Source organism: Rhinolophus sinicus, linkage group LG05 (assembly GCF_036562045.2).
Source record: "Rhinolophus sinicus isolate RSC01 linkage group LG05, ASM3656204v1, whole genome shotgun sequence".
NCBI lineage: Eukaryota > Metazoa > Chordata > Mammalia > Chiroptera > Rhinolophidae > Rhinolophus > Rhinolophus sinicus.
The window spans coordinates 138,140,067-138,253,968 of NC_133755.1; the positions used below are offsets into that span (position 1 = coordinate 138,140,067).

The 113,902-nt window shown below is 44.4% G+C and overlaps 1 protein-coding gene across 2 annotated transcripts; it reads left to right on the forward strand.

Annotated features, from left to right (window-relative positions):
• The first annotated feature begins 426 nt into the window (after positions 1–426).
• On the forward strand, positions 427–109,258 carry FOXO3 (forkhead box O3). 2 transcript variants are annotated; one of them, XM_019734995.2, is made up of 4 exons: positions 427–565; positions 1,653–2,396; positions 90,113–91,548; positions 104,138–109,258. In XM_019734995.2, the coding sequence occupies exons 2-3, from the start codon at positions 1,779–1,781 to the stop codon at positions 91,511–91,513; spliced, it is 2,019 nt and encodes a 672-aa protein (XP_019590554.2). In that variant the 5' UTR covers positions 427–565; positions 1,653–1,778; the 3' UTR covers positions 91,514–91,548; positions 104,138–109,258. The 2 variants fall into 2 exon arrangements, with proteins under 2 accessions (XP_019590554.2, XP_019590552.2); XM_019734993.2 differs by lacking the exon at positions 427–565 and adding an exon at positions 1,374–1,527.
• The last annotated feature ends 4,644 nt before the right edge of the window (positions 109,259–113,902 follow it).

Below are 113,902 nucleotides of genomic sequence, written 5' to 3' on the forward strand. Positions count from 1 at the left end.
AGTTAGAGAGGCCATGCGACTGCGCTCGTGGAGCGCTTGAGGCTCTGCGCTCCCCCCTCCCTCTTCTCCTGGGCCCTCACCGCGCTTTGTTGTCGTTGAGGCTCTAGGGAGAGAGGAGCCCGGCGAGGACAGTTGAGGGAGCCCGCCGAGTCCGGGGCTGCAGCGCGCGCCCTGACACCCACACCCGCAGCCCCGCGGAGCCGAGGCGCGCAGGCGCGCGCGCGAGCGCACGCACACACATCCCGACACCAGCACACCCGGGCCCGGCGCCCAGCCCTCCCTCTGGGCGGGGATCCGCCCGCCCGCCCGCCGTCAGCTTAGGTTGAGGCACCCTGCGTGTGTCTATAACTTTGTGCTTCTGCGGCGGCCGCCCTGCTCGTGGAAGGGAGGAGGAGGAATGTGGAGGGCGGCGGCGCGCAGGCTGACAGGCGGTTCCTCTGGCGGGCTGCGGCGGCAGCCGGAGCGCCTCTCCTTCGCGGAGGTTGCACGCCCCCTCCTCGCCGTGCCCCGGGCCCGCGCGGGATTGTGCGTCCTCCCCCCTCGTCCCTGAAGGGAAGGAACCGAGGTAGGCGCCGGAGCTGTGCAGCGGGGCGGCCGCCTTCCCGGTGACTCCGGATCTGCTTCCGAGCTGGGCCAGGCGCTTCCCTTTTCCTTCCCCGTGACTCGGTGTGCGCGCCCCCTTCTCTCCCGCTAGTGTTTTTAAAGGACTTGAGTGAAGGGGGGAAAACTGTCAAGATGGCAGCAGCGGGAGCAAGGAGGTGATGAACGTGCTGGTCCGGGTTTTCTGGCGGCTCGGGAGACTTGGCGCTTCCCGACCTGTTGGAAGATTTGTGTTCCGACTTGCCCCCACCCTCCGTTCTTTCCTGGCAAGGGGGTGGAGGGCACAACGTCCGTGAGAAAATAAACCGCACAAAACCCCAAAGTGGCCGTTCCTGTTCGGCTCGACCCTTTGCGAACACCCGCCGAGCTGCTTGCCCCGCTTCTTCCCGTCTTTTCTTTTTTCTGGAAGTGACAAGGGCCCGTCTGCGCTCGTACCCACGTTCGCCCTCCCGGCCCGCGGGAGAAGAGGGGAGAAGGGAGCTGCCCGCGCCGTCCCCGGGTTCGGACCCTCCGTTGGGAGGGGGGATGGCAAGGGTGCGTGGAGGCGGCAGGGCCTCTGACTGGGAGAAGAGCTGAAGACGCCACAGACTTTGGCGGCGCCGCGGCGGGAAGCACTTGAGGGCCCGAGCGAAACATAAACAAATGCACGCTCGCCCCGCTTCTGGCCCGGACCGCGGCTCCGCTGCGCCAGCTCTGGCCGCAACCCGCTTTAAAGGCGCGGCCCGCGCCCCTCCCCCGCCCCTCCCCCTTCGTCCCCGCCCAGCCACCTAGCCCAGGAGAGACCTGCAGATCTGGCGGCAGCAGCGGCTGCGTCGGCTGGGGGAGGGGGCTGCCCCGTGCGAGCCCGTCGATTCGCCGGTCTCTACCCCGCGGCCTGGCTAGGGGGCGGCGTCTGCTGCGCCAGGTTCGCGGGACGCACGTCTCCAGGTCTGCCTGCTCCTGGGAGGCGGGAGCGGTGCGGTCGGGAAGCGGCGGCGGGTGAGCACTCGCCGAGCGCTGGGCTCTAGCCCGGGGTAACCAACTCCCTTTTTCTCTCCTTTCGTGCCTCCCAGGCGGCAGCAGTAGCGGCAGCGGCGCCCGGCACCCGAGCCTTCGCGGCGTCTCCGTCCCTCCCCCGCCGCACCCCGCCCGGGCGGAGAGGAGAGCGCCAGAGCCCAAGCCGCGGGCGGGCGGCGAAGATGGCAGAGGCGCGGGCCTCCCCGGCCCCGCTCTCTCCACTCGAAGTGGAGCTGGACCCGGAGTTCGAACCCCAGAGCCGGCCGCGCTCCTGTACGTGGCCCCTGCAGAGGCCCGAGCTCCAGGGGAGCCCGGCCAAACCCTCGGGGGAGGTGGCCGCTGACTCCATGATCCCCGAGGAGGAGGACGATGAAGACGACGAGGACGGCGGCGGTAGGGCCGGCTCGGCCATGGCGATCGGCGGCGGCGGGAGCGGCACGCTGAGCGCCGGGCAGCTCCTTGAGGACTCGGCCCGACTGCTGGCTCCAGGAGGGCAGGACCCCGGTTCCGGGCCAGCCCCCGCGGCGGGCGCGCTGAGCGGGGCGACGCAGACGCCGCTGCAGCCTCAGCAGCCACTGCCACCGCCGCAGCCGGGGGCGGCTGGGGGCTCCGGGCAGCCGAGGAAATGCTCCTCGCGGCGGAACGCCTGGGGGAACCTGTCTTACGCTGACCTGATCACTCGCGCCATCGAGAGCTCCCCGGACAAACGGCTCACTCTGTCCCAGATCTACGAATGGATGGTGCGCTGCGTGCCCTACTTCAAGGATAAGGGCGACAGCAACAGCTCTGCGGGCTGGAAGGTGCGTACCCACCTCGGGCAGGCGGCGGGACCCGCCGGGCCTTCTGCGCAGTGCGAGACGCGCTTTCCATTCGTGGAGCGCGCCTGCTGGAGTGGGGGAAAGGGTTAGCAGTGAGCCTCCTCCGTGGGGCTTTGGGGATCCTTTGTGACCCCGGGAGGAGGGGGACCTGGGAGTGGCCGCGGGGGCGTGGGTAGCCTTCCTGGGAAGTTTCTGCCGTGGCTAGGTGCGGAGAGGGTCTGGGGACTCTGGAGAGGGGGCAAGGGACTCCGGTGAGGGAAGGACAGACGGACAAGAGTGCGTTTGCTGGATTCTCGGGACAGCACGGACGAGGTAGGTCCGGGGCCAACTTTGGAGTAGAATTCACGGTAGTGGGGGTGCGGGGAGTACGCCGCGGGTTGACTGAGGGGGGCGCGGGGGGTATTTGAGACTCGGTGCCGGGAGGAGGCTTTGGACTTGTGGTTGCCAGCCTGTCGCAGGAGCGTGGTGCGTTGTCACTAGCTGGATGAGGACCCTTGGGTCTAAGTTTCGGGCTTGTGGGTGTTAACTCCCACAGGCGTAAAGATCTTAGAAAAAGCAGTGGTTGCCAATCTTTTCCTGGCTGGCTCTCTGGTAACACCTTTATTGCTCAGAGATGTCTCTCAAGGAAACCTGACCCCAGTAGCCTCTGGGACGTTCTGGGGCCTGGAACGCGCCAGCTTTGCCCCTTCAGTGCCGTCTGGCCTCACCTGCTGCTCCCTCTGAGGCCTGGACTCGGGCGTCGTTTGAGGCTGGGTCCAGGTGCGGAGGACTCGCGGTCTGGAGCTTCACCTCGGCCTTTCAGATACACGTTGGGTGGCAGGGTTGGGCCGTAATGGCTTCTACCAGTAAGTGAACCTGGAGAGAGGCTCTCTACTGTTCCTTTTCGGCCTCTTGGGGCACTGGACACGTGGTAGGGAGAGGTGTGGAAAGGCCTATGATGTAATGACTTCCTGCAGTTGGGCATCCAAAGAGATTAGCTTCTGTGCCCCTGCTGATACCCAGCTGCTTTGCTCCTACTGGCACCTCATTCTCCTGCCCCTTCCCCTAAGATATGAACGTGTCAATACCAGGCAAAAGGGAGTTCTGCGTAGTTGGAGATATACACCGCTTGCTTATCAGTTGCTTCTATTTGCAATTACCGTTTTTTTTAATTAAAGAGGTAGTTACTTCTTTCTGTCTTTCCATTATTGTCTTTGAGGAGCCCTGTATCTTCCTGGGTTCTAGTAGGTGTATAAAATAAGAACAGTTTGACCTTAGCAGAGAACTGAAGCACTGGAGAGGAGACTGTAAATGAAAAGCTAAAGAATTTAGTGTATTTATTTTTAATTTGCTTTAAAAAAAAAACAAAAAACCTTGTGAAGTGCCTGTTTTTTTGGTTTGTTTTATGTTTTTGTTTTTCAGTTTTTTTATGGCCAGTATTGGAGAGGCCATGTTTAGATTTAAACCTTGCTTGGATTAAACAAACTTTAAAAGCAAAACGTGTGCTGTGATATTCCACAAAATCTGTTTCATTTCCTTTAACAAATGCTGACATTATGAATGTTACATTTGATTTAATTTTATTGCTTTGCCGAGGAATGCCAGTTGTGTGATATGAGATCTATTTACTGAAAGGATGAGTTCCATTTGAAGGTAGTGCTAATGTGATATCTTTTAAAACTGAGTTTCCAAGAGGATAGCAAGGGTTGATCTCAGGATACAGTGTTAGGAAGGGGAGACTTTACAGAATCTAAAAAGATGGATTTCGGGGTTGGGAATATTTTTCAGATTTCTCACACTTGAAGTTTACTTCTGCATGTTTTGAATTTGGTGCAGAGAATCTGTTAATTAAAAGTTAGCTAACTTTTAACTTAGTAAAAAAATTAATGTAGGAAGGGTTTTCACCTTTCCTATGATTTGTAAGATTACAAAAGTAATTTAATTCCACAAATAACATTTATTTCTATTGCGCTTATAGTTAAAAATAATAACAGTTTACTATCATTTGATTTAAAAAAAAAAAAAAAAGATTTATGTGAGAAAGTGGTATTACCAAAAATAGCCATGAATTGAAACTGGGCTAATTATATTTTCATGTAGCTTGCAGGATTTGCAGTAGAGATTTTGAGCCTAGTCATAAACTTTATGGTTTTATGTCCTAACCATTTTTTGGTGTCATAGGTTCTTTTTTCCTTCTCTGCTGTCTTAATCTCTCTTTAACTAAAATCTTATGAAATATTGTAAATTGAAACTCTCAGCCTTAATATGTTTAATACAGGGCACACATTTTATGATTATTTTTACTTTAAATTTTTACACCCATTCCATTTCTGAGTACCATGTGACAACTAATCCTTGAAGGCTAAACGGATATAATTTAGTTATAGTTTTTGTAAGATGACCTTTATCACAAGTTGCAGCCATGCAGGAACTTGCAAATCTTTGCTGATGGAGAGGGCCCTTTGAAACAGGCTGGTTTCATATTCCGATTATGACTAATAGCCAACCTTTTTTGTGTTTGTGGTTTAGTGGAGGCAGAAGAAGAGGGAAAAGGGAGAGGTCAGGAGCTAATTGTGACCCAGGTCCATGTGTCCAAGTTTCAGGAGTTGATTCCTGTCATGGTTAGTCATTTTGGAAGCATGCATGTGCATTTAAACCACACTACTTTCATTCTGAGTTGTGCATTTGGGTTTTTAACCTCTACAAATGTTTAGAATTCAGGTTAATATCTCCAAGTCATGTGTGCACATAGGCACAGCATGCAGGACGTAAGCCTTACTTATTTTGTGGCTTTTGGGGCCATTGCATTTCGAGATCCTGTAACTAGGATTATCACTCTAAGATCATAGAATGAAAGAATTAGAAAAGAAGCCTTGGAGGTCAGAATCGAGAACAGTGGTTTGAAGCTCTGGTTGCATATGAGAATCACCGGGGAGCCTTTAAAAAAAATATACCAGTACTCAGGGAATCTGATTTAATTGTGCTGGTGTGTGGGTTAGTGTTTGGTGGTGGTGGTGATTCTTATGTACAACCAAGGATGGGGTTCACTGATGTAATTTAAGTCCCTTATTTTATAGGTGAAGAACCTGATTCTTCAAGTTATTTAATGACTTTTCTAAGATCACACAGCTAGTTAGTACAGAGATAATTAGTAGCCACAGTTCTAGAGGTCTTTCGTCTTAATCACACTATTTTCCTCTTTAAATTGATCTTTTTTAAGGTCATTTACTAAGTAATGAAGTAATGAACAGTCTTACATAAGTAGAAGTTGCTTTCCTGAAAAGCATGTGTGCCTGTCATCTAAAAATGTCTTGGTTATTATTTTAGCATCAGAAAGATAGAGGACTATTGATGGAGGCTGAGTGCGTGCGTCATGTTTGTATAGCTGTCCAGTGTCTCTCAGTTTGGGAATTTGGGAACTATTAAGTCATAAAGGGGCAAAAAAGATAGCATTTTAACAAAAGGAGGAAGTTCTTGGTTAACTTAACTTGTGTCAGAGGCATATTGTGCCAGGGAGAAAGGTGATGGCTATCTCACAGGTTCTCTCACCTCAGGCATTAAAGTAGAAACGAATAATCAGATGTGGTTAAGAGGAGAAAAGGTTACATTTCCTTTAATTCTCATTAAACTTACTGGTACTGCACCCATATGTAAGCTGGTGAGTCCTCTTGGTTCCGCCTGTGTTGGGCAGACCTCTAGGACTCCAGAGTTTCCCTTGTAAGGCGTTTTTATCACTTATTCTCCTGCACACCCACACCTGCATTTCCCATGGACCAGGGCACGGAGACATTAGGCGGCCACGCGTTTCGATGGTGGTTCCCACAATTTCACAAAAGTGTGTGACGACTTCTGCTGCTACTTGAGGGTAATTCTTCAGGAGACCGAGACTTTCCTTCATGTGAGAATAGACACGCGCGGCTTCTTTCCCAGGTAAAACAAGGAGGGCTGACCTGCCACATAACGAATGCTTGTTGACGTCCTCACCATTCTCGTTTTTTAGATTAATGCATCCAGTTCATTTCAACCCACTGTACTAAGAAAGTGTTCTTTTAACTGCACTTTTTGTGTTTAAGAATATATTTTTTAAAATTTCAAAATGACAAAGTCGTCCTAATTCCATGTTGGCTCATAATCTTGACCTCAGTCACCTTTGGAGTAACTCACCAAAGGGCCAATTATGGTTGTGGGTGAAGAATCTGTCTTCTGCTTGGCCCATGTTGCCAGAGTGCTGTTTTGTAATTTCCTTTGGCAGTACTGTCTTTGTCAGTGATTCTCAACTCTTACACTTCCTCTTCCAAAAGCAGCCGTACACGAGGGGGGCTGTCTTTCCTCTTTTTCGAAGCTGTGTCATTGACCTACGAAGTGAAGAAATTGGCCCTTGCAGACTTCGCTCTGTGAGCCCCATGTAGCAGAGACTCTTTAAAAACGAAGCTAAGTTTATTTTGATATGTTTATCTCCTTCTTAGAAAATGAAATGAAGACTATTTAGGAGGGTTCTATTTTAAGAGAATGACACCATAGAAGAACATCTTGTCGTTAAACTTTTTAATACTCTACTTGTGATTCTTACTTAAAACCTGTGAGATATTTTTATTTGGAAAATTAATGAAGAGTCCATGTCCTACTACAAAGTCATTGACTTGCTCTGGTCAAAGGTTAGCAGACTCCATCCATCCAAAGATCTTCATTAAAAAGTGCAAAGATTAGACCATCGACTTACCCACTGCTGATCCCGTCCGATTCCAGATTCCCAGGGCTGGAGAGCATGGGATTTATTTTGTTTTCAGACCCACTCATCTTGCCCGTAGGAAACAGACTTGATCCTTTTATTCTTGACCGCTCATCTTCATCCTCAGCTTTTCCTGTATTACACATTGAGGGGTCCTGAAGAGCCAGTTTCTCTTTTTGCTGCTGTAGAAGGAACCGGGGATGACATATACACAAGTGGGTATCAGTGGTTGCCACAGCTGTGGGTACAGTAAGTGAGTAAAAGATTGGAAGAGAAAACCGTCTTGACCCATTTACATCCCATGCCATTTCATTCATTCAACAAATATTTCTCAAAGGCATTCTGTGTGCAAAGTATTCGGTCGGCCCCAGGGATAGCGTAGTAGCAGCACAAGGCAAGTAAGGTTCCAAGTCACAGGAGTTCACGTTCTATTGGAGAAAGGCAAAGTAAAACGTGCAAAGCTGTGCTCTGAACTTGTCATTGTTGTCCGTGCTCTTCGTTTTTTGTCACATGTGTACTTCTGCTTTGCCTAATGTTTCAGCTCTGCAGAGAAGTTATCAACAGATGGCAAAGTTGGTGTTAAGCTCTGGCTTGGAGCTGGCTTTTAATTCTCTACAGATTATTTTCAGCTTCTTTGGAGCTGCAAGGCCACTGTGACATGGCTCCTGTAGTTGGAATCTGTCTGGGAGAAGCTGGGGCTTTCCCAAATCTGCTCAGGTTAGAGTACCCCTGGGGCCCTCGCGGATCTGGGACCCCCGATTCTGTCCCGTGGGGCCTGGTGTAGGCGTGGCTCCCTTTGGAGTGGATGTGGAGCCTTGAGACAGGCGACTCAAGTTCAGAACTAGAAGAGGTCTTAGAGGTGATCGGACTATTTCACAGGTGAGGAGACAGACCAGGAGCATGCTGAGGGGCTGTCTCAGGGACCACAGCTCGCGGGGGCAGAGCTAAGCGTGTGTCCTTGTTAGCCCAGAGCTTCACTGTTCTAGAATGTCTGCTGCTAACCATTGTGGTTTCACAGCTGTTCGTGTCAGTGCCTACATTTCTGCAAACTCTTACTTCATTTGCTCTTCTCTGCTCCCCTCCCCCTCCTGCAGGGTGGCTCCTATGAGAGGAGCTGTTCCTCCTTTGCATTCTCCGTCAGCGCTCTCAGCTCACCTTGCTGGAAAAGGCTGCTCTGTCCACCCCGCCCTACCCAGCCCACCCCTGACTCCTGCCTGTTTCTTTTGTCATTTTTCTGTGACTCCTGTATGTTCCCAAGTACAGTGTAAGATCCTTGAGAACAGGAATGTATCTACCAGACAAATACACGTTTCTGATATGTGGAGCTGCTTTTGGTGTCACTGTGTCCTCAGCCCATGAGGACAGCTGTGTTCTGGGTTTGACAGTGAAAGGGGGTGATGTGACTTAGGAGTGAGGTGATGTCATGTGTAGAGTCTTTTGGATACTTGTAGCTCTGAAGGTGGCCTAAGTCTTAGGCCTCCTAGTGTCGAGCTTGATGTGATGTAGTGTAATTATGAAATGGTGCTCTGCTCTCTAAGGCAGTTCTCACGGTGTCATGTTTCCAGGCGTAGACGTCTCTGAAAACTTCATCAGTGCCAGTCACTACCCAGCACAGAAGCTGAGGGAAGCCTGATCTTTCATTAAGAGAAAGTTAGATCAAGTCTGCTCTCTGTGTGTGCACCCCACTTTATGCAGTGTCCATATGTATTGTCTAGAAAGACTCACTACGGGATTTGTTCAGCCTAAAATTTACTTGCCCACTTCTCAGAGGAGCAAAACAGTTGTATAAAACTAAGTTGTCTGTAATGTTTTGCATTTGGGGCTATATGTCCCAGATATACTTGAAGTTTTATATCCATGGATCAGAGAATAGAAGTCACGTATGAAGGAAGAAAAGAAAGCAAGCAGTCTTTGAGACGGACTTCTTCAGAGGGCCAGTCTGTAGCTCTTGTGAGCTAGAGCTTTCTGAATAGGTGATAGGCTAGTGATTATGATAGAGGATCCAATTCTGATCCCATCATAGACTCAGTATCTGTCACCATTTTACTCTTGACCAAACAATTGTCATTTCTCAGTATAACAATTTCCCAAGTCATAAAAAGCACAGTAGCAGGCATCCATAGGACATTGTAATGTATTGCTCCTTCCTGGTAAAATGCAAATGTATGTTGGAGTACGTTTCAAGCTGGGTTTTTCTAGACTGTGCATCTTCCGCTTTTCACTTGGACTTTTTTATGAGATTTTTTTAATCTTGAGATTTTTTTTTCCCCTGCAATGAAGTCGTTACTGTTCTGGGATAACATTACAAAGAGAAATGGACCAACTTCTCTGATGGGCTGCAGTTCTTCCAGTCACTTGCTACTCCAGTAATCGCTTATGGTGAAGAAGCCAGCTTATCCTGGGGACCCAACAGGCCTGGGTGCCCAGATGCACCCTCGTCCTGCAGTGGAGAGGTGAGCGCAGTGGAAGGAAAGCTCCTGGTATACTTGTTAGAGAGCAAGGCCAATGCAGGTAGAGACCCCTTACCCAAACAAAAGAAATTCATTAGCTTTCCCTTAAAGTGAACTCATCAAAAAGCCAATAGCGACAGATGTCAGGTTTTTTGGCAGTTTTCAGTATGTGTTTTGTAATTTCTTATTTACTTCTTTGAAGACCTTTGCATGTGTGTGTGGGAGAATCCATGTCATGTTTTTCCTTGTGTTTTAGAGGTCTAGAGAAATTTATAACTTGGTTCCTGAAGCCATTGAGAATTTATTTTAAATTCAGAGCCAGCAGAGGGAGTACACAAGACTTTAAGCTGATGTCAAGTATTTTTTCCTCACATAGCTAAAGTAGAACCTTGACTGAAAACAAAACCGATATCTTTTAACGCTTCTGTATAGGCTATGTCGTCATTAGAAAAGGGTAACTTGGAGGAGGGGTGGTTAAAAACCTAAGGTAACTTTTTGAAAGGAAACCTTGCTCTTCTAAGACCCATGTTCTACATCCCATCCCCAAATAGTTAAATAAAAGCCTGTTTAACTGAAAAATGTCCTCCCCTGTCTTTAATCCTTTTGCTGTTCCACTTTTGATAATATATATGAATGTTCACGTATACCTAATACCAAACCTCAAAGTATGTCAAATGTTTAGGTCCGTGGAGTGTTCTGTGTTTTAGTGCTATATTGGTTGAGACTTTTGATATTTTCCAGAACTTCAGTTGGCTATGGATTGAGAAAAGGTAAAAACGTTATTTCCAACTCAGATGGAGTAGTCATGGATCCACTGGACATCAGAAGTTTGAAATTTTTTATAGTTCTGTAATGCTATAATTTGTTATTTCCCTCCATTTTTCCCTGTGTCTTGGTCATGGTGGTTTATTTTAATTTTGGAGTTATAGTGGGTTGAAAAGTATCCTCTAAAATTCATGTCTACCTGGAACCTTAGAATGAGACCTTGTTTGGAAATAGCATCTTTCCATAGGTAATTAGTTAAATTAAGATGAGGTCTTATTGAATTAGGCTGGGCCCTAACTCCAGTGACTGGTTTCCTTATAAGAAGAGAAGACTCTTGCACTAGATTTAGAGAAAACGAGTGAAGACTGAGGCAAAGCTTGGAGTGAGGCCCTTACGAGCCCATGAACTCCAGGGGTTGATGGGAGCTGCCAGGAAGAGGCCGGGAAGCAGCCTCCCCTGGAGCCTTCAGAGGGAGCCGGGCCTGCCAGCACCTTGACTTTGGATTTCTAGCCTCCAGCGCTGTGAGAGAAGATGTTTTGGTTTTTGCAGCCCCTAAATTTGTGGTCATTTGTCACGGTAGCCTTAGGACATCAACACAGGAGCATAGGAATGGAGAGAGGGACAGACAGGGCTGCAGATAGAGGAGAATAATAAAAAGGTGCCGTGAAACTCTTATAATCATTCATAGGTAACTTTCTGGTAATTTAAATTTCCTCATCTGCCGTGAGGATGGAATGGAGGTATGAATTCTCCTCTGTTTCCTTGTTAGAACTATTCGAACTTGTCCCTCCCTCCCATTGCTGCTAGAGTTTGTCCGTGGCTCGCTCCCCACTCCCACACTGAGTTTCTTCTTCTTGGCTTAGTGTGGGAAGCTGGTGTTGTGCAGGAGCGGGCTGACTGAGCTGTGGTTTACAATAGCTGGTCTTCGAGGGGAGAGGAAAGCCTGGGGTCCTCCGCGGGAGGAAGGCTAGTGTTGAAGAAGAATCTTCTCTTCCTGGTCCCTGTCAGGGTTTGAGAAGATGGAGCCCTGTCAGGTTCATTGGCACAGATGACGGTAGGAAGGCTAATCCGGAATCTCTTACGTTTCCTCAGCTCCTAATAAATATCCATCACCGTGCATCGTTAAAGATTTTTTACATGTGTGATGAGCTTTTACTCTAACAACAACTTTCAAATATGCAACATTATTACCTATCGTCACTATGATGTATGTTACGTTCCTGTGACTTATTTATTTTATAACTGGAAGTTTATAACTTTTGAAAAAAGCTCCCATTTTAAAAGTCTCTACTATGACAGTGGAAATGTGATGGCTGTGTGCGATGTCAGAGGGGTAGTAGATGGGGGGAGGGAGGTTGACACTGTGAGGGATATAAATGATAAATGTCTAACTATTACATTGTTTTCTGCACTTGAGTAAAAAAAAAAAGAAAAAAAAGTCTCTACTATGTGTCACATTCTTTACATATACAGAAGGTGCCAAAAAAAAATGTATGTACATTTTAAGAAAGGAAAAACCTGTACTAAAATTGTAATACTTAATATATAGATAACGAAAGATGAATACAAGTTCCGTGTATACATTTTTTTTGGCACCCCCAGGATTAGCGTTGATCCTCACGTGAATTCTTCGGATACTGTCTTGAATGCTTATCTTCCCAGTTTTGGCTGAGTCAGCGGGACACGTCTGTGTGTGTCGATGGGGGAGTGGGTTTGGACCCATGATTTAGGCTCCTTCCCTTGGTTCTTGTATGAGCTAAAAACTTAAGAGTCGAGTCAGTGCCTGAGCTTTTAGTGGGGGAGTAGAAGCAGTGGTTTTAGAATTCTGTTAGAAACCTGTTGCTTTAGGATTCTCATTTTTGTTTGGTCACGCATGCCCTTGCGTGACCATGGTTTACTATGGGTCAGATACAAAGTGTACCATGTAGAACAAATAGAGTGAGACATAGTGTGTAGAAATCCTTTGGTTGGGATATTACCTCTTGAGAAGTTTCTGCCTTGGGAGAACAGAGTATCTGCTTCTGTAGGCTTTAGGTAGGTAGATGAATGACAGTACCACCAAGAAAAATGGATTTCAAGAAAAGTGGATTTCAAGAAAAACAAAATTTACAAGAAGTTCCTGGGAGAAATTTGGTTGCTGAATCAGATCTCATAATTAAAGGTATTAAAAACTATTTTGTGAGGTGGTTGACTCTTTGCAGTGCAGTTACTAAGGGTTCTAAAGGCAGGCTGCCAAGACAGAAACAGAAAATGTTGCATAATGCAAGTTGCTGGCCAGGTTAAAGTGTTAATTGAAGAGCTTACTGCTTTTGTCTTCAAGGTAAAAATATGTATCAGTAGGACCTAAAGTGATGGTTTTAATTGGCCACGGGAATGCAGGACCCATTGACCCTAAGGTAAAATGTGGCTAACAGAATACTCATCTTATGAGTGTGAGGGGGAAAAATTCAGAATCTCAGTTTCATAGAAAAGATGGGTGAATAGTGTCTGGATTGTGTCCAAAAGATAGACTGAAACCCTATGATAAATATGGAGCCAGCAGAATGGTTCTGCCTGATAACTGAGTATAGCCACGGGGTGAGGGTGGGGTGGGGGGAGGGGCTGGAGGCAGTTGTAACAGAAGGTGGCAGTGGTCACTGGACTTCTAAAGGTAGACCTCTGGGTGTAAACCTGAAGCTTAAGGAGGGCATAAAATTATATCCACTATAGCTTGTTAGATGTCTCTTTGAAAACTGGTGCTACATCAGAAAGATCAAGTGGGTAGTTAAGTCATTAACTCACAGAATTCAAATCTGAAAACTGCTTTTTTCTTGAAGTGTCCTAATAATTGATTTTAAAAATGATATTTCTTTCATCATAAATTATCTAGATAACTGCCTTGGTTCCATATTTCATATTAAACTCGGCCGAGTGATGTTTAAAGCCTTCTGCTCACCTTCCTTTCCTTTTTTTTCCCCCTAATGTAATTTTAATATTTAAAAACTCAGTATAGCTTCTTCTAATACTGTAATGATTTTATAAAGTAAAATGCTTTCTGTCGATTTCTCCATTAGAACTTTTCATGTTGGTAAATTCCTAAAAAATGTTTACCTGATTTGAAATTCAGTGTTGCTGTAGCTCTTGCAGAGTTTTTACCTTACACAGGTGCTGTCCTGGGGCTTTGTGCCAACGTTCATTTCCAAATCGAGGACTTGTTCATCTAACCCTTCATACATTTGTAATTTAGTCTGTATTGGGTACCTTTTTTCTGTTTTTTTTTTTTTTTTTTTTTTTTTTTTCCAGTTGGTAGAATGAGAAGGGACATATCTTTATTCACTAGTTATTTTTCAGTACGGTCCCATTGATAGGTTAATTTGCCATGTATGAATATACCTATCATGCAAATAAATAGTGGCCTATGGACTAAATTTTAAGCAAGGTAATTTCTTCTAAGTAAAAATTGAAACTCTGAGCCCAAACATTCTTTTGCTTTTCTTTAGAAAAATAATGATCATTTAGAGCAGGTGCAATTGTGTAACTTGGAGAAGCCTGGAATGTCTGTGAAAATGCAGTGAGCCTGATTATTTTACAGTTATCTTCAAGCTGATACCAGGGTGAGTGTGCTTGCTTTGGCACACGTGGGCTCTTAAGCTCCTGGTAGATAACGTCCTAGGTGAGCTAGGATACTTCTCTTGAAATTAGTGACCTAGATCAGGCCTTCTATCTCCAGCCCTGCCCAATAAAGATAAGCTTACAGCCTTCTGTTTGAATAGATGCATGTGCTCTGCTTCACTGAATTACCTAAATCCGTCCTATTTAGTGTCTCCCTTTCCAAGAAAGGTCCTTATTTCAGGCTGAAAGTCTAGGTCATTTGGGCCATGTGTTAGGCTTTACCCCTTTTAACCTTCATGTTGCTAAGGTGAAATTTGGCACTTGACCATCGCCATCCTTTAAGTAGGTGTAGGTATGTTCTGTAGGAGGTGTGTTGGGGGGTGCTTATTCCTGTAGTTTTGTAAAATCAGGGAATGCTCTGAGTCAATTTGTGGGCAGTCAGTACTATAAGTGAAGTGCCATGTTTTAAATTAGGAGAGCTAACTTGTGCTAGTGAAAACTTTCTTATAAGTTGATTTTAAGGTGATTACTTAACAAATGAATATTTTTATAAAAAATATCATTTTTAAGATGCAGATTTATCCACACTTTAGTTCTTTAATCAAATCAAAAACTTTGAAATGATGAATCCATTTTAACTGTTAGTGCAGTGAAACTATATCTGGATTTTTCTCTGTGGGCTCCCAGTGACGGCCTTGTGGATGTGAGCAGGGACTCACCTGATGTCTGTCTCTCTTACCTGCCCTGACATTGCCTGCTCTGTTTTGTGTTGATCGTTCTGCCTTAAACAGGATCATAAAGCTTTCAAACATTTTTTTTCCTAGCTTGTGACCACATGTATCTGTGCTAGTCAAGAAGGAAGAGAAAAACTCTATCTTGATTTTATCATCCACGTCTTACGATCTTACAACCTTGAAAACTCATTTGTCACTGTGGTTACTGGGATTTCAATCACCAAGTGCTCTGAAAGTTACTTCTTCAGTCTCTTCCCTCTTGCCTCCCCTTAAAAACAACAACAATAACAAAACAAACAAACAAACAAAAAAAAAATTTCATTTTGGTCAGGGATAAATTTTATTTTTCTGGTACATGATTTCAAAGTTGAACTTGTAAAGAGTTTGTTTGTGAGAAGTTAAAGCTCTTTGCCTCAAGTTTCTAGTTATTAATTCTTCTGGAAAAAGAAGTACATCTTGTTAAAAGGGTTTCCTAATAGGTCTTTGGACTCTTTCCAGGTGGTTGGCCAATGAGGGCACTTCCTGGATTCATCAGGCATTTCTGATTTTTGAACCCGAGACAGCTGACATTGGGTTGATCCTTCGATCAGTCTCAGAATCTAAAAGCCTCAGTTTCACTTGTCCCAGTTGTTCCCTGCTACTCTCCCATTCTTTTCTCTTTCCTTTTATGTTTACTGGACATTGTCTAAAGGAGGCTTAGCTCTCTCTTTCCCATCCACCGATTATCTGTCTATGACATTTCTCTTCCATTAGTGGTTTTCAACCGCACTGCATTTGAGAATCACCCAGGAAGAGTTAAAAACAAACACACACACACTTGTGTCTACGTCCTGTCCTAGACCAAGTAGATCGGAATCTCTAAGTGTGGGGCCTGGACATTATATATTTTTTTAAATTCCCATGTGATTACAATGTACAGTTAGGATTGAGAATCATTGTCATAGGAAAATGAGAGATTTACAGCTGTGGAAGTTATCCACTATTTTAACACTGACTTTTAGACCTATTTCCAGCCTGTCCTGCATGGGAAGATCACAAGGTAGAGTTTACTGCTCCCTGGAAGCTGCATATAAAAGGAGCACCGTCAGCCTGGGATCCATGAGGACAGTTGGCGTCTAAGACAAGGGCCTCATTACCTAATAAACTGTGTTTAACTAGGATCTCCTCCTCTGCTTCCTTTCCTGTGAATGAATGTGGTTTCTTGAAAGTTTCCAACTCCCACCTGTTTTTCTCGTTGTCACTGGACCCCAGTGAACTTCAAGTTTTCAGGAATTTGTAAGAACTGGTGCTGCTTCACGTCTTTGCATAAGACTTGAAAACTGAGACACAAACTTAGTATCCCTCCTTTGTGCAATCTGATCTGATATACTAGAAGGTTCTATATTCTGATGCATAAAGTTGGTGGCTCTCAAATGTGGGCTCCACAGCAGCAGCAGGAGCGTCACCTGGGAACGTCCAAGAGCCTGTTGGAAATGCAGATTCTTAGGCCCACCCCGACATACTGAATCGAAACTGTGGACCCAGCAATCTGTGTTGTAACAAGATCTGCAGGTAATTCTCCTGCAACTTGAAGTTTGAGAACCACTGCTTTATGTCATTTGCTAAGTCTGGAGTTCCTCTAGTGACAGTTTAAGAGTCAGAAATCCAAATTCTCATACCATCTTGCTTCAGAATGCTGACCATAGTGGGAAGAGATGAATCGCCATGTTGTGGTTTCTGTTGAAATGTAACGGAGACCCAGCCCCTGGAGTATTCTAGCCTTCCCACAGATCCTTGCTTCGGGGTCGCCTTCTGTACCCTTCTGCGTGACAGTAACAAAGGACCTGCTCAGGTACACAGGGGAAGCCAGATGTGGTATTCAGAGGACTTGTATTCAGCCTGGACTCCTGTTGTTTTGTGATCTTTCCCCTTTAACTTGTCTGTTTTGGTCTTTGGGGGATGTTTCTAGGTTTCACACCAGCATCAGACGGGAGTAGTTGCACTGACTCATCCCCAGACGGTCGTGGGACATGTGGGAGAAAGATAAGATTAAAATGTGCTGGGTGTAATCAGTGTGCGAGGGTGAGTGACGCGAAGGGGGAGGGGAGGCCGTGGTGAGGAGATGGCATCCATCTCGGCTCAGGCGCCTACAGGGCGCACAGCCTCTCACCTTTACCAAGGTGAAGCCAGGTAAGGATCACAGCAAGCAGGATAGCTGCTGGTCGGCGACGGTGGATTCTGCAGTGCACTTAGCAGGGCCTCATGGTCAGTCACATCAAACATAGCTGATGGCTTTGGGAATATAAATAGTGCAGAGAACCGTGGCTTGGCCGCGACTTGGAAGTTCATTTAAGGACCTCTTAGCAGCTGCTTCAGAATGTTGCCTGAGATTCATAAATACTCTTATGTCCGACACATCAACCAACAACAAACAAACAAAAAACAGGATTAGTTTGGATTACTAGCTCACCTTTTCCTCCTTGAAGCCCGATCTGAGATGGCATGGCTTGGGCGCTGTGCTGCAGGGGGGCGGTGATCTGGGGTTCCTCCTTGGGCACGGGGAGGGCAGGCAAGTCACTCACCTCAGACTTGCCAGGATTCTTGAGAAAGGTCAAGAAGACAGGCGCAGGGGTTGACATTGGAAGGTTCATGCAGGGGTGGCTGAGGCTGCATTGAGAGACTGGTGTATGGGGAGGAGAGTCCTGAATACTGTGCTGGGCGCCCTGTAAACAGTTTTCAGAAGTGGACTCCAGGAGAGTGCGGAGGACTTCTGAGATCAGAGTCCGTCAGGTGCAGCTGGTGGCGCTTGACGTGCTTGGCACGATGGGATGCTTCCCAAAAGTGCCGCTGCTCACGGATGAAAGGTGTCAGCACATGTCAGTTGATTTCCACTTTGGTTTTCCAGAAGGATGATCCACGGCTTGCTGTTCTGGGACAGGGAGAGGGGGGTATCTTGAAAAAAATGTGACATCTAGGATGCATTTACAGAGGAGTCAAGGACCTTAAGGAACCATCAGGCTCATAAGAAAAAGCCTCCCTGGCAGCAGGCGAAGAGCCTTGGCACCCAGCCCAGGGCTCACAGGGATCTGAGCCCTTAGCCTCTGTGGCCTGGATCTGAAGGTGGTAATAAGGGACATCTATCTGCTCAAGCCCTCTTTGAAAACCCCCTCTAAGAAACGGTGAGGCCTTTGGTTTTGAGAAGGAGGTCCCTGCGCCCCGACTTATACGTAATGCTGAACTGGGGAGAGCTGCAGTTGAAGTTGGAAAACTTTTATCCCCTTTCCCAGCAAAAGGCAAAAACCATGACATCTGCAGTCTACATTGGTGCAAATGGCGGTGATGTGTGCAGTCAGCCTTAGGTTTACTGCTCATTTTCGTAGCTATACCTGGAAGCTACTGTTAGTTGAACATTTATTATGTGCCAGACACTGCTGAGAACTGTATGCATCTTAGGTCTTCCTCTGTACAGATGAGTAAACTGAGTTACAGGTTGGTGAAATGACTTGGTCAAGGCCATACAGTTGAGTGACAGAGGCAGGATACCTGCGTCAATATGTCTCTACTTGGATGAAATAACCTCTGAAATAGTGGAGGGATTTTGATTTTATACTCCTACCTGAGACCTCACTGGGCTGTTTCTTCCTGTCACGTCCTCCTTTTGGTTTAAAAGAAGAGAAAGGAAGGGAGTTTGCTTGGTCTGTTCCAGTTAAGACAGCTGCGTTCTACCTGGCTTGTCACTCTTTCAGAAGCCGTAGAGAACAGGCGGGAGTGCTAGGTAGTGGCCAGGCCTTCACACGGAGCACAAAAGGCTTTTCAGACTTGCGCTCCCGGGAAGTGGAATTATTCTTAGGGATGGGACTCCCCAAACTGCCTGTTTTTTCTAGGCTGCAAAGCAGATGTATATTCCAAGGATAGTTTGCAGATTCCGAGCTGAGATACCGAGACGCCCTCACTGAACCGCATTAACCTTCCCTGTGGTCACGGCTTTCTCGCTCCCCCTCTCCCTGAGGAAGTGGACGCGACCTAATTGTAGACCACCACTGGGGGAACGGCCGCGTCAGGCTTGGCCTGGCCTCAGAAGCCCATGGGTTATGTAGGTCTAGCTTTTAGTTTTTGGATCTGCTTCACATTTGGAGGCCCAGCCCATTGTGTGTGAGGGTTTAAGAAGGTGAAGTGACGTGAACAGGTGTTGAATGATGGAAGCATGAGGAGGTGGCGCGGCCAAGTTGCGAATCGTGGATGATTACTTGATTGGCAAACAGGGATCTAGGCGCCTTGGATGATGGCCCAGTAAAAATACCTTGGCAGAAGCCAGAGGGTTGTAGCTGTGTGATTGTGATGAAATATTAGGGGCCATCGCTGGGTTTAGGACAGTTGAACCATTATGTAATTTCTTCAAAGAACGTTATCAAACAACACATACGTACTCTCGGTTAAATGGTATCAGCAATGAGCACATTTTATAATTAATATGCAAACAATTTGCTTTCAGTTTCAGTCTTTGAACCATTGAGAAACTTTGGGGAGGAAAGTGAACCACGGCAATTCTTATTCTGGAAGGAAAAAGAAGAAAACAGTTATTTTGTGGCTCTGGAATAGTAAAAAAGTAATAATGTTTGTGTTTTTATAATGTCTTCCAAGGAGTTCAGAATTATGAATAATTTCTTCTTTGTCAAGCTGGGAGAGGCGTTCTGTCTATAAAGTAAATATCCCAAAGTCCCCTGTATTTGACGGGCAAAGGAACGAGAAGAAAGAAATAGGAAACTGTATGTCCCACCTTTTCTCCATTATCACCCTTTCATGAAAAATGATTTGGCGCTTGCTGCCAAGACTTTGTTACAAGAACTTGGTTGTCTGGTATTTCTCATCTGCATTTTGAAAAATAAAGTATCTCTTTTTTCTGAGATTAATGACAAAGATAAAGCTTTCTCAGTGCTTTAAAATACAGGCTGCACACTCTCCAAGAAAAAGCCTTAAAAATAACCTAGACTAATTTTGGAATATTACATAAATGGAGTTTTTAATTATCATATAGGGACAAAATCTTTTCCTTGCACTCTTAGTCCCCAGAAAATAAAGGAGAAATCAACCTGCTTTCTTTGTTGGTTTGGCACAGGCCATTTATTTATGAGTTGCTTAAGCAAGTGCCTACCAACTGCTTTTACATTAAATATAGGGCTCATCCTACACATCTTGTTTTCCAGATGTGGGAAGCGGGCCCAGCAGGCTCGTGACTTGTCCTAGAACTTGTGAGTGGAAGTGAAGGTGAAGCACATGCTAAGAAGTCCAAGATTCCCAGCCCTGTGTTCTCGTGGGAGACAGTTTTTCATCTGAGAAGTGACTTGGAAATCTTTAGTTGAAACAATTCAGAAACATCTCTTTTCTCGGTCATTGACAAATAATATTTTTAAAGAGCTTGGACTTTTTTAAATGAAATTTTTTCATTCTGCATGTAAACAGAGATGTCTTACAAGAGGTAGAATAAATGAGCTGTTTGTAAGATAATGCACTTATCCTATTTAACTTAATACCGGTCAGTTAGGTTTTTGTCACGTAAATAAGTGACTCCTAGAAGATGGTAAAGGGTGGGGTTATTTCTTTTTTGAGGAGATAGTTTTCAGGGCAGATTTTTGATATTTTGTTTTCTCTTGCTTCCTGTGTATAAAGCTAGGAAAGCCAAGCCTGACCCAGAAAAAAATAGTGCAGTAGGTCAATCCACGCCTTGATCTATTATTTACTACCTGTGTTAGGTGTAACTGGCCCCACATCTGCCAGCCCAGTGGACTCCTGACTCTTAATACTTAGACTACCCTTCTCAGCAGCCTCACTTTCTGTACCTAACAGTCTCTGTCCATCTCCCTTGGGCCCTGTGTCCTGAGGGATTTTCTAGGGAAAGGACTAATCTGAGCAGCCAATTAGTGCTGAATTGATGATGGAACATCTGAGTTCCAGAACTGAATGCCTTGGATGTCATCTGATTTATCCCTTTCTTTTCTGCATGAGGAACTTAAGGATGAGAGATGCAAAGGCACTTACCTGACAGTGCACAGCGGGGCCACCCTTAGTGATGAACTGGCACAGTGGTCACCAGTCAGCACGGCTGTGACGGAGGAAGAGCCGCCCCCCTGTCCCGAGGACCGGTGCACATGCCCATGCCTGCCTGCACAAGTCTTCACTTCTGACACCACTGCGTTATTCTTCAGGGAGGAACAAGGCTTTTTTATTTCACTGTGGCCAGTCTGGAGGCATCCTGTGGAAATGTACCCGTGGAAGCCATCCTCAGTGGCCACAATGCTGCCTTAGAAACCTCTAGATCTGGAAAAAGGATTGCTGGTATAATGCAGTGACGGGGCCTGAGTTTTCTAAGTGGTTGTGACTTTGAGGGTTGTGACTTTGGGAAAGAGTTACATTGCCTGTCATGTTTCGAAGAATTAGTTACTTTGTGCCAGAGGAGTGGGTACAGTTGTTGGATCAATGGCTTTAATTGGTAGCAATTTGCTGCAAGAGGAATGTACGGTTGTTCCAGTCATAATGCTGGGCAGCCCGTATTGAAATACTGTTTGGTAGGCTTGGGTCTCTTTTCTTGGGAATCAAGTCCCCAAAACAGCTTTCTGTAACCATTCAGATCTGATTGATCATGCTAAGTTAAGCTCTTCGGGAGGCATTGGAGAAAGGTGGTGGTCTTTGCAACGAGCAGTTTCTTTGGCCTTGACACTGAGAGTGAAAGTGCCACTTCTGGTCACTTTTAATGTGACCAGGAGATTTCCGTCTCCACACTGATTATTGAAAAGTTTATAAAATGGGATTGCTAATGCTGCTGTGAATTAATCTATGTGTGTTTTAAAGGTGAACTAAAAATATAGGAAATTACCTGACTACAACTCCTGCGAACAAAGTTTTCTTGGCCACACAAGTGGTTGGAAATTCTGGCCCCTCAGCTGCAGATTGGTGGCAGCGGTGCTAGCTTCTGCTGTCTGGGCCAAGGTCTAGGCCCAACCCCAGAGCTTACGTGACACGGTCATTTGGGGACAGAGCATGGGCATGTGCTGCCTGGGCCACAGCCGTGATAATTCATGCCTCTGTTGCATTCACCCACCCTGGTGATGCGTGGAAGACCAGGATGGATGTGGGAGTGGCCATTGCCTTCGTTGAGTTTACAGTGTAATGTACGACAGGGAGGTGCCCACAAAACGTTGCAGCATTTCTAGGGAGACTGCACTAAGGAAGGCCCCGCTGGGCCCAGAGTCTGCCTGCCTGGAAAGAAAGGAAGTCTTGATGAGCCGTGTATCCCGGCGTGTATTTCTGCCCATCCTTCATCATTTTCACCTTTGATAATGAAATTTCTGACAGTACAGTGTGTTGTTGGAGTTCATTTTCTTTTGTTGATAAAAGTATTACAGTAATCAAAGAATTCCTTGTAAAAATTTTGCAACCCTCAAGGAAAAGTGATAAAACACAGAACCCCGCTTGATAGATTGCAGGGTACAGGGAGGAGGGAGTTGCCTTTTCTATCGCTTTGGCTTTGTTATTTGTTTGTGTAACCGTGAAAGAATACTGAGTCTGCTTTTTGTAAAGGAGATAACTTGGCTCATCCCTACAATACGGAGTGTTGGGTGAATTAATGAGTGGAAGGCACGTAATAATATGTGGCACTTGTGTAGTCCTTTCATGCTTTCACCTGGAATCTTGCCGTCTGGAAACTTGCATTTACAAAGATGCAGAGCCAGCTTTGGATGATACTGAGTCCAATGTGTGTTTAAAGTGGCTTGGATTTTCACTGGCTAAAGGAGGTTGTAGACTAATAGAATAATAAAAATGATAGCGTTTCCTAAGGAGCTCTGAATAGCCTCAGAAGCACTCTAATGGAAGGTAAAAGGCAGGAATCTTATTTCATTTCATCATAGTGATTAAATTCAAACATGGTAGCCAGCACAGGGTCACGGAGCTGTCTTTTTTGAAATGAGAAGTTGAATTCATGATCTACGGCTTTGGCTCTTGCTTTGCCATGTGGGGGAGGAAGAAATTTTCCTCTACCTTTTGAGGTTCTTTTGGCTGGTCTAATAATTAAAACTACAGGAGACAGATTAACGAGAAAATAACCAAATTCAATTACATACTGGAACCCCACATACACGAAAGGTTCAGAGCCAGAAAGGGAAAATGCGCTATGTAAGGCATCCTGAACTAAGGGATGAAGTCAGGCGCCTGGGGCTTCAGAGGGGAGCAAGGTCTTTTCATAGGATGATAAGAAGAGCAGCTGTTCAGTAACTAGAAGTTTGTCCTGCCCTGTAGACAGGTCATAAAAGTTTATCTCTGGTGATAACTCTCATTACGGGCAAGGCCCCCAATTTAGATTCTTGTAGGTAGTTAAGGGAGGGGCAGAAGTTTTTGTGAGCCCGCAGGGTCTCCTTTGCTTTCAGCTCAAGATAATCCACAAGCCAAAGCAGCACGTCTTGGGAAGGCCTGTTCTGAACCCATCAGCGTTGGTGTCTCCAACTCGTGAAGCTCATGAAGAATCTCTGCCATCTTATTCTCCCAGCTCCTGGGAGCCAAGGTTTCCCACCTGGAGTTTAAATTCTGCTGAAGGTGCCTAAAGCTAAGGCAGATAGATCGCACAGCTGGTCGGGGCATGCCGGCCCCTTGGCCTGCGCACCAGCCACTGACTGTTGAGTTTGGAGCCCAGTTAACAGTGTGTCCAGGGCTCCTTCCCTCTCCAGGAGGGCGCTGTGTACTGCACAGCGCTTCAGCAGAGTGAGGCCGGGCTCTTTTTCCCAAGACAGCTGAGAGCCTCTGTGAGGTGTGCCCTCTGCTTTTCTCCCATTTAGAAACACCTTTTACCTCCCATTAGTGTGCTTCTAAGGTTATTCCGGGTGCCTTAGGAAAAGCCATCATTATTATTAGATTTAGTCTGTAGTCTCCTAGGTTTTAGCCAAACTAAAGTCTGAGCCACTTTTAAATACACATTGGACTCATTATCATCCCAAATTGGCTTCCACGGAGTAATGGGGCTGCTTCCTAGGCATCTGTGCCCTTCCTTCCGGCGCTGCCCTTATACATCCTTTCAGGGTACCTGGGAGACGGGCGGGGCACGGGCAGAAGTTCAGTTTCCACCTTGTCCACGACCTGTATGCTCAGCAGCCTCCTTTATTATTGCTTCTAAAAACTGACACACATCTTCCCTTCCTGGGTGGACGCAAGCCTACGGAAAAGCAAAGACCGCCTCACCCTCAGATGTCAGTTGCAGATTAGGTTTATGCCTTGCTGTACTGGATGGCAACTTACAGAAATATGTGCAGTGTGAGAGGATGAAGCGTAAGGGTAAGGACAGGATAATACTTGACAGGTGCTAGAGTTAGGCCACAAGTTTGGCTCTTGAGTTTCATAGCAGCTGAAGCAAAAAGGGACATACGATCAGCTTCCAAATTTGTAATTGACTTTAAATAAAAACAGATCTGTTTCACAGAGGAAGCATAGCTTTTTCTGTTACCGAGAAACTTTTTTTTTCTTAGGACGTCATAAAGAGAATACTGACCTAATAGATGACTTTCTCATGTTTGAAATTTGGTTCTCCAAGGTTGTGAGCCAGTCCATTTGTTGGAGCATTCTTTCCTCAGTGATACACTTCCGTCTGTCCGTCTAGCCTTGTAAATCCTTTTCTGACATACCGCGAGTTTGGTTGGGTGTGTATGGCTCCAGATTTACCTAGGAAGTGACCGGGACTCCACAGATGAAGCCAGTTGCCTTAGGTTCTTTGAGAAAGTTCTTGGAGCAGCCGGTGGAGAACAAGGAGACAGGTGGGGAAACTAAGAACTGAGAAGAGGTGGACCGGAGGCAGAAGTCTTGGAAGGGATTGCCTGTGCCAAGAAGAAGTGGTGGGAGCTCAGCAGAGGGCCTGGGGCGGACGGGAGAGCCCAGCACGCGTGCACTGCGTGGTCAGGGGTGTGAGACGAGGCAGGTTCTCGGGAAGTCGGCCTCAGGGAAGGGGCTCGGGAGGGACCCAGGGAGAGGATGAACATGTCCGGAGCACCGTCCTCACCGCAAACCTGAAGGTAAAGGTTATTCCTTTTTAACTGCTGAAGAAACAGGCTGGGAGCTGGGTCTGGCCCCTGATGGGCTCGGTGGGCGTTTTGGGGATCTAGTGGGCCCAAGCTCACCCAGCTTCTGAGACGCAGTCTGCCAGCCCTCCTGGTTCCCACTCTTCCATCAGAGGTCTCTGTTGCTTAGAACAGTTGCTCAGGGACGGAATAAGCCTCCTCCCTGGGCAAAATTGGTCCCCAAACTGCTCAAAGGAGTGAAGTGGTTCCATCGAGGGCATCAGTTATGGGGATTGATGGAAGTGGGGTGTCAGGCAGCACTGGGACCTCTGTGTGCCCACCTGTACATAGATTTTGCCAGTTCACACAATAATGTACGGTCTCTCCCTCTCGTGCGCTCTCTCTCTCTCTCTCTCTCTCTCTCTCTCTCTCTCTCTCACACACACACACACACACACACACACACACACACGTGCGCACACACGCTCCACACTGCCTTTGAAGTGAAAGCTGGGGCTCAGTCCTCCCTTGTTTTTCCTCCCCTCCGTTTTAGGCCAGTCCATGTTCCTGCAAACAGACAAGGCATTGTTTAAAGTACAATGCACTCTCCTGCTTTTGCATTGTCATCAGAAACCCTTGACGAAATGTTTAATTTCTCTCTGAGGTTATCTTTACTTAGTTGACTTTCCTGATGGTACATTTAGTTCTGGAACCTGGGAGTTTCCTTTTGACCACCTGTGTTGCATGAAGTCAGTCCTAGGACACAGTATTTTTATAGAAAGCTTAAGGATTCCTGTATTTTAAGATAACTCAGGCCAGTGTTCCCAGACTAACTGGTAACATTAACTGGGACACATGGTAGCAAAGGGCGCCTCCTCTCTCCATCTCACCGGACCAGCCATCTTCCTGATACCCCAGTTTGCAGTAAAGCAAGGGGGATCTGTCTCCTAAGTGTTAGGTTCCATCTAAAAATGAACATAATTTTTAAGGCAACTTTAACGGATTTAAAAGCTCTAAGTTCTTGTGACAATCTGTTAACCAGTTGCATTGCTTGTCATTCCATTTAAGAACGTGTCATCATTTTTATTTTTTATTTATTTATTTTTAAAGTAGTCAACCGTTTTTTTGTGTGTGTGTTTTTTTAAAGATTTTATTGGAGAAGGGGAAAGGATTTTATTGGGGAACAGTGTGTACTTCCAGGACTTTTTCCAAGTCAAGTTGTTGTCCTTTCAGTCTTAGTTGTGGAGGGCGCAGCTCAGCTCCAGGTCCAGTTGCCGTTTCTAGTTGCAGGGGGCACAGCCCACCATCCCTTGCGGGAGTCCAGCTGGCAGCCTTGTGGTTGAGAGGACATGCTCCAACCAACTGAGCCATCTGGGAGCTCAGCTCAAGGTGCCATGTTCAATCTTAGTTGCAGGGGGCAGAGCCCACCATTCCTTGCAGGACTCGAGGAATTGAACTGGCAACCTTTTGGTTGAGAGCCCACTGGCCCATGTGGGAATCAAACCGGCAGCCTTCGGAGTTAGGAGAATGGAGCTCCAACCGCCTGAGCCACCTGGCCGGCCCAATATTTCATCATTTTTAAATTCATAAATTCAACAGAGATAGAGATGATAGGTGTGAGTTGGTTTTTTTTTTTTTTTAAATAAATTACTTTTGAACTATTCTCTAATATATATTTTTTTAAATTCATAGGTCCCTCTGCACTTGGGGCTTCTTGTTTTTGCTGGTGTGCTGACTCATTTCCATAGACCACTGACTGGATATATTATTATTATTTTTTAATCTAAACGATATGAAAAATTAAGAGCTACAAAAAGATACCAACTAAGGTGGTTACACAGTTGCATTTCTTTCATTAGTGAGCTGTCACATTTAAAAACAAATGGGATTTCAGAAATTGAGTTACAGTCAACTTTACAAGGATGTATTTGTCAAACAAAATTAGACACAGGTATGCATAGACACAGCCTGAGCTTCCTCCCTTCCTCTGATCAGCACTGCTTCTTTGTATCCCCTTGTCTCCTCCTCCCCCGCCAGAAGGCAGACTGAGGAGAGGCTTAGAATAGGAGACCGCGAGTGTCTTTGCGGTGTCCTGCGGGCTGGGAAAGGCAGTGCGGGCCGGCTCGCAGACTGCAGCACTCTGGAGAAACCCAGAAAATCCTACTGGACGGGACTTCACGCTCAAAGCCTCAGCACGTTGCTTTCTGGATGCTTTCTGCTCTGCTGGGATTATTTTCTGCCACTAAGCAAGCAAAACAAAACAAACACAGGGTTTGTTGTGGTGTGACTAGAAAATGGAAAAGTTTGAAGGAATACTGACAATTTTTGATGGAAAGTAATGATAGTATCTTACTTAGTTCCTTAGCACTTATTCAGTAAACACAATGTTGTAGGTTCTACTGTAGAACATTTAAACATTGACATTTCCTGAGGCTGTGTCCTGAGACAAAATAGCCAAACCTGTTCTTGGTCGGGTGGGGTTGGAGTAGTTTGATCCAACGTGTTTTGAGGAGAAAGAGGGATGGCATTATGGTGTCAGTGTACTGTGCCACCTGTAGCTGTTTGCCGTGTTGCAGCTTTACTTCTTCAGAAAATTATTGTTTTTGAAAGTAAAAAGCAATCCTAAGTGGTAGAGAGAAATGCAGGCTGTATTTAGATGCGCCTTTGTAATTTTTCCTGGTCACACACAGCCCACATTTGGGAGCTCCGTGACATCAGCGACCCCTGACTGGGAGCCGGGGAGTTTTGAGCAGCCCAGGCCTTGGCCACCCTGGGCCACAGGGACGCATGGACAACCCGGATCCTTGCTCACTTCCTCTCCAAGTCCTGGGGACATTCAGTACTGAGAAGGACCGTGCGCTGCACAAGCACTCCTGCCAGGCGTCCTCTCAGCCGGCGTTCCCACTACCTCGGAAAGCGCTTCACCGGGGGCAGGCTTTTGTTCTTCGAGTGCAGGCGTGATTTCCCAGCCAGGCACCTCTTCCCAGATTCCAGGGCCGACTTGCAGGCCCCCTCCCCTGCAGTCTGGCGGGCCTGCAATCGCAGCTCCGGCGGCCGTTCACTTAGGGGCAGGGGGAGGGGCCCGGCGGGGCGGGGCCTGCCGCGGGGGGGCGGGGCCTGCCGGGGCCTGCGGCTTGCAGCGCAGCTCGGGATCCTGTGACCAGGGCCTATTTGGGAAAGTGCTGCTTTCTTTAGATGCTTCTGGGAAATTTAGGGGCTTTTGGAGTATACAGTGTTGCTTAATGTGGATTCCAAGACACAGCCTTCTAATTGCGAGTATTTGAAAAAACGGTTTTATACTGCATGTGAGTCAAGCTTAAGTGACCCTTTGCAGTTTCGTGAGTTATCAAAACAAAAGGCTGTTGCCCGGGATGAAATTGTTGCAAAACCAAGTGGTGTGTTTTTTCCAAGGAACTGTCACCCTCTAGATTTTATTCTTAATCAAAGGATATCATGTTGTATGCAGTAAGCCGTGATAAAAACTCTTTAAACGCTAGTATTCAGACAAAAACAGGCACATAGATGTATAAAGTTAAATGTGAAGGCTGCAACTCATTAACAGGATTTAATATAAATCCTTTTTTTGAAGGATAATCAAATTAGAGGAAGGAAAGCTGTAATGGATAGATAAAACCAAACTACTTATTTAGAGACTATAATAGGCAAGAGTTATGAATGGAGAATTGAGACTGCTGTTTCTGTCAGAATTTTGGATGCCGTGCTCACAAATTCTATTATGGTTCAAAAAAATATGCAACTTTTGTCATTTTAGTCTTGGAATTATTGCTCTTTTATGAGACCCATATTACAGCTTTCAGAGGGAACCACAAGAGCTCATTCTGGGTCAGCTGCCTCATTTGATAGAAGAAACTGAGGCCAGAAGTTGGTGGTGGGCTCAGAGCAGCAAGCTGGTTGGTTAGGCAGAATGGTCAGGAAATAGTCTCACTGCAGGCAAAGCTTTCCTTTAGTAGGTGCTGTTGCCTGCCTCTGTGACTATTATACAAAGACCTGCTTGGGGCCTGGGCAGGACAGTGGGGGCCGAGGGTACAGATATTTCCTTTTGCTGCTTCTGGGGTATTCAGAGTTGCTCATTTCATAACCCAGGTGTAGCTGGGACTCACTGGGAGATCTTTCAGATCCTTTGTTTTCATCTTTATACCCAACAATGAGATGGGGGGGGGGGCGTCCATTTATAGTCAGGATAACCATGTCTGTTAGAGACAACCACCCTAAAGCTAAGTACCACGTGAGGGATGTATTTTATATTCATTAGAACAATGTTTCCCAAATTGTATTCCTTGGAAACAGTAGCAGGCTTCATGATTTAGATTTAGACAGGTTAAACAAAATTTAGATGGTATATTTATTTTATTTTCTAAATAGGACTGACCTCTCCAGGCAATTCCACCTCAGGGGCCCTCTCATCACATCCTTCTGGTAGTAGGGTAGCTCAGGAGTCAGCATGAAATCCAAAATTCTGACCAATCAGGCAAAAGCAGGAGCAGAGTCATATTAAACTGTAGCCGTGAAGTTCACTTTTCGGTCAGGCATTCAGGAAACAGCACATGAAAATTTGCTTGGATACAGTTTCCTCATAGTTCTTCAGCAGCTTGAAATAACATCTTGAGCTGGCAGTAAACAAAAATCTCAGGTTATCCATTTTCTTTCCATCTGATTGAACAAGTTTTATTGTATAGGAAAGTGCAACAAAACAAAACTTTGTGCTCCTGCAGCCAGAGGTTTTGGGATCTGCTCTTTATATAGTTACTTATAGGTTCCAATTACCTTGAAAGAAAGAAATCATGGTATTCGTAACAAGTTTATGTGCATGTTTTAACTATTGCTGCCTTTTTATTTAAAAAAAAAATTGGAAAATTCTGTTTTTAAAAAACATTGGAAAATTGTGGTATATTGATACAACGGAATACTACTCAGCCATGAGGAGGAGCAAACCACTGCTACAAAACGTGGGTGAATCCCAGAAACATTCAGAAGAATTCCATTTGTATGAAGTTGTAGAAAAGGCAGAACTAGCCCAGGTGGACCGAAAGTCGGTCAGCGATTGCCAGGGGCCATGAAGCTAGGAGAAGATACGGCGACTTGCTGGGGAGATGAAAATGTTCTGTATCTTTATTGTGGTGGCTACACTGGTACGTAGATATCAAAAATTCATCGGGTGCTCCAGTTGGGTGCATTTTTTGGCATATAAATGATACCTCAAAAAAAGTTGATTTGAAAAGAAAAGAAGGTTTAGAAAAGGCTATGATTGGAGTTTCTTTGTGTAACTTAAAGAACAAATTGTACATTTGGGCCAGTTTTGAAGCACCGGAAGCTAGGCCCTTGGTTTTCACATTTCTTGAGTTATTCTTGTTTTCACAATTACTTGTGAATGTAACGTGATGGTTATCCATCTCTTCTCCCATCCTCCTTGTTTCTTGATTTGAGCAATAGAAATTATTTCCTTTCAGGAACTTAGAGTCCTTGTTGGTAGTGAGCAGGAATGTATTTTAAATTCACCTGAAATTGTTTTTCAGGTAGAAAGTTCTGTCAGCATCGATGGTTTTCTGGAATGGAAGTGTGGTAGAAACGTGAGCACGGTGGAGGGAGAGCGTGTGTGTTCCTCATATAATTGCACCGCGGTTCCTCACACCTGGCTAAGCTTCTGTGTGAACATTAAAGGACAGTGTCATGAAGTTTGCTTCTGGCGTTTGTCTGCCATAGCTGGTGCCTCAGGTTTCACATTTGTTGTGGTTTCAGAGGCTTTGCGAAGCCATTTGTTGAGAGGGTACTGAGAATGGTGTGTGTGCGCTGTAATGGTCAGTGGGTGAGGGGCAGAAGGCCGCGCCGTGCGTTCATCGGTCTCCAGTCTTTACTCTGACCCCCCAGCACGTTAGAAATTAGAGAGGGCATTTTTCTAGTGTATTCACAGAGAAATGGATATATGCTTAGGAATGTATAATTTAGTGGGTAATTTGAACATCTAGGTTTTGGGAATGTTGTTGAGTGTTTGTTTTTGAAGTTCAAGTTCTCCGTGTATCGTCAGACTTGGCCTCTAAGAAAAAACTGGCTTATTCTGCATGGATCATGTTAGCTGGATTTGGTACAAGTGTTTTTTCTTAGACGGGAGGATTACACATTATAGTAACAAAATGTTCTTTTATTTCCTGGTTTATCAAAAGATGTTGATTGTGAAATAGGGTGTGTAGATATTTTAGATCTTACTGTTTTTAAATAGATGAGCTTGAAAGAGTGGCAAAAGGTTGTGTCAGAAGGTTAACTGTGCCTAAGGCAAGCTAGATATTTGAGCGGTTGGGGAGTTAAAAGTAAATATTTTTTTCTTTGCCGTGTATTTCTTTGGGATATTATGGTTTTCTGTTTGTGTTATATTTTGTTAACTAACTTTTCTTAAAAAACTACTAAAGCAAAGAGAGGAGAGATGACACCAAGTTGTATGCTGATACTCTTCCTTCTTTCTTGTTTTTTCCTCCCCCAAATTTTGTTGGAATATTAATTTCAAGTAGAGGGGGAAAAGGCAGCTTGAGATTGATTTAAGCTGTATGTTTGTTTATAAAAAATGAAAACCGGTGAAGTTTGTGAGACTTTAGAGAAGAAAAAAGGCGAGTCCCTGGTTTCTTCCTTCCCTTCTCAGGAGAGTTGTAGAGTATCAAAAGCTTGTTTTATGCTCCTAAGATTTAGAAGCCAAATAAAGAAAACAAAACTGTCAAGTTACTGGAGTTTGGGTTTTTTATTGATAAAATAAAGGTATGAAATGGTCTTACAGACCATAGTGGCACCATCCAAGTTCCCCAGGTGTTTCTGGAAGGTAAAAGGCACTTTCTTTCCTCCCTCTCCACCTGAGCCAAATAGGTCTTTGCTTTTGCCTCCCCCTAACATTCCTTCTTCTTTTGGCCTGGGCTGTGTTGTTTTTCTGTTACTGCTTTCTAAACTCGAAGAACATAGATGGCAAATCTGAGCTCCGCTGCCCTGGTGGTGGCCTTGGTCTGTCGTGCCCACTGGAGCCCCTCGGGCCTGTGGGTCCGGTGCATCACAGTGAAGAATCAGGTTAGGTCAGGACAAAGGCGCCTCATCCCCAAATCCGGCTTTGTTGAATCTGGCAGAGCTCCAGCTCTTTCGAAACTGGCTTCTGCTGGCCCCCATCTGTGAGGCAAGAATGGGCTTACCTGAGCAGGATTTTTTTTTGGGGGGGGGGGCGGGGGGCTCTCCCTTCCTATGTGCTTATAGAAACCATTTCAGAGCATGTGTAACAATGGTGTCAGGGAAAAAAATACAGTTTAGTGGAGATGTTCATGATCCAAGGTATTGTCATGGTGGTTCCCCAAACAACCCTGGTATTTTAAAGTTGTGCTCAAGGAGAGGTTTTTTTTTAAAAAGGTGTAACTTCCACCCTTCCCTCTTCTCCCTCCCCCAAGCACGAGGTTATGCAAACCCTTGTTAAGCCAGGAGTTGTTGAGGCCAGAAGCCTCCTGCTTATTCTTGTTGCGTTTATGAGGGTGTGAGTGTACAGTGTTTCTAGGTAACGATGTGGAATGCAAATTGAGTTTTCAAGAATACTGCAAGTATTTCTGAAGAAGTAGAGTGAAAATAGTTTTTATTATAAATGTCAAAAAATAAGAAATAAAAAAACGTCACCTCTCCGTTTCTCAAGCTTAATTACATATAGAAAACGTTTGGTGCTTATATTGAATTCATTCCCCAAGCATAGTCGTTTTTTATATGACACGCGACGTAAGTTTTTGTTTTTAAAAAAAAACAAGCAAAAGCTATTGGGTACAGGAGACCTTTTTGCCTTTTCATTGAGATCATTTAAATACGTTTTTATAATTTCTATAACTTTCATTATTTGATCTCTCTGTGTTAGAAGTATGTCTTCCTGAAAGGAAGACACCTTGGTTAACATCCCAAAGATTGGTTATTTACTCTCGAAAAGGAGTAATGAAAGCAGAAACTTTATAGAACCTGCCTTTTTATGCCTCCTATTTCTAAGACTTTAGGATAAACCCTGCCTTTCTATTTATAGTAATTGCTATATAAGGGAGCTTTTTGTGTACACATGATATTCTAGTGATCTCTGTAAGACCACATTTTATGAGGGGTCTACAGGTGTTAACATGCCAGCCTGCTGTGTTATCTTGCTAGTGACGAGCTTCATAGTTCTGGAAATTGATTTTGCATTAATGCGCCAAATATAGGATATTTCAAGATTGCAGTAAAATAAATATTTTAATGGTGGCAACACTGTTCCCCATCATTCTCTCAGACTCTCTGCCTACACCCTGCTTCCTTCCTCCCGTCCTTTTTGTTTAAACCTACCATCCTTAGTTTTTCCTCCTAAAATGTTCTGTTAGTTTGAAGAATGCCCCTAAAACTTAAAATCTGTCAGTATGTGTTATTTTACCAAACAGGTAAAATAGATACTTTATTTTCTTCATTTCTCCTTTCTATTCTATTATCCCTTAGCATTAAAAATATTTTATAGTAAAATTTTTGCTGTTATTTGAGGTTTTGAGGAGTAACAGACCCCTTTGAGAAAGTTGTACAGCTGTCCCCAGAACAATGTAGTTACGTAAGACATTTTGCATGTAATTTGCATATGATTTCAGGAGCTGATGGATGCTCTAAATCCCATTCGTGTATTCCTGGTTAATAGCCTCAATTTTAAAAATAGCTCAAAGTAAAAGCAGGAAAGTGGACTCAGAAGTACAGGGAAAAACCGTGTCCAGATCACTTGGAAGGTTGATGAATGCTGCCCATCTTAAGTGCGTTTGGAAGCTGAGAAGGAAAGTGTTTGTTTTAAAGGGTTAGAAAAGTATACGCAGGAAATGGAAATCAGAGATAGGAGCCCTGAGAAGGGACATGTAGGGGAAAGAGGTAGGTAAATATGTATCTACGCAAAGGCAAAATTATAGTGAGTTTGGGAGAATTCTAGAACCCTGGCCTGATCATACATTTTAGTAACAAACGAGATCTGTGGTTCAATGAGTTTGGAAAATACTTAACACACTGTCACACTTAGGAGGCTTCAAGATGCATCTCAGCGGGTTGAAATCCCTGAGAAGTCTTGCAGTAAAGAAACCTGTTTTATATTGATTAACCCACAGCTCCCAAACATTTTTAGGTCCAAGGGATGCTTTTTTTTCTTTTCTTTTTTTTTTTTTTTTTTTTTTTTTGCAGAAAACAGTAATCAGCAGGACACACTTTGGGAAATGCAATGCTGAACTACATAAACCAGTCCTTTCTAACTTTTCAGAGTCTGAGGTGTAGATGATACCCCGAAACGCAGTAAGCAGAGAAAATCCCAAAGGATTAGAGAGAAAATTTCCCTCTGGAGGTGGCAGCATAAGGACAAACATAACTGTGCCATGCAGCTGTACCTTCCCCTGCCCTGAGGGGAAGTGCTAGAACGGAGGGGATGCCGGTGGACTATGTTGAGAGACACACAGCTCACACGTTGTCAGTTCTCACCATTGACCATGGTGAGATGAGAACGAGCCAGACCTGGGAGTATCCAGTCGAGCCATTAAAAATAATGTCCCCCAGGAGATTTACTCTTTCGGCTTCTCTGTTCCCATTAAATCCAGAAGCCCACCAGGCTGAGACTGGGTAATAGGCTTAGGCACAAAAAAATTGCTTGTGATTCTGAATGTGGAAGGCTTTTTTCTTTTCAGTGAGGTTGCTCATTTAAGAGGAATTGCTTTCTTATTAAATGAAATGATTGTGCTGTTTTTAATTGGATCAGGCATCTCCATGCTTCCTTGTGGTATTCATATCCATACTGGATAATGACTGTGAAATTAGGGATTCCAGGGGCTAAATTTAAGCCAGCAGTGCAGGGCCAAGGAGTGTACTCTGATTCCGTTAGGCATGGTGACCAGTCTCCTGAGCCCAGCGTTCTCTGGGTGAGATAGCCCATGTATGTTTCAAGAATTTTTTATTTTTTTTTTAAACGCAGATATTCTGCAGTGTTAATAGGCTTTGGTGGCTCATACTGTAGACCAGTATCTGGCTGAGTCCTGCTGCTGCATATGCAATAGCCAGAGAGCTATTTCAGGAACAAACCTCATGTTTTCTCTAATTTTTAATAAGCACTTAGGTCTGCTTGACTCTTGGTGTATCACAGAGTCCATCACATGCCACCGACTACAGTACTAAAGAGGTACTAAAATTAGAATTCATGCTTTGGTTTTTTAAAATTAGTGATTCTTCTTCCTTTGCTGAAACGACTTTAGTCAGCCATGTTTGTTAAGTAACCTCTTCTAAACCCATAAATTCTAGGCTAGAATTTGGGAACCTTCAAACTAATGCAAGGTATAAAAAACGTAATTAAAAATATAAACATCATTCCTCTCATGGAGTTTTGAGGTTCCCAGTTATTTGGCGGGGCCTGTGTTTTCCCTTACAGATTGGCTCCCATGCAGATCATAATATACAATATTCTTTAATCTTTGCCTTCCTCCTCTTCTTTTTGTCATCTCCAATTTAGGGAGGGAAAACCCCCATCCTTCTCTTAGCAGCCTTTCTGTCCTGGAAGTGTGTTCTTCAGTAGTTTCTTCAGCTTCACTTTAGTCCCCTCAGCCCCAGAGAAGAAATGGATTGGCTGAATTCTGCTGACTCGTTGCTACCCAGCTCTGCTGATACGGACGTTTGTAGGGTGGGGATGACAGGGGATTACCAAGCAGTTGCTGAGTGATAAAGTGAACTGAGGCGACCACAACAGGATGCAGAAAAAGAACCATTGGGACATGCTTGCTGCCTGTTGCTGCGAACCAGCCTTCTGCGCAAGGACCTGCGGGAAATGGGGGGAAATCTAGAGCTCCCTCTTGAACAGAGTTGTGAAGTACCACACGAGCCAGAAGCATATCTCCAAAGGTTTAAGGCAGTCCAGATTTGGTGGTGGGGGGAAGGGAGGAGTAGTGCACATTTTATGGTGATTGACTTACTGGAAATTCACCATCATGGAAAAAGAAATTTAGGGAAAGAATTCTAAATACATTCTGGGAAGGCTCCCATTCATGGAATTAGTTTGGCAGACGAATGGTTTTCAGGAATGCCAACCAGATTTATACAGCAAGATGCGGGCAGTTGTGAGTCTCTCCCTGTTACGGCAGCCCTGTGTTGGTTGGAGAGTTCGGACAGAGGGCAGGGGCCCTCCCTCCACACCTGACCCTCTACCTTGTTCACTCTTGGCTTCTCGTAATGACCAGGAAGGTGTTTCTGTTCCTTATCTATATGCATCCTTTCTCTCTCCCCTTTCTTTTTAGATGTAATTAGTAAGATTGCTAACAGTCGTTCTATAAGAAACTTGGAGATGTAAACCACGTTTTCAGGAAAGGGGATGAGGTCTGTTTGCTTATTCCTAGACCAGAGTAACTACGAGTGCAAGTGGTTTTTATTCCCTGCTCTCCATCCTCCTTTTACCTGTTGTTATTCCAGTTAATAAGTAAATGACCCTTCTGAATTGAAACAGGTTCAGAATGTTCTTCAAAGACATAACCTTTTTAAACGGGGATTCTCTTTTAAGATAGGGCAGTTTTATATAAAAGAAAAAGATATAATTCTGCTAGGTAATAACTTGCTTATTCTAGGACCAAAAAATGTATTAATTTCTGTACATTTGTAGGTTCTCATCTATGCCTAGAATAATGTGTGTGTGTGTGTGTGTGTGTGTGTGTGTACACATCACAAATATAGTTTGTGGATTTAATGATTTGAATACAATTATTTTTATTTGAATAGTGTTCAGTACTTGATTTAGAAGGCAGCATAAATAGTTCAAGATTATAGATTTTTTATGCTGCTTCTCATAACGACCTTTCACACAATACATGCCTTGCCCTGGAACTCGATGGGAATGTTATGTTTCCACAAAGACACTCTGGTCTTTCCCCCTAATAATCAGCCGCAGAAAGCTTTCCCAAGTTCAATGTGCCAACTTTTGATTGCAGTTCAGTGGATTTAGTTTTCTGAAACCCTTTTCCCATCCTACTTAAAAAAACAACAACACTTAATCCATTAAAATCTGACTCACAGGTTTAGAAAGGCTTTAAAATAAGTATCTGAGAAGCAAGCCCTCTCCACACCCGCCGTATGCGGTTGTTTCTGTTAAGGGCTGTCCGTTTCTTCAGACAAATTCCAGCCACTTTTTTCTATCCCATTTATGCGTCACTGTGGACATGGACTGTCCTGTCTCAAGTTTCCTTCCAGAATATTGGGTGGCTGGTTTTTTCCATAAAGACCCATCTGAATCTGTATAAGCCCTCTGTTTGGGCAAGACTGAATGACTGCCCAGCAGCACTTGCCCCTAAATATTCCCATCTTTCCAGACTTCTGAGGGCTAGAACATTCCCTCCCTCCCTCCCTCCCTCCCTCCTTTCCTTCCTTCCATGGTATTTATTTATTTTTTATTGAGATATAATTGACACATAGCATTGTATTTTAGGTGTACAACATCATAATTTGATAGCTGTATATAGTACAAAACGATTACCATAGTAAGTTTAGTTAACATCCATCAACACACAATTTCAATTTTTTTTTGTAAGTCATTCACTTTAAAAGACAACTGACAAAACCTAGTTGTGTTACCTGGGAGGACTAACCTAACACACATTGGTGCTCCATAGATTAAAAGTCTTTAAGAGTTTATTTCTTTTTTTTATTAACGTATACATGTTCATTGAAGAAAACTTGGAAGCGCCATATTGCAAAAATGAAGAGACCAGAAATCACCTGTTTCGTCAGTTTATTTTTAACATTTGATTGAGCTTATTTGCTGGTTATTGGTTTGACTGGAATTATGTATTATACCTATGGCTTTAAAACCTGGTTTTTCCCTTATGCCTTAGGGACTTCATGGCCCTGTGTCTCGGCTAATTTTCATAAAAGGGGAGGGATTATAGATACTTTTCCACATCATCAAACAATCAATAATGATTTCATTTGAAAAAAAGAAACATCTTACTTTGAAATATTTGTAGACTCACATGTAGTTGTAAGAAATAATACAGAGAGATCCCGTGTACCATCACCCAGCTTCCCTCAATGACAATACCTTGCAAAACGACGGTGCTACCTTCAGCGAAGAGAATAGCATTGATACAGTCACCATACGTTTCCATCACCACAAGGATTACTCCTGTTGCCCTTTTATAGCCACACTCTCTTTCTTTCCCCCACCTGCACTGATCTGTTCTCCAGTTTTATAATTTAGTCATTTTAAGAATGTTATATAAGTGGGACCATACAGTATGTGACCTTTTGGGACTGGCTTTTTCTATTCAGCCTAGTTAACTGGAGATTTATCCAAGTTGTTACTCGTAGCAATAGTTTATACCTATTCACTGCTGAATAGTATTCCACTGTCTGGAGATACCACAGTTTATCCATTTATCAGTTGATGGCTATTTGGGTTGTTTCTATGTTTTGGCTATTTTGAATATAGCGACTATGAACTTTTGTGTGAACACAAGTTTCATTTCTCTGGGATAAATGCCCAATGACGTCATTTTAATGATAGTATAATATTTCATTGGGTGACATTGTTATTATTGTAAATAAATGTCATTTTATTTAGCTGGTTGTTACACACACCCCTGCCTCCTTCCCCCAGCTTTTCTGCAGTTAAAAATATCACTGATGAGAATCTTATAGGTAAGTGTTAATGCCCTTTTTTTTATTTTTAAAAGTGGAATGGATGCCTCAGAGTACACAGAATTGTAAAGCTTTGCTTTTCCCCCAGTATCTCTTTTTTCCTTTGACAAAATGTATGTAGTGCTGATTTCTCATACCCTTGCCAACACAGAGCTTTATGACTTTAAAAAATCCTTGTGCGTTTCTGCCATACCCTGTAGCAGCGCGCGCGCCTTCAGCTTGAGTGTCCCGCTTAGCTTCCTAGTCCCACTTGGCCTAAGAAGATCTTTCAGAACAAGAGACGCTACCAAGATCCTCTTTTTGCATGAAGCTTGGGACTCTGCTGAAGTGGTTTTTAGAGCCTCAGAGGACTTGGTATAAGATGGGTACCCAGAATTACAGGAAATCGCCCTCGGTCATCTGCTCTTGTGTGTTACCTTCCATCGTACCTCCTGTTTATCCAGAAGTAGACAAGTGTGGGCTATCAGAACTGATACAAATCCCTTTTTATAAAGGCTGAGTAATATAAACTGTGTGGGGGGGAGGGAGAGAGGAAAGTAGAGAGAGAGAGAGAGAGAGAGAGAGAGAGAGAGACTCTTGTGTAGTATAGTAGCCCATTTGAGAGACGAAAGTTAAGTATGGTCTTTTAATGGAATTGTTAAGAGTAGGCAGTGTGCTGGGAGGCTTTTTTTTCCTCTTGCTTACACTAAAGTGTTTTAGTGTTTCTCTCTGTGTGACTAAGCAGTGATTTTGAAGCAATCAGATAGGGTTAAAAAGATGTATCTACCCAAACTTGGAACATTTATTTATTTGTGTTTTCTTAGATAAATGAAATCTTTGGTTTGAAAATTACTTTCTGATAGAATATGGCAAACTGATATTCCTCCAAATATGAAGCATTTTTTTCTCTTTTCGTGTTTCAAGATCTGTAGTTGTAGTTTTCTTTACCTGTGGTAAGACATTTAAGATGAATCAGGAAGATTTCAGTAAAAATTGTTTTATTCTTAGACTGGCAGATCACGCTTATAGAAGGTTGGTTTCAGAAGAGCTTGTACTCACTCACTTGTCTGGTGCTAAATATTGTCCTGTGACAAAGAAAGACCTCGTTCTTAGCAATAAACGAATAAAGGAAGCTGGCAGAATCTGGCATTTCTCTTTTTAAAGTTGTAAGAAGTTCTTACTCAGCCATTGAAATACCATCTACAAGTTTGTAGCTGAAGACTAAGAACGAGTTTAATGAGATGAGCAGATCAAGTAAAGTATCATCCGTGAAAACTGTTCACTTTCTCAGGGATAATAAATTCTTTTCTTGTCATTTTCACCAGTTTATTCATGTTTCTTACAGCACTGACGATCTTAACGTTAAGTAGCTGGAACGTTCACAAGCATTTCGGCATCGGAAAGAAAGTATATAGCACTGAACATCACGATGGTCGTTCTTATCGCCAGTGTTACATATACCCCGACTTTAGTGTAATGAGTGTGCAGGAAGGGAATTCTGCTCAATGAGGGAGAGAGCGGTGACCACTGGGGGCGTTTTGGATGGAGCAGTGTTTTTTTGTGTTTTTTTTTTTTAGCTCAGCCTTTGCTGAACTAAGTGTGTATCATAATTTTCCTTCAGGGCAGTAGAAGACCCCTGGAATCTGTCAACTTTATTGAAGCTCAGAGTTTAGTTGAATTTTTGAAATAAAAATTTGTCTACATGGTACATTATAGACAATCATTTTTGTATTTAAAAGGAAGTATTTTTGTAATGATCACTGAGCTATCTCCGGGTCTGAGAACTCCCAGAAGAATCTGACTGCACAATTGACTAGGAATGGTGACTTAAGCTGCTCTGAAAGAAGATGGCGTTGTGGGTGACGACACGCAAGCAGCAGCGTCAAACCCTCAGATACTTTGACTAAAACGGTGATGTTTGAGTCTCATCTGAGTAGTTATATGAGACAAGTCACCATCATGCAAAATCAGTTTATGGAGAAGGTCAGAAGGTCCCAGAGGAGATAAACACTTATACTTAAAAAAAACATATTTTAAACAAACAAGATTTATTGCATAGGTATTTCAGGAAAGATTTGCTCATGAAAATCTAGAATTACAGTAGATGCAATAAGTAATAAAGAGAAATGAAAGTCAGTAATGTATTTCTTGGTAAATAAGTGAGGTGAAAATTTAAAAATTCCTTTGTCGTCTTCAGTGTCATGTTAAGTTTTTGTACGTTATTAAACCTTTGTATGACGGTGGATAGAGCCTCCCGGCACAGTTTGTGTTCCTTTTGGATTTGGAAAACGTGTAACAGAGACATGCCTTTGCCTGGAGTGAGGGAATAGTCGTATTCTCAAACTGTATTGAAGTGTGGAGGCTTCGCGTGACTTATTAGTATATAATATGTTTGACGTTGACCTGTTTGTGAACAAGGCATATTCAGCTCACACTCATTGTTCGTTATTGTGTTTGAACAACAAATACATGTTACAGTTTTGGGGTCTCTGCTAGAAGTGAACAGCCTGTGAATTCAGCCAAAGAAAACAGCCAGCATGGATGTTTCAGGGCCACATAAGTTTTTCCGGTTGGTTTTTGTTGTTGTTGCTTTTTTTGTTTGTTTGGTTTGTGCCCTTATTCAGTATCTGGAGAATTGTCGTAGCTCTGGTCCATCCCTCTGGAGATAGATGCTTCCTCATGTGCCTCATCTGAACGTCATAAGTGGGTTGTAAATTTGAGACTTCTCCCATTTTTTTGTGGCATGGCTCCCCTGTGAATTTATAATGGCCCAATGAGATGAGAGAAAAGGGTGTTTAAAGCCAAATGCTTCTGTGTGCAGCCTTCTTCGTACTGTTCCACAGGGGCGTGGCCTCTTGGCTTTACTAATTTTTAAGTTTAAGATGTCACACAGGCCAAAACAAACTTTTTAATTGAGGTAAGTGAAGTTCATAGTCCATACTCTTTATTATGAGGATCTTCTGTTTCACTGCTGCTGATTGGGGGAGCACCCACTGTGCGTCAGACACCTACTACTATGCTAGGTGCTTACCTACACTGTTTCTAACCCACACCTTGCAAGTTACTCATTTCTCAGAAGAGGAAACAGACATGTAGATCAAATTAAAAGCTTGCCTAAACTGGCACTTCTAATTAATAAAGGGGTGGGATTTCAGATCGAATTATCTGAATTTCACACCTGGTTCAAGGATGATTGGAATTACCCTAGGAAGAGAAGATTTGTTTGTTTTTGTTTTGTTTTAGTATAGGGAATATCAGGGTGTTTCCTGTTTTGATTACCTGAGTAGATAAAAGAGACTAGGCCAGCATAACCCATGGGGGTCAGCATGAGGTTGAGATAGGACAGCAAATTAGAAGAAAATTAGGTCGAAGGGAGAAGTCACACGATGCAATTATTTTGTAACATGTGATACTTTCACATCACTCAAAAGACCAGAAAAAAAGTTTTATCTTGTAATTTGAGCATGTGATACTTAATAAATAATTGCTTTGCAAATTGTCATTGGTGAAATGTTTTGGATTCTTTAACGTAAGAATTACAAGTAAATTAAGACAGTGTGTGCCACAAAGCGACTTTGGTCTGAAACAGAACAATTATAAATTTAAAAGAGGTGGGGCCGGATCTGAAGGCCCCTCGTTTGGTTTTAAGGGTTTGAAGACTGACATTCCACGCAGTTTGATAGGAGGCCCATCAGAGCCCATCCTTGTTTGTCAGTAATGTTCTGCTCGGTTCATGACTAATTGCTGCTCTTGCCTAGAAATCCAGACACTCTGAAGATGAGGAATTCTTTTTGAAACTAATTCCACAGTACATCACTCCTTTTGTTCACCACCACAGACTGTACCCTGGCTTCTCTTCCCAAGGGCGGTTCACTGGCACGTCTGTCTGGTAGGGCGGTGTTTTCTGCATAGTAATCAGGCCTCTGCAATTGTGACATTCCTCCCCCTCACCCTAAACTCTGGGTGCTTGACACACAGTGGCAGTGCCACTGGTAGAACAAAAATCAGAAGGAGAAAAGGAAAATAACAAACTTCTCAAATTTGTGTCTGCACATCTCTGTCACCCTGTGATTGAGGAAACTCCATTAACAAGTTTCTTCTCCTTCCCAGGAAGCAGCCTTATGAACAGCGAGTTCAGAAAGCCAGAGAGCCAGCAGGCTTTTCCTGGTGCTTTTACCAGCCTGCCCTACTTTTTACCAAGGGTTTAGCCATCAGTCGGCATGTTTTGAATGGCTAACATGTGTGTTTTGATCACCTTCAGCACATGCTCGTTTGCACAACTGTTTTAAAAGCTGGCTGTTTGGCCACTGTACTGTGTGGTTTTCATTTTTGTTGCCTGCTGTGCCCCACGAGGGGTAGGGGTGACAGTCCCATAGAGACAGCTCAGCGGGAGGACGCTGAAGAAGGCGGTGCTAGTTCAGCCAGCAAGTGTCCGTGTTCTTTTTTTTGTTTTTTGTTTTTTTTTTAAAAAAACAAACGAACCCCTAGGCTATTAGAATATTTAGGAGCAAGGTGTTGTCATGGGTTCTCAGACTCCTGGAATTTAGAACATGACTTTTTAATTATTAACTTGTGTGTGTTGTCTTTCGTACCCAAAAGGGCATACTTAGGAGATAAAAGATTTTTTTAAATCACTAATTGAAATGCTATATAGAACAGCAATATTTTCTATACTTCCTTCTTCAGAAGCTCGCTTCAGTGCCACTGTGAGTTCTAGTCCTGGTAAGGTTTCGTGTCTTGAAAATGGGTTTATAAGATGTGTTTGTTTCTAACCTTGTTTGTCTTGCTCTATTCAGATGCCCAGGTGATTGTGGATAAAGTCTGTGTGGTCTCCAAGGTTCCAAGGGAATTGCCATATTCTTAACGTTTCTGCCATCCTGACACATAATAAGATATAAGCATCCTTTAGGGACTCACGAATTAAATTCTTTGGATGCCTTACCTCAAATGCTAAGGAAGAAATGTATTCATTCGCTCAATAAAAATGTATTGATGCCTACCTACTGTGTGCCAGGCACTGAAATGCACATTCTGGGTTGTCCTAGAAGAACTCACCTTGATCATAACCAGTTTCTCAGTACAGCACAGCAGCATTTTGAGAGTTGATGGCAAGTCTGACCATCAGTCCTGTCCTAGTTACTGCCATTTTCCAAGGGCCTTGGGATCAGAGAAAGTCCGAGTTGAAATATACGTAGCAATTCTAGCCCCGCTCCCTCATTTTATTCATCAGGAATAATGTAGACCTTCTTGTGCTCGCTCCCAGACACCTCACGATCTCCTGCAGTTTCTCTGTTTTAAACCTAGTGTCTGCATTACACTCAGAATCATCTTTAGAATGCTTGAAATTGACTGAGATCTCTAGTTGAGCCCCTTCGAAAATCGATGTGTGAACACTCCTAGTTTGCTTAAAGATGGTTGAGAATTGGCTGTCACAGACCTATTTTCTGGTATTACAAGTGGTTCTGCCAAAGAGGCTTATTCTACCTGGGAATTATCTGTTTCTCCCAGAGGGAAATAGGACATGGACTAGGTTAGAAAGACAATCCAAAATATAAGGATACTCAAAGAACTTTTCAGAACTTGTTGGGTAAAAAAAAACAACAACCCAAACTCAACCCTTTTCTGATGCTACTGCAGTTTCTCTATCAAAAACAAAATCCAGAAACAAACATACCCCACAGAAATCAGGAAACCAAATATCCTACCTGTGAGCCAACTCTATGGGTTCTGAACAGAGTGTACCATTTAGGATCCCGTTCAGCTGGCTTTGGCTTTATTTGAAAACCACTCCAGTGTGTTTATAAGTGGAAAACTCTTTTTAAAAGCTCTTTTTGGGCCTTGGTACTTTTATAGAGTTTAGCATTTCTAATAGTCAATTCTTCGGAAAGTTTGAAGCGAAATATGCTATTTTCAGAGAGGAAAAAAATAAAAAGCTTAATATTTTTCTTTACCGTACCCTCCCAGGGTCAGAAAACTGGCCCTAAATTCCCTGGACAGATTTGTTTCAACCTCGAGATAGCTGCTTAAGCAGTTAATGCTCTACATTATAGAGCACGTTTCCTTTTGTTAACACTGAGGTAGCTGGGGTGCTTCCGCCAGCTGCAAAGTTTTGTTAGCCAGGCCTCAAGATTTGGCCTTAATCCGAATGGACAGTTACCAGAGGGCATGATGCAGAAGAGGTTATTGGAGGTTAGTTCTTAAATGTCTTTAAAATCAGCGTACTGTAATTCACATTCAGTGAAGTGATGGTTTATAACTCGTAAGCTGAGTAAATGGATTATCTCTAAGCCTTACTATGTTTAGCCTTTCCCCCAAAATGAATGGTGAATCGTCACGTCACTTCCAGAAGGTTTTGTTTCAGTGCGTGCGTAAAGACGAGACAGATCCCAGGAGTTGTTCCTAGGTTAAGGCTGGGTAGGAATAGTGCTCACAGGACAATGTCCAACATTCACGGAAAGGCACCAGGGTCTTCTACCCCGGAGCTCAGGGCCCAGGCTGGTGCAGAGTTAGCTGCTTGGGGTTGAATGTCTGTGGGCGAAGTTGTAAAGCTCTGGGTCTTGATCTTTTTAGTTTTGTCTGTCCTGTCTACCAAGGTGGTGGTAAACATACAGCACTGAGATTGGAGGTGGTATTGTTAAGAAGGGAGCTGGAAGGCTGAGTACCAGACAGGCAAATGAATTTGTTTCTTACCATACCTCTCTTTATAATACGCTACGCATCCCCTTTATGGCGAAGTATGTGAGTTTCTGGGTCAGCCACATGGGCTAACAAAGTGACCTCTTAAATTGGAAGGCAGTGGTGTTCTCACCTGTGTCTTTCTTCATGCCACACCCCTTTCGAGGTGCACGACTTTGCGGGTCCGTCAGTTGCAGCTGAGAACCTGACAGCATAACAGACAGTCGCGCTGGTGGCGTGCCTAGAGGCCTTAGCTGTTGACTGTAGAGCTGCTTATTGCCTAGACTAGACTCCTATTGATAAATTCAGGAGATGTGCGTGCTGAATTAGAAAACACACACGTATGTGTACACTTTCGAAAAGAAAAAAGTTGGGGAAAGCTATAATAACCCCTCTTTATGTGAGTCCCTCGCAGATTTGGTCATATACACAGGAGCTGTTTACTTAGCCGCATTAAGAGATTTTCTGCTCTTTGATGCATTTTGTTTTTATCCATACATAGGCTATATCGTGCTTATTTTAAATTATTGCTTTAACAGGGCAAGTATAGGATGGATTTAAAATTTATTTAACTATTAACCTTTTGGAGAGGCCTTGGTTTTTAAAAAAATTTTAAATATTCTATAATGTTATAGTTATTGCTGTTATAATTCTAAAAGGACTGAATCTAAGAGTTCCATAAATTGCTTAGGTTCTAACTGTGGACTCCTGACCAGGAACTCACAGTAAATTAGCTATAGGGAAATTTGCCCCTCAAGAAATGCAGTAGAATTAAGAGGAGGATTTAGTGTTCTTAAGCCTGTACAAATGAGAGTTGTGAGCTGAACCTCTCAGCCTCGTAGGCTCACCTGTGTGCTCTGAGTCAAAGAGGAAAAACAGAATAGAGAAAAACAGAATGTGTGTGTGTGTGTGTGTGTGTGTGTGTGTGTTGGTTTTTGAGAGAGAGAGAGAGAACACATTCCTAGTTTGTGGTCTTTACAAATATAACTGATATGGGTGGGGGTTGGGCAGAATCTGAAGCATATATGTAAGTGCCGTTGAAACAATTCACACCACCTCCACGTTTTTCTTGCACTTACGCTTTTTACATTTTCTTTACGCTGTTGTTCCTGTCCTTCCCTCTCTCCACCTCCAATTTGTAACCCAGAGCATGTGACGACTCTTTCCCTGCAGTCCTGATGTTTGAAGTACTTGGATAATTTTATAATGAAATAAAATTGTCTTTCTCTTTTTTAAAAAAAATATGGTGATTTTTTTCAAATTCACCTGTGGAAAAAATTTAATCAAATTTATTGAGTTGTATAATTTGAATACAATAAAACTTAACCAATTTAAGTGGAAAGTTTGAGTTTTGATAAATGTGTACAGTTGTGTGACTAACACCACAGTCATAAAACATTTCAAACATTTTCATCACCACAGAAATTTCCCCATGCTCCATTTTCAGTGAGTACCCTCCCTACTCCTGCCCCCGGCAACATCTGAGCTGCTTTTTCCTTTTCTAGAATTTTATATAAACAGAGTCATACTGTACGTAGACTTTTGTGTTAGCTCTTTTCACGTAGCATAGTGCATTTGAAATTCATCTGTCTTACTTTTATCAGTCCTTCATTCATTTTAATTGCTAAGAAGTACTCCTGTATGAATATTCCATTATATAAATATAGCACGATATTTTATTCATTCATCAGTAGATGGACATTTGGATTGTTTCCAGTTTTTTACTATTAGGAATAAAGCTGCTATGGATATTCGCATTCAAGTCTTTTGGGGCTATATTTTGCATTTTGGGGGGTAAATATCTAGGAATAGGATTGCTGGGTCATATGTACAGTGTATGCTAACTATATAAGAAATTGCCAAATCACCAACTGCTAGATCAGCAGTATACTAGAGTTCTAGTTTTCCCCCATTCTAACACTTGTCATTGTCAGTCATTTTACTTTTATGCATTGTAGACGATACTTTGTGTGTAATGGTAGATACTTTGTAGTTTTAATTTGCACTTGCTTACTTAATAATGTTAAGCATCTTTTTATGTGTATTTGTAATTTGTATGTCTTCTTTGGTCAAATGTCTTTTGAAATCTCTTGCCTTTTTTAAAAATAGGAATTTTATGTTTATACTATTCAGTCGTAATAGTTCCTTATGTATTCTGAATACAAATCTTTCGGAAATAAATTTTGCAAAATATTTTTTCCTATCTGTGGATTGCTTGTTCATTACTAGTGTCTTTTGAAGAACAAGTGTTTGATTTTGGTCAAGTCCAGTTTCTGCATTTTTTTATTTTGTCCTAAGAAATTTTTGTCTAATCCAAAGTCAAAATGAGTTTTTTCCCTATGTTTTCTTCAATAAGCTGCATAGTTTTAGCTCTTAAATAATTTTAAGTCCGATGCATTTGTAGTTAATTTTAGTGTATTGTTCATTTACCGTTGACTTGCCGCAATGTCTTAATATATTTCTGGATTCTCTGTTCTGTTGATCTGCATGTATTTCTTATACCAATAGTGTACTGTCTATTACTGTAGCTTTATAGTAAATCTTGAAATCAGGTAAGTCTTCCAATTTAGTTCTTTTTCAAAATCTTTTTGACTGTTCTAGGTTCAGTCTTCCTTAATTTCTTTTAACACTGTTTTGTGTGTTTCAGAGTGCAGGTCTTGTACATCTTCTGTAAGATTTATCTCTAAGTATTTCATTTTTGATTCTATTGTGAGTAGTACTTCTAAAATTAGTTTCATTTCTAGTATATTGACCTTATATTTTGCAGTTTTGCTAAACCCACGTATTAATTCTAATATCTTTTTGGTAGATTTCTTAGAATTTTCTACTTTGTTGATAGTGTTTGTGAATAAAAAGAGCTTTATGTCTTCCTTTCATATATTTATTATACATGTCATATATCCGTTATTTATTTTTCTTGCTCTATTCCATTGGCCAGGAACTTTAATACACCGTTGCACAGAAGTAGTGAGAACAGAGATTTTTGCCATGTTCCCAATCTTAAAGGAAAACGTTCAATCTTTCACTATTAAGTATGATGTTAAGTGTAAGTTCTTTATATGTGCCTGTTACCAGTAGAGGAAGTTCTTTTCTTTCCCAGTTGTTGAGTGTTTCTCTTTTTCTTTTGATGATCATATGGTTTTTCTTTTCTAGTCTTTTAATATGATGAACTGTATTGATTGATTTTCAATGTTAAACCAACCTTGCATTACTGAGGTAAATCCTACTTGGTCACACAAAGATTTGTGTGTGTGTGTGTGTGTGTGTGTGTGTGTGTTGTTAAGATTCAAGTTGCTAACATTTTGTTAAGAATTTTTGTGTTTATCTTCATATGGGTATTGATCATATGAGTTTCTTATAATATCTTTATCTGGTTTTGGCATCAGAGTAGTGGTGGTATCATAAAATTAATTGGAAATTGTTCCTTCCTCTGCCTTCTGGCAGAATTTATGTCTCTTCCTTAAATTTTTGGTAGAATTCAGTAGTGAATCTTTCAGGGTCTGGAGGTTTCTTTGTGAGGTTTTTTTAACTACGAATTCAGTTTATTTAATAGATATAGTGCTATTGTTGGCTTTTCTGTTTTTTTCTTGAGTGGGTTTTAATAGTTGGTATCTTTCAAGAAATTTGTCCATTTCGTCTAAGTAGCCAAATTTATGAGCATAAAGGTGCTTATAGTATTCTTTTTTCCTTTTTAATATGTGTATGATCTATAATGATTTAGTTTTCATTCTTGATGTTGATAATTTGTCTTCTCCTTTTTGTTTATTTATCTGCCTAGACCCTTATGATAGTATTGATTTTTTTCAAAGAATCAACATTTGGTATATTGATTTTTCTCAATTGCTTTTATGTTTGTAGTTCCAATTAATTTCTGTTTATTATTTCTTTGCTTCTGCTTGCACTGGGTTTAATTTGCCCTTTTTCTGGAAACTTAAGATGGAAGGTCCTTTATTTGAGACCTTTTTTCTTTCCTAATACAAACATTTAAAGCTATAAATTTCCTGTTAACAACTGCTTTAGCTACCTCCAACATTTCACATTCAGTTAAAAATACTTTCCAATTTACCTTGTGATTTCTTCTTTGCCCTACAGTTTATTTAGAAGTGAATTACTTAATTTCCAAGCATTTGGAGGTTTTTCTAGATTTTTATTTTTTTCAGACTTAATACTTTTGTTGTCAGAGAACTTACTTTGTATGATTTCAGTCCTTTTGAATTTATTGAGACTTGTTTTATGCCTAGAATATGGTCAACCTTGGTGAATGTTTTATGTGTACTCGAAAAGAATGTGTATTTGCTGTTTTGGGTGGTGTGTTCTATAAATGCCAATTAGATTGAGTTAGTAACCTTCATTTTATGCTCTATCAATTACTGTCAAACAAATTTTGAAATATCCAGCTATAATTGTGAATTTGTCAACTTTTCAGTTCTGTTTTTGCTTCATGTATTTTGAAATTGTGTTACTGGCAGATAAACATTTAAGATTGTTATATCCTCTTGATACATTGATTCCTTTGTTATTTTGGAATGACCCTTTTCATCCTGGCAATATCCTTTGTTAAAATCTATATTAATAAAAGTAGTATTAATATAGTGACTCCAGCTTTCTTTTGGTTAGTGTTTATATGATATACCTTTTTCTCTCCTTGTACTTTTAACCTATGTTTATAGTTAGCCTATCTATCTATATGCATGTACACAGCATATAGTTAGTTGGGTTTTGTTTTTGTTGCTGTTGTTTGGTCCAATCTGATAATTTCTGCCTTTCATTTGGAGGGTTGTTTGTGTTGTGTGTTTTTTTAAAAAAAACCTATTTCCTATAATATAATTATGATTTGTTAAGGTTTAAATCTGCCATCTTATTTGTTTTCTATTTGTCCTTTATGTTCTTTGTGTCCTTCCCCCTTTTTTTCTGTCTTCTTTTAAGTTGTCGTTTAAATGAGTCCTTGTTATCTCTATTCTTGGCTTGTTAGCTACACGTCTTGGTTATTTTATAATGGTTGCTCTAGGGTTTATACATCTTTAATTGTTTGTAACCAATCTTCAGATAATATACCACTTACGTAGAGTGTAAGATCCTTAAAACAAGATGCTGCCATTTCTTTCTTCCTATTGTCAATCCTATTTTACTTTTACATTATGTCATAAGCCCCACAGTATATTATTAATTTGCTTTAAATGCTCATTATCTTTTTAAAAGATTAAAAATTCTTTATATTTATCTATATACTGATCATTTCCAGCTCGTCATTCCTTTGTTTAAATTAAAATGTCCATCTAGTATCATTCTCTGCTTGATGAACTTTTTCTTTTAATATCTTATAGTGCAGCTCTGCTGGCAGTGAATTCTCTCAGCTTTTATTTGAATGTAAAGTCTTTATTTTATCTTTATTTTAGACGAATATTCTTACTAGGTACAGAATTCTAGGGTGGTATCTTTCCCCCTCTTTTATTAAGAATGTTTGTCCATTGTCTTCTGTCTTACATAATTCCTGAAAAGCAGTTTGCTCTTATTCTATCTTTATTCCTTGTAAGTAATTACTTTTTTCTCTGACTGCTTTCAGTTTTTTTCCCCTTTATCACTAGTTTTGATGTGAATATGATATGCCTTTGTGTGGTTTTCTTTATATTAATTTATTAAGGATTTGTTAAGCTTTCTTGGGTCTTTGGGATTGATAGCAACTTTTTAACAGCTTTATTGAAACATAATTCACATTGGTATATAATATACCCATTGAAAGTGTATAAATCAATGGTTTTTAGTATACCAATAGAATTGTGCAACTATTGCCACAGTCTAATGTTAGAACATTTTCAGCACCACACGAAGAAACTTTGTTCCCATTAGCAATCACTTCCCATTCTTTCTCACTCCTCTCCAGCCCAGACAACCATTAATCTGTCTCTAGATTTGGTTATTTAGGGCAGTTCATATAAATGGAATCATACAATATGTGGTCTTTTGTGACTGGCTTCTTGCACTCAGCATAATGTTTCCAATGTGTCCATGTTGTAGCATGTGTCAGTGCTTCATTGCTTTTTATTGCTGAATAATATTCCATTATGTGGATATACCACATTTTACTCATCAGTTGATGGACATACGAATTGTTTCTGCTTTTTGGCTATTATGAATACTGCTGCTATAAAAATTTGTGTACAAGTTTTTGTGTGGACATGTGTTTTCATTTCTCTTGGATATGTACGTATAGCAGGTCCTTGAATAATGTCATTTTTTAATAATGTTGATGAGATGCTGTAGGAACTTAACTTTTGTTTATATCAATTAGCCTTTGGTAAAATTGGTTTTATATATGTCCTTTTGCTTCAAGTCACAGAACCTTTTGATGACATCATGTACCTAGGGTCATATTGTAACTCTGTTTAACCATTTGAGAAACTGCCAAGCTGTTTTCCAAAGAAGCTGTACCAGTGTAATAACTTGTTTAATGTCGTTGTCTGCTAATTCCATTATCTCTTGTCATTTCTGGGTCTGCTTCTATTGATTGAATTTTCTCTTGGTTATGGATCATAATTGTTTCTTCCTTTGCATGCCTGATAATTTTTGCTTGGATACCAGATATCCATCGTTGGGTGCTGGGTTTGTTTCATCTATTCCTTTAAATAGTGCTGGACTTTGTTGTGGCATGCAGTTACATTACTGGGAATTAGTTGTATCATTTTGAAGCTTTCAGACTTTGTTAGCCTGGGCCCAGAGCAGCCATTGGTGTAGGAATGATTTAGCTTCAAAACTGAGGTGATACCTTTCTGAGCATTTTTTTCGGATGCCATGTATATTATGAATTATTTCCACTTTTGCTGGTGGAAACACGAACTAGCCTTAGCCCTGTGTGAACTCTGGGACTTGTTAGACCAACTGCTTTCGGGTGCTTTATGCAATCTCCTCTCACACAGATCAGAACTCAACCTAAGACCCTAGGGGGGCTCTGCTGCCCCTTCTTCCCAGGTGTGGGACCCCTCCTAGGGGTGCTGCCCTGCCAGGACTCTGCTCTGGTGTCCTGCATGCTGACCTCCACCTCTGCCAGCCTCCGGCTTCCTCCTCTGTGATGTGGCTTGGAATCTGCCTCCTAGCAAGAAGTTAAGGCAATTATGGGGCTTGCTACATTTGTTTCACTCTTCTCAGGAATGAAGCCCTGTGCTGCTATTGACCAATGTCTGAAAACAATTGTTTCCTATATTCTGTCCAATTTTTTAGCTGTTACTCCTATCATAGCTGGAATCCATGATACATGTGATGTCAGTGCCAAAATCTCTTACTATATTAACTGTTTAAAGCAGAGCCTGTTGGGGGAGGGGGAAAGGATTTGTATAACTGGGCAAGGCAGAAAGCGTTCTGCCTCTATGGCGTAGACATGACACCTTTACTTTCTAACTTAGGGCATTTGTGATTTGAAGAGGAGACACCTGAGTTTTCAATATACAAGTCATTGTTTGAACAATTGCTCCTTTTAGTCATCTAAATAATATTTATTACGTACCCGCTGAGTGCTTGGTGCTCGGATAGGCATTACTTCTTCGTAGTCCTACTTCTTAACAATGGGAGTATGCCAAACAATGAAATAAAAATAATTTTTCGATTCTGGTTACCAGTTGGAGTCTTGGATTTACCTCCTAAGCTGTGACATTCAGAAACTGGAAGTAGACTATATAGTATATTCTCAGCTGCAAAGTTGATCTCATTTCCTCACTGGCCATTTGTTTGTGTCCAAGAATAACAAAACTTTTATAGCCATATCTATATTATTTACTTACTTAAAACAATGAATGGGCTGAACCATGCTTGCCCCACTTTTGACACAGTTCCTCCTATGGGCTGTCGGAGTAGGACTCTAATACCTCTGATTAAGAATAAAGCCCGGACCTACATAAGCATATGTTGTATTGCTCTATCTGAAGTCATGAGGATGTGATTACTGGTCCTTAAGAGTTTTAATTTGGCGTATCTTACTCCCAAATCTCACTTAAGCTTGGTTGCAAAGCCTGACAAATGAGTCTTCTATACATGCCAGGCTAAGACATGTCACCACCTACTTGGGGCCTCATTTCCTAAACGTGCCTGGATCCCTTACAGGTTAAAGTACGGGACGAAGTTTGCTAGGAGTCATAGGGAATTTCCACAGATCATTCTTAGAGCAGAATCGTTAAATAGCATTCCTTGCCTGAGAGCATGGCTCATTTCCTAAACTAATTCTAACAGTATCTTCTGTGAGATTTTTGCATTAATTAAATCCTTCGTATTTTGGGGGCCAGAAAAACAAACCATGTTTGTCCTCAGGAGCCCAGAAAGACACGGCATCATTCACTAATTCCTGTCTTAGAGGGCTTACATGGTTTCACGCTGCCTTTTGATTTGTTTTTATGTGTGAATCGTTTTTTCCTTAACACATTAAGCAGTACGTAATTTTTTTGTCTCCTCCTTAAATAGGAGGGAGACAGTTTTCTTTAGGAGGAAAACGTGGTGGTGAGTAGCTTCAGTTCATTCCATGTGGGGTGTAGATGTTTCCCCTACAAACTAAAGTGACTTACTCTTTGCAGACACCCCTTAGTACTTTACCGGAGGGAGGGGCTTGCAGGTTGGAAGGTGTTCCGCTGTTCTGCTAGAGCTGGGATCACGTCAGTTATGAACCCCTGGTTCTGAGTCTGAGGGTGAGAGCACCAAGCTGTTATTTATCTTGGAAAGAACTGATTTGTTTATAGGAAAAATTTTGTTTTTCAATAGCAGCTATCTTGGGCAGCTTATTACGAAAGATTTCAAGTTGTAGCCTGTAATCTGGGCTGGGAATAGGGGAGAAAAAAATTAACATTGTTAATGTTTTTACTTGATAGAAGTTGTTTTATTTGATACGGGGCCTATCTGGTGTCTTTGTTGCATAGTGTTTTATTACGGACACTCAGCGAATGATTTCCTCTTAGTGCCTGCAGCCTCCCACCGTTTCCAAAACATAGGCACTTTTTGAATGTTTGAATGGAGGATACAACCAAAAGATATTAAGATGCTTATTAGAATCATGTCTTGTTTTATACCCTCACTTCCAAAGAGAGTTTGGAGGATAACTAGTATTTCAATTGTTCAAGTTGAATAATTTTGTTTGGATGGAGAATCTATGTTCTTGTGAAATTGGGATTTATGAAATAAGATCGGAAAAAAAGCGTGTATAATTGGGCACATCCTGTACTGCTTGGTGAATCACCACACCAGTGTAATCGCCATGAAACACTTTGGAAACTAGGCTTGTGTGTCTTTGCTCTGCCTGAAAAGCTAGGAGTTGCCACGAGGCACAGCAGTTCACGCAGGTTGCAGTCTGTCATCAGGGTGACGCCGGGGCCCCCCCTGTTCCTGTGGGTGACCCAGCTGCCTTGCAGGAGCACTGCTTTTGTGGGTCACAAAGGCATCCGATGCCATCCAGCCAAAGCAGGGCCTTCCTTGGTCACTTTTAAGGCCATGGCAGGGGTCCCGTTCAAAGTACAATTGAGAAGGCACTATCTGGGAGACTGAATTAGGGACATGTGCAGTGTGTGCTGTCCCTCAGCTATCATAGCGAGCAGTCATGGGAATGACTCTCTCACCACCTTGGCCAGTTTTTCTTTAGTGCAAACTGCTTTGGAAGAAGTAGGTGGATCATTAGAATAAAAACACCTGAAAAAGCGAAATCCAAACCTAGGGCCAAATTAGGTGTTCATGTTCTCCTGATCTTGTAAAGTGCAGAATCCTTCTAAGTGTTCTCGAAATATACGCAGGAGGATGTGTGTGTGTGTATGGACGTTTCTCTGGGAAGTGGGTGCATAGCATCAGCAGACTTTCAGGGGCGTCCATGGCTGCACAAGATGAAGGTGACCCCCTGGTCTAGAGAGGTGGGTGTGGCTGTAAAGGTCAGCTGAGTTTTAAACCCAACAGAAAGGGCAGTGCCTTATCCCCTAAGAAGAGGGGGCGTTTATTGGCCTTCGTCTGTGCCTGCCTGCAGCACCCACTCACTCCAACCTCAAAGCCTTCAGAGGAAAGACTCTGATTTCCCTTGTGGATAGTCGTTATTTCCAATAGCTGGTTAGGCTGCTGGGAGACGCGGAGCTAATTTTTAAAGAACTTTTTGCCCTGGAAGCACTTGTTCTTCTCCATTACAACCAAGTCCAGCCTTCGGCTTTCTGTTGAGAATTCCGGTCATCTCCCAACCCCTTGCCTTCTGGCCCCTTCACACCCCTGCAGTGCTGTGGTCTTTAGTACAACATTGCGCAGCGGTTATAAGTGAGTTTGGAATTAAAGGAATCTGTGTGAATCTAAGCTCTACCGCTTACCAGCTCTATGACTTTGGGCAAATCGCCTGGGTCTCTGAAGCTCAGCTTTTCCAGCTACAGAATGGAGATGTACATTACAGGCTTGGTGTAAGGATTAAAAGAGATAATGGCTGTGAAGTGCTTCGCGTAGAGCTTGGCACTTTGTAAGCTTCCAATAAACCTTAGCGGCTGCTGTACGATGGTGAGGATGTTGATATGTGTGTAATTAATCTTTTCTTTTCCCTCAACATGGGCGGGTATGTGTGCAGGGTCGGGGGGGGGGGGCGGGTCACCCCCAAGTGACATTTAGAGAGTTTTGATTGTCACATGGAGGCGGCTGGCACTGCAGTGTAGTTGGTAGAGGCCAGGGTGATGCTCGCCATAGTACAGTGCACAGGACCCCCCCACTGCAAGTGGGGTCATCTTGTTTGTAGCCTGACGGGTACAAACCATGTTATAACGTGTGGGGGAGAAAAGTGGAGGTGAGCGGTCCTTAGCTCCCCTGAGGCAGGCCACTCGGGGCCAGGCAGGCAGGGCCTCACATAGGACGTTCACGTAGAAGGCATTCTCCTGAATTGGGCCCCAGGTCTCAGGCCATCATGTGTGTGACCTTAGGGACGGCCGTGGGCCTGAGTCCATTGAGCAGCAAATCATAAGTTTTATCTGGAGAGCTGGGAAGAAAGAAGCAGAGGCAGCTGAAACTTTGAGGAGTGGTGAGGGCAGCAGCTCTTTTTACTTTCCTCTTAGAGAGCAGGAGAGCCGGCAAGAGTGGACACTTTCTGTTTTGAGATTTGCTTTGGACCAGAGTCCATTTGAATCAGCCAGGAGAAGGTTGAGGAGAAAAGCAAGATGGATGTAGTCTATAGTAATTTCCCTTTGGGATCAAATCAGAGGAGAGAGCCCACCCCCTTGGAGAAGTATTCAGAAAATGGTTGAGTCGAGATATTTTTCCCCCTGCTCATTTTTTGGGGGTGTTTTTTTTTTTTGTTTTTCAACATCTCTTCTTCCTGGTATTTCCACCGTCCCCCTTCTCCCCACAACCACGTAGACATTGAGGGGAGCCTTTCTGCTCCTCTAGGAAGGAGCCCACGTGTGGCAGCAGCAGCCTTGCTGGAAGCTCTGTCCCCATTGCGGTGCTGATCTTACACATGTGGTGTCCGGGTTCCCACGTGGCTCCATCTGCCGTTCTCGTTTGTGCTGGGCAGGGGTGGCGGTGGCACCAGCCGCAGCTGTAGATGAAGTGACTCACTTTGCATGTCTGTGAGAGACATGCAGAGTGTCTCCCGTCCAGGCGTTCGGTCAGAAACTTGCCTCTCCGGAGTCCTAGAATCGTGGGAAAGAGGCCCTTGAGAAACGAAGTTGGAAGTGTTCCCCTTGCTGAGCGGCCATGGAAGCAGCAGGAGGGCCGGCCACTTCCAGGACAGTGGGCGAGGCAAAAAAATGGAGGCCTGAGCCTGCCAGGTACTGTGTGCTCATCTCCGTTTCGTGGCATGGTCCCCTTTCCCACCTTGGACATGTATGTCATAGGACTAAAGCGTGCCTCAGGAACCTCCCAGAATCTGCTGGTGGTTTCCAGCGTCTGGTTTACGGAGGACTGTGTGGTGTTCCCAGGCTTGCCCTCAGGAAGGGTCAAGGGCGAGCATCCCAAGCCCTCAATGTCTCTGGAACCTTCTCTGATGAGCTTATAAGATGGCCTCCTTTCAGGATTTCTGGGTCATTGGTAGGAGTTGTAGGATATTTCGTGGGTGAGTAGAAGGTACTTGTGGCAGGTAGGTTTTCGTGAATCCACCTGCGTATGTAAATCTTTCCTTAATGTCTCACCTCCTCAGTTTGGGTGGAGAAGCTTGCTACCTCAGTCTCCTCCCTAAGGACAGCTAAGGGCTGTGTCAAGTTCGGGACTGACAGACAGTGGCTCGCCCCATTGTGGGCCACTGGGCCTGGCCTTCAGTTGTGGAAAAGCTTGTCCTTTTTTCCTAGGCAAGCCCTGTCAGACTTTTTGCTCTGGGAGTTTGCTTTTTTGATGCAGTAATTATTATATTATACAAAATCACATGGCCTCTTTCCAGGAAGGCAAAGGACCACACCGCTCACGAGTCTCCTAATACCTTTGTAGGAAACACCGTTGTAGCGAGCAAAGTATACAGAGGGTGACAAAAAAATGTATACACATTTTAAGAAAGGAAAACTGTATTAAAATTGTAATAATATATACCGATAACAAAAGATGAATGCAAGTCACGTTTGACTTCTGCAATTATAAGAGGTGCTCAAAGTGGTTACCATCAGTGTCCAGACACTTCTGATTATGACGAACTACTGCTTGAGCAACGTGGACCAAAGTGTCCACTTGTATACATTTTTTTGGCACCCCTGGTTTACCAGTTTGTGCTGTCTGTTTCATTAAGGAATAAATAATTTCAGCTACTAAAATGAAGTGGGAAGGAAGGAAATTCAGATCTTGGGCTGTGGGTTCATAAACTGGACTTAGCAAGAGAAGCCTTCCTACTTTTGTGACGCTAACTGCTTAGTGTTTCTTTCTTCAAGAACAGTTGACACGAGAGTTTTCTCCTTTTAGCTGAAAAATATGTTGATTCAGTTTGTTTGTTAAATGAATTTAGAAGTAATGGAGAAATTTGTATTCTTCGGTGAAAATAGTCACCAAGTTAACGGGGCAGGTAGGAATCATGGTGCCACCAAGATTTTGACATCTGGATTTATATACATGCTGTGACAACACATTGTTACAGTAGTGCTGGGCTACCAGGACAAGGGAATTTCCTTCTTCCCACGAACCTGTTGGATATTTGGAGAATGTTCAGAGGGCGACATTCTTTAACTTGCTTGGAGAGCACGGTCCTGATCTGACTGTACCCTGGGCTTTGCAAGCACGTGTCCTGTGTCGGAGCCAAAGCTCCGAAGCCCGTGGGTGATGGGATTTAGGGTGTATCTCCTTTCCCTGTTCTGATGAGACATTTCAAGGATAGATTAATAGTACATATAAATATATATATATATATATATGTGTGTGTGTGTGTATATATATATATATATATATACACACACACGTATATGTATATATATATGTTTGCATATTTTGGTTTACTCTAGAAAGATACACTTCTTGGGGCACAAATCCAAGGCAGTACAAGTTAGGATTAGGTTTTATAATTATATTTCAAGATATAACGGGGGAAATTATCAAATTTATCAGACTAGTAAGTTGCTTGCTTAATCAATCAGTAGTGGCAAGAATGAAGCCATGCATCCAGGATGAGTGCACTTTTTAGAAAAGATTATTTGTAGTTGGAGGGTCCATCGTGTATGTGGGCTTGGAAATAAGAATTTAAATTGCCACTTCATTTTTGAAGGAAATAATCATAATGGAAAAATGTTAAAGTTAGTATTACATTTTGGTAAAACTTCAGATGTGTTTTATATTTCTTAAACTTTTCTTCAATACGTAACGTGGAGGTGAAAGAAATCACAAGTTCATCCTCAGCGGAGTGGAAATGGGTGCTGGTGTTTCTCATGTACATCATATTTTTTTGCAGTTATTTGACATTTTTAAAGACTTAGGGCAAAAAGTTTCTTCACTGAACACATGCCATGTGCATAGGATTAAACATTTTGTCTGGTATCTATGATCGTTTAAGCAGGAGTGGTGATAAAACTGTATGTAATAAACTAGCATATACTTGCAGTTATAGTTTTCTTAATAATTGTTAGTTTCCTGTGAAAACTTCAGTTTTGTAACATTTCTATGGGTGGTCTCCCCTTTTGGGTGGTCCTGCAGTGACTTTCATCTTCCAGGCTTATTGATGTAAATTAGTGAAGATGCTGGGTCGCTCACACACCACAGTTGAAGGTGCATTCGTGTGTCTGGTATAAGACACTTGTCTTCACCATATTATCTTCACTAACCAATACATTTTAAGTTCTAAACGAAGTGATGGTAAGAAAAAAAATACGATGGTGAAAGGATGTGTTTCTCTAAAATAATGAAGGTCTGGGAAGCTGTGGTGAGAAGAGTTCTAAGCCCCGCTGCCGTGTCAGTCCCTCGGCAAGCCCTTCACTCCTCTCAGCTGCTGTCGGAGGATGCTGGGCTTGGGGTCAGAAGGCGGGACCCCGCCCCCTTGCCATCTGCCAGCTGTGAGGCATTGGATGGGCCAACAACTCCGCCAGGACGCACTTACCTTATCTTTCAGGTAGACACGGTATCACTACTACGCACTGGGTTGCAGAAGTGAGATTATGGGGTACTGAGGTGCTTCCTGCCACAGGTGCTTGTGTCTTAGGCTTCCTCGCCCTGCTTCTTACCTCCTGTCAGGGTGGCCAGAACCAGTGACTTCAAATTGTGTCTAAATTCGGCTGGTGTGTTGCGTAACCTTAGTTATCTGCTTTTGCATTCAGTTCTTCCTAGGTAGACAGCTGGTTAGAGGGAGGTGGGGCGGGGGTGGGGAGAGGAAGCTGCTGGAAGCAGCCTGAGGGAGAGGAAGTACTCTGAGTCTGTGTAGTGTAGGTCACACTGCAGTAGGACCCCAGGCATCCAGGGAACACTCTTTTACAATGGCTAACATTGTACGGTTTTGGCACGGAAACGTGAGCGTTAGTTATTTGACAATGTCACTTAGGTGTAATCCCCTTATTTTCCTGTGGTACGAGATAGGTAGGTGTATCCGCTGACCCGGGTAGAATCTAAATCACAGTTAACAGTGTGGTCTCCGAGGAGGCTAGTTTTCTGCCCTAAGGTGTCAGAACTCATTGGTCGTGTTACCAGCCAGATACTATGCCACCTCGTCCTCCTAGCAGTTTTCTGGAATATCTGTCACTATCTTAAGGCACGCCTCATTATTTGAATCCATGTTCCCAGGTTATTTAATGACTTGAGCACATATGTCAGAGATAAATAGGCAGGCCATTGAATTTTAAGATAAAGAACAACTGTATAGCCAGGGAGGGAAAGATAAAATCAGTTTATAAGTGGTTCAGGGTTCTCTGCCTTCTCAGATTTTTGTTGTTGTTCCTAGGAATCATTGATTTCCATGGATTTTTTTTTTTTTTAACTTTTACCATACTGCATATTTCAGAGTGAAATATCCTATGACGATTATCTTGTTTTCTTTAATCTGGAATTTTTTGTTCCCCAACTGGCAATGTCAGTATTTTGATTAGGATTTTAGGTGATTTTTAAATCTACCGTACACGCTGACAGAACTCTGTCAACCTGATACTTAAAATGAGGGGCGTCATCTCCAAAGGTTTGCCATAGGAGGTGGCACGTGAGCTGAGCCTTGATGAGAGTTTCTTAAGGTGAAGGACGGATGAGGTCCCCGAGGGCAGACACTGTGGGTCTGTGGTTCGCCCTGTCTGCCCAGCCCCTGACGGAAGTCTGGTGTATGGTAGGTACTGCACACAGGGTTGTCAAAGGAGAAAACGAGCAGTGGGAACTCCAGGTCAGTAAGGGAGGTAGTGGAGCAGGTCAGCCTAAAAGCAGCCTGGAGCCTGTGAGAGACCTCGGTGTCAGGCCGAAGGGTTTGTTCTTTATGCCGCAGGGCAGTGTGGGCGGTAGATGCCTCCTTGCATGCTGACATGCTGATTGCTTGTGGCTTCTGACATCACTCCTGGGTCTGGCAAGGAGGAGAGCTTGGAGCTCTTGGGGACACCGGGCAGGGGGTGGAGCAGGATGTGGCAGTCCAGGTGCTGTGAGTTGCTGTCCAGTGGTTTGAAAATGGCGAGTAAAGGAGTTTGATCTTTATGTTAGACCATGTTCAATGTGTACCAGTCTGCCATCACACATCCCCAGAATGGACCCACACAGGCCGGCCAGGGGTCTTTGGGGGCTACTGAAGTAGAAGGACCTGGAGGCCTGGCTGGGGGTGTGGAGCCGGGAGACGTTCCAGCGGTCAGATCCCTTCGTGTATTGCCCCAGACTCCGTTACTTACCCAAGACCCTGCCTTAGCTGGTTCACATACTTACTGCTGAGAGAGGTGGGACTAGTGCTCCCTGTCCTCCTAGAGCGTGCAGTGCTGTTGGAAAAGCAACAGGGAAAAAAGTAGAATGAAATAAACAAAAAGCTGGGGCATATATTTGCAGTCTAGCTCAGTGACTGAAAGCACAGATATCGGAGCCTGAGTGCCTAAGGTTTACAGCCTGACTCTTTTCTCTTCTCAGCTGTGTGACCAGCGGCAAGTGACTCAGTGACACCCTGTCTCAGTTTGCTCCTCTGGTGACAGTCTCCCTACTTCCCAGGGCTGTTGTGAGGGTTGAATGGGTCAGTGCATAGAACACTCATGAAGGGCTGAGACTGCACCTCAGCACCGAGTTAGCGCTGCAATTACTTGGGAGGTCGAGTCCCTAAGCCTCAGTGGCCCCTTTATAATAAGAACGTCACAGGTTGTGAAGGTTGAGTGAAATGTCTCTAAAGCATCCAGCACAGAGCCTGGCAGAGACCGGGTGCTCAGTCAGTAATAACCATTATCGTTTTTATTGTTTGATATTTGCCCCTGGGTTTCAGTGTGTTTAGTTCTCCCTGCACTGAGATATGAGAAGTTACCATGTATTTTAGTCACCCATTTCTGCTTTCAGTTTCAGAATCTACTTTTCAGTACAAAATCTGCGTTTATTTTCGGGCTGCTCCGTGCCACGGAAAAGGACAGAATTACCTCTGTGTGCTTCTCCCCGCCTCCAGAAGCCCCGTATGAACTGGACGTCTCTGGCTCGCATGTTTAAGTGTTAACTAAGATAGTGCATGAGCTCAGCAGGGGTTTGCTGGTGGCTAATCCACAGGAACCCGTTTCCTCAGCCTTCTCCCACATGAGAAGAACTAGCAGGGACAGGACATTTGGGGAGTGCTTTAAAGGAATGTCACCCAGATGGCTTGGGGCAGGTGGCAAGGCAGAGCTGTGTCACCGTGGAGTTGTGTGGCTTGGTGCATGACTCCTCCAGGTCCATTTACTTCATCCAGGACATGAGGTGGGGACAGGGAGGAGGAAGGAGGCTCCGTCAGGTTCCGAGCAGGTTCCATGGTGTTGAAAGAGTTTGAACCCACACTGCGAGCCAGTTGTAATTAGGAAGGAGTGGGGCAGTGCTACCCCAGGACGGGGTGGGGAGAACACCTCCTCCTCCCACCGCTGGGCGCTGGCAGGCACACAGGGGAGGGGCCTCAGGTGGCAGATGGCTGGTCCTACGCCGTGGTTGCTGGTGGTCTTCTGAGCTCCAGGGGCCTTTGAACTTCTGGAGTTGGGAGGGAGGCACAGAGAATGCTTTTTGCCGAAGGTCACGTTGTGGTTTGGAGTTTGGGCCTTAGGACAGACCTGGCTTCCAGTTCAAACTCCTTGACTTGCCGGCAGTTCTGTAATCTTTCTGTGCCCGTTTCTCTTAGGTAAAATCCCAAGTGAGGATTCCATTGAGGTTACGCTTCACATAGTTCTTAGCAAAACGTCAGTTAGACCTTATTGTTACAGTTGGTGGTGATAATAGTAGGAATCTCCTGGAATGGCAGGCGCTGAGGAGACAGGAGAGGAAGCAGCCAGCGTTCTCCGGGCCGAGCAGTACCGCTGCCTTCTGGACCATGGGCCCTGAAGACCTCCAGTTCAGCTCTACAGGAAAGGCAGGAAGGCTGAGGGTGAGGGCTGTGTCATTGTCCTGCCCCGGCTTCCTGGGGGTCTCTGACGATCTCAGACACAGTGCAATCAGGTGGGGTTGAGGGAGAACTGCCAGCGGGGAGAGGTTTGGTAGTTTGTGTTATCTGTTTAGAGGGAGGTTTTGTGTGTTTCTCGCCCGTTACCGTCTTATCCAGCATTTTGTACTTGGGTGGCATTGTGAAGTCAAAGGATGACAATGTTAGAAGCAAATGTTCTATCTTTTCAGAAGGGCAGAGGTAGAAGCTTTAGTTAGGTAATATTTTTACTTCAGAGTAAAATCTTTCTTGGAACAGTATTATTCTGTAATCCTAACAAAAACCACTTTTTTTTTCCTGACAGGAGACATTAAATAAGTGAGGTTATCTGCTCTTTATGGGCTTTTCTCAGGCTTTTTTATGAATAAAGTAGCACTTGTCTTTAAGCACCTTTGATAGGAATTTAGATAATAAACCCATGAAAAGAGATCTTTTTCATCCATAAATCCCTGTGGCCTTGATGTTGAATGCATGATAAAAGGATTAGAAACACAGACCAGGGGATTGATTTAGATACATTTGCCTGGTTATGTAAATTCTGCACTTCCTGCCCTGAGATGGGGACAGCCCACGGGGAGCTTTGGGGGCCTCCTCACTTTTAAGTCATCCTTGAAGACGTTTTTAAACATTTTTAACATGACCAGTTTTTAACTATTATATTGGTTTAAACTCCATTCTAAGAGAAGACTGTTTCCTCTGGTTTGGTCTTAGATGACAGGTGGCTTCCAGGAAACCTGCTTCCAGGTATAGAGAGGGGAAGAAGGGGTAGGTATAGAAATTGGGCTGGGGGGGGGTCAGGTACAGGTAAGGGTGGCCATGACTGTCATACAAAGAGTGAGAAAGGTATGAAGAGGTGGGAACAAGAGGGGAAAGAAGGAAGAGCAGGTTGGAAGAAAAAGAGGGCAGAATGGAGAAAATAGGGCGTAAGGAACAACCCAGAGAGGACAGGACGTAATTAGGTAGGGGGTGGCCAGCGAGGAGGCGGAGACAAAGGGTCGCAGTGGATAAACGGGGGGAAAGAGGATGCATTCAGTTTGAGGGAGACAGTGCCTGAGAGATGCCTTTGTGGCCGTGAGACTTTCAGGGAATTGGAACATTTTGGGGTGTTGGGGTGACATTCAGAACCTGACTGAGCCGAGCGCGTGGGTGTCAGTGTCTAACGGGATCACTGCACCTGTGTGCTGTGTGGTGGCAGGAAACCGGCGACTGCGGCTCTGCCTGGCCTTTCGTGTTCATTCCTTGTGGTCTTGTGACTAAGGCCTATCTGTTGGCTCAGCTAGTTCTACATTCCCACCTCCTTTCTCTGAGTTAGGCCAACTCATGTGTAAGCCTTGCCACTTCTCTATAACTTAACTCTTTGTGACTTGTTCCACTTTAAAAAGAAGAAAAGGCTCTGTTAGACTTTTTCAAACGCTGCTATCGTTTTTTTCTCTCCCGTTGCCACCAAGGATCATTGTATTCCTTCTTAAGGAGCTGTTACAAAAAGGCTGTGTTTGTTCATTGATTGATTAGAATGCATAAAATAATCATGCATTTTAAGATCCTTTAATCCTTTTGTTGGGTAGAGGTTGGTTGGGTTTTTTTTAAGCATACATAAGGTGCCCAAACCCCTTTATTTTAGACATTTTAGTAGTGGTCTTTCTAAAATATATTAAATTATACTGCTTTCTTAAACTGAATCTGTGGAACTTAGTTTATCATCATGATATCAATATTTTTGAACTTCTGGTTTTGAGAAGACAGAAGGCGGAGGTAGTTAAGACTGGATGTAGGTATAAGACCCAGTCTTATTTTCCGGGAAACACAGTATTTACTCATCTTCGTTAGTGTGCGTAGTACGTGCTGGGCACGTGGGGGTATAGTGGGAAGCCGTAGACATAGTCTACGTAACCATGTAACCACTGTGCCATTAGCACAGCTGTATTTACCAGAGTTTGTTGGTATCATCTAATGTCCAGTTTATAGGAAAAATTTTTCTTTTAATTGTGTAAAAAAAGTTTTGGTTTTTTGTGTTTGTTTCTTTGTTTTTACAGTTGTTTTGTTAGAATCAGAATCTGAAGGTCCACACATGGCATTTGGATGTTACGTCTCTTTTAATCAAGAGCCATCCCCAGTCTCCCCGCCGCCCCCTTCTTCTTTCATGCTGTTGACTTGTTGCAGAAACTGGGATCGGTTGTCCTGCAGAATGTCCCACATTCTGGATATATCTGTTTTCTTGTGGTGTCATTATCTTGTTCCTCTATCGCCTGAACTTCCCAAACTGGAAACTAGTTCTAAAGGCTGGATTAGATTCTAGTTCAACCTTTTCAGTTGTGTAGTGCTGTGTCCTTCACATTGTGTCCCCCAGGGAAAACCTTCTTAATTTAATTAAATGCACATGTTTGTGAGTGAGCGCTGAGTTTGGTTCAGGCACAGTGCTAGGTATTCTGGGGACTACACGGATGAACAAAGCGTCCTTCCACCTACCTTACATTTCTTTCTGGACGCAGACTGACCAGCAGCATGACAGAGACTAAGTAAAGTGTAGCCAGGGACCAGGAACTCGAAAGTGAGCCAGTGAGTAAACACCTGGTATCAAGAGATTGCCTAAGAAGTCTTGAGATACTAGCACTCCAAAAAATGTTAATACAGAAATGTAATACTTGCTCCTATGCAGTAGCAACTGTGCTTTTCTGCACATTTTATTCCACAGAATTCTTTCTTGAGGAACTTTTCTCTCTCCCGTACCCCACTGTGAAGGGCATTACTCAGGGTGCTGGAATCACACTGTAGACAGTTGCATAGCACACCCGCATCCGGACAGGAGCTGTGGCATCCCTGCAACTTCCCGTGTCTAGTCAGTGAGACACACAGAAGGCAAGTGAAGTTCACTGTCAGAGAGAAACCTGGCACCATGTTTAAGGTGGCAGAGCCCCGGTGTCACCCGGCGGTTTCTCCATCTCTCCCGCCTGCCCCACGTAAACAGTGAGTACAGTGTAAAACACTTCAACTTTCGGTGAACACCTGAGTATTTCTTTTCCTTCTTCCCTTTCTTTTGAAGGCTCGTGAGGGAGAGGTTTACACTTTATCAAGAACGAAACTGGAACTTTAAAATTGTTTATATGACCTCTATAAAACTATTTTAAAAACCCATGAAATAGTCTGTTACCATATTATGGTCTTTTTCCCTGTGTCTTCTCTATCCAATCCCCACCCCTTGTAAAGTTTTCTTTCCCTGAAAGAAAATAAAATTTCAGCTAGAACATGTCTTCTCAATGAAGGCTTCATAAGTCAAGAACTTAAGCAAAAGAGGAAATTCCTCTATATATCCAAAATAAAGGCTCTCTGAGGAGTATCTTGTTCACCGTTTATTTCCACATTTAACACAGTGCTGGATACTAACTGCTCAGTAAATACTGATTGAATCAATAAAGTGAGATGTTGGGCAGTAGTGTTCACTCTCGTTCAGAAATTGCAAGTAAATAGTATGACCACAGTGAGAAATCCATCCGGGGGCTAGGGGGTGGGGATCCGGAGGAAGGAGGGGAGAGGGGAGAGAGAGAGAGAGAGAGAGAGAGAGAGAGGCGCATTGGCAAATAGAAGAATTTATCTTATCTGCAAACTGATTTTTTTAAAGTTGTATGTTTATAAAGAACATAGCATTTAAGACATACAGTCTCAGAAGCTGCTGAGTAAAATTCTGGATTTTGTTCTTAAAAGAAAAATGACATTTCTTCTTTAAAAACCAATTTCTGTTATAAATGACCAAAAATTGTTAGAGACTGAGCTTTGATGCATTTACTGCATGAAGGTCAAATACTTAGGTCATTACAGTTCTGCCCCCCTTTGTGCGTGCAGTACAATGAGCTCTTTGATACTGTGATACCACATCCTCAAGATAAAGGGAGGTCACATGTTTTGGGGCATTAAGATCTGATCTACCCTTTTCTGATTCCCTGTTATAAGTGGCTATTGAGGGTAAAGTTGAGGGGGGAAGCTGGACTAATGAATGGCTTTTGTCTACCTTTGTACTATTTTTTTTTTTTTTTACTTTTCTTACACAGAAGTCAATTTGATTGTGACCTCTTAAAAAAAAAAAAAGTTGAATGTCATAGAGCTGAGAACCCACTGCCCAGAGCAGTCCACAGACAGCCTTCAATCTGGCTGGGTTACTCGGATTTTTATCACATACTTGCTGGTGGAGTTTTGACTGCCTCCAAATGTTCATCAAGCTTATGGCTTCTTTGCTTTCCCTTGGGCACTGGTCCTTTTGCTAAGGAAGCGGTGTGGGCTGTTGTATGTGGGCCCTGGAGCTAGTCCACCTGCATTCTGTACGTGGCTCCACTTACAGCTGTTGGACACACAGTTTCCTCATCTGTTAAATTTCAGTTAGTCCTGCAACAAGAGGCATGAAAAAAACTGCCTGACACAAAGAAAGCTCTTGGCAAATGTTGGCAACTACTGTTCTATGTGTATGTGTAAGTTTATTTAGAGATGCAGTTCACTTACTGAGTATGTGAAGGAGGGCGAGGATGGGGTATTTTTTTGTGTTTCAAGAGGATATTATCTTGAACAGTTCAAGTATTCGGAGATAAGACGGGGCTAGTGTTGAAGGTAGTGGGCAGGGGAGAAGTTCAGGGCTGCCCTTGAAAGGACTGGCTTGTTCTTCAGCTGCGGGGCCCCAATCGCTGCTGGCTTTCCTTTTTGCTTTGTTGGAGCCATTTGCAAATGGTAGGAGATATAATTCCTAGAGTGGTTGGAACCAGTATATTTACATTTTTTTCCCCTTCTGCCTTGGCTTCTCTTTATAAAGAAAGCCAGCTTCAATAGAAACGAAACCTTTAGAAGTTTTGCATGTATGGACTTTGTTTCAGAGTGATTGGGGATTGGAAGGGGGGTGAGTGGGTAGGGATAGATATAATAATCTGTATATGGATATAATAAAATTGGTCATGAGACTGGATGATGTGTATGTGGGGCTTTGTCATAACACTCTTCTAATTTTTGCATATGTTTGAAACTTTCCGTGTGAAAAGTTTTTTTTAATTGAGCAAAAAATTCAAGTTCCTCAACTATAGACAGCCATTTATATAAAGTTTTAAAATGTGCAAAGACTATTGAATATTGTTTATACACATATATTTACATAGTAAAATTTTTACGAAAATAATACATACTAACTTTAGGATCGTGGTTACCTGCGAGGAGTGTGGAAGAGAAATGGGATGAGCACAGGATACCCAGGGTGTTTCACCTGTATCCACAATGTTTTCTTTCTTTCAAGAAAGTCATTTGAACCAAATATGGCAAAATACTAATGTTTGTTAAAGTTGAGCAGTGGGACATGGGTGTTGGTTATAGTCTCTGTACTTTTTTTTCGTCTGCTTAAAATACATCACAATAAAGGAATAATGAGATGCTGTGATTCTGTAGCAGGAGTGTCGTTAGACACCTCAGGAGCGTGCTGCAGGAGGCGTGAGCGAGGCCTCCCGTTCTGTTAGACATGCGGGCCGATGCTGGTCACACACACAGGCACCCTCGTGGCTCAGGGGAGGCGGAGGCAAGGAGCGCAGAACTGACGGCAGCCCACTAGGGCAGTGTTCTCTGCAACGTGCTGACCTGCTGCCTTCATCAGAAGGTTTGCGCTGAGGCATGGGGAGTGGGGGGGGGGGTAGGGAACGGGACTTAGTGACAATGACTTGAGTGTTTAGAGACAACAAGAAAAGGGGAGATTTCTTTAAAAGCATAGCTTTTGTGTAGAATTTAATAACTGATTCTCTTGATAAGACTTCTCAGGAAAAAGAAAGCTACTTCTACTACTGATGGGTCAGCGGTGTGGTCACCTTGTCAGCCTTCCCACACAAGCGGGAGGAAGCCGTGCTCCCTCCGCTGGGGAGGCCGGCCCTCGGGGTGCGGATGACAAGACCTGGCTTCCTGGCTGCTTCCAAAACGCCATCAGCACCGCCGCGCCTCCCCTCCACTTTCCATGGAGGAGGATTCAGAGATTGGGGTGACGGACCCTTGTGCCCCAGGTTGCATTCTGTGTGAGACTGATGTGTTTATAGATGTCGGGGTAGTACGCACGTGCAGTATGCACACATAAAACGTGAACTTGATCTCTCGGAGAGGACAGGCGCAAGATGCTCACTTTGGTTTTGTAATCCACTAAGCCTCTCAACAGGAGCTCACTGTTTCTGGTGCTTGAGAACTGATTTCACTGAGGGACAGGGTAAACCCAACAAGCCTTGCGGGTTAAACATCCTGCTAATAGAGCAAACCCTGTGTTGAGCCCGCGTGGAGCTGGGGGAAGGGGGTGCATGTGCTGGTACCCTGGAATGTGAGGGACGAGGAGCCCTCAGCACCATGTTTCCCGGGATGTGGCCTCCTCCTCTAAATAGGGATGGAGGTCTCGAGGGCGTGTGGTGAAGTTTGTGAGGGTGAGGAGTGGCGTGAAGTCACCCGTGGGAAGGGGCCTCTGTTTGGTGTATGGCGGGGGAGAAGACCACCTGGACAGGCAGCCCGGACCAGAGCGCCGTTCTCGGGAGGGCTCACCTCCGATTCTGCACCCAGCCGGGCTTGTTTGCATCCCCAGGGAGAACTTGAGAGGTGACAGGGCCCAGGGACATGGGCAGCTCTGCAGCCGCCTCCCAGGCAGCCCCACCCGTCAGAATGAGCAGCCGTGCAAGTGGATGCAGAGATCTCCTCACAGGCAGGAATGGGGGGGGGGGGGGGTCCCGACTTCTGCAGTGTGAGGGCGCGCTGGGTGCCATGCAGGGTTTGCCACACTGCCTCTGTCCTTTTCATTTACAATGTTATGTCTTCCTTTAATAGTGTTTTCCTCAAAGCTGGCCAAAATAAAATAAATTCGGGTATTAAAAGAAAACGCATGTAACTACGAAGTTGTTTTTCTGTTACCTGTTTTTCTCTCTCTTAATTGCTTGGCTAGTTTAGCACCACTTGAAAAAAAAATGTTTTCTATTAAGTTGGATGAGTTCCACGTGAGCACGTGAATCAGTCGCTTCTGAGGTGCTGCTGGGTCCAGTGATACAAACCAGAACAACGTTAGGAAGCCAGAAACCAGCCTGGCAACGAGGCCGAGGCCTTGTCCTGGAGTCCTGCTTCACTTGTATCTTTTAGGGATTAAAAGTGTCAAAATCCAGCCCTTGCTTCTCCAGAAGAGTGGGGGCACAGTCGGTCTGTGACAGAGGGGGTACTTAGCCTCTGAGTGTCGGCACGGGGGTGTAAGTCCTAGTATTAATGGATGGGTTCAGTCTGTATTGTACGGGGTCCGCTGTACACATCAGACTCCTGATGAAGACACAGTTCGTTTTCCTCGAGTTGTGGTTCTGTAACACTGTATTTCCACCAAGAATTTCTTTAGTATTTCTTTCCTCTGAAGTTTTCTTCCCCCATGAAAGGCAGAGAGCATGTCCTTTCCTCTTGTCGTGTTTCCTGTCTCCTCTTCTGCAGATTTTTGGTCATATTTTCCTCTCGCTAATAGTATCTGTATTAAAAAATAATTTTCCCTCACTTAGGTTGAATGATTATAATGTCCAAGTTTTCTGATGCGTTTCTAAAAGGATGCATTTATCAAACAGAACATCCTGAAATCCTCATGAGTGTTAATAAAAATTTAATGTTAAGCAAATACATATCCAATGTCAAGTCAGTAAAACAGGACAGAAAATTATGTTCACAAATTTGTAAAACAAATATCCTTAGGAGAAAAAAAATGGAAACTAAATATATCAAACTGTCAGCAATAGTTAAGTTAGGGGAGTGGAAATATGAGTAACTTTTACCCTGTTTTCCACATTTGCAGGAATGTCATTATATGCGGGCTTATATTTATCCCCCTCGTACATACGCACACACACATCCATATGGCTTTGGTAGGTGTGTGGGAAGGGTGTGTAAAGAAGGAGTTTGGTGTAGAGCAGTTGTTTTCACATGCAATCCTGAGAGACCCCCAGAGACCCTCAGAGAGGCTGCAAGGCCCCCAGGGAAGGTCAGGCTTATGGGGAGGGGCTCTGAATCTTCTATGCCCCCCACCCCCCTTAACCAGAATGTTTCCAGTTTGATTTGCTATAGGAATCAAGGTTTGCTTAAGATTTCATTTGGGAAAAGAATTCTGCTGAAGATAAGGTGTGGAAACCATTGATGTAGAGAAAAGAGTAAACCTCCGTGTCAGAGCCAGGGCACCTGGGCACGGGCCCTGCCCAGCCCTTAACTAGCAGTGTGTGACTTTGTGCAGGTCACTTCTGTTCTCTGGACGCTGGCATTAAATGAAGGGTTAGGGTAAGGTGAGAAGGCCCTTTACAGCTCTGATATTTAAGGTGGTGTCAAAAAATAAGTAACTAGAGGAAAAGGGGGTGATTCCCATCCTCTCCGCTGCTCCCACCTGTTGGACACCAGACACGTCAGCCATATTTATTGCTCCCCACACTGCGTGCGTCAAACTGCCCCTCTCTCAGGTGCAGAACGAGTAGGAAGCTTACTCCTCGGTCTTGGAGTTTACAATCTGCTTGGAAAGGCAACATCACACAGAAAGCCGTACAGCTACGAAATAGAAACTAGTTCAAAACCGCTGAGTGTTTCAAAATGGGGTCCCTGCTTCTGCAGAGCAGCGCAGCGGTGATCTGAATGGGGTGGGGCTGGTCTTGCTGCAGGTGGTAGTTTCAAGCTGGACTTTGAATGAAGTGAGGGCTGGAGGAGGAGAGGCTGTGCTCCCCGAGACTCATGGAAGGAAGGCAGCGAGCTGGTTGTTTCACGCTCGGAGGACGGCAGGGATGATGAGTGATCATCCCTAGGGGTCGGGGCTTGGAAAACACGCAAGTCCGCTGACAAGTGTAGCTGCTCACAGTCGGCGTTGGGATTGTCTTGGGCAGGAGAGTGTTTCCGGTGCCATCCTGTGGGCAGCAGCACAGACAGGCTGAACTGGAGTGGAGACACCTCTGCTCCCTGCCCCCACCTCTACTTGGCCATGCGCTTTCCCCACGTGGGTAGGCCTCCGTATTGGGCCACCAAGTGCTTTAACGGCAGCATACTGTGTTTTTATGAACACTAAGCACATATTAAATAAATTCACTAAGATATGCTTCATCAGGAACAAAAATGTCGGCATTTCATGTAGATACAGTTCCATTTATCCTGATGCTTAAAAAAAGTTTTATTCATCATTTTCAGTTGTGTGAACTTTTTAGCATCCATTGCACGGCATGTTTAGGACATTTAATCAATTTTGGGTTTTTTGATCCTTCATAATTTCATATGTATAATCAGTAGATAGAAATTTGGGTTATTAATCACACAGCTCATTTAATGCCTTCTAGACTTTCTTTCTACTGCTTTGAATGATTTTACCCCTTCATGTTGGGTTTTTCTACAAAGTTGATGGATCCTATCCATTCCTAAGTTCATTCAGCAAATACGTATTTGGCCCTTACTATGTTTTTACTGATTAGGAACAAAATTCGGTGTAATAGGATTATTTTAGCAAATTTGGGTTTCCTTGTGACGCCTTTGAATTTAAGTTATTGATTTATTTAAACACATTTCATCATCAATAGCATCCTGGGTGGTTTGCTCAAATCCATAAACAAAAGAAAATTGGGGCTTGATGTAGGTAATTTATACCTAAGGACAAAATGTTAGTAAACTAAAATCACTTTCTAAAACAGCTATTAGTCCATAAAACATTTATTGCGATTTGGAGGGTTTTTTCCTTTTTAAAAGCTTTGTTTACTGTGGTTGTAGTTTAATGAAAAAGAGTGTCTGTGGAGCACGTAGCCCCATGCTAGGAGTTTCCTGGGACGTACCAAAGAAGGTGGAGGTCCTGGCCCAGTGGCCTTGCCCTTGAGCAGGGATGTTGATGCCACAAGGGTCATTTCAGATCCAAGACTATGTTTATTTATGAAGTGCCAGGTGTCGCCTGAATGGCATATCAAGAGAGGGTTAAAAGATGTTGCAACTCTGAAATAAACCCTTTTTATCCCACACAGGCTTAGAGAGTAACAATGTAGTATTTATCAAGAAAATATACATATAAGGTATCGGTTACTAAGTAACCTCCTTTCCTCTGAATCAGTTGCCCATCCTTTCTTCTCCTGGGGAGGCCCAGTTTTCACTAACAGTCAATGACTACGATCCAAGTACATACCTAACAAGGAATATTCAGGGCTCTCCCCACCGGCCAGCAAGTTCTTTCATACGAAATAAGGCAACATAGTTAAAACACTCGTCATGCTACCCTGTTCACTAGGCCTTCAGAGACAGCTTTCAATATCCAGCGTTTAGACATGAAAAATGGAGACAGTCATCCATAGCTTCATACAATAAAGTGTTTATTTTTGTATAGCATTCATTATTCAGAATATTACAATAGCTTTATAACAGATTTCTTCGTTTGCTCATTTCCTGATGTTTGAAAATTCACTTTAGGGACGGATAACGGACGACGGTTTGGTTTAGTGGGAGTATACAAGTTTTAAAAATACTCATAGAGCAATTCCACAACGTCCAGACATGACACTGTTGGTTTTCTTATTGGACAGCACTTTCGTTTTTGGATTTGATGCCCCGGGCTTGAGTGGAGGCTGGAACGTCACTGTGTCTGCCTTGCTTTCCGCTCATTTCATGTGGCTCCAAAGTCAGAAGAGTGTACGCCTTTGTCCAAGTTACTACATTTTGGTAGGTTCTAGATCTTCTCTAGATCTCATTGGCTGTCAACGTGATGTCTGATAGTTTTGTGAAAATTGTTGCTAAGGCAGTGGCCCAGGCATAATTCTGACTGGTAGAAAAGCCTTATGTATCCTGTACCATAAAATTAATTCCAAGAAAAGACCACATGTCTCTCTAAGCCGTCTTTCCCACAATTCACTTGTATGCTTTGAATTCCTACGAGGGCTCTTCCTCTTGGAATCCAGGTGGACTCAAAACAAGAAGTGTTAAAAGCCTCCTTGTAATACAGCTTCTTCACAGATGTGCTTGCAAACATGCAGATACCATGTCCTCAGTGGCCTTCATGTCAGAACTTCTAAACCTTAGGGGCCACGAAAATCCCGGGGCACCCTGCCAGCCTTGTAACACCGGGGCATGACAGCGTCCAGCACGCACACAGTCATTCATGAAAAATCATTTCCAAGGCGCCTGATGACACGTACATAGAGGCAGGTGGGAGACAGGCACAGAAAAGCCCTTCTTGCCAGATGTTTCTAGTGGATTATATACTTGATGTGATTAGAAAACTTTACCATCATTAACACTTGGAATTTTGTAATCCATGAGTTTTTGTTAACAATCTAATATATGCAAAAGTTGAGAGAGTGTGTACGTGTAAGAGAGTAAAACACACAGAAGGGTGTATCAATAAGGTTAATTCCTAAAAATAGAGTGGCTGGGTGTAGCCGTTAGGATTAGGTTTGGCTACTCATAACAGAAAACCCAAATATAATAGTCAATTATTTTCACGTAAGAGAAGTCTGGGGCTGATAGGGCCACTCTAAGGAGTGACCGAGGGTCACTGTCCTTCTGTCTGCTGCCCCACCCCAGCAGGTACTTTTCATCCATATGGGCCCGTCTACACATAGGCCAACAGGGAAAGAAAAGCGGGGGGGGGGGGGGAACACTTGCACTGGAGTCGGTGCCTCTCAGCAGCCGCCCTTCCAGTGCTGAGGAGCCCTTCCCCTGACGTGTCCTTGGCCCAGACTAAGTCACATGACCACGTCCAACTTCAGGGAATTGAGCCCCTTTTTTCTGGGCGGCCACATCCCCAGTGAACAGCCAGCATTTGTTACTAAGGAAGCAGAATGGAGTGGACTAGTCCACTCCCCAGTCAGAGGTCACCTACGTATTTAATACCAATAGGTAGCAATAGGATTTTTAAAGTGTGTACCCACTTAATACATTGGCCAGTTAATCCAAATGTTTATTTTACCAGTTACCAAAAAAAAAAAATCTTGAATCTTAATTAAAAATAAAATGTTCTCTCCTACTGTATTTGAATTATGGAATCCACTGGAAGCATGAGTATGATTTCTACTACAATAAATAATATCCCTATTTTGAACTTCTAAGTGCTTTTGAAGTTTATGGCAGACAATTGATTTAAATATGATACTTTATTTACTGTGACTTTCGATGCTAAAGGCAATTTCCTGAGAGAGGGAGAACCTGGGAAAAGAGAGGTGTACCTCTTTATGCTAGACTTCCGGGATTGTACTGCAGATGCTAAGCTGTGCAGCACGGTTTAGTTCAAAAGAGGAAATAAAGGGGAGGGGGCTTCATTTATCCTTCCAAGAAAATGTATAGAGTCTTCCGCGTCTCAGGCATCGGCAGCATGAAGAGATGCAGTTGTGCTTGCTTTTGCTATTTAACGCTTCCCTGTTGCCTTCTTATATGATTTTTCCATATTTTATGCACCTCCCCCCTCCAAGAAGTATTTTTAATAATCGTCACTAAACATAGTACCACATAAAAGAGAACAGTCAGGAAGAAGGATAGAAAAGCCATAGGGCATTATTTAAATGTCCAAGGGGCATCTAAATTTTAAACCTTTATTTTTTTTGTATTTCTAGACCTCATATGTAGGCTTAGATAAAGTATTTCCTATTTACTATAGTAAAAATACCGCACTGTAGCTTCAATCAGTGTTTTTTAAATGATGGCTTTTGCCAAGTTCTTTTGGCAGCGACTCTAGATTGAAAGCACTGAAAATTGATTACTTGCAGGTTCTTGCGAATAGTTCCTTTTTCAACAGCCCTTGCCACCCGGCCCGGCTGGGGTCCCTGGGTAATGCTAGTATCTGCAGGGCTTGTGCGGGGACCTGCTGTCCAAGTGGAGTGAATTGGTTCTAATTCACTCCTTGACGTCTGCATTCTTTTCCATGTATGTCCACAAATAGTGTCAGAGCAAATTAACATACTTTTCTGACGGATGTGAAGAGAACCAAAGAAAGATTGTTACATTTGGTGGCCAAAATACCACACGGTCAGAGCAGAGCTGCGGGCCCATTTTATAGCACTCTAATTGATACGTATTTCTCAAAGAGCACATTATTTGGCCATGTGGCAACCATCCAGTATCATTCCAGAGGCATTGGACGTGTAGGTGCATGTGAACACTAGAGTAAATATATACCTCCTTTTGCCAACAATGGAAATAGGTTATCCAAGAGGAAAGGGGAGGGCAAAGAAAATACCCGTTTCCTATGTACCAGAACACGTCTGGCTTAAATCGGTAGTTAGAAACCGGAGAGCATGAAATCTTGTGAGGTTTTTATATTTCATAGTAGAGGCTCCTGGTTCCTATTTAATAAGCCAGAAAATTAACTGTCTTCTTTTGGGAACTTGGAGAGCCTATATGAATGTGTGTTTGCTCTTGGTTCACAGGAACTGCCCAGTCTGGCTTTTTTGCAGGTCTAACGCTGCTAAATACTGTCAGAGGAACTAAGACAATGTACGTGGGAGAGTTAAAATGGAGGGAGGAGAGAATCCTGGCTTTCTACTTACTGTGACACATTGCAGCAACTTTGTGGCAAGGAGACAGACCTTGAAAGCATTTGCACTAGGCTTAAATTTGGGGCAACCCATAGACAAGTCAGAGAGACGAAGGAGCAATTCTTCCTCTCAGAAGGACCCAGGGCTCCATAATGAAGATCGGACACTGCAGAAACTCAACAAACGTTACCGCGAGGACAGTGTGCGGTGGGGCCGGGGGGTTGTCGGGGAGATGGGGACAGACATACTGTGGTGCACCCCTGTGTCTGGCACAGAGGAAGGCAGACGAGACCAACGTAACCTGCTGCTCACTCAGCTCTGCTCTGCACAAGTAAACTGCAGCGCTGAGCAACAGCTGAAAAGACGTGACTGATGCAGACGGCACACTGTAGAGAGACTGTATCGGGGAGCTCCTGCCCCCCCCCCCCGACCCTGTTTATTAATGGTTTGTTTTCATAAAGCCTCCTGGGTCTTCAGCAGTGCCAGGTCAGAAAATTGGAAATGCTGGAGCCATGTCTGTCTGCCTCTTACTTGTGACCTCATTCTCCTCCTTATCTGGTGTTATCTTTCCCATTATCTTGTGTCCCTTCTCATTTATGTAGGGGGGAGGGAAAAACTTAGCTGGAGTTGACATGCCCAGTGGCATCCCTGGCCATTAAGGACATGCCAGCGGTTCATAAGCTCCAGCTGTGGACTGTCAGGAACTGCGAGGGCCTGAGATTTGACCCTACTGCCCGCAAGACTTTTGGGTCAGAGGCACAGGAATTCATCACTCACCCGTGGCACAGCAAGCAGCATGAACAGCACTGGATTTTGTAGTCATTCTCTGCTGGCCCTCAGGTCCCATGGGAGTGACACAGATGGGCCCAGGTTGATGCCTGCACACACAGTGGGTTCTGTTCCGGGGGAGTTCAGGGTCCTAAAGCTTTCGTAATGGGCAACAAGCATGTCCGCCCTTTTGTTCTGGTGGGAGACACACTGCAAATGCACACAGCCTTGAAAGACAGGCCGGAGCTGAGGGCCCTTAGTAAGGACTTCACTTGCAAGACGTGCAGAAACAGCAAACACCCATGGAGAACTGTCTCCCAACTTGGATTTGTTAACCTTGTGAGACTCTTGTGTGACTTTCGTTTCTAACCACAAATGAGCGTCAGGACTTGGCTGGTCTTTCTTCCTCGGGAAGACTGCTGAGGTCGGGGCTGTTTGAAAGCACTTGAACTTGTTTCTGGAAAAACAACTGATTTAGGGTAATACTGTTCCACAGAATGCCTCAGAGAGTTGGAACTGTGTTACTTGAAGCTACCTTTGAACCTGAAAATGGCTCAGCAACATCTGTTCCTGTGTGTTTTTCCTCCTTGTCTGGATGTGAAAGAACTGATCTCAGTGGGACCCCTGTGTACAACGTTTGGTCAGACTTAGGGAAGGCTCTTGTGTCTGGTCACGTGTGAGTCCTGAGCAAGTGAACAACCTGACTAAGGGGAGAGAGTGGGAAACTTCAGGGAGCCCAGAGGATGGGCTCCCGGAAGTTGGGGGAGAGCCTAAGGGCTAAACCTGCCAAGTCAGACTAACCGAGGAGGCAGATACAAGGCCAGGGGTCCTGCGTTCGCAGGAATGGCCTTGGAATCACTGACAGCGAGGGTGTGGGGACCACTGAGTCCTGCAGCACTGTGACACCTGCAGGTTGAGGAGTGGGCGCCTCCCCCCAACTCTCCACCATAGGGCTTCCTCTTCAACCCTTCTGTTTCCTAAAGCCTCCTGCAGCCAGTCACAAACAGTGTCTGAAAGAACTCTCCTCAATTCCTGTAGACCTCGAAACACGCAGTTACAGGAATTTTTCATTTCTACTATGTGTTTAGCTTCTGGAGTCTTGTATGTGACTGCCCTTATCCTTTGGATAAGAGATATGAACACCACTGTTGCTAGTGCTTCCAGGTTCTTCAGTGCTTTCCAGCTTACTTAGCAGTGCACGTGCAGTAGATTAGAGCCCAGTATGGATGATACTGAAATGTGCATTCCTGTGGTGGCCTGTGGGGAAACTGACACATCCTCTGCACATGCAACCTGCTTCATTCATCACAGTGGGGAGATGTACCAGCTCACACCCTTTGAGACCATCCACATTTTCAGTTAAAATGTGCCCGTCTCCGAACGGCTCAGTGAATGTGAGTGTGGGTTTCTTTGTTTTCAGAAAAATGGAACGAGTGCCTGGGTTTGTACTCAGTGGAAATAATCCTCTCCGTTCCTTATTTGATCCTTTTGTGTGGACTTTTGAGCTGTCTGATGCTCCTCTGTGTGGGTCGTTGGCCCTCAGGAGTATCCTGGAAGAAATGGTTGGTTCCCTGTCATTATATTGGTCATCAGCTACTTTTGCATCCTGTGGTTTTAAACAAGAAGTCTTGCGAAACCAATACAGTGAAATGCTGCTGCACGTGTAGGGGAGGTTATACGGTAGAGGAAGCCGGTCCTCAGCAGGCTCCTAATAGCTGAATTTCTCTGGGGTCTATGGGAACGAGGGTTTTCTAGGTCTGGGTCATTTTGCAGAATGGACTTTTGTGTTTTTTGTTCCCAAAAAGAAGAAGTCCAATCTGTTGTTTTGTGTGCAGTAGCCAACATGAGAGAGATTCTGTTATGTGGCATTTACTTGCTCTGCTGCTTTCACCAGTAACACCTTGATTTTTGATGACTGCTAGAATAATTAACACTGACACTTGGATGATAGCCGACTCCCAAAAGCACATACACACTTGTCTGTTTTGTAAACACTAGCCCAAACGGTTTCCTTCCCTAGTGAAAAATGTGGCTCCCCCCTCCCAGTCTTTCCAGGGTGTGGGCCTGTGTGTAGCTGGGTGACTGGGCCCACACGTGGGCATATATTACAGAGCTACCAAAAAGAAATTGGTTGCTCTTGAAGGAACAAGACCAAAAAGAATGGTTTTTCTGAGCCGTAACATCTGAAGAGCTAGAAACAGTTCTGTGTATGTGGGGGGGGGGGGGGGGGTGGTGACGCTAAAGCCAGTGAATTCCATGCGAAAGGAAGGGACTGGAAACTAAGAACAGAAAAGCCGTTCTCCTGGGCTTCAGATGTCAAACTCTCAGCACCTCTACATCCATCCCTCGAATGTGCTTGCATCGTCCGTGGTTTCTGTTCTTGTAGGTTTTGATGCCAGAAAACAAATAATAAAATAGCATGTGCAGCCGAAAAGCGGTTTTCTATCCGGGTTTTTGATTGAGGTTAAACAGAAGCCTCCTGGTCGTGCTGTCAGTTGGCAGGCGAAAGGCATCATATTTTAAAATTCACATAGTTTTAAAGCAAGCTCATCTTTTCTGGCTCAATAATAAACTAATTACATGTTTTAAATAGTATAGAACTCAGTCCCTGTTTCAGATTAAGCCTTGTAATAGCAAGGTCCAGGGCAAAGCAGACATTTGCCTGATGTCTCTGGCTCGAGGACCCACAGTGTGGTGCCAGCTGTTCGAGGGCCTGGAGGCGTGCCGGGCACTGCCAGGTAGTGCTGGCCGGCCTGCCTCAGCCGGGGGTTAATGCGTCCTGAGCACAGAAGACCCCAGATGTGCCACTGAGACAGGCCTACATATTGAACCATTTATGGCAGTAATCTTGTTTGGTCATTCCCTAAACATGGTGATCCTGGGTCAGGTTAGGACGTGCCCCCAGTGTCCCTTTGGCGATGTGTCTGAGGAAAAAAGGGATTACTTCTAAAAATGATCAGGTTGGTTCCAAGGCTTGCTTCATGGTGTGTCATTTTTCTATCTTTTCCCTCCCTTTTTCATAATCTAAGGGGCAATGCGCCGACTCTTAGAGGTGGGAACATTTAATTCAATAACAGATTTTTGTGGTCTTTAAAGCATCACGTGCTGGGGTCCCCTGCAAATGGTGCCTCTCTGCTTAGGCAGTTGGTGACTTCGGAGGGGAAACCGTGCAGGGGTAGAAGCTGTGCTTTCGGGGGTAGCCTCAGGCTCGGTTTCTAGCCCCACCGCCTACTGACAGGGTACTGAACTTTTCTGTGCCTCAGTTTCCTCCCGCCAGGCTTGTCGGGAAAATAAGATGAGATTTGATTTGCGGAGCACAGAGCATTGGCGTTCCTTTAGGCTGCAGGTGAAAGGGACTCGCATGTGTCTCTCCTGCTTAGGAGACAGAGCTAGGGTATGTTATCTGTGGTTCTGATAACATGCCCCAGAGAGCTCTGGGCAAACTTCGGCACCAAGAAGTGGGGGTCCTCCGGCACCCCAAGACAGGAAGGAAGTCAGCGCTCTACCCTGGATGGACTCTTGCCCGTTCTGCCAAACCCTTGCTCCAGCAAATAGCTCCCACACTGTCCTGTTGCCCTTCTTACCAGCCCTTATTATAGAGAACCTTAAGCCTACTTATTAGGCCATCTCGTCTTATGGTGGGGAATTGGGTTGCACAGTTGAAGATAATACTCAAGGATGAGACTTGTCAACTTTAAAACAACCCACATGCTACTTTACATTTACAATGGAAGCCTGCTTTCATCTTCACTCATGTGAGGATTGTTCTTTGGGCTCCTGTTTTATAACTTTTTTTTCATTTAAAAGTATAATTTCAGCTGCTGCCCCCTTCCCACTAATTCCTTGATTGAACAAATACTTTTTGAGCACTTACTATGTAGCAGGTTCCATAAGGTGCTAAAGCTATAATAAGATATGGTGTCTGGTTATAAAGAGTTTAGTCGGTGTTAGAGGAGACAGACTCTATTTCCCAAGTTACAAAGCAAGGCAGGCTGCAGGCGGGCGGGAGGGTGGGTGGTAGATATTATCCCTCCTTTGTGCGCCCTGCACTTCATCCCTTCAGTTGGCACGGTAACCCAGGCCTTAGGACTAATGCTGGTCTGGGGGGCGTAACTGTTGCACCTCAGGCCCCCGGAGACCTCAGTTTGTCTCAGCTTGGCTGCCACTGACTAGTGAATTCAGGTATGCCGCTCGCTGTACCACTTGGGTCCTCGATTTCTTTCCCTGTAAAGGCTGCTTATGTTACTAAATTGGTTTCACAGTCTTTCCATTTCCCCCCATTACTTTTTACTGAAGTTCTGCACTGGTTACTTACATAATACCATGAAAGTGATTGAACTCTGATGTATTCCTGAATTCTGGATGTATCTTTCCAATTCCCTTTTATTCTCTCCATTTCCACCCACAATATGTTTTCAAATTGGAAAAACTTGCAGCTTTATTATTTTTTTAATCTAAGTGAAAATTATGTTAATAAAACTATTTCTGTTCTACTTTGTTCTACTTTGCAGCGTCAGTTTCAAGAACATTCTGTCATTTTATGGCTTTTAACCCTTGGAAGCATCCATAGGGCTAGCAGCGCATGGTCTTCAAAGGGAATTTAAGAAGCATGTGTTTTCTGAGCCCTTGTGGGAAGGAGGAACATACTCAAAAAAATCAGGGAAGAAACTTGGAGAAGGGGGTGGGGCAAATACTGCAGCTTTAACTTGCTTTCTGGAGACTGATTTCGTTGACTGCCTGCCCTCAGCTGCTGCTTCCTCAGTCCTGGGGAGGAGGATGTGGGGTTGGAAGCAGGAGGCTGTAGGGGGAGGGGAGAGTGCTGCAGGGCTTGGGTGTGGGCAGAGGTTGCAAGGCTGCCAGGGTTCTCTGTGTGCCGGAAGTGCAGGTTTGGCTGTGAGGAATGGAATGTTCCCTCTTGCCCTCCAAGAGCAGAAACAGCTGTGGAAGAGCTTGAACAGAAGATTGCTAAATGAAAAAAAAAAAAAAAAAAGAGCGAGAGAGAATTAATATAAAAATAAAACCCACACTAGAAAACCCAACAAAACTGTAATAGAGTGGTAGCTCTTTAAGAGAACTTTTTTCCCATCTAGGGTCTCTTTTTCAGCTGGGGGCCGTACAGATTGCCTGCCCCAAAGGAAGCTTCGTGGCTCATTTTGCTTGGGTAGAAAATGGGTTCATTATGCTGATCCCAAGATGATGGTGGTGGTGGTGGTGATGATGATGGTATTCCTCCTCCCGAGGGACCAGAGTCTGTTGCTTACTGCATGAAAACTTGAAACAAATGTTAGGTTTCAAAGGAGATCTCTGAGTAGAGGATTATTATCAGCCAATTTAACGGAACTCTTGTTTTTAGCTGGAAATTTAATCCTTCAGCCAAGTTCCCGACAATATTTATTTTAGAACATCATCTTTTTTAAATAAGTCCCTTAATGGTTTAAACTTGTAGTATTTTAGGCAAGGGTAAGACGGAGCCAGCCTGGAACTCGTCTTACACGTCAGGGTTCATTGTGCAATCTTTGATGTGTGTAAGTTTTCTGCTCAGTCCGAAAGGCTTGTTTGGCTATTATAGCTGCTATTCCATGTAGTGAAGAATAATAACTTTCTGATTTCGAGTCTCTGTTTCATGCCATCCTATTTTCGGGGCTTGGTTTTAAACAAGTTAGCCAGCCCCAAAGTAGGTAATCGAGTGGGAGAGGGCAAGCCAGCTGAGCTCAAACCTAGACGCAGGCAGTGTCTCATGAGAAGGACCGGCCCTCACACGTCTCCCTCAGACGGGGGCGCTGCTTGGCCCTTTGCAGCGTCCACCCCAGGGTCTGCACGGAGGGTGACGGTGTAGTGTTCTGTCCTGTGGATGCATGAGAAACGCTGTGTGGTTGTCATTAATGTTCTTGAGGCTATCTGAATATGTACTTGGGTTCTCAGGAAAGGTCACTAAGTAATACTTTGCTGTATTCTTCACACTGGAGACTGCTGAGTTCCTCAGGGTTGGGGTATGGCTTTTTTGTTGGTTATTTTTACCCAATCTTTTGGGTAAAAATTTTGCTTGAAGGACAGTTTATACAAGGGATGGTGTGAGATTGCGTGCTAATCCGGGAGGCTTCTGAAAGTTACAGCGGCCGGTGACGTCCCGCCCCTCCCACCTCAGCCTACTCAGCCCTCCTTTGCGGACGTCCCCTTACTAAGTCCCCGTGTCCTCCTTTCTGCCCATGCCTAGCATGCTGAGTGGGGAGGTGACACAGGGCAGAACAGGTGACTGTACAAGACAGTGCAAGGTCAAGGACCTTTCCCCCTCCCCTTGCCTTTGTTTTTTTAAGAGCTATCTGGACCCCAGTGATCTGAAAAGTTGTTCCAGCTCTCCATTTGATTCTGCACATGTGATCACAGCCTTAATCCATGGTCCTTATTCTCATCCTTATCTTCTAAACGGCAGAAAATTGGAGTTGAACATGAGTTGTGCTGTGGCACCAGACCTGGGGAGAGTGGAATTAGGGATTAGAATCAGACTCTCAGTCAGTGGGAACGTGCCAGGGAAATTTCAGTGGTTCTCAGCTCTAATTGCACATTAGAATAATCTGGGGAGCTTTAACAATATACCTGTCCCCAGGCCTTCTCCTCGACAATTGAATCAGAATCTCTAGGAGTGCGGGGTGAGAGTGTTTAACAAAAGTCTCCCCTGGTGAGTCTAATGGGCAGCCAGGGTGAAGAATTAATACTTAAGAGAAATCAGGGCTTCATCCAGAGAACTGCCCTTGAAAGAACCTGCCATCACAAATCAAACACAGCCTCCCAGGCCCACTCCCGAAGCTGTACCTGTGGGTTGCTCTGCCGTGGCACACAGCCCTCTGGGTTTCCCATGACTTGTTGTTTTCATTGGACTTTTCGTGTGACTTTTCTGCAGTTCAGCAGAGGCACGTAGGAGAATTTAGGTGTCTGGCGGTCTCATTCTGAGTTGTCAGTGTCCCCCAGTCAGAGCAGGGAGACCTACCTGAGACGCTGGTGCTGCATGCCAGGTGGGGGAGGACTGCATTTACAGGCGGCCCTTTGCAGCTCGTCCTCCTAAGGACCAGGTTTTCTAGTGTGGGCGGCTGGTGCAGTCGGCCTGTGGGAAGCAGGGAGCCTGGCTGGGGAGTGGACAACCGCAAGTCTGATTTGCTGCTTTTGAGATGAGAGAGAGAAAAAAAAAAGCAGGGGCCTTTAAGAGTTAAATTACACAACTCCCCTTTTTATTTTTAAAGTCAGTGGATTCCTTGTTGCCATTGCTGAGAAAGATAAATTGATACCACATGTTACTCCAGACAAAACCCTCTCTGTGTTCCAGGGGAAGCACACGCAGCTGGTGTCTGGGTTAGGGGACAGTCTGCTCAAGGTAAACACGGTTGGAAGGGGCTGAAGCAGACACAGGGTAGCAACAGTTAAGACATTACCAGTTACTCCTGACTGGCACAGCACCTTGGAAACACTTTTAAGAGTTTGAAATCTTTTCCTGGAAGGAGCCACCCTCTCACCTTTTGGCTTGAAGTGTCTGGTGCTTAGAAAACAGTAAGTGAACATTTGTGATGTCATGGCTCCCGTATGTGGGATCTGACAGTTGAACCTCTTTGTGATGGGCACTCTGGTGCGTACTGTGCGTGCGTAATGTCCTTTCATCTTCTCAGAGATTCTAGAGCATGGCAGAGAGGGTCTTTGTATCCCTATATTATGAAAGGGGCGACCGAAGGTAAGTCAGTTGCCCAAGGTCTCCAGACAAATTCCAGGGCCAGGATTCCATGTTGGAGCTGGGTGACATCAATCAAAGCCTGTGGTCCTCCCTTCAGCATCACGCCGCCCCCGCCACTGGCCCCCTTAAAGTGCATGTGTGAATTATCCACTTTGTAAAGTACAGGTGGAAGACCTTTTCCTTCCAGCACCTTCCCTCATCTGTGCGGGTCCCTCTGTCTTCATACCTAGCTGGCATAAGTGTAGTGACCACTTCAGCACCAGCAGTCAGCAGTAAATGCATCTCACAGTAGGAAACTGTCTTCAGGACTGCAAGAAAAAGAACTGTCAGATTCTGCTAAGTAGTTACCTTTGTGCAGAGTTCGTCGCTTGGACCGCCAGGCTGCGGTCCACGTGACCACGTCAGCACACGTGTGAAAGGTGCGTGCCCGCGTGCTGCCTCCTCCACACACCGATGCACGGGCCTCCTGGAGGGACTGGGCCCCTAACTACAGCCGCCGTCACACAGGACATAGGTCTGCGGGTAAAAGAGAAGATTGACCTAAAAATGAGAAGAGTCTTCTTACCTTTCCTCTCCCTTCAGGCATATTGTGATAGAGTTGCTTTAAGTGTTCTCTAAATCTTTGGGACCAAGTTGGAGAAAAACTGGTATATTTGTCCCTGATGATAAAGTTTCTTCCTATAGATGTTTTCTTTCCTGGAATTCCTCAGTATCTGGATTTTTTAATAGTTGATTTCAGTAACCAGAACTCTTCGCATGGTTTCGGGGTTGGGATTATGGTCGTGTCTTGGCTCCTTCAGTATGTACACGTGATGACAGACAGGCCTGAGCTCCAGCCGTGGGAGTCTTGGTTGGTAATATTTACTTTATCACCTTGCCTTGAGGAAAGTACGTCCCTGTTAATTCAGCCAATTAACATTGGCCTGTCTCACAGGTATTTCAAAAGGTGTATTTATTTACCTGTGATTAGAAAAATCACTTAGTCCTAACAAAGCATTCCTCCTTTACCTTCAGCTCCCAACCCCCAAACTAATGTAAAATCTTAGAAATGTAGACTACTTGGTATAACATGAATTAGTGGAAAACCCTAGAATATTTTTAATGGGAGTTTTGTAGTTTAAAATACAGTAAATTGGAAACTAATTTACAGGTCCTAATGGAGAGATCTTTAAAGAACCAAACTACAAATCATAAGAGGATTTTACATTTGGCTCGTCTGTTATTATAAATCCAATTTCTTCACTCCTGGGATTGAACTGAGGGAGGGGTGGTTTGAAATCTTACAGAAATCATTTCATCATTAACTTTTGTTGTCAGGGAAGGTGTGTGGAAATACTGCAGTTCTGACATTTTATCTAGTATTTATTTACCTGTTCATGCTTCACCAAAATTTAAGTAGAGAAGTTCGTGACTCAAACCATGACCTGTGAAGAAAACCAGGATACGTTTCTGGCATCCGACTCTGGCAGGGTGAGGAGGCGTGTGAACTGGAAATGGACAGAGTGGCCGTCTTATGGGTCTTCGTCAGTGTCCCACTTTCAGACTGTGGGTTTTATAAATGGAAGGCTGGCCAGCCTGTATGGACAGCAGGCTGCTGAGAGAGGAAGCTGAGAGGATGGTGGTGGCGTAGGGTTGTTTGTGTTGTCTTAGTAATGGAACTGGAAAAACCTGTCTGCGTGTGGTGTAGGTACATACGCCTTAGGGAATGTATTCTGCTACTAATAAGCTCTAAAATGAAGAGTTGAGCAAAGATTTGAGACTAAAGCTATTCACCCATTTAATGAGTTGGGTTTTGTTTCAGAACTAAGGGTAGTTAACACTGGTTTGTGTGGTAACCACTATCTGATTCTCAGAATGAGGCCCCTCGGAAAGAAACACAAACATGGGCTCGAGAATAAGCCTTCACTTTCAGGTTTACTCTTCTAAGAGACTTTATTTTAAATTTTTAAAAAAAGAAGAAATTAGGAAAGATCTACCAAATTATTACCCCTATTTCATGAACAAAATTACAGTAATAATACTGTGGTTTTGTATCTTTTCTTAAATGTTTCTTTCTTTAAATGTTAGCACAGATGGGTTAAATGATATGACTTCTAAATAATTTGGTGATAGACCTGTGAAAGGTAGTGAAAGCATTGATTAGAGTTGGGAAAACAAACTTCGGTTTGGGTTCTTACAGACACTAACTGCGTGCCCTTGTGTAAGTTATTTAATGTCTCTGAGCCTGGGCCATTGCATCTATGATGAGCACGCTGGTACCCACTGTGCATGTTTATTGTGAGGATTGTAGACAGTGCGTCTAAAACCTGCGACCTGGTAGCTGACAGTGCTGTGGTCAGGCTCTCATTTCTTCACCCTCACAATTAGAGAGCTGGGCCCTGACACCCTGTGGTCTGGCCCTAGGTGGGGCTACCCCAGCCCCTTTACCACATGCCCTCACAGAAGCTTCATTTCTGTCTCCAAAGGTTAACCAATTGTAGCTTGTAATTTTATAAAATTACACACATATATTGTTGGAGTTTAGAATTGCAGTAATAGATGACCGTTAGAAAACCTAAATAAGGCATTTTGGAGGTCTATAAAGTGTTTCATTTTTTTTCCTCTCAGTTGATTTGGAAACTGGTGAAACTAAACATGCATTTCAAAAAAATGTTGTTCCCTACATGCTTTTTAATGGGGGGATAATTGGATACCTGTAATTGGTCTTTAATTCTGGGTGTCGGTATGGACTCTTTTCAAACTGGCCAGGGTAGGGTAATTGGGCCAGTGTCCACGTTGCTCCCTCATAGCCTTAGGACCTTCCTGTTTTTTTCACCAGGAGGCTTGAATTTAAGTTTTTATTTAATATATCTGGTCATCTGAGTACTTAATAGTAGAACCAACTTGCACCTGCCTGATTTTTGAACCCAGGTTTGCAGAGTGAGTTTTAAGAGCCTGCTTCATATCTACTTATTGAGAGAGTGTTTTCCTTTTTAAAGAAATGGAATATCTGAACCGTTAGTAGAGATGTCATTATTCTCTTAAAAACCATAAGAGTAAAAGGAAAGCAGGATATATAGTCTCTTGGGCAACGTTTGCCTCATCAGGTGCTCAGCGTGTTGCCTGTTTTCTTCCCCCCAGTGCGTCTTTATGGCCATGGTAGAAATGCCGAATTCTGAACCATGGCTGCTCCTGCTCATTGCTCAGCCTAAACTGTAAGCCCTCCTCGCATAGGCACATATATACGGGAACCACTGTATTATGGGCTCGCTTACGAGAAAAGCCTGCTGACTTGCTAGGTTTTGAAAACATTTGGTAGAACACATGTATTTGTATCTTCTACATAAATACAGTTGGTGATCGCCAATTTTTTAAAAACTAGGGTAACATTTAGCATTGTTTGTATTTAATATACAGCACCAGGCAATATCTTTTGTCTTGAACTTGCAAATACAAATTCATCTGGCCTGCGGTGTGGTTCCAGATGTGGAGAATACCACGAACTCCTCTCTTACTGCCCAGGAGGCGTTTCACAGGTTAGAGTGAGCCCGCCCCAGGCGGTGAGCTCTCACCACCGGGTGGACTCTGTACCTGATAATAGCAGTAAGAACACCCTGCCTTGATAGTGTGATAGGCTCCTGAGGTACATATTATCGTCTGTCATCCTGACGTCATCCGACAGGGAGGGACGGTTTGGATGTTACTATGGCTCTCATCAAGATGGAGAACTGAAGTTGCTGCAGGCAGATGAAATCATTTGCTCAAGGTCACATGGTCGGCCAGTGGCAGAGATAAAACTGCATCTGGGGCATCCCTGTCACCTGGGCTTATCTACCAAGCAAGATGGCTATCATCATTGGCGTTTGGAGGATAGTGGGCCCAATTTCTCTTTAAAAAACAAAACTTTAAATTTAGCATCTCTTTCGATTTACAGAAGAGTTGCAAAACTGGTACAGAGTTTTCACATACCCAACATCAAGTTTCCCTGGTTGTTAACATCTTATATTTGGTACGTTGGTCACAACTAATGAATACAACTCATCAATCCGTTATCGTTAAAGTCCATGCTTCATTCAGATTTCCCTCATTTATATCTAATGTCCCTTTTCTGTTGCAGCATCCCCGCCCAGGACCACATTACATTTAGTCATCAGGCTTTCTTACGTTCCTAGTGGCTGTGACAGTTTTGAGGAATACTGAACAGACATTTGTTCAATGTCCCTTAATTGGAATTTGTCTGATGTTTTTCTCATGATTAGACTGGGGTGATGGGTTCTGGATGGAAGACCACAGAGAAAGGTGCCATTTTCATCACATCATGTCGAGAGTAGATATTATCAGCATGACTTACCCCTGTTGACGGTGCCGTTGATCACCTGACTGAGATAATATTTATCAGGTTTCTACACTATAAAGTTACTCTTTTTTTCCCTTTTCATACTGTTTTCTTTGGAAGGACGTTACTGTGCTCAGACCACTTTGCCTCAAGGGGGGAATATCTGTATAACTTACTTGGAATTTTTCTGAATGGGAGACTTGCCTCCTTCTGTCAACTCAGCAAATCCTACTCCACCCTTTTTCTCGCATGCCTGTCAGGTGTGAAGTTGTGGCTGGAGGAGAGGGAGTCAGAGGTAAAAATTCACACCTGCTCTGAGTTCATAGAAGAGGTTAAGAAAAGGTAGGTGCTGCCTCTATACTAGCAGAGGAGGGGAACAGAGAGAATAAAATAGGCCCCCAGGTGATGAATTACCCTTAGAGAGCCAGGGAGGTTTGTTGCAAAGTGCAGGCGTAGGTGGTGTGGTAATAAATTATAGATGTGAACTTCAGTATAGGCAGTGCAATTACAGAAAGGATGACAGAATTTAGGAATTTGGGAAAAACAGTGTCAGTGAGCTTACACATTCCCAGCGTTCCTGGACATGAAACCATCTCCCACCTACTAGGTAGGAAACCTGCCATTTGCAATGTTGTCATTTAGTGCCAAGCCAAAGGGTGTCGTGCAGGTGTTGGTCTTTTTTTTTTTTTTTTTTTAAGCCTCGAAATTGAGCAGGCTTTCAGAATGAGTCTGATTAACTATTGTAAGTCATGGCTGTTTTTGCAATTATTTTTAAACCGCAGTTACTTTTGCACCAACCTAGTATTTTTTCTTGGTACACGGTATTTGGACCCTTCTGGCTCATATTCCACATTTCCCTTCTCTCTCCGCAGAATTCCATCCGGCACAACCTGTCTCTGCACAGCCGCTTCATGCGGGTCCAGAATGAAGGGACCGGCAAGAGCTCTTGGTGGATCATCAACCCCGACGGAGGGAAGAGCGGGAAGGCGCCCCGTCGGCGGGCCGTGTCCATGGACAACAGCAACAAGTACACCAAGAGCCGCAGTCGCGCGGCCAAGAAGAAGGCCGCCCTGCAGACAGCACCCGAGGCCGCCGACGACAGCCCCTCCCAGCTCTCCAAGTGGCCCGGCAGCCCCACATCGCGCAGCAGCGACGAGCTGGACGCGTGGACGGACTTCCGTTCGCGCACCAATTCCAATGCCAGCACGGTCAGCGGCCGCCTGTCCCCCATCCTGGCCAGCACGGAGCTGGACGACGTCCAGGACGACGACGCCCCGCTGTCGCCCATGCTGTACAGCAGCGCGGCCAGCCTTTCCCCCTCCGTGAGCAAGCCGTGCACCGTGGAGCTGCCGCGGCTCACCGACATGGCGGGCACCATGAATCTGAACGACGGGCTGGCGGACAACCTCATGGACGACCTGCTGGATAACATCGCGCTGCCATCGTCCCAGCCGTCGCCCACAGGGGGGCTCATGCCACGGAGCTCCAGCTTCCCGTACACCCCCAAGGGCTCCGGCCTGGGCTCTCCCACCAGCTCCTTCACCAGCACGGTGTTTGGACCCTCGTCGCTCACCTCCCTGCGCCAGTCTCCCATGCAGACCATCCAGGAGAACAAGCCCGCCACCTTCTCTTCCATGTCTCACTACGGCACCCAGACACTCCAAGACCTGCTCACGTCGGACTCCCTCAGCCACAGCGACGTCATGATGACCCAGTCGGACCCCTTGATGTCCCAGGCCAGCACTGCCGTGTCCGCGCAGAGCTCCCGCCGGAACGTGATGCTTCGCAGCGACCCCATGATGTCCTTCGCCGCCCAGCCCAACCAGGGCAGTTTGGTCAATCAGAACTTGCTCCACCACCAGCACCAAAGCCAGGGCGCTCTCGGTGGCAGCCGTGCCTTGTCGAATTCTGTCAGCAGCATGGGCTTGAGCGACGCCAGCAGCCTTGGGGCCGCCAAACACCAGCAGCAGTCTCCCGGCAGCCAGTCTATGCAAACGCTCTCGGACACGCTCTCAGGCTCCTCCCTGTACTCCACTAGTGCGAACCTTTCCGTCATGGGCCACGACAAGTTCCCCAGCGACTTGGACCTGGACATATTCAATGGCAGCTTGGAATGTGACATGGAGTCCATTATCCGGAGTGAACTCATGGATGCGGATGGGTTGGATTTTAACTTTGATTCCCTCATCTCCACACAGAACGTTGTTGGTTTGAACGTGGGGAACTTCACTGGTGCTAAGCAGGCCTCATCTCAGAGCTGGGTGCCAGGCTGAAGGATCACTGAGGAAAGGGGAAGTGGGCAAAGCAGGTCAGTGCCCAAGGCTATGGCTAATCGTACCAAAGTGGGGGTGGCCGGGGTGGCGGGGGGGCGGCTGTCTGGTCTTTACTTTGAACTTTAGTCCACATTGAGAAACAGAACCAGGGAGCGGTGGTGCCAGTAACGTGGCCCCCAAGCAGTGTATCTCCAGGTTTTACCTGCAAAGCAAATAGGGCTGTCAGGTGCCCCTCCCCACAACGTGCTGACAGCTCAGGAATTTTATTGGCCGTAAAAAGAACACACACATTCGGAGATGTCATTCTTCTCTGTATCCAGTCACCCTTGCTGGTGTATGACGCGAGCCCCCATATTCGATGGGTGAATGAGATGGAAGGGAAGGAGAGGAAAGGGGACCTGAGGTCACACAAACTTCAAGGTTAAGAATCCAGCCAAAGGACTTTCTTAGACTCTTGGGTCCAGCACTGCCATGGCCGATCTTTGATGTTACTGTTTCTTCATCTTTTTTTCCACTGAAGTAACAATTGGAAGGCGCTCCTAATGTAACTGTAGACTATGTATTCTGGACTCTTTCATACAGGAGTATTTCCAACAGAAGCAAGATCTGTTGGATTCTTCACTGTAGTACTAAACGTCCTTATTAGTTAGCATCCAACATCCAATAAAGAGCAGAGCAGCAAAAGATTTAAATTGTAAACAGAAGTTTTTATGTGAGAGCACTTACTCATATGTTTCTTGTTCCCAGTGTATAAATGATGGCAGGTTCCAAACAGTGACATGGGCTCTGCATAGTGACAGAGATGTTTTATGTTGTGGCATTTTAATACTGTTGGAACCAGAAAGATCACGCAACATGATGTAGTAAGAAAAGCATTTGGTGGGGATCAGAAGCTGAGTGTCCCGTCCCACTGCTCCTTTCTGCCTGCTATTGAGAGGGTGTCGCTTAGCCCCCGAGCCTTAGTGTCTGGATTTATGACATGGGGTAAAAGCCCCTGTTCCTTCACAGCGTTAGCACAAGAATCAAAGGCATTCAAGTCTGTGAAAGAGCTTTGGAAACTGCAGTGGGCTCATGTGTCCAGTGTAATTAGGTAAACACACTGACCTACAGATGAGGGAGCAGGGAGCCCCGACCCACGGTCACGCAGCTGGACCCAGAATCCATATTTCATGAATGGCTTGAACCGTAATAATGCTTCCTAATTTTATCCAGATAGTGAAAACTGGAAAGTGCTCTGCACCGGAGCCAGGGGGGCAGGTAATAGACAAGCTTGCTGTGGGATTCTCCTCCTCAAGAAGTAAGACAGGCACGGGTTTTCTGCGAACCGGTTTGTACCCCCAGACACTCCCATTCAGTGGCTCTGCTCTGTGATGCCCTTGCTCCTTTTTTCTTTTTCTTTTTCTTTTTTAATCTCAGCAAGCTACTTACACCCTTCTTTAAATGGTGTAAAAGCGAAATGGGATTCAAAGCGTAAAAACCTGAGCCTTGTTTAACCCTCTGCCCTGGTGAAGAAATTACAAGGGTCTCCTATGGTGCGCTCTCTCCAGCTCATGAGGAGTTGTAGAAAAGGGAATGTCAAGAGTGTTGTGATGCGAAAGCTTCTCAGCTTTCCCAGGCATAGCAGGCCCTTAATGGAACTCAGACATCTGTTTTCAGTCATTTAATAGCCCTCGAGATGGTAAAAAGACTGTAATGGAAGCTAAATACGGTGACGCACTTCCGTGCCAGGCAGTTTAGTATTATGCCAGAAGTCGGACTGGCGGAGACTTGCCTTGAGAAATATAGATATTTGGCTTTTAGAAGAATAAACAGTTTGTCTTCCTTTAAGAAGAGGAATGCAATTGTGGCTTCTAAAGACACAGTAAGTTTTAATTTTGGCATAGTTGTAAGGAGGCCACTTTCTAGTCCATTGAAGAAAGTAAGTTCAGAAGAAAATGTACTATCCTTTTTTGTCTTATTTTTCCACGGTAGGTTTTCCTTTGAGTTGAATGCCGGACCTTCTCTTGTGTATGTAATTCTAAAAGGTTGTATAATAATATTTTAAGGGAGATTTAAATACTTAAGTTTTTTAAACATTAGTGAATTATTGTTTTGATAATAAAGAACTACTTTTGGGATAGCACATTTTATTATAACCTAATGACACCTTAGGATCATTTAATCACCTTTTTCTAAGAACATTTTGGGGAGGGGTAGTTGTTTTTTTTTAAGGAGGGTGCAGCTCACAGTGGACCACGCGGGGATCCAACCGGCAACCTTGGCGCTACCAGCACCATGCTCTAACTAACTGATCTAACTGGCCAACCCCACTGGGGGAGGTAATTTTGAGATGATATTTCTTAAGTTAAAAATGAAAAGCCACCAGAGTAAACTAGCACAGTATGTATGACCAGAGCAAGAGAAGAAATATGGTAAAGACAGTGGGGGGCTTTGAGGGAGTCTGGTTTCTGGGTTTCGGATTTCCATTTTGCTTTGGAATGAATTGCTACTCTAAATAGCCGGGAGCACGTGTGGCCTGAAGTACATTCTGTACTTTTAAATTTACCTGCGGCTGTCACTTTATTGAAGACTCTCCTAAATTCCCAAAATGGGTCTGAGGTCATAGTGTTAGACCGCACTTCTCCCAAATGAAGCACCCCAGCTTCCTGAGAGTTCTGGAATGACTTTCTTGGTTTGGCTTTTTTAAAAAACAAAAAAACGAAACAAAGCAACAGTAATCATGGTATTCTCCTGACTTACTTCCTGGCTTGCTAACTGAAGGTCATGTGACCCTGAATCAGAACCACCTCGTTTGGAGTTAATGGAGAAGCCCTGTCCCTCTGACACAGCCGTGCTGGAGAGCTGTGGTGAGGGGCTTCTCTGGCAGGCTGCGTGTTTCACACATGGCATTCATTTTCGACCATGCGTGAAATCCTTTGACCAATGGGTCTATCGGGAAAAGAAAAAAAGAACCATACCCTTTTGTGTCAGCTACTGGTGTGTGAAGGACACTGTCTCCTCTCGGGCATGCAGAACCTTGGTGCAGAAATGTACTTGACATTGGCAGCAGAGATGTGTGTGGTGAGCGAGTGTGGAGGCTGCGAGGCTGCGCCTCCAGGAAGCCCTCCTGAGTTTGACACGTGTCTCCTCAGAGGGAAAGCAGCGTCAGTCTCACTATAACTTTGATGTTACAAGATACTCTTTCATTCATCTTCATCTTTGGCATTTGGAGACCCCACTAGGGAGCAGCCCAGCATTTAGTTTTGTTTTAAACTACTTGATGGTAAGGATTGGAAAACATCATCCAGGAAAAGCCCTCTTTCTGTTTCTCCCCCTGGCCACATCCCTAATGAATCTCAGAATAGTAGGCTTCTGCTCTGTCTAAAGGGAAAGGAATCATAGGGGTTTAAAAGGACAGTGTATGTATAATTTTAAACCTGAAAGCTAACATTCTGTCTGAAATGGCCCTCATAAGAGATATGTGAACTATAAAGAAACAGTGGTAAACTGGTGTGGAAACAGCGGGCTCCAGTGTTGGAGGCCGTTAAGATTTATATTTAGGCCATGTCCCAAAAGGAACAAATCTTTGATACTTGTTGGACTGATGTTTGAATGCTATGATTCTACTATGTCTTTAAATATTCATGTTGGCGGACAGGACTAATTCTACACAAATACTATATAGGCTATTCATGTCATGTTTTTTTCTAGATGTAGCTATTTCTGTGTTAGGGATCATGGCATCTGGTAAATATGAATCTGTACGTACTGCACGGAGAATATACTCTATTACTGGCACTCGTGACTAGACTTTGGTTATAATACACCAGCCTCAAGAATTCTGTATCTGCGAGGCTTTTTATTCTTACCTTTTAAACAGGCTGAAGTCTGAAGTGTCATTCCTGGAGCAAATGGCTGTCTGGATCATTTTAGTGTTGACAACAGTAAAGGAAAATTGACACAGCTGTGAAAAGGGGTTTTCTGTGCAGAGGCGGGTACACTCCTTACGTACGTTCTTTGCCCTGGAAAGCAATGACTTCCAGCACTAAGGCTGTTCTTCTTGGGTCTGTTAGTTTTTCTAATGCCACCTGTGGTCACCTCTGGCCAGCCTGCTAAGCATGGGGGCAGAGCTGGAGTGACTCTCGCTTTAAGGTGCATTTCTAAGTGGCTTTCTGAAAGGTCTCTTTGGCCACAGAGCATTATTTATGTGGAGCATAAATAAATGAGTGAAAATCATCAGAATTACTACTGGAAATTCTTGTAAACTTCAAGGTCCCATTAAATGCTTCTTTTTAGAGTGTTCATAATGCTCAATATTCAACATCTTATAAATAACGTTGCAGAGCAGAGCTCCAGGGACAGCACGCTGAAGTGGGTGGCTGGCTCCTGTCCAAGTGGGATGCACCAGCTCTAGAACTCGAGCAGAAACTAAAGCAAGCGTCCTGAGGGCTTTTAACAGAAACCAGCATCTGGATTTAGTCTGAACTCTGCCCTATTAGTATGGAGCTACTGGAGTAGGGCCTGTTTTTATCCACCAAATAAAGACACCGTGTGATAATGGAATAGGACATTGGAAAGCAACATTTTCCCAGAAAATCAAGCATGTAAGGTGTCCATACACCCTTGGGTCCTTTGCTCCAACCTTCTGTGTAAGGCGCTCACTTCCTCCATAACAGATGGTCACCATCGCACCAGCTTCCCAACCAGGCCGTGCATTCCTTAGAGGGGAGACCCCTTATTTACCTCTACCCCCTGTGTCCAGCTCACTGCCAGTATTCAACAAATAAGTTTTGTTTAATGAATTCAGGCTGTTCTCAAGCACTTGTACCAATCAGTGTAGGGCCCACCATTTTGCCAGGCAGCTCATCCAAGAGTAGGACCCACTCCATGGCTGAGAAGCGCTTGATATATGACAAGGGCAGGCAAAAAACTCGGTAAGAATCAAGGGGGGGAAAAGGCAAAAAATCCATAGTCCTCAAGGGGTGTTGCCTTTTCTCAGCAGTGCTCTAGGGCAGGGTTTCTTTAGGGGCTAAGCCCGTACAACACTGGTCCTGTGGTTTCTTGAAGAAAAAGGATTTGACTCAAGATGTCAGAGAAGTGGGCCTGAGCCTGAAACAAACACACCCTCTGTAAAGAGCGCCGGTGCTCCTGGGTACGGGTGTTTTGTTTGATTTCTTTCTCTTCCCCGTCATAGATGGGATCTAACTCTGTAATTCTAGATTTTACGTTTTTGTTTTTTAATAACCTCCTTTTTGCTAAAATCTATAACATTCATGTACTGAATGATGAGAATTACTTAGTCATGAAGGCCTCAGAGGTAATTCCAGTGTTTCTGAAGGATGCAACTTGAATTGCCAGTCTTGGCTTGATTGAGGGTTTGCATATCAGTATGTCATGTCCTCTCCCCCCCCCCCCCATCCCTTCCCCTCCTACTTCTCTTTCTCCTCTTTTGTCTCTGATGAAAAAAGTTTGGACCGTAAGATTTTTTTTTTTTTTTTAAGTATTCACGTCTGTGTGGAGTGTTTTATTTGACTTGTCAGGGGACATGAATGGCCAAGAATTGAAGGCTTAGAGGTTCTGTGGTTGAAATTTTAATAAATTAATTTCCACGGGGCCTCCATTTGTATCCATGCCACTGTAATGGCTTGGAACTTCCTTTGGTCGTTTGGACATTCAGCAATGATCAGAAAACAATACAGTCTAACATATCTATAAGTAATCAGAATGTATGTGTTGACTGATAGACCTGTGGGAAGGGATCCCTTTTGCCTGCCAGCTGAGTGCCTCAGGCCAGAGCGCTCCCTGCCAAGTTCCCTCGCTCATGTTGCTGTGCTGGCTGGGGTGGGGGGCCCCTGGCAGCGCCCTCCAGGCACTTCCCACCAGGCGCTTCCCACCGCCGTGCTGGTTAGGCTGAGCCGGCAGTGAGGGCCATTCCTGCCGTACAAAGTGCCGAGTTACCTGTCCGCTGACAGCGGGATGGCCCTTTGTCTCGCTGGCAGTCTTGAGCCACCCTTGAGTTTCTCCTTTCAGTTCCTTCTTGGTTTCCTTCCTTTGTTACACTGGTGTGTTGGTTGCTTCTTGGCAGCCACCTGTGTCATCTGCGTGTCCTGGTCGTACCTTACAGGGGGACGAGGGGATTCTTTGTGGAACTGAAATAGCTGCTGTTGTGTGTTCAATTTCAGAATCTCTTGGAAAAATTAGATGGTCTTCAAAACTTTGTCAGTCTAAAGCAGGAAACTTGGTAGTGGGACCCCATGTGGGCTGGTGCCTGACAGCCACACTTGCACCCAGCCCCAAGGGCTCTAGGGCATCCGAGCCTGAAGGGGTGGCTGTGCCCCCCTAAGCCCCACCCCAGCCCGTAAATGCAGTGTCGGGTCACAGGATGGGGCCACAGCCAGCACACAGCAACATTGGGATATCCTGGTTTATGGCTCAGAGCATTTTCTCCTGGACTACAGTTCCCTGTTGTAGATGCTGAATTCCTTTAGCGGTGACAGTGATTTAGAGTCAGAAAAGCAAGACTCTTAATTTGTGGGCTGGTAATAAAGGACGTGCATGGTGGGAGATACAGAAAGGGTGCGAGGAGGTCAATTCTTTATTAAATACTATTTTGAATTTTTTTAATTATTAACTTTTCAGTTAGTGGAATGTTAAAATTGTGCCTGTATTGATCCTTAGGAGGTTTCATCTTACAGGAAATGTGAGTTTTAGATACTTGATTGGAAACCACCCACCCCCAAAAAGGCATTAATTCTAGGTTTTGAACCATAAGCAACAGGTTCTTTCTGGGTTCGAGTCAGACTACATCTTAGCAAATGTGAGTCGGTCTAACATGCTTCTAGAAGCTATTGCCCTGAAAGGGTGTTAAGTATTTGAATTGGCAGAGGAGAAAAGAGGGCTATTCCACAAGGAAGGTGGTTCATTCCTTTATGCAACCAACATGTATTGTGCACCTATTCTGTATTTCAACTCCAGGCTACTTGGGACATCAAGTAAATTGGAGTATGTGCTTCTGGAGGGTAAATACCATGTCTGAGACAGTGCTCTTAATAGCAGGTGCTCCATAAATCTATGATTTGATCTGAAGGGTTTGCTCTGCTTTCAAGGAGTTCAGCATATTGGGAGCTCAGTGTTTCCCTATGAAAAAGGAGCCTTCCCGGGCACTATGACATTAGTTGCCAGGTGAGTGGCTTAGGAGTTAGGTAGAGGAACATCCTAGGGAAGGTGGGACCGGATGTGTGGGTGCAATTCACACGGGTGGGGAGGGCAGAGCAGACACAGTGTGACTGCGCCTGACGTGCAGACGTCCAGCCTGGGTAAGGACCGGGGAGCCTTACCCCCGCTAAGGTTTTGGGTATTACAGTTAAGGTTAAAAATAACCACGAGTCCAGGGACAAGCCAAATGTCCCTTAAAGGCTTTTGTCTTAAAAATGGTGGTTTAAAAGAATGTTAAAAAAAAAAAAAAAAAAGAAGTTGCATACTATTTATTCCATGTGGTTTGAAAATCTAAAAATCTTCAGAAAATATGAAATCTCTGCAACTTTGCTCTTTGATAGATTCATACATATTTCTGCCGTGTGAATCACCATATTCCACTCTGGATACACAAAGAACATTGGTTGACGTAATCCCTGCCCCCATAGAAAGACAGAGGGGGGGCATTCTTAACCTTATTTTAAGCATCCGTGACCCCACCGCTTAAGCAACAGGAAAGTCACTGTCTCTTTGCAGGTCACCTCTGCTCTCTGTCCGTCAGCTGTGACTTGCTGCTCCTGTTTCCCCTCTTTTATCTGCCCAGCCCAGAAGCAGGCTGCAGAGGCAGGGGCCCATCGCCAGCCTTCACACACAGGCGGCTGCACCTGCCGCCTTGACAAAGCCCCGGAGTTACCGGGAGTTCACAGGAAGGATCGTTGCACAAGTCAAGCTTTTCTTCTACACAAATGAAGCTTTTTTTTTTTTTTTTACTAGTGTGTATAGCTGAGTATCACATTTGCCATGAGAAGCTTACTTGAAGCTTCCCTGAATACTCTCATCTTCTCCATAAGCATTTCCTTGCCCATCAGAAACACCAGAGCTGATGGGCTGCATTTTGTGGAAACTTTCTTTTAGGGAGGCTCTTCCACTGAACATAAATTGGCCTCCAGTCTGGCCAAAGCCCTCAGACCTGTTCTGTTAACCTTGTCAGTTCTTCAGTGTCTAAACTGACAAGTGGACGGGATTTGCCAAAATGTATTTTTGTAGGGCTGTACTTCCTAATTCCCCTTCGCTGGCAGTCGTGGGGGTGGCTGGCCGGCACCGTAGGCTGAGGGCTGGGTTTCCGTCAGCCAGACCCTTGCTGGCCGTGGCCACAGGCTGGTTTTCATGGGCTTCCTTAGCTCCTCGGTATCGCCCACTCCAACCTGGAAGATATTGAAAAAATGACCAAATTAAGCTAGTATTGAGTCCAGTAGCGCATTTTCTTGAGCCGCTTCATGTTTTGCCTGTGAAGGCGACCTCCAAGGGAACTGCTGCCATTTTAAGGTGTTCACAAAACAGACATAGCTGCCTAACCGAAGACTGCAAAAAGTGCTGTTTCTCTTGGCGTGGCACCAGCTCCAAAAGCCTTGTGGGTGCTGGCAGAGGGCTGTGGCTCACGATGAATGGGGTGTCCCTTAGAGCCCTCTGGGGTGAAGCAGTGATGGTGGCAAGCAGGCGTTTCTCTGCTCTCTCCTCGGGGGTGGAAACCCTGATGCTCTGACACACACACCTGTTCTCTGAACTCCACGTGACGCTTCGCTGACAAATTGAGTGAACGTGGATTCATTTCCTTTTCTATCCTAAATGGCTGCATTGAGTCCTCAGCTTGCCCCAGGGGTTGCAAGTTTGGCTTAAATCATCCTTGTGTTTAAAGGGTGAGGAAAGTGGTGTTGCGGCTTAATTTTGTTTCTCAGGCAGACTTGCCCCAGAACATCTTTTACTTGTAGCTAGGGAAGCCGTGGGTCACTGTCATGGGTTTGTAAGTGTGAGAGTTTCGTCCTACTCGCCCTTTTTCCTTCCATGTCACGTTCAGTATTGGGGTCCTGTTCCCTGCCAAGAGGATAAAAAACACTACCGAAGAATCCGCATTTGTCACCGTGGAGTTACGTCGTGGGAGGACAGCAGTGGGAACATTGATGTTTTATTCCCAGATTGAAGTTGATTGGGGTGGTTATGTTTTGTGGACAGATTTTGGAGGCGTTGCCCTTTCTTAGAACATCATGTGATGTAGTGGTGATAATTAGGCAGAAACTTGTCTCCTGCACAGACGCCAAGATTACAGAGGGACCTACTCTCACCAGAGACCAGATGACAGCATCCACAGATATTTTTAGGACAGACCTCATCGTTTGGTCTCCCTGTGTCATTTTCCTTGCATCCACAGCCTCATTTCCAGTGTATTTATTAGGCAAGGACGGGGAAACAAGGGATCTTCTCCCTCTTAAGGAAAAGCCACTGATGGGACAGGGCACCCTCAGATTTATTGTTAGTTGGCCTGTTGCCTAGTAACTGCAGAGTGCTAGCTGTAATTCCCTTCAGCTGTACGTTTCCTTTGCCTTTCAAAAGTTTTGCTTAATCTGGTGTGTTTTCCAACTTAGAAGAGCATCAGCATGTACACAAAGCTCAGACATGAACTAAAACGTCTTACTTTAAACAATGTAAGAACGGGAGCTGCGCTGAAATCCAGGAGACTTGTACCCAACGTCAGTGTCATTCAGCTCAGTAGCTGGTCTCCCCCCGAAATGTGCTCCCTCTGTTCTTTCAGGCCTTGATGGGGTCGGATAAACACGTGCACACATTGAGCCACCACCGAGCAGTTAGAATCTAAGGCAGATGAGGAGAGCTGCTTTCCTTATGACTATTTTTACTCATAAGGTCTTCCTAGGGAATGGTGATTCTGGTTTTCCTCTTGGAAGGATGATTGTATTTCTGTTCAACATTTATCTGCTTCCTTTATGTTTTCACACAATATTTTACAATCTGTTTGCCTTCTATCACAGGGAAAACAAGGCTCCTTTCTGTTCTGTGGAGTGGAAGTTTTTTATAAAATGTGTTCCTTCTGAGAGCTGCCTTTAAACATGGGCCTGGCCCTCCCCCGGCCTCCCCTCCGGGCAAAGGCAGTGCCCTGAGCAGCCCAGCCGTGCCTGGGAGACAGACTCCTGGGAGCCCCAGGGCCCAGCACACCAGAGGGCCCCAGCCCGTCCTGCAGAAAGGGAGAGAGTGGGGATCAGTGCATCTCTTTTCTAATGAGACATCGATCGCTCCCTGAAGATCTGGGCCTTTTGATGAGGGAATGGGCATTCGGCCTGGGGATTGCTGGCTGTGGCCCTAGGCTGCCCACGTGGGCCTCTTGCCCCTGGTGTCGGGGTTGATGCCCTTTTCTGCCTGGAATGATGCCATATATCGGGGATTTTAGGTGCCCTCTGCCTCCTTCCCTCCTATGCTGACCCAGCCCCAGCGTTACAGCAAGCTGCGTGCTTGGCCTGTGCAGTTGGGAAAGAAGTGTGTCACCATCCCAGTTCTGAGGCTGAATAATTAACACCAAAGGGAACCGGGGGATGGGGTCTGAGTTAGGTAATACTTTATAGCTTCTCCCTTGGCACTTTCAGTAACCGAAGTCCCCTGATGACTAATTGCACAGTGATGTTAGGTTGTGGTTTATTGAGGTTACTGTGTAGAGAAACACCGAACTCCCTTCCAAAGATGCCTGTCCATTCATGCCTCAGGGGTCCCAGGTAGGGTCACTAGAATAGCACTGGCTCTTCCAGACTAAATTCCTCACCGATACTGAGGTCTGGTGTCTAGTGTAGCTTTTTCTCTCTCTGAAATCGATAGGCCATTACTTTATAGTCCAGGATAAATTGTCTCATACCCTTACAAAGCAGAGAATAACTCCAAAAAAGCTATCAGCCAGGGAAACTAAATACTGGGAAAGAGGGAAGAAGAAGGAGCTTCTTTTCCTGCTTTATTGTCTCTGCTGCCAGTGAAACAACCTCCATTCTTCTGTTGGGAGCTATAACCAGGGTAACTGTGACCATGGGTATGTAACATTACAAGTCCTGAGCCCTGCTGTCTTTCTGCACCGTGGTAATAAAAGGGCCGATTGCCAACCAGGAGTCACGGAAGAGGCTGAAGTCGTAAGTGTGCTGTGAAAAGTGCACATAAACTCACGATGGTATCTCCTAAAGGCAGGGAAGCAGATGTACACACTGTGTGTGAGCTTATTGGTGCATTTTTCATTACTTGTTCACCTTATCTGGTGAGCAGATCGTGAGTTCATGTTGCTTCACTACCACTTTTCTATCCATTTGTTGGACCAGAGCCACTTTTTCCTGACCATGACAGCTGACACTGTCTTTATAAACAGAAGGTCTTATGTCTTGAGACCTGTCATGTCAGCTCCTTTAGCTACATCTCCACAAGTAGACAGTTGACCCTTGAGTAACACAGGTTTGAACCGCACAGGTCCAGTTATATGCAGAGTTTTTTCCCCCAGTAAATCTATTGGAAAATTTTTTGGAGATTTGTGATCATTTGAAAAAACTCGCAGATGAATCCCATAGCCTAGAAATATCAAAAAATTTAAGTTAGGTGTGTCGTGAATGTATAAAATACATATACATACCTTTTCTTCCTTACGATTTTCTTAAAACATTGTTAATTGATTATGTTATCGGTCAACAGGAAGCTAGTAGTAGTTAAGTTTGGGGGGAGTCAAAAGTTATACGTGGCTTTTCAGCTGCACTAGGGCTTGACGCCTCTAATTCCCATGCTGTTCAAGGGTCAGCTGTACTTTTTAAAAAAATATCCTCTAACTTTTCCGGCTTTGGTGCTCGTATGACGTCTGATAGAACTGGTATAAATTAGATGCTCTAAGAGGACCTCGTTTGTGCCTTGTCACTGAAGACTGTTATTTAATAGTGTTATGAAGTGTTAAGGGGATGTTATATGTGTGTTACATAATTTATTTCTCTGCAGATTTTTAATACACAAAGCAAACTCCTAAGGCAGCCTACTTAGAGAGTACTCACTCCGTTTATATTGGGGGAGGTCAAGCTGACCCCCACCCAGCAGTGCAGACTTCTTAAGTCTTCTATGGAAAATGGCCATTTCATTCCCCCTGGTTTGGGGGTTTTAATGGAAGGGTGGTTAGCAACGTCGATTAGTTCACGTAGCAAGTAGGAGAGAACCAGAGAAGTGAAGCTGGTCTGCTTAGTTAGGCTGACCAGCTTCCACAGTGGTCGTATCGCAATCCCATGTCCCTGTAAATCCCCGGTCCAGACGTCTAGAGCAAAATCCACCAGTACTATACATCCTTAACTTTAAAGGGCCCACTGAGACACCCCGAATTTGCCTGTCTTGGTTAACCTCCCAAAATGAAGGACCTCATCTCCGTTGGGCTTTTCAACTTGCAGGCATTTTGTAATCAAGCACAGAAATAAGGTACCAGTTAAATAGCCTCCATGCTTTGTCCGAAGGCTTTGAGACCTTGAAGCTGGTGTAGCAACGTCCTTTCCCGTGAGTGGTAGAGTGAAGAGATGGGAGTCGGATGAAACATGCCCCTGAGGTGCCCACGCTGGCCATGTGAACGTCCCTAATCATTTCTGGTTTTCTTTTCTCCTCCTGTAGACCCGCAAACTGACACAAGACCTACAGAGGACACCCTTTGCCAAATCTGCTCTCCGCAAGTGGACAGTGATACCGTTTACAGCTAACACCTTTGTGACTCCCACGCCATTTTCCTGACCCAGCAGAGACTGTTAATGGCCCCTGACCCTGATGAAGCACTTACCCTTGGAACAGAACTCTCTAGATACAAAGTATGCAAATCTTCCTTGTATGGGGTGACGCCGCCCGCCAGCGAAGGACAATGCCCTGTCAGCACCGCCACCCTTGTTCAGAGCACAGCGTGTGAGCCCCTGTTGGCGATTCTTTGGTGTTTTAATATCGCGATGGTTTATGGGATGTGTTAGGTGTTCTGTGTTCGTTTTCCTTCGACTTTCTGAATTTTTCACATGCATTAACCCGCAGTATTTTTCTGTTAAAATGTTAATCATTCTTTCCCTGGCAGTTGAAAAACAGAAGGAACTGTACCAGTTACCACTCTGGCTTTGGGCATCGCAAGCATTTGAGCCCGTGGAACTCCATAAACTAACAAATTCCGTAAACTAGAGGGAGATTTTCTTCTTTTGTTTGGTAGAAAACTATCCTTTTCTAAAAACTGAACAATGGCACAACTGTTCGCTGTACACACCAGTCCAGGACTGAACCCTGCCTAGGCCGAGCGTGCGTTTCGTGCTGAGTCACGGTGATGGGGGGACGAGACCCTCCACACCTGGCCTGAAGGGGCCAGGTCAGGGGGCCTGGGTCTCCCGTCAGTGTCCTCAGCTCACGCAATGAACAGTGATGCTATGGTGGTTAGAAATGAGGATCTTTTCAGAAAGAAATCAGCTCAGCTGTCCACTAATGGCCAAATGCCACTAAAGGATTTAGTTTTAAGGGGAAAAGAAACAAAAGTAGTCCTGTTTTGCTTTGCAGAAGAAATGAACTTGCTGGTGAGCATTAAGCCTGCAGTGAGAAATGTGTGAAAAGTACAAACCCGAGTCAATGCAGAGGGAGTTCTGACTTCACTGTTTTCCTGAATATTGATTATTCCCTTGATTATTTTCAGCCTTGCTGTGTATAATCTGATCTAGACATGTATGAGTGGAAGGCAATAGCATACAAACTGATATATATATTCTTAGATTGTAATTCTACAAGTGACACAATGGAAGTAAAACTACAAGGGCAGTTTTGGAAAAACCCCCCCCACACACACTTTTCTGCTTCTATGGATTTCATTCTGTTTTGTTTTCAAAAAGTTATGGTGCTGTATAGGTAGGTGCTTTCTGTTTAACCTGGAAAGTGTGATTATACTAGTGACCTTCCTTGGTAGGCAGCAGAATGGTGGGGAACACCTTTGGTCCATATGAAACTGGTGTAATGATGCTCTGATTAGCACAGTATACGCATACTTCTCCAAAGTGATATATGAAGACTCTTTTCTTTGCATAAAATGCGTTAGGCATATAAAGTATAAGTATATTTTATCATGTACAGTACAAAAATGGAACATTCTGCATGGACATTAGGAATACAGGCTAGTATTTTGGCACCGACCTCCCTGCATGAGTCCTCGCTGACGCTTGCACCGTGCAGTGGGCGCTGACTCCCTCCCACCAACACAGACGTACCACCCGACCCCCCCGCACTCACCACCGGCCGGCCGCCAGGGGCCCCTGTGCCCCGTTGCTTTATAATTCCTCTGGGGGTAACATTGGTGGTGATAACAGCTCCTAGCGTAATGAACGTTCCATTTGGTATTGTCACACGTCTCTCCCACCTCACTGGGTTGTCATGTTTGAGCGATGGCCCTGTTGATTTCACCCTGCCTCTTACCGAATCTGTAAATTGTTGTGCAATTGTGGTTATAGTGGACCTGTAGCGTATCGCCTTTTCTAAACTGCTACAAGTTTATAATCTTCATTTTAAAAGTATGTATAATTTTTAAAAATATGTATTCTATTCACGTGGTCTGCTAGTCAGTGACAGACTTTTGCTTACTATATTCCTTTATATAATGCTAGCCACTTCCTTGATTCTTTTGTAGTCTGCTGTACACGGGAACTGTCTAGTACCCATGAAAGAGGGCTGCCTCTCCGGGTTCTAAGTGACGCAGCCCTGGGTGGAGATGCAGTTTAGAGACAGTGGCAGCAGCTGAGGGGGAAGGGGAGGGTGGGGGGGCAGATACAAGGGAGAATCCAGACAGCTTCCGACATGAGAGCCCTGAGAATTTCTCTCCTGAGCTCAAAGAAACAAGCACACTCACAAAATAGCTACTTGCCTTTGCAGCTTCATAGACCCTGGTTGCTGCTCTGGGAGTAAGAAAGGCAACCCTCAATTGTGTTCTGACTTTAAAATGTTGAATTCTTTTCAGACATGTGACATCTCGTTTGTTCTTTTTCCCCCCAGTGTTTGTTAGATTTCCGGCAGAATGTCTTACAAAATGTCCTAGAACCAGATTAGCATTTAATCTAAAACAGCTGAGGGAGCGACAGAGCTGGTATGAGAACAGGGCAGCTACAGCAGGTCAGGAAAATGGAGGGGAAGGGGTGCTTTGCACTTTTTTTTTTTTAATAACTCAAACAGCATCTACATGTAGAGACTTGTGGAGAACTGAGACCAGGGCCACGTCAAGTGCCAGTGTCAGTCGTAAGAGGCGGGCAGAGTGGAAGAATTCGGTCTGTCCAGGGGCACGGCAGCCCTGCTGTCACTTTGGCCACCCTCAGCTGGCCGAGCTGCCTGGGAACAGCCGTGTTCTAAAGGGGTCAGATGGATCAGAAGTTCAACCTAAGCCCTCTGTCTCTTACATTGGGACCTGCTTTCAGGAAGGGCCAACTACTGGCCACCACGTGACGTTCTGAGAGTCAGGGGTCCCTCACCATAAGTTTTCTGATCTGGAACAACTCTGGAATGCTTCGGAGCTTCCGGGGCCTGGCCGCAGGCGTGTCTGCATCCCGATGAGAACTCTCCGAGGCAGCCCGCAGCCTCTAAGGAAGCTGCTCGAGGGAGCCTTCCGCTTTGTGATGGGGAATTAGAAGAGGAATGTTGAAGAGTGTTCTGGGGCTCTGTTGTTTTCTTCAGGGCTCCAGAACTGGATGCTTTTTACCAAAGTTAGAAAAGAGCTTTATCCAAGCCTTCGCTGTCCTGGTGTGGGGACTGACAGCCAGGTTCAATGTACCCCATTAACTGTGAATGGAGCTGAGGTTCGTTTCCTTTATTGCATCCTCTGCAATATAGCCTGTTTCCCTGAAAATAAGACCTAGCTGGACAGTTAGCTCTAATGTGTCTTTTGGAGCAAAAATTAATACAAACCTGGTCTCATTTTACTATAAGACCAGGTCTTATATAATAATAATGATATAATATAATATATAATATAATACCCAGCCTTATTTTACTATGAGACCTAGTCTTATATAATATAAGACCGGGTCTTATATTAATTATTGTTCCAAGAGACGCTTTAGAGCTGATTGTCTGGTTAGGTCTTATTTTTGGGGAAACAAAGTAATGATGGCTGAAACACATTTTTAAAAATTTCAGAAGTGTCTTTCCTACCCTGTTTCCCTGAAAGTAAGACCTAGCCGGACAGTCAGCTCTAACCCGGTCTTATAAGATCGGGTCTTATATTAATTAATTTTTGCTCCAAAAGACACATTAGAGCTGATGGCCCGGCTCGGCCTTATTTTCGGGGACGCACAGTAGTAACGGGAGATTGTGCGCACACATGCAGCGCAAGGCAGACGAGGCGTGTTCGGTGCTGAGTTTCGGCATTACATGCGTGTCACCCCCCTACCCCAGGAAAGGGCTCACGCTCACTGTTCAGGACAGGTTATGCCCCATCTCAGGGTGTCATTTCACGTGGCTTCCAAACCTGTGAAAGACGGTAGGCACCGATTTCGCCTCTACCTAGTGAACCCCCCGCTTAAAGAATAAGGAATATTTGAATCTCTTGGAAGGACCAGCAAGAGAAAAACAGTCCAACAGCCAGTTCCATTGCGAGCACTGCTGCCACAGCTGGGGAGGGGAATTAACAATGTCACCCTTCCTCTCTGATCGGAGACATAAAACCCTGACGGCTCTGAACTCTGATTTCCTTTTTCTTGCTGTATCTGGGGAACATTGTATGATTAAGCATAATGTGTGTGTGTGTGTGTGTTTCTTAATTAAGAAAAGCAAATTTTTTGTTGTAGAAATGCAATCACTGGCAAAGAGGTACGAAACAGCCAGCCTCTCCTGGAGACTGGGGGAAGCAGGGCGCATGGAGGGGAAACTGAAGGCCTTGTGAAATCACGTCTGTCAATCAAGATCTGAAAGCAGGCGCCCAAGTAACTGAAAATATTATATTATTTTTTATCTAAATCTTTTGTGGGTAACATTTTATGCCGAATGAATGAATGAACTATTTTCCTCTTGCTTAGTTTTATTTGTATGTTATTTTTCTTTGAAGAATGATGGGTTACAAGGCCTCTGCCACACTCCAGAAATATTTGTGCGGCTGCTTTTAAAAACTGTGTGTCTGGTCACTTACTTCTCTAAAGTTCTCTCATTGCCTGGCAATCAGTCTTCTCTCATATACTTGTCCTAGCACATTATATACACGGGGAATGTAAACAAGTGTGAAGGAGGACCAGGAAAATTAGTTCATATTTTTTTAAAAATGTATTGTGCATTTTGGCTTCACATGTTTAACTTTTTTTTTTTATGAAAAAAAGTTGCATGAATGGGAAAAAAAATCTGTATACAGTATCTGTAAAACTGTCTTACCTGTTTCAATTTCTTGCTCATACCCCACACAACCAGAATGAAATATGGAGCATGGCCGTATTCAGACACCTAAGAGTCAAGTAGTTGATACTTTGGTTTGAAGACCCTCATCCTTTCTCTCAAAGCGAACACTATCGTATTGCGTTCTTACCGAGGATTTTGTCTAACCGTATGTTGCCATGAATTAACTCTACCACCTTTCTTCTCAAGAATCAAAGCCAGTTTGATTTGGGAGTCTTCCCCTTTCCAAATGAAATAGAGATGCAGTACTTATTTTCCTTGGTGTTTGTAGATATTGCCTTGTGTATTCCATTTAAAACCTTAATCTAGTTTGTAAAAGAGATGGTGACGCATGTAAATAAAGCATCAATGACACTCTGTCTTACTCCAAGAAGTCTTTTGTTCTCCCTTCCCCTTTCTTTAACCCCAGAAATGAAATAGCTGAGTTTATCTCAAGGTCTTCCTGGGGAATTACTTCACAGGCTGGGAGACTATCGTGAGATCACCAAGCTAAATGAATCCAGCAGACTTTTTCGTGGCCCACTTTTGAGCCCCACAGACAGACAACCAGACAATTGAATAAACGCAGTTGGATGGTATCGTTCATGGTGGCTGGTGGCCACTTTGGGTGGCCACTGAGTCACGTGCTGGAGGAGCATTTAAGGAGGGAGGCGGGCTTTAGACTCGGCCTTCGCTGTCAGAGGACTTGGCCTGTTTGGGTTCTAGGAGGGTCCTGCTCACGTGAGTCCGGCAGACAGGCGTCAGCCATGGGCAGTGCCCTGCTGTGCATCGAAAGTCAAACACAATACGTAGGGTTTCTGATGGGAGCAGCATAAATATTTCCTCGGGGTGTATATTTAGGGCCTCTCAGTCACGTTGGGGAGAACTCCACCCTATTGTAAAGCTATTCCTAGTATCCTTGGTTGTTTTTTTCATTTTAATAGACATGTTATAAAAAGTATTCAACTTTTAGAAACCCCCTAGGATTGGGTTCAAAGTCCCAAGCAACACGATGGACTCTTAGATCAAGTAGATAAAAAGTTGTTGTTTGCCCTTTGGGATAAAGTCTGCATTGGCAGAGAGTCGCGCTTTCATAAGTTTGTCCTTACTGTTGTTTTAATTACCTATAAAGGTGAAAACCTCACCATCTTCTAATACCCAAGCCAACTGGGAAAACATTTCATTTTTTCATTTGAGATTATTTCCCAATTTTGATTCTATCTCCCAAAAGGTTAAAGATGGAATTCCATACCAGGTACCAGTAGAGTGCTCCCAAACCAAGTAAAAATTCAACCAGAAAGTAAGTAAAGTTAATGATCAGCGGTAACTAAATCAGTCTCAACTGTGGCAGCAGGCCGGCCCCTGGGATGGTCACCAAAAGACCTAAGACCTGGGCCTGCCCTCCGTGAGTTTGTGCTCTAGGTATAATCTGTCTGCTGGGCCTTGATGAATGAAGAACTAATTCTTGCTGACTCTCCCTGCTTCAGCTTCTTTAGAAGACGGATACTTTGGACTGATCTCAAATATTTTAGGGATTTGATTTTGCAGCTGTTTATGTAATGAGGGCAAACCTTGAAGCCAGCAAATGCGACACATATCAGCCATGTGACCCATGCCGAGCTGGAATACAGTGGTCAAAGGTGGAGGAAGGTCGAATTCACAGCCACTACCCCCCTCTCCACCCCTCTTCCACTCCCCTGAGACACAAAAAGGTGGGGAGATGGGGGTGGGGGCCGGGGGTGATGTTTTCATAACTTCTTCGGTTTCCGTGATTTTCTACTATTAACATCTCGACTATCATAGTATAGGAAATACCTAATCAGAACAAAGGAATATTATGCATCTGTTAAAATGATTCCTATATGTAGAAAATGCTCCTATTAGAAATGCAATTATCTATTGCTCTTACAACCTTATACACTGATATAAGAAAAAGAAAAATATGCCGGTGTAAGCTGTCTGGAGAGAGACGTACTAAGAAAATGCAAAAATTGAAATAATTCTTGTGTCCTGGACACTTTTGGCCTCAACACTGGACTCAGGAGCTCACTGCTGCCACCGTGAATAAAATAACCTGTAATTGTTCATTGGTCATTCCCTCCAAATTCAAAGTCAGAGAGCACTTGAGCGGCCTGCAACTCAAGCCCCAGCTGGCAGAGGCCCAGGCCCTTCCAGTAGGGGGAGGGGCTCTTCTTCCCACCGAGCTCCCATTGGGTAACTTCCCCAAGTATGAAGGGGGTTCTCCTGGGCGACGTGTCCCCAGAAGACAAAGTCCGTAGTATGCTGGCAATTGGGTTATGGGGTGGGTTTTTTTGGTCAAAATTATCTTCATTTTATTGCACTGTGTTTTTAAATATTTTGAAAGGTAATGCCTTCAGAGGATTCAAAAACCAGAAAGCATATAGATACACTTGGGAGGTTTTCGTCCCATCCCTGTCTAGTTCTGTCTAGTTACTGTCACCCCAGTGTTTCTTGTGTATCCTTCCAGAATTTCTTACGCATTTACAATCAATACAAACACAAGATTCTTATTTCCCCTTTTACACAAAAAGTACATTATACCCCCTGTCTGGCATCTTGGTTTGTTAATGATTTTCTCACACGAGATATTTTTATAGTTATCTAGTATTCCATTGTACTAATGCATTATAATTCATTTAACCAGTAACCCCATATTGATAAATATTGGGCATTGAATTGTTTCTAAATGTTTGTTACTATCAGCAACACTGCAATAAATAACCTTATACATATATTACATACACATGCAAGAATCTTTGTAGGATGAATGCCCAAATGTGGAATTGCTGGGCCAAAGGCTATATATACATTTGCAATTTTGATAGCGATTAACCAAATTGTCCTCCAATGTACCAGCTCACAACCCCAACAATACATGAGAAGCCCTGTTTTTCTACAGACTTGTATTTTCAATGTTTTAAACATTAAATTGCAAGTCTGTTTTTCCATCTCCCCCTCCAAGCTCCTTTGTTCTAAGTCTACACCTAAGGTCATGAGGGCCTGGTGAGAGAGAAGGGTAGGGAACGGGATAGAGGTTAGGAGGCAGCTTCACCGAGGCCTGGTGACTGCTAGGGAGGGAGAAGCAGCTCTCGGCTCTCCAAGTGGAATACCCATCCTGTGCCAGCACGCTGAGGAGTCACGCTGCCAACCCGCCCATCCAGTCTGGCCACACGCTCCTCCCCTCACGCCACCAGCTTGGACCGCCCAGCCTCAGGGTCAGCAGCCTGACCTCACAGCTGCACTCCCTCACCTCCCAGAATTCCAGAGGGCATTTGTCACCCGAAGGAAATAAGTCTGGTCCCTTTGGCACCAAACCATACACCTAGACCTATTCATAGCAAGATTGCACAACCAGCTGGAGGGTAGCCCGGCTGGGCATGGGGAGAGCAGTGCTGCTGCTGACCCACCCGTGCCCCTGGGCAAGGCTGCCAGCTTTCAGAGCAGGCTGTTTCCCCGGGACTCAGGGGCCTCATGGGTCTGACTGGCTCCTCCTCCCAAGTAGAGGGGACGTGCTCCTCCCCAGGTGCTCCTCTCCCACTCTCCCCGGGGCTGGTGCCCCAGCTATCCGCCTGCCCTGCCATGCAGGTTGGCACCTGCGGGGAGAGGGGCCTCACATCAGTGAATGCGAAATCCAAGAGACAGGCTTCGACAGAAGAAGAAACTGAGTCATCTTACCAATAGGCCCTTTTTGTCCCTGTGGGGGCTGGTTTCCTGCAGTAGGGGAGGGAAACTCAACTTTGGGACGGGACAGACCTTAATATGAACCCAGCCTTGCCACAGACGAGTTGGGTAACTTCTCGGGACCTTTGTTTTCTCATCTGTGTAGTGGGGACACGGCTGGGGGCGGTTAGGCCCGTGAACTGCGCTGCACACACTTCCAGCACGTCAGCAACAAGCTCTTCATCAAAAGTCCTCTGTCTTTACACCCAGTCATGGGCCACGCTCCGTGGGGTGTTGGCTTATTATCACATAAAAACATTAAACAAAATCCGCCCTATTAATAAGCCCCATCAGTATAATTAGATTGCATAGGAATCAATCATAAAAGGTAACCAACTTGTAAGGTTTTTTGCTCAGTTTCTTTGAGGTTCTTCAGGATCTGTTGGCAGCAGCCACACTCCTGGTCCATGTGCTCTGTGCTCTGTGCTGTCAAATCCATATCATCATCACAAGGAACTCGAGGGTCATGGCTAGAGACGGCTGCAAGACTTGTTTCTGGTCTCAGCTCTGCTTCTAAATGCTGTGAGTCCTTGAGTGAGTCGTTTCTCTCTGGCCCCATCTGCAAAGTCTGCTTCGTAAACACGCTGTGCTTCACGAGGCTGTGATGACAAGCCTAGAAATGGGGCATGCATTTTACCAACCACAAAGCAAGTATCAGAACCACAGACACGGCTGGGAGTCCAGAAACTGGCAAAGGATGATATATTCATTTTCCAGAAGGGAAACTAAGGCAGCATCCAAAGTGGCCTTAATGGTTCATGGTTTCTTCTGCAACCCACCCCTCTGCCCCAGGTTTCCAAAGTCATATACTCAAGAAATGGAAAAAGGGAAATGGACGGAAGAGAGAAAAGGGGAACGGGAGGTGAAGGAGGTGGAGCGGGGAGGCAGGTGTGGCAGGGAGAGTGGGGAGAGGAGCTTGTTCTGCAGTGTCCAGTTCAGAGGAGGTCGTACTCCCTACACAGATGTTACCCCTGTCCTTCGGCTGCTGTTACAGTGAGTCTCCCCAGTTTCTGTCCCAAAGAAGTGAGATGATACAGGGGCCTAGTGGCCCAGCTGGAAGCGCTGTTGGCTGCAGACAGGAGGCCAGGGCAATTCACTGCTAGTCTGAAGGGCTTAGGGAATGACTGCAGCCTGGAAGCTGCCCAAGCAATGAAGGAAAACTGTCCCCCAGCTTGTGTGTGTGTGTGTGTGTGTGTGTGTGTGTGAGAGAGAGAGAGAGAGAGAGAGAGAGAGAGAGAGAGAGAGAGACCACTCTGACCCTCTGAGTTTTCTGTCTCCAGG

Excerpts from the sequence above, each read along its gene's own strand:
- FOXO3 (XM_019734995.2), top strand. The coding sequence starts at position 1,779 with ATGGCAGAGGCGCGGGCCTCCCCGGCCCCGCTCTCTCCACTCGAAGTG. Across the intron at positions 2,397-90,112 it reads ACAGCTCTGCGGGCTGGAAG|AATTCCATCCGGCACAACCT; the intron begins GTGCGTACCCAC and ends CTCTCTCCGCAG.